General features: G+C 41.2%; 1 protein-coding gene across 2 annotated transcripts; it reads left to right on the top strand.

Moving 5' to 3' along the window:
* The first annotated feature begins 77,796 nt into the window (after positions 1-77,796).
* Positions 77,797-142,152, top strand: LOC126481069 (speckle-type POZ protein B-like). Of its 2 annotated transcripts, none has more exons than XM_050104553.1 (2): positions 77,797-78,030; positions 140,131-142,152. In XM_050104553.1, the coding sequence occupies exon 2, from the start codon at positions 140,156-140,158 to the stop codon at positions 141,212-141,214; it is 1,059 nt and encodes a 352-aa protein (XP_049960510.1). In that variant the 5' UTR covers positions 77,797-78,030; positions 140,131-140,155; the 3' UTR covers positions 141,215-142,152. The 2 variants fall into 2 exon arrangements, with proteins under 2 accessions (XP_049960510.1, XP_049960511.1); XM_050104554.1 differs by lacking the exon at positions 77,797-78,030 and adding an exon at positions 129,352-129,390.
* The last annotated feature ends 2,027 nt before the right edge of the window (positions 142,153-144,179 follow it).

The raw sequence follows: 144,179 nt of genomic DNA, 5'->3' as shown, positions 1-144,179 counted from the left end.
TGTCCCACCTTGTTTCTATAGCTATTGGATAGGAAGACCTATGTGGTTGGAATTGTAAGACCAAATGAGAACTCAGTGCTGAAGAAAGGCAAACTTATTTTTGCATCAGTGAATAAAGTTCTTGTTGTGAAATGGATTGACAAAAAACCAGTGCACATCCTGTCAATCATTCATAGTCAATCTGACTATGAAGAACAGCAAAAAATTGGAAGAAAGCTGAAACCTAATTGCAATAGTGATATAACAAAGGAATGGGTGGAATTGATGCACATGACCAATGCTTGGCAACATATCTTCTTATGAGGAGATACGTGAAAGGATACAAAAATATGTATTTTTATGTGTTAGGCATGGAAAATCTCAATGCAAGCATGGTACATTATGTAATGAAACCCAGTAAAAGAAGAATGGGGTTCTCAGATTTTCGTCTCTACCTGGCAGAACAAATTCTGAAAAACGATACACTATCTGATTATGGGATTAACAGACAAATCTATTAACCCGTAACTACTATGGATGTTGACAGGAACACAGATTTCCCCCCCCCCCCCTCCCCCCCCCCCCCCAATTGTGTCATTCATTACACTTCTTAGGAGTAGATTCTTTGGAAGTTTGGATATTTTTAAATAACACAGGGTTTAAAATATTTAGACAAATTAAACACAGCAAAATTTATGGTATATTTTTTAACTGTGTGTTATGAAAATAACAATAGATTGTTAGCTCTCTACACACTCATAGATTATCATCGGAGAGATAATATTACAGATTCACTACATAACTAGTTGGGAAAACACAATTCATGTGTGGGAAATTTTATGCAAAAGCATCTCTGAGTTTACTGCTCGAAATTTCATTGTAGAGCAATTATTGTGCTCTGTAATTCAGTAAAGAGAGAAACTTTGTCACAAATTTACTTCCAAAAGAACAAGTAAAGACTAGTCATGTAGTCTTATCAGGCCCTGAATTATATTTCAATCACTTTCAACCTACAAGCATTTCACACAGACCTTCCTAGAACACTCCAAACAAATTGGAACACCACATTGTTGACATGGAAATCTTGTTTTTCTCTTCAGATGAGGAAATCAAACGGCGCATGTTTTTCATTTTCTGAACTGTTCTCTCAGTGTCTGAGGCTCATCTTGTGTGTGAATTACTCTTCTGACAGTGTCACTCAACTCTCGTGGCAAGTGTCCCATAGAAAGTTTACACTTCATAAGGGGCTTAGCAAGATCTCTGCTAGAGTCTTCATGAAGATCAATCTCATCATTACTTCTGCCTTTTGATAAGCTTGGTGTACAACATAAGAATTCACATCACAATCAACACCCACTAATGTGAATAAATGGCCAAAGACCACCTTCTCATCTGGCGACTTGATGAATAAGCTGCACACCTCTGGGCAAGACAGACCATACCACCTTTCGTCATGTTATACAACAAAACAATCTCAGGTTTCCATGATTCAGGATCATTGTCTACTGCATGGTGCATAGAAGAGATCAATATTGTTGCTTTGGACTTGGGCACATAGGAAACCAGAGTCATGTCTTCTGTAAAACCATAAACAATTGCCTTCACACTTTGATATAAACTGCTGTGGTAACTCTTTTTTATTTATTTTAAGTGTACCAACATATGTGAGGCCTTTTTCAAAAGTTCACTGACTAGTTCTACTGATGAGTATCAGTGGTTACCTGTAATAATTCTCTGTGTGTTTTAAATAGGTTTCACTGATCAAAGAACATCCTGTGTGGGAATACTGTGACCTTCTTCACAGTTTGAAAGGGTGTGACTATCACTGGCTTTTCCAGAATAGATGCATACATTATACAAGTAATTTGTGTTAGCATCAGTCAAGCCCTGAATTTTCAAGCCGTATTTGGTGGTTTGTTTGGCATGTACATTCTAAACCCACACTTTCCATGGAAAGCTACAAGCATTTCATTGACACACACTGTTGCACCTACTGAGTAGCAAAGAAGACTGTTTTCAATGAGATGCAAAAATATTTGTAAAATTGCTGCTGATCTGTCCAATTTCTTTCTCTCCTCCCAATGATCTGGATTGTCAAATCATAAAGCAAATAATAAAATCAGAAATCTTTCTTTACTGACAATTCACCTGAAAACATCTCTGCCTGTTTCATTCATTGCAAACGAGATGTAATTCAATTCATTCCCCAATTTGAAAATGGATGAATACACTAACAGCTCAATTAATGTCCTCAGTTCAAAGACATAAACATCTTGTAAATAGGACAAGCGATCATTTGCATACTGTGCTCTAAGCTTAGATATTTTCAGATTTGTCCATAGAATGATTTTGTCTAGGATATCTTGGGTAAAGAACAGTTTCTATACCTCCAAAAAAGTTGGCTTTTTCCCGAGATTTTTTGCCATCTGTAGTAGTCCAGGGAGCTGGTAGCCAATGTTTTGTTGCCTTATTCTAACTTTAGTTGGAGGCCAGGATGCTGTTTTCTCAATAAAAACATCTGTTCTTACTGAAGAAGTAAGCTTCTCCATCGTCATCTGCTGTCACATCTTCATGAATTTGAGTTTAGTCAATTACTAAGTAGAAGAAAAACTAATAGGTTGGAATTTATGGATAAGCTTCAATACTTACACTCTTATCTCAGAACTGTGGACAATTACTGTCAGATAACACATAATCCACCTCCAAAATTTAACAATAGGTTTTAAGGTGATAGGTATGAGAAGACAGATGGTCCAAATAGGAAAAGTCAGAAAGGAGGTACACACGAGGGACACAGACATTCTTGGCAAAACCCAAGAGCATTGTGCTATTATAAAAATACAACAAATATGAAAGGACCAGTGAGTCAAGATTAAATTTTTGTTGCTAATCAAGCAAATTGTTTGAAACCCTATGAGAGGAAAGTATACCAATTGGCATTTATACACTATGTGATGAAAAGTATCCGGACATCCCCAAAAACAGACATTTTATCATATTAGGTGCACTGTGCTGCCACTTACTGCCAGGTACTCCATATCAGCGACCTCAGTAGTCATTAGACATCATGAGAGAGCAGAATGGGGCACTCCATGGAACTCTTGAACTTTGAACATGGTCAGGTGGCTGGGTGTCACTTGTGCCATACATTTGTACGAGAGATTTACACACTCCTAAACATCCCTAGATCCACTGTTTCCAATGTGATAGTGAAGTGGAAATGTGAAGGGACACATACAGCACAAAATCATACAGGTCGACCTTGTCTGTTGACTGACAGGGACCGCTGACAGTCGAAGAAGGTCATAATGTGTAATAGGCAGACATATATCCAGATCATCACACAGGGATTCCAAACTGCATGAAAATCTACTGCAAGTACTATGACAGTTACGCAGGAGGTGAGAAAACTTGGATTTCATGGTCAGGTGACTGCTCATAAGCCACACATCATGCCGGTAAATGCCAAACGACACCTCGCTTGGTGGAAGGAGCGTAAACATTGGACAATTGAACAGTGGAAAAACATTGTGTGGAGTGACGACTCACAGTACATGATGTGGCCATCCGATAGCAGAGTGTGGGTATGGCAAATGTCCAGTGAACATCATCTTCCAGCATGTGTAATGCCAGCAGAAAAATTTTGGAGGCGGTGGTGTTATGGTGTGGTTGTGTTTTTCATGGAGGGTGTAGTGGTTCCACCTGCTTTTATTTTCTTCATTTGTTGGTTGTTGTCCTCAGTGTCAATATACTGTGTTGCTACACTGGCTGAAAAGTGCAGTTTGTGGATTCTGCCACAGACTACTTTAAATGACGTAACCAACAGATGCACAGTTACATTTTACAGTACTTTAATTTCACTGTTCACAACTCCGTAATAATACACAGTTATATGGCCAGTGCACTATTGTTTAACTTTTGATAAGCCTCATTAATAGTTTGCAGGTGAACCATCCACATACTGCTACAGTAGTTTATGGCTGAACATCTACAAGCAGTAAAACCTAACCACAAAGTTCACAATCCTTGAAGAATAATCAGGTACGTATGGAGCAGACACTGTTATTGTTTTTACACACAGCCTAGTTGTTCAACACTTATTCCATAGTTAAGTTGAAACATTGTTTTTGTTCTAACCAGCACAGGTTACTTGTCTGAAACTCGACTGTGGACTGACTGTCTCATGACCGAAAATTGGGCCCTTATATAGCCTCACAACAATAGGTACTGAAACTAAACATTATTTGAAATTAAATTTGCAGAAATTACTATTAAAACTTATTTCATTAAATTAACTGAATACATCGAAAGATTTGTTCCTTTTAACAGTTTCTCCTGCTACAAGGGTTAAGCCGAACTATTTGTTTAAATCAAGAAATTAACAAATATTGTTATGCAAACAATACTTTTGACAAAACTGTTAATAACTTTGGCATTAATGACTGGCTGGTTCTGCTAACATGTTTTTGAATAGAGCCAAATAGATACTTTAACAGTACTAGCATTTCATCTTCCAAATTTTTACAATTTTTACAAAACTTATATTTGTTTATATGCCAACAATAGAATTTAAGTTAGGAGACAATTACTGATTTCACCCTATAATGAAAGATACTAACTAGAAATAGTTTAAATAAATTACAAAATCAATTACATACATAAAAAAATCACAAAATTAGATCTGGTTTTATATTTTTTAAAACTGAGGGCCAACCTTACTCTTTTATGAAAATACAGCTTATACTCATGTATGTTAATGTTACTTAATTCAAAATTGAAAAAATGAATTTTAAGGAGGCAGATGACAAAATAGAAGGGGAATCAAAATTATCCCAGCTTGCTTCATCACAAGAGGGCTTTTTGCATGGCACTATCACAGCACAGGCCTACATTTATGTTTTATGTACCTTATTGCTTCCCACTGTTGAAGGGCAATTTGGGAATGGCAATTGAATTTTTCAACATGATTGAGCACCTGTTCATAATTCATGGCCTGTAGCAGAGTGGTTACATGGCAATAACATCCCTGTAATGGACTGGCCTGCACAGAACCCTCACCTGAATTCTATAGAACACCTTTGGGATGTTTTGGAATGCTGACTTTGTGCCAGGCCTCACTGACCAACATCAATACCTCTCCTCAGTGCAGCACTCCGTGAAGAATGGTCTGCCATTCCCCAAGAAACCTTCCAGCACTTGATTGAACGTATGCCTGTGAGAGTGGAAGCTGTTATCAAGGCTAAGGGTGGGCCGCCACCACACAGAATTCCACCATTACTGATGGAGGGTGCCATGAACTTGTAAGTCATTTTCAGCCAGGTGTCTGGATACTTTTGATCACATAGTGTACATCAGGAGGAATAATTGTTGGAGGACACTTTGTTGGACGGAAAGGATAGACAACATGAAGTTCAGTCACAGCCTATTGTGTCTGCAGCTTGTGGTCTAGTGGCTAGCGTTGCTCCCTCTGGATCACAGGGTTCAATTCCTGGCCAGTTTGGGGATTTTCTCTGCCCAGGGACTGGGTGTTTGTGTTGTCCTCATCATTTTATCATCATCATCATTCGTGACAGTGACTAGATTGTACTGTGTAAAAACTGGACTGTGTCAAAATTGGGACTTTGTACGGGCAATGACCGTGCAGTTGAGTGCTCCACAAACTAAACATCATCATCATCATCACCATTACAGCCTATTGTTGAAGGTCACGTGAATGACGATACCGTATTTACTCGAATCTAAGCCGTACTCGAATCTAAGCCACACCTGAAAAATGAGACTCGAAATCAAGGAAAAAAAAAATTTCCCGAATCTAAGCCACACCTGAAATTTGAGACTTGAAATTCAAGGGGAGAGAAAAGTTTCAGGCTGCACCTCCAAATCAAAACAAAGTTGGTCCATTGTAATATGAGACACAATTTAGGTCGAATGAATGATGATACAGCTACAATAGTTTGGTTCGAGTCATAGGCTTAGCAGTTAAGCTTTACCAGGTAGCCATTGCTATGTGTCAGGTGCTCCATCCGTATTTATACAGGTACCCTTCCTTTTTCACGTGCTCTGTCTTGTTTGAATTGATCGCTTATTTTTCTTTGATCTGATAAGTGCCGTTCTCTTTGTTATAGGTGTTTACGTCACTCTAAGCTGAAAATGCATTATGTTTACGGCCTGTCACTGCTCGCGGCATGGCTTGTTTTTGCGCGCCCTACTGCCGCTTACAGTTTTTTAAAAAAAGAGAGGAATCATCTCATTAGCAAAACAATGGCAAGAGACTGCTATTTGTTGTTACTTACACTGCTGCTTTCTTTGATAATGATCAACAAGAACCAAATAATAGACTGCATATGATAGAAAATGTTCTGAACGAGAGTTTAGTGAAAATTTTTCTCTAATTGAAAATTTTTGCAGACGCCTCTTTAGTACACTACATTCTGCACAGAAATTAGAGTCCTCTTAGATTTAAAAATCTAATTAATTGCCGTGCTTCATTTCTGACTGTATCACTACTAGGCATAAGAATAATACAAATATAAACAAGACATGATATGTATATTCTACCGCGTTTGCTATTGTTTTACTCTAGTTTCATAGTTTATTAGGCAGACACGATTTAAATGAGATAGCAGCAAACACGAAAGAATACATGGCAAAATGTTCATATTCATATTATTCTTATGGTGACGAGAATACTGCATGTGATTCACAATTAATAAAAGTTCACATTAGCAACCATCTAGGAAAAAATTCAGAACGTAGAGTTGGCCATATTGACAAACATCCCAAGCAGTCTTGCCAGTCAGATTTTCGTAGTACATTGAAATGCTGCTACATTTGAAGATGAACAATACGGAATTTGTATTTACTTCATTGGATAGTGTGTGAAAATGCAGTGGTCGAAACTCAGGGCAGAGAAAAAAGCTCGTCTTCCACCTTTTTTTTTTTAAATTGATTTACTGACGTAGAGGTTTTGGCGCCAGTATTTACCCTTGTGCCTGTAAAGCATGCCTGTATAGCGCTACATATATTCAATGGCAGAAGTTAGTTGTGGCGGCACCTACCAACATTTTTCGGAACTTCCGCTTACGTTGCACTCGATTCTAAGCCACAGGGGATTTTTTGGATTACAAAAACTGGAAAAAAATGTGCGGCTTAGATTTGAGTAAATACGGTAGTTTTATTTCATTATTTATTGGATCCATAGACAAAATACATTGTATGGATCAGGTCAAATTGTATTACATACTCTGATAAGTATACATTGTTACTAAGCTTTTAGCAAATTATGATTTTCTTAAAAATAATATTCCAGGCCTGCTTCATGTTAAATTACAATTTTGTTTGCATCTTTTATCATCTATGTACTTGTAAATGTAAGATATATTTCTTTTTGATACAGTAATTGCATTGCAGTTTGTCTCAAGCTGTAGTGCACATAAAACCTTCATACTATAGTAACAGTTATCTATAAAAAAATGTTTAGTAATTTTTTGAAAATAATTTTCTTGTTTATCTCTCCAATGTTCAAAGGGAGTTACTCCAGGGCTTTTGGCCCTACATTTGTATTTCATGGCGTTATATGTGGGCACGTGGAACAGGTTCCGTTTCCTTGTGTAATGGCTGTGTTTTATATTGAGCACTGGGAGCATTTTTAATTTTATCCAACACAGGAGTTAACATAGGCATATGCCAGATAGTGTTAGTGTATTAAGAGCTATAAATGCTGGCCTACTTAAATTGATCCATGATATAATTTATTTGTAATTGATAACACTTGGTGGAATGCATAGAAGACAGCTAACCCATCAGCATAGACTTTTTTTTATTGACATTGTGACACAGCAGTATACATATTTTTCAGTAATTATCCCCATTTTTACAACAATATATTGTAAGCTATATTAGAGCAGTCTATTTATTGTATTTCTCTACTACACTGTGAACTTCATAGTTTTATGAGTGTGATAAAGCTTAGGCAAATCTTGCATTCTTCGCACTCAAAGCAGGATTCTCCAGAATGCCCTCTTTTGTAACGGATCTTACATCTTCTAGATGGTGCTGATTTTTTGTTAGTTGGGGATATTTTTATGGAAAAATGTCTCCAGTACCTTCCTTGTTGTCTTAACCCTTAACTACTATGGACTGTCTCTTTCAGAGCACTTCGATTTTTTGTCTCGTGATATTTCATACACCTCTGTGAAGCAAAATGGACTCTTCCTTCCTATTAGATGGCAAGCTACACATGCCAAAACTCTTGCATTGTTGCTGCTCTTCGTTTATTGTTTAGGGGTCTTGAGAGGTCTTAAAGACAGTATTTGCATGTCATTGTTCTGTTGATTGCTACCTTTTCTCCATGGTAGGGAAAGTTGGACCTTCTACGCATTGTCTTTTACATAAGGCAGATGTGGATGTTCAAGAACATCTCAGTGAATTCTTGGGTGAAGATTCTGATGAGAGTGGTACTGACCCTGATTTTGAGATATTTAGTTCAAAATGGCTCTGAGCACTACGGGACTTAACCAAGATATTTAGTGATCATGGCACTAATTCAGAGCAAGAAGCTGAAAGCCCAAGATGTGACAGCAGATTGCAATAGAGAAAGCTTACTCCTTCAGTAAGAACAGATGTTTTCATGGAGAAACCAGCAGCCCAGCCTCCAGCTAAAGTAAGAACAAGGCAACAAAATATTGTCTTGCAGCTTCATGGACTAAGGTAGATGGCAAAAAGTCTCAGAAACAACCCTACTATTTGGAAGTATGGAAACTGTTCTTTACCCAAGATATTCAAGACAAAGTCTTTCTATGGACAGACCTGAAAATGTCTAAGCTTAGAGCACATTAGACAAATGATCGCTTGTCCTATCTACAAGATGTTTATGTCTTTGAAATGAAGACATTAATTGATCTGTTAATGTATTCAGCCATTTTCAAATTGGCAAACAAACTGATTTGCATCTTGTTTGCAGCAAGTGGAACAGGCAGAGATGTTTTCATGTGAACTGTTAGTAAAGAAAGATTTCTACTTTTATTACCTGCTTTTTGATTTGACATTCCCATTTATCAGGAGGAGAGACAGAAAGTAGACAAGTCAGTAGCAATTTTACATATCTTCCTGCATCTCTCATTTTGCTATTCAGAAGGTGCAACAGTGTGTGTCAATGAAATGCTTGTAGCTCTCATTGGAAGATGTGGATCTATAACGTACAGGCCAAACAAACCACCAAAATACGGCTTGAAAATTCAATGCTTGACTGATGCTCACACAAATTACTTGTATAATGTGTACATTTATTCTGGGAAAGCCAGCAGTGTGCACACCCTTTCAAACTATGAGAAAGGTCACAGTATTCTCACAAATGGTGTTCTTCGATCAGTTAAACCTATTGAAAACACTCAGAGAAACACTACAGGTGACCACTGGTACTCATCAGTAGAACTAGTCAGTGAACTTTCAAAAAAGGCCTCACAATTCAATTACTGTGGTTCATCAGTTATTTCATTTGGATATTTGGCTCGATTCATGTTGTATTCTACAAAGTTCCTGTATCAGCCACATGATTCAGTGTAAACCCTAGGTACTAACAGCTGTGGTCTTAAATCTTTCTGTACCTCTGATTACCAAAATTTTGCTTTGAACTCCCTCTCAAATTGTTCACAAGAATGAAATCTCTCCACATTTAATACTGCCCATTACCATCCACTTCCTTCTAAATGGTTAATTACATATTTTATTTTTCTTATAGATGACCATGAAATATGCAAAGTACCTTCAAAAGTTCGCATAAATAAAACCAGAAGAGTTTTACCTTGAAGGTCAAAGGCAGGAAATTTTTGTGGGATACTTTGACCCGATTCAAAGTGAAACACCTCCCACCAATCACATTTCCCATCTGAATTCATACCTTCTCAATTAGGACTACCTACATACATCAACTGACTGACACTGATATTTGTTCCAGGCTCCTTAACTGTCACCTTCCAGACTGCTGTATGTTGGTGGAGTATCACTACTGTTAACATTCAACCTCCCTGTTTTTCTCACATCATAACAGAATTCACCACTTATGGTGCTGATGTTATCCACAGACAATAAACAGATTCTCATTTTCAAAATTCTCGTTTTCACTTCAGCAATATTTTTATTTATCTTTGCGTCTAAGGACAATAACCCCTTTTGAGACTTTTACTTTGTTACTTCTGTTTCCTTTTGGAAATTTCTAATCTGTTCCCAATCCTCTTCTTCCTTGACAAGCAAATCTGCTACTGAAGTATTCAATATTACCACTTTTTTGTCTATTGTTGTTAACTGCCAGTTCATACTTTTGTACTTTTGTTCATTTGCCCTCTAAATTCATCAATTGTTTAAAAATTATCTCCTCTTTTCCTGTCCCTCCTTCTCCCGTCTTTCCCTTTCACTTTCCTGGTTATGTTGTTCTGTCCACTTGGCCAAAAAGCTCTAAATCTCTTCTACATTACTCATTTTAGGGTATATTTCAGGGCACAAATCTTAAATGAATGCTGAATGCTTCACACGATAAAGTACAAAATGCAGCAAAGAGATACACTAATGAATACACTTCAGATTCACAGCCAAAACTTCTAAACTATTTTTACAGTCATTGCCCACTTGCTGGCATCACTTGGCCCTACTTTGCTTCTTCATGTGCACTACAACCACAAGAAATGTCAGTATTTGTTTATCTTTGTCCTTTTTCAATTTCAGATCCCTTCTAGTATTGTTCTATTTCAGTTACTTTTAATAACCAAAGGTCATTCCACTCTTATTGTTCATTGTGTCAACTCCAGAAAGAGTGTGGCTTGACTCATTGATTATTTAGCTGAGCTGAAAGTTGAACAACCTGGGTAGTACTACATCTAAATACTGAAACATTATCATAGTGCCATATCCGTTAGCAAACTGAACTCTATCTAGAAATGCGGTACCATACAACAAGGGTAGGCATTGGTTAACCATGAAGCAGGTTGGCTTGAATACGGGGGTCCTTGAGTTGTAACTCATTGAGCCTTTTATTAAATATTTATTTTGGCAAACATACAAGGTTACAATTTTGCTTACACTGGTATTACAATGACCATCCCACAAGATGTTCATATATTCAAAACAAACCTTGCAACAGGATAACAGGATTACCCTCAAGCAATTAATAAGAAATAGTTGCAAACGAGAAGGCACACTGGGCTTTGGCCCTTAATAGTTAAGAACTTAAACAGCTAGTAGGTATGAAATTACACAGCTTTTACTCACATAAAGTAAATGTCCAAGTATTTGAACTGTACCTCAAGAGATAAGCAGTTACTTATAGTAAAAACACAAATTTTAAATTACCAAGCTGGTCAGTAGATAAATTCGAGTAATAGGGCATGTCTGTGATTTACTTTCCACTATTTAACCAAGTTCTGCCAGTTAACAGACTGAATATTGATCAAAACTTCTAGTGATTAACAGCATTAATAAAAAAATACAATTAACACGATAATAACAATATTCATACATACAGTATTCTGGTGAACTGAAATCCACACTGTGTTTTATCCAGCTGTACCAATATTCATCCAGGAGCACATGTTTAGGAAAGTGCCATCTGTTCTGTCAAGTCTGGCCAAAGTAACAATTTCCAACAACCACTTTTGTTGTCTGCCAGTGTGTCAAAATAATTTAATGCTCACAAATGCTAGAGGGCTTCTACAACAGAGAGTGCACAATTAATTTACACATATAATTACACTGAAGATCCAACAAAACTGGTACACTTGCCAAATATAGTGTGGGGCCCCTATGAACAGGCAGAAGTGCTGCAAGATGATGTGACATGGACACAACTAATGTCTGAAGTAGTTACGGAGGGAACTGACACCATGAATCCTGCAAGTCTGTCCATAAATCCATTAGAGTACAAGGAGGTGGAGACCTCTTCTCAAAAGCATGTTGCAAGGCATCCCAAATATGCTCAATAATGTTCATGTTGCTGGCGATCGGAAGTGTTTAAATGCAAGAGTGTTCCTTTAGCCACTCTGTAGCAATTCTGGACATGTGGGGTGTCGCATTGTCCTACTGGAATTGCCCAAGTCTGTCAGAATGCACAGTGGACATCAGTAGATACTTACCCACATGTCTCCTGTCAGAGTCATATCTAGACATATCAGGGGTCCCATATCACTCGAACTGCATGTGCCCCACACCATTATAGAGCTTCCACCAACTTGTACAATCCCTTGCTGACATGCAGGGTCCATGGATTCACAAGGTTATCTCCATAGCTGTACACATGCAGCCGCTTGATACAATCTGACACAAGACTCGTCTGACCAGGCAACATACTTCCACTCATCAACAGTCCAGTGTCCATGTTGGCAGGCCCAGGTGAGGCATAACGCTTTGTGTCATGCAGTCATCAAGGGTACACAAGTGGGCCTTCTGCTCTGAAAGCCCATATCGATGGTGTTCATTGATGGTTTGCATGCTGACACTTGTTGATGGCCCAGCATTGAAATCTGCAGAAATTTGCAGAAGGGTTGCACTTCTGTCACATTGACTGATCCTCTGCAGTCATTGTTGGTCCCATTCTTGCAGGATCTTTTTCTGGCCATAGCAATGTCGGAGACTTGATGTTTTACCGGATTCCTCATATTCATGATACACTCATGAAATGGTCGCACAGGAAGATCTCCACTTCATCATTACCTCAAAGATGCGGTGCCTCATCGCTCATGTGCCAACTATAGGCCATGTTCAAACTCATTTAAATCATGATAACCTGCCATTGCAGCAGCAGTAACTGATGTAAAATTGCACCAGACACCACTTGTCTTATTTACACGTTTCCAACTGAAGTGCCATATTCTACCTGTTTACATATTTCTGTATCTGAATACGCATGCCTATACTAGTTGTTTTGGCACTTCAGTGTAAATTTTCCTTGAGACATTTGAGTCTCATCTTTATCTATGGTTAATTTACACATAATAAAGCAAGTTAATTACACAAGGATTAAAACTATTTCCTTGCTCAGGTGAACAAATGCCTACAACTGACAGTGAGTAGGATTTACAGTTAACCAAATCAACAGCAGATCAATAGAAGGAGTATTTACAGCTCACTAATGATAGAGCACACACTAGTACTAGACATTCAGATATTTGCTAACTGCAATGTGCAAAAATTGTGCTTTAATCAAAGGCTCAAAATAGTGGTCTGTCATTCATCACTAATACCTAACGCTCTAACACCAACTCAAGAGCTCAGTGAACTTGAAGAAACTTAACTTGACCATATTATGTGGTGCATTCCTTATGTTGAGCAGACAGTGAGGACGAAAGTGCAACTTCAGCTTTCAGTGCACCAGCTGCCTCCCATCCAGCATACGCTCTACTCACTACTCCCCAGGCAAGACCCAGTTTCACACTTGTGGGATGCTTACTACTCTGCCAAATTGCCACATGTGCCCTCTCACCACAAGGAGGACAAGCAACTCCTTGTGCCAGTGCAATTGACCTGTGGAGGAACTGATATAGACATATAATATATTTTGTATTGTTCAAGTACTGGCTCTAAAGGTGCAGGTTCTACAGACTGTTTATAGGGGAAAAAAACAGAAATGTCCCAGAATTGTCAATCACCAATTTTATCATTTTCCTTGCATGATAGGTTACTAAAACTAATTCATTCATTCATTAGAGGGCCTATTGCCATTGACTGCATTATCAGTGGTCAACAGCCTGGAGTTTCTGTTATGTAATATTGACAAAATAATGAAAGAAAGTGCCTATGAAAACTGAATATCACCCTAAATACTCATTCACTGGAAAACTAGTGAAAGAGGTGAATTTCAACTAGATTTGTCCCAACATTAACAATACTGAACAAATGTATGGCACAGGTGGAAGTTAATGCCAGTGTATGTTACTCATATAAGCCTGTGCCCTACAAAGACTTAAATTCACATGAGATTAAGGCTCCAGATGTCGTTGTTGTTACAAAACACCAGAAATCAGTAGATAATATTCATTATTTCAGATTAAAAGACTTTAACATAATGACATTCTACAGTAAAACATGTAATAAAGTGGTGGTGTTGCCATTTATTGAAGAAAATGTGTGTTTTTAATCTGCATAGAAAGAATGCTTTGGAGGAACAAGTTCTGTGTTGGCAAAGAGTTTGAAGTTGCAGTTCTCATATCCACATTTTGCACTGTCCCTTTCTTTGTCATGTGTATTTATAGATCCCTTTTTGGAATTTTGATGCTTTTCAGGAATCACTTGATGGCGTTTTGAGTAAATTAATGTCAGGTGGTAGAAATGTAAATCTCATCATACTTGGAGATCTGAACATCAACACTTCCAGGAAAGCAAACTTTTACAGATTGTACTTTATCTTAGGGACTAAAGATCTACTAGGACTAATACTTACTAAGAAAATGATAACACATATAACAGTTCAATAGATCATGTGATAACAAATTATCACCACATCATCTCAGAGGACATTGTAAAAGGTCACCTCCCACATCATTTAGGGCAGACACTTATTGCTAAAATCTGATACCAAATTCAAATCCAGAAAATGTATGAGGACAAGATAATACTATCCACAAACAACACTGCTAAGCTAAGACACAGTTTAAGTAGGGAACCTTGGGAATCAGTTATTACTACCACTGAGGTCAAAAATAAATAGAACATGTTCTTAGAACTTTTGACTGGATACATAAATTGTATCACCCTATTAAAAATAGCGAGAATTCAGACAAATCCACCTTTAAAATCAAAATCTATGCCATGAGATGTTGAAACAAAAGATCTGAAAGAAAAAATGGAAAACATGTATAGCTTGCACAGACTGACAAACTCCGAGTTACATAAAGCTCTGTACAACCAGTACAAAAAGCAGTACTGCAAAGAACTCAGGAGATTAAGAGCAGAAAGACTTAGCAAACAGATATGAAGCTCAGATAATGTTTCTAAGTTCTGCTGGTCAGTTGTAAATGAAATTGGAATCACAATAACAGAAACTAAAATTAATAATGTAGAATTAACTATGGATAATGATGTCATTTATGATCGCCTTCTAGTTAGTAATGTTTTTAATAATTACTTTCTTGGTACAGTACTGTAAAAATGATTTCTGCATGAAACTGGATACCCAGCATATATCTGAGTCCACTCACAAACAGAATTGCTGTAAGAATGGAAGATATACTGCAGCTTATTGACAGCCTTAGAAATAAATAATCCATGAGACTAAATGGAATTTATCCAATGAAGAAAAGCAAACATGAGTTAGTGAAACCACTTGTTCATCTACTAAACTGTATCCTCAAAGACTGTGTATTCCCTGACGAGTTAAAACTGGCTATAGTCAAACACACTAAATAGGGGAACAAAGCATGTTCAGAAGTATAGACCAACTGCATTAACCTTAAGATTTAGCAACCTGATTGAGAATTAAAAGGGTTCATGGACTACTGCAACAGTGCTGACATATTAGGTGACTTCCAGCATATCTTCAGAAGAGGAAGTCAGCAGCAGTAGAAGTCGTCCATTATGTACTTGAAAAAATTACTGAGAAGGCTCAATCAGCAGCAGGAATTCTAGGTACCTCAAAAGCTTTCAACAGAGTACATCATGGTGTGTCCTTATTAAGAACTGTGATGAGTGGTGTCACTCAAAAACTCATACAATTGCTGGAAACATATTTAAAAGCTAAAAAATGGTGTACAGAAATTATATATGATAATAGAGAAATACTGGAGATGAGACTGCCAATAATAATAAACATACATGTTGCTGTTCCTCAGGGTTACATTCTGTATGTCATGTAAATGACATATGTAATGTAAATTATTTCATAAATCCTCTAGATAATAAGTATTTGATCACTATGTATGTGCTGAAGACACATCTGGTGTCTGTTGTAAAAACACTGAGTGAAGCTTAATTCAAGGGATTCAGAACTTTATTGAAAAGGCTGGAGCTCAATTTAAAGATTAGATTAGATTAGATTAGTTTTTCGTTTCATATATCATAGATCCATGCTGACTAGATCCTCATGGATGTGGAACATGTAAATTTTTTTTTTTTTTTACGTCTGAAATAACAATACTAATAGTATGAATATATACAATACATCATTTGTTTCTATTAAAAAATTCGTCAATGGAGTAGAAGGAGTTGGCCACTAGTAAGTCTTTCAGGCTCCTTTTAAACTGATCTTTATTTGCAACTAAATTTTTTGTTTGCTGGCAAATGATTGAAGATGAGTGTTCCTGAGTAGTGGGCCCCTTTTTGAACTAAAGTAAGTGCTTTTAAGTCCTTTTGCAGATCATTTTTGTTCCTGGTATTGTAAGTATGAACTGAGCTGTTTGTTGGAAAAAGAGATATATTATTTAGGACAAATTTCATTAAGGAGTAAATATACTAAGAGGCAGTAGTTAGTATACCCAGTTCTTTCAAGAGGTTTCTACAGGACGTCTGTGAATTTACTCCACAAATAATATGTATTACACGCTTTTGGACTCTGAAAACTTTTGTTTGACTTGAAGAGTTACCCCAAAATATTATACCATATGACATTATGGAATGAAAGTAGGCAAAGTATGCAAGCTTTTACATTTTTATGTCGCCTATGTCTGCTAACACTCGAATTGCAAATGCAGATTTGTTAAGGCGTTTCTGCAGTTCTGTGGTGTGCTCCTCCCAACTGAATTTATTATCAAGTTGTAATCCCAGGAATTTGAGACTGTCAACCTCTTCTATCTGCTCTTCTTCATACTTTATGCATATGCTGGGTGGAAACCTCTTACAGGTTCTGAATTGCATATAGTGAGTCTTTTCGAAGTTTAATGTCAAAGAATTGGATTTAGACCATTTATTAATATTCATGAAAATATTATTAGCAGAACTACACTCGACATACTATTTATTGCAATACTTGTGGCATCTGCAAACAAAACGAACTCTGCTTCTATCAGTGTAACTGATGAGAGATCATTAATGTACACAAGAAAAAGCAGTGGTCCTAAGATGGATCCTTGTGGGACATCACATGTAATTTCTTCCCATTCTGATGATGACTGATGACATAATTCACTAGTCCCTTGCACTGACACCCTTTGTTTCTTGTTAGCAAGGTATGACTTGAACCATTTTGCAGCACTGACCGTGACACGATAGAATTCTAATTTATTTTAAAGGATGTTGTGGTTCACACAATCAAATGCCTTTGACAAATCTCAGAAAATACCTGCTGCTTGTAATTTGTTATTTAATGAATGAAGTACATTTTCACTTCTCAATATCAGAACCCTTCAGAAATCCAAACTGTGTTCTTGATAATATATTATTTGTGGTCAGATGGTTGTGAAGCTGCCTGTACATTACTTTTTCTAAAATATTTGAGAATGCTGGCAAAAGTGAAATCGGTCTGTATTTTGATGGTATCTCTTTATACCCTTTCTTGAATAGAGACTTAACATCTGCATATTTTAGCCAGTCAGGAAATGTCCCAGTTATAATTGACTGGTTACACAAGTAACTTAGAATTGTACTAAACTCACAAGAACATGCCTTAATTAACTGTGTTGATATTTCATCGTAACCACTAGAATGCTTTGATTTTAACGATTTTATTATGGAAGTTATTTCTTTTGGTGAAGTGAGTGACATATTCATGTACCTGAAGCTATCTGTAAAGGCTAGTTTCAGATATTCAAGGGCATTATTTACTGATCCTGACAATCCCATTCTATCAGTAATGGATATAAAGAACTTGTTAAATAGATTTGCCATGCTATGCCCATCAGCTACTAATGTGTCATCTACCCTTAGTGCTATTTGCGCCTGTTCCTTTCTGGTTCTACCAGTCTCCTCTTTCACTATATCCCATATTGATTTTATTTTGTTCCCTGACATTGCTATCTTCTTCTCGCAGTGCATATGTTTAGATGTCTCAATTACTTTTTTTAATATTTTACAGTATTCCTTGTATTTAGCTAAATCATCAGCATTGGAGCTGTTCTTGGTCGACAGATACATTTTCCTTTTTGTCCTACAGGAAATCTTTATTCCTTGTGTAATCCATGGTTTTATTATAGACTTCTGTTTAATTTGGGTAACTTTTAGAGGAAAACAGTTTTCAAACATGGTACTGACATTGTTCATGAATTTGTTATATTTTTCATTCATGTCATGAGCACTATAAACATCTTTCCAGTTCATATCTTTGAGTAGTTTTCTAAAACACTCAATTTTTGATTGATTGACTACTCTCCTGTACTCAGATTTAGCAGTCTTGATAATCTGCTTAGAATTTAGATCTAAAACAAGGAGCTGCATGTCATGATCTGATAGTCCATTTATTACAGGTTTTATGATATGATTTTGTTCCTTTGATATGTCTATAAAATTTTTATCAAAGGCTGTCCTTGAGGATTTAGTGATCCTAGTTGGAAAGTTTACAGTGTTGATTAGATGGAAAGACAACATTACTAACTGCAGTAAATGTTTACTGGAAGATTGCATTAGAAAATCTGTATTAAAGTCACCAGCAATTAAAATTTCTTTGTTTCTTCCTGTTAAATAACCCAAAAGAGCGTCTAGATGATTTATGAATAGATTATAATTTCCTAAGATTGAAAGAGAGAGCTTGAAAGTAAACATACAAAAAACAAATATCATTCACTTTACACTGAGGCAAAATATTGTGATTGACGAAATTCTGTCAAAAACCTGTTCAGAATGTAAATTTTTGTGTTTATACATAGATGACTGTCTTTTCATGAAAGCAGAAAGTTGACAATTTTTGGGAAAAAAATCTATGTATTACGGAGATTATTACAACACCAAAGCCTGAGGACTGTATATTTTAGATAAGTATACCCTTCTTGTCTTATGGAACAGTGCTGTGGGGTGAGACTTCCCACACTAACATTAAAATGGTTTTAATAATACAAAGGTGGCCTTGAGGGCCATATCAAAATTGAAACAAAGAATATCTTGCAGAAACCTATTCACTAAATTCAATATTCTCACAAGTTGTGCCATGTATGTGCTGGAAACCAAGTATGTTAGTTGTAATAAATCATGCCATGTCAGAATTTCTTGCTCCCAACTTAAATCTATGATACCACTTGGGTTTTGGCCATGTTTGAACTTCTTTTTATTTGTAAAGTATTTTGCTCAAAATTTTGGACATTTACAAACTTTTCTAGTACTCTGGGGAAATTTTGCTGCAAACATATTTTTCTGTTTGTACATCAGTAGTTACTTACACCATGATGTTATACCACGAAAATTAGTTTTTCAAAAATAATAGGGAAAGAATGTAAAATAAAATATTATCACTATTCTTATTTTACAAAGCTGTTTTGATACTGTTCAGGAAACATATTACTATCATAAATTTTTTCGATATAACAATCAATATTAGATCAAATTTATAACAAAACATGAAGTCAGTAACTTCAGAAATATTAACCTTTTTGATATCCCTGTCAGTGCTTGTCATTATCAAATTATCTAAAATAATTTTCGTTTGTGAATTATGGCCATTTACATGAAATTATGTTAGTAATAGAAAGCAGAAGTTATATAGATAGTAAGTTGATCTATAGAACTTCATGGAAGTTTCCAAGAGCAACTCACAATTCATAACACTATCTGTCTTGTGCCAAAGGCATCATACTCACTCTCACACTGAGTCATGTTCTACATCTGTGAGAGTGAACATGATGTGTAGGTCATTGATTTGTACTGTTAAGAAGACAATGGATCACTTCTTGTTTTTTATGTGTGTTCTGAGATTGTATTTTCCTTGTGATTCTGGACAGTGTTTGTGACGGTGGAATTAATATGTTAAATGGTAATAAAATATTAATTTCTGCAAAGATGTAATTATGCTTCAAGCTTGTCACTTATGAATCCCAAGACCTATACTATTCAACCATGAAGATAGTTGGACACAGAAGCTATTAGCAAGTTAGGTACATAATTAACAGCATGTGTAAAGAAAGCACTCTTGAACTTCGTTAACAAACATTGCCACCAAAATGATTGTCACTCATGTGCAAAGACTTCAGTTTTTAATAATTCCACAGTAAACAATAATGGAAGGTTTTTTACATAGTGACAGAAGATAATAAGGTCTCAAATAGGAACATGAAAATTCACAACCATGACATTATGCACAAAATAGACTTTCAAATGGTTAAGAAGTAGAAGAAATGGAACTGGATGTTTTAAGTATCAGCAAGCACTGGTTGGCTGAAGCAGAAGGTGACTATTGCAGGTCTATTTATTATTTAGATTTGGTAAATGCATGGTATCAAGCTACTGCAATTCATGGTTGTGTATCTGTGTTTGCAAACAAAAATCTTAGTCCATAGGAAATTAATTTAAAAAACTTTTGCATGGACTTGGACCTCGAACTGGCTTTACTAGTGCTAACTATATTGCTCTCATTGTTATCTGTGTTTATCAGTCTCTCTCTCTCTCTCTCTCTCTATTCGTTTAGTCTGTTCCGACTCTTCGTGACCCCATGAACCAAACCACACCACTTTTTCCTGTCTTACACTTTCTCCCGTAGACCTTCCAGGTTGGAACACATTGCTTCTGTGATGCCATCGATCCATCTCATCCTCTGACATCCTCTTCTTCTAGTTCCTTCAATCTTACCCAGCATTAATGTTTTTTCCAGTGAGGCATGCCTTCACATTGTGTGTCCAAAGTAGGTCAGCTTTTGTTTTAACATTAGACCTTCCAGGGAGAAATCTGGTTTTATTTGATCCAATATTGATCTGTTGGTTCTCTTTGCAGTCCATGGAACTCTAGGAAGTTTCCTCCAACAATACAATTCGAAAGAGTCAATTCTTCGCCGTTCAGCCTTTCTATTGGTCCAGGTCTCACACCCATACATCACAACTAGAAAGACCATAGCCCTCACAATACGGACCTTTGTTGCTAGTGTTATATCTCTGGACCTTATAACCTTGTCAAGGTTTGACATCACCTGTCTACCGAGCAACAGGCATCTCCAGATTTCATGGCTGCAGTCGCCATCAGCAGAGATCGGGGAACTGAGATAACTGAATGTGGTCACTACCTCCATGGTTTCTCCTGCTATATCCCACGAATTGGTTGGTGTAGCTGCCATAATTTTCGTTTTCTTCACATTCAGCATAAGACCGGCCTTTTCACATTCGTCTTTCACCTTCAGCAAGAGTGTTCTCAGTTCTTCTTCACTTTCTGCCAACAGGATCGTATCATCCGCATACCTGAGGTTGTTTACATTTATTCCAGCTATTTTAATTCCTGTTTCTCCTTCATCTAGCCTCGCATTCCTCATAACATGTTCTGCATACAGATTAAATAAGTACGGTGGCAGTATGCAGCCTTGTCGGACCCCTTTCTGAATCTTTATCCATTTCATTGTTGCATACATAGTTCTCACCATGGCTTCTTGGTCAAGGTATAGACTCCGTATCAGACGAATGAGGTGATCTGGTACACCCATGTTTTTCAGTACTTTCCATAATTTGTTGTGATCGATGCAGTCAAAGGCTTTGGCGTAGTCAATAAAGCAGAGGTACACATCTTTCTGGAATTCTCTCGCTTTTTCCGTAATCCACCAAATGTTAGCAATTTGATCTCTAGTTCCTCTTCCTTTCCTAAATCCAGCTTGTTCTTCTGGTAGCTCTCGATGTAGATATTGGCGAAGTCTATTTTGTAAGATTTTCAACATAAATTTGCTAACATGTGAAATAAGTGCAATTGTTCGGTAATCTGAGCATTCTTTAGAACTTCTCTTCTTTGGAATGGGGATGAATACTGATCTTTTCCAGTCTTCTGTTTACCAGTCACCATGTGATAATTTTTGAAACTTTACTGTATGGATGGAGAACTGTTTGTCTTATGTTACATGCCTTAAATTTAAAATTGCATTGTGTGGTGACTTCACCATTCATATAGGTGATGGAAGTAAAGAGAGAGTCTTCATGAACTTAATAAACAGCTATGAGCTGCTTGTGGTAAACAAATTCCCACTAAGGGATAATACCTATCTAGACATGATTATCACCAACCTAAACATTTTGGATTACAATATCAGTGTAGTTGAACCAATGATTGCAGATTACAGTGCATTACTGATGGAACTCAGCAAGAAGAGTAAGAGTAAATTACAACCAAGCTTATGGCACCCAAGCTACAAATTCAGTAGAAAGGTTATTAAAGAAGAGAGATAAAATGATTTTAAAGCAGCACTGTGTGGTGTGGATTGGCAGCAGAAAACTGCAGAAATGGGGGCCAGTGTCTCATTTGAATGTATGTTCCAAACCTTGAAAACAAATTTTTATGACATGTTCCCAATAATCCTCATTAAGTATCCTGCAGAGATATTACAAGGAAGGAAGAAACCTATTAAAGTGATGATGCGGTATACACTTGAGCTAGATAAATTAAAAAGCACTGTATTAATATTAAGGGAACACATGAATGCAGCATTAGATTTACCAACTAAATAACTGCTTCATTGTAACTACTTAAGAGCTAAGAGGGTTTACAGAAAGGGAGTGGGGGATGAAAAGAAGAAATACAATGAGAAGTACATTAAACAGGCTCATAATCCATGTAAAGCAGCTCAGAATCCAGTAAATGAATGCAGGAAGAAGCCTACCTCTGCCTTATATTCCTATAGCCCTGATGCTTTCAATCAGTACTTCATCAATATAGTAAAAAATATGAAAATGAAATTCTGGACTCAGGATTAGATCTGTTTGTCTAAAAAATGTAAGCTATTGCACTATTAAAAACTGAGAGTAAATGCAACCTAAGGACATTGTAAAAATAGTGAATACACATAAACATTCAGAGATTGCAGATATCTATGGCATGTTGTGTGCAATCCTGAATAAGATTACTCCAGCACTTTTTCAACCACTGGCCAGAGCAATCAACAAATATTTATCCTTTGGTGTCTTCCCATTAGGGGATGTGAAGTGTCCAGTGTCAGACTAACTTCCGTAATAGCCATCCTAGCTAAAGTTATGATTTCTGCAACGAAACACCAGCTACAAAATTACTTCAAAGACAATAAACCTTATCAGGACAAGCATCATGGTTTTCACAAGGGAAAGTCAATAGTTACAGCAGCAATGGACTTAATTAGGTAGATAAGGAAAGGATTTGAAGACATGGAAAATGTGGCATGGCACTCTGTGAACTAAGCAAGGCATTTGACTGCTTCTTGCACAAAATACTGCTTAGTAAATTAAAGAGTTATCATACTGGAGATGTTGTGCTGGCTACTCTTCAGTCCTATCTTGAAAACCAAAAGAAGGTAGTATGACTTCATGGTACAATCTTCCAAGAACAAACACTGGAGCATGGCACACCCAGGGACCCATCATAGAACCTCTCCTGTTCCTTTTTGTATGTCAACAACTTGGACTGTAAAAACCACATGTTACAGTTGTCTCATGACACTTTTTTTGCAAAAGGAAAAGCTGCTGCTCAAGTTCTGCAAGCAGTAAATGTGCTCTTTGAAAAGATCAACGAGATGTTCATCAACAATAAAAAAAAAAAGTCTGATATGCAGCCTTAGCAATGTTGGATACCACGTAATATGGAGGCTGTCAAACTGTTGGGGTTTATGACCGACAGCAAACTATCAATCAATGAGCATGAAGTGTATGTGTGCTCCAACCTCTCCCATGCAACATACCTTCTGAGGAGATTAAAAGGTGTACTAAATGACCCATACCGTATAACAGTGTATTACACACTGTTTCATAGCCTGTTGTTATGGGTACATGCTGCAGGTTGGAAGGAGTATTAGTGCTACAAAAGAAAGCAGTCAGAATCACTGCATCAAGCAAAAGACTAGAGCACTGGAAGCCTATATTCACACAGTTAGGAATAACGACGATCTTCAGCCAGTAGATGTTTTTATGCCTCATCAGTGTGAAACAAAGCCAAGGGGTTTTCAGCATGAGGCAAGACATACCTAATCATGCACCCACAACAACAAGAACATTGATATACCAAGCTGTCAACATTTTTGAATGCCAGATAGCTTTCCAGAGGTTGCTTCAAAAATGTTCAACTCATTGCCTTGAGAAGTACAATCCCTTTCACCAGGATCATTCAAAAGAAAATTGCACAGGACCTGAAATAGTACAAATTTTATTGTACTGAAGAATTCTTCAATAGTGACCACAGCAGGACAAAAAATACTGTTTCATCTGTTATATATATAATTTGTGAAAAACTGTAAATGACATTATGAAAAGGATAGATTGCTATTCAGTATACAGTGGATATATTGGGTCACAGGCAGGAACAACAAAAAGACTACTAGACATATAAGCTTTCAGCCAGAAGGCTTTTTTTCTGAAATAGGCAACACACACACACACACACACACACACACACATATGCAAATACATCTCACACAAACAGATCAGCCAGACACAGTGGTCATGTGTGTGTGTGTGTGTGTGTGTGTGTGTGTGTGTGTGTGTACATTGTCTGTCTCAAGAGAAGGCCTTCTGACCTAAAGCTTACATGTTTTGTAGTCTTTCTGTTGTATCTGTCTGTGACTCAACATCTCTGCTGCATGATGAGTAACAGTCTAATCCTTTTCATAATATTATCATTAATTCAACTTGGATTTTTGCTGTTTAAAAATTGTAACTAACTCATATGTATGTATGTAATCTTGGCACAGTACGTCCAGTCATGACTGGTAAGGAAAGCTGATCTAGCAATACTTTTAAAAAGTGATTCAAGCTGTGACTTATACAAAAATGTACATATAATTTGGATTTAACACAAATACATTTTTAATGATGCCATGCATGTAAAATTATATGTTATGAATAGATAAATAAATAAAATGCTATGTATGCTACAGACAGTCAACATGGCACCAGGTTGTCCAGGCATGGGAAAGGCCGCACTAATATTTACTCCCTTACATATCTTGTGTGGCTGCTGATACACTGGAGCACAAACTTATATTTCAATCTCCATACTAATATAATGACAATAATTACCAGGGTTTGAACAGTGATGCAAATCAAATGAAACATTTGTTGCACATTAAAATTGAATCTGGCATAAAATATTTTGGTAACAATGCAATTAAAATTACATTTTTCAGTCTGGGCAGTTCTGCTGATTAAATTCTTTTCTAGTGTATCTCTTACAGTAATAAAAACATTCATAAAAGACTCAAAAGACAGTTGCGTATCACACCACTGTCGTAATTTATATAAGACACAAAAATTTTTTCTCTCTGCATTTGTTTTCAAAGAGTCTATTGTTTATTGTGTAGCATAATTATTTTAAAGGTATCCGCATTAGACTGTCTCCAGCTACAGCAATGTCCTCTGTTGGTTAATACAGCAACTTTTCTCTACTCTGTTTGTTGTGGCATTCACAATTTTATCTCTGGATCTACCGGTCACCTACTTCATTATATTCCTAGTTGTCTTTATTGTTTTATCTAATGTGAATGTCTTTTTCTTTCAATGTGTGTGCTTTGATGACTGTATTATCATTTGCAGTATGCCTTGAACAAACTATGGTACGAACATCAGAGTTGTTTGTAAATGGCAAGCACATTTTGCTTTTTGTCCTATAACATACTTTTATTTGTTCAGATCACACAGTGGAAACTCCAGGTAGGAATATCAACAATGTAGGAAAAGATAGAGTGCTTTTTCTCAAAATAAATAAATAAATTAATTAATTAAAAAATTATGGGACTTAACTGCTAAGGTCATTAGTCCCTAAGCTTACACACTACTTAACCTAAATTATCCTAATGACAAAAACACACACCCATGCCCGAGGGAGGACTCGAACCTCCAACGGGACCAGCCGCACAGTCCATCAAGTTACAGACAGGCATGATTAAAGGACACTCGCATATAGCTTTCGGCCACAGCCTTCATCAGTAAAGAGAGACACAACACAAAGGATTCACACACACACACACACACACACACACACACACACACACACACACACACACACACACACAGCACACCTCAGTGCACCAGAGAGCTGACCAAGGTGACCTCTGTAAGTGAGCCTGTGAACATTAAGGATGTGTGATCTCTGAAATCATGGATGTCATGGGTGAAGGTACACCCCTGTTAGAGGGTGGGAAAACCATATTCGTACATGAAAACTCTAGACACAGAAAAAGACATGGCAGAGAAATAGTACATAGTATAGAAAAAAGGCACTGCTACTAAAAAAGCACTGGTACTGTGAAAAAAAGCAATGATCTCACAAGGAACTGAGATTATGAATCACAGAAAACACCAATTACCCGGACATTCATTTCATCTCCCAGTCCGCCCCAGTAGCTGAGTGGTCAGCGTGACGGATTGCCGTCCTCTGGGCCCGGGTTCGATTCCCGGCTGGGTCGGAGATTTTCTCCGCTCAGGGACTGGGTGTTGTGTTGTGTTCATCATCATTTCATCCCCATCCGGCGTGCAGGTCGCCCAATGTGGCGCCGAATGTAATAAGACCTGCGATTGGCGGCCGGACCTGCCCCGCGAGGGGCCTCCCGGCCAATGACGCCAAACGCTCATTTCCATTCCATTTCATCTCCCAAAAACAGCGGCTGCTGCAGCAAGTGGCAGGCAGTCACCAGCAAGTAGAGGCGGAAGTGATTGTGGGGGGTGGAGTGGGGGGGGGGGGGGGGGGGTTGGTACACCATCTCCCCTCTCCCCCTTTCGTGAGACTGTAGGGCAGGACTGGGGATAGCATCTCCATAGCAATGCCCTCATTTAGGTCAGTGGTTGGCACCAGAACTGTAAGCATGGGTGATGGAGATGATGGCTGCTAAGCACCCAGCAATGGAGGTGGTGGCAATGGTATCAGGTGCAGGTGGGTTGCACTGGTGATGGAAGGTGAGAAGTGGAGGCAGAAGCAGCAACCCCAGACAGTGATGTGCGAGGCAGCGACCCCCACTGCAGTGCAAACTGGACCATTTGTGACACAGGAACAGGCATCGGTGGGGGCAGGGGAGGCCATCAGCCCTCCAGAACAGACGCCACCATGTGTGGCCACAGCTGGTCAAAGTGATAGGATGTTCACCTGTCAGGAGTGAAGACAATGCTTAGGCACCAGGCCTGGTGATGCTTGATGATGCCAGGAATCCAGTTCAGCTGGTGGACAAAACCACGAGCCTAGACAGGTGCACATGGCCAGAACCGTCACAGAGCTGATGGTGCCAGCAGATGTGGCAGTGGGTGGAGTAAGTGAAGGAGGGTCTGAGGTTGGCATCCATGTAGTAGCTCCACTAGGCTCTTGTCCCCCTCCGGAGTGAAATGGTACGAACTCAAAAAATGGTCTGAAGCAGCTTCAAGGGACCTTCTGGACACAAACTTCTGCATCTGAGTTTTAAATGTCTGAACCATGCATTTGGCCTCACCATTAGGTTGAGAACGAAATAGGGGAGTTGTGAGTTGGCGAACAACACTAGCTTGACAAAAAGATACACATTCCAGAGAAACAAACTGGGGGCTGTAATTGTAACCATGGTATACAGAAGTCCCACAATTGTAAAAATCTTAGACAGGGCCAAAATAGCGGCCACCGTGGACATGGATGGACAACGTGCCATGAAGAGCAACTTGGAATAGGCATCAAACTACAATGAGTCAATAGAGACATAGGAAGGGCCCAGCAAAATTGACATGTAGGCCCTCTGACGAGCACTGTGGCATCAGCAGGGAGATAAAGATGCCTGCAGGCCGAATGTTGCTGAACGCAGTGAGTGCAAGTGGTAATAAGCCATGTAATGCCCCCATCTATGCCCAGCCAATACACATGCTCGTGGGCCAAGCTTTGGAGGAAGAGGTCCCCCAACAACTGACATGCAGAAGACACAGTACATTACGGAATGAGGAAGCAGGAATCACAACCCAGGATGCAGCATCCTCTGTATCTAACAAAAGAACCCTGTCAAACTCAGAAATGTGGTGCTGGAGGGAGAATCAATTACACAAGGGATCTGAGTTATGGCCCAGGAGTTTTCCCAGCCAATTGTACTGCTCAAAAGAGAGGACCCAACTAAGTACAGGATCTGTGGTGATGGCCAATGCTATCAGGGCACTAGTGATGGGAAAACCATTGACCATTTTCTGCTTCTCGGTATCTAAATAGAAACAAAGCAGCGTATCATGACTGAATGCCATGTCCTGCCCAATAAGAAGGTGAGGTGCAACGGCGTTGACTGCTTGTGTGTTGGCTGGTGATGGATCTGATAATGATAATGGGAGAGGAAGAGAGCCGACCACAGCAAACAATGTACTGCCTTGTCCAGCATGGAAGGCAAAAGGTTAAAAAGAGCAACCAACGGCTTGTGATCTGTGATTAAATAGAACAAGAAGACGTGAAATTTCTTGAGGGCGAACACAGTCACTGAAGCCTCCTTTTCAATCTGAGAATACCACTGCCGAATGGGAGTTGAAGTCTTAGGAGCACTAGCAATTGGTTGTTCAGACCCATTCACATATTTGTTTGCTGACACTGTGCCAAGAGCATGGTGAGAGGCATCTGTGGCCAATGCAAGATGCTGACCCATCTGAAGTGACCAGACACTTGGCAGATCAAAGCTAGATTTAAGTAAACACTTGGTCACAAGCTGGGGAACCAGAAAAAAGGCACATTTTTTATGCAAAAGCGTGTGCAAGAGTTGAGCAAAACAATGATCAGAGATTTTGAAGAACCCAAAACAACGATACGTTGAGGTAATTGATGCAGCTGGGCACAGAGGCTGTCATCTGTTCCAAAAAAAGGTTGAAAACTTGCAGATGCACTAGTGACACCAAAGGCAAGTGTTGATAAAGGTATAGGCCAAAAGGTGTATTGACAATGAGAAGGTGCCTAGTGGCCTCATCCAGGAGGAGCTGAAGATACATTTCCAACAAATGAATCTTGGAAAAGTAATGGCCACATGATAATTTTGCAAGCAACTCATCAGGATGGGGCAGAGGTATGTATGGACTGCGCATTAATCGGAACACTGAAGTCACCACAGATGCGTAGCTTATCCATCAACTTCTTAATGGAGGCCAGTGGTGTAGCCCATGCACTGGAAGAAATAGGCCGAATGACAATGAGTGATGTCAGATGGTCTACTTCGGCCTTGTAATGGGACTTCCTCCTCTAACATTACCTTTCCTCATAGAAATAGCTGATACCAGGAATAATTTTGAATCTTCTATAGGTTAAAATTATCTCAGATGTGTAACTAAAAGAATTTCATATAATTTTGTGTTTGATGCATTATATTTCAGGCTAAAATGTATAAAATCAAATTATGAAATATCTAGCAAACTTAAAATTCCCACTATTATTTATGCAATCTGATGCTAATTATTAAATTTATTTCTGGATTCATTTATGAAATAATGGTATAACTTAGTAAAGATTCTTCTTTTGTCAATGAAGTTTGTAAACTCTTGTTTTGTAAATTCTTTGGAATATTGTATCGCAGAATGAGTAGAGAGTAGTGGGCATGCCTCTGATGGAAACAGACATGTTTTTAATTTTGGGAGTGACAATGTAATTGTTGGTTTTATGGATGTGGAGGCTGTAAAGTTAGTGTGATATAGAAAAATGTGACATACAAAAATAAAAAAAAAACAGGTGTAATCAGAAATCATACAACAGGCATTCTTAATATGTATCTAGTCATCTGGAACCCCCATAACTGACGAATTTCAGCCTCAAGAATATGCCCCTAGATGTACTGCAGCCAACAATGAGATAAAGAAGACAAGTAAAAAAAAAAAGTATTTTGTACATCTTACACCTCTCGAAGCTTTTGAAATGAGTGAAGAGACTGAAAATTTACTGGTGATGTGTGGAAGGGTAAGATTATATGCTTGACAGAGTCGTGCAATGTGACAGGCACCTGCACCATCCAAAATATGAGGGCGGGCGAAGTTTTTCACGGTAATGTGAGCCGGGTACCTTTAACACAGCTGAGCCCAGGGGAAAACAGAGATGGAAACTGAGAAAGAGGAACACCAGTTGCTGATACAGAACTTGATCTGACACAAAATTTATCTCATATTTGCCATATTTCAAGAGAGTTACACAATGATGCACTGTGAACTGTTACAAACAACCCAATGCTTAACACACACAGCATGCTTGTGTTGGATGAAGCAGTACAAGCAAGAAGGAAGGGGGTATGTGGCCTCTGTTGTGACGCAGTCTATAGCTGCTGTGGCTGTGACCTTCGCTGCCCCATGCGATGCTGTGTTGAAGGTTGTGCTGCTGCAATGGCTTCCCTGAACACTTGCAGCACGCCAAACAGGGGTTGACTGAGCAACTTCAACACCTCCTCCCATGCAGCAATGTGATCAACTGTGGCCCATGACACTTCAGAGGACTGTGCTATATTGCGCTCATCTGTAAGTGTCGCATTCTCACACTGAAGTACATTTTCGTGGCCATCCATACCCAGGGCCAGGTAAATAATAACACCAGGCACCATGTGATTGTCAGAGGATTTGTGAAGGAGTACTAGTGACAAATTTACAACAACATCTCAACCCATGTAATTCTGCAGTCCGGGCTTTGTAAAATTGGTTTGAGTGTTTCTGACAATGGTAAAATTCTACACATCTTGCAATGATACACATTCTGCCACAGTAATAAGTTGAGAGAAGCTTGCACATTTCATCAAATGACAAGCTGGTCAGTTTTTGCGAAGAAACAAGTTGGCACAACAACTGATACATGCATGGTGAAAGCCAAGAAAGAAAGAAAGCCCTTCACATGTTTGCATTGCCCACACTAAAAGAACTGCAAATATTGCCTTAATAATGTCTCATAGAGTCTCAATTTTCAGCCAATTCATCACATGCCAGAAAGGGTGACAGTTACAATGACAGGAGAGCTACCTGCCTTGAACATGCAGGTGCCACTTGATCATGAGTGGTGGCAAGAGCCTGCTGTTTTTCCATGAAAGCTTGTTCTTGAGCAACGATACATTAGGCTATTTCTTCCATTGAGATATGTTGGGTAACTTAGCACTGACACTAACGCGTAGAAAAAACATAAACCTCACTAGTTGCCAATTCGCCATATCAAGAAAAAGCCTGGTTTATGGAACATAGTACTTTATACAGTAGCCATAAGATACAATGAAATAAAGGTTGTGCACAGCACCGAGCACATTGACTGGACAGCAGTAATACAGGCTATAGGAAAGGCAAGCAGTCATTTGTGATCACTTAAATAATATTGTTTCTTTGGTGGCTCACCAGAGCACACCAGGGGGCTGGCCCAGGTGGCCTTCATAAGTGGGCCTCTGAACTGAATAGACATACGATGGTTTATGGAACATAGTACTTTATACAGTAGCCATAAGATACAATGAAATAAAGGTTGTGCACAGCACCGAGCACATTGACTGGACAGCAGTAATACAGGCTATAGGAAAGGCAAGCAGTCATTTGTGATCACTTAAATAATATTGTTTCTTTGGTGGCTCACCAGAGCACACCAGGGGGCTGGCCCAGGTGGCCTTCATAAGTGGGCCTCTGAACTGAATAGACATACGATGGTTTATGGAACATAGTACTTTATACAGTAGCCATAAGATACAATGAAATAAAGGTTGTGCACAGCACCGAGCACATTGACTGGACAGCAGTAATACAGGCTATAGGAAAGGCAAGCAGTCATTTGTGATCACTTAAATAATATTGTTTCTTTGGTGGCTCACCAGAGCACACCAGGGGGCTGGCCCAGGTGGCCTTCATAAGTGGGCCTCTGAACTGAATAGACATACGATGGTTTATGGAACATAGTACTTTATACAGTAGCCATAAGATACAATGAAATAAAGGTTGTGCACAGCACCGAGCACATTGACTGGACAGCAGTAATACAGGCTATAGGAAAGGCAAGCAGTCATTTGTGATCACTTAAATAATATTGTTTCTTTGGTGGCTCACCAGAGCACACCAGGGGGCTGGCCCAGGTGGCCTTCATAAGTGGGCCTCTGAACTGAATAGACATACGATGGTTTATGGAACATAGTACTTTATACAGTAGCCATAAGATACAATGAAATAAAGGTTGTGCACAGCACCGAGCACATTGACTGGACAGCAGTAATACAGGCTATAGGAAAGGCAAGCAGTCATTTGTGATCACTTAAATAATATTGTTTCTTTGGTGGCTCACCAGAGCACACCAGGGGGCTGGCCCAGGTGGCTTTCATAAGTGGGCCTCTGAACTGAATAGACATATGATCTCTGAAATCGTGCACGTCATGAGTGAAAGTACATCACTATGTGCACCAGTTTTTGAAGGACTGTAGCGTAGATACAATAAATGATACCAGCTTTTGTGAGGATGTGTCTATGGTAAACATCACTGATTGATGTCTGGTGAAAGAGTTCAGAAACCCTCTGCACCTGGAGAATTAGTTTATGCAGATGTTTGCAGATCAATGGAAAAATATGCCTGCCCCCGCTAGCTGAGTGGTCAGTGTGACAGAATGTCAATCCTAAGGGCCCAGGTTCAATTCTTGGCTACATCAGAGATTTTCTCCACTCAGGGAATGGGTGTTGTGTTGTCCTAATCATCATCATTTCATCCCCATCGATGTGCTAGTCGCCGAAGTGGCGTCAAATCGAAAGACTTGCACCCGGTGAATGGTCTACCCGATGGGAGGCCCTAGTCACACTACATTTACACTTACAATGGAAAAATATGATTTATATGGTTTGCTATTCTTAAGGATAATTTTTCCAGTTTTGGGTATCAAACCTTTTGCAACACAAATATGAAATTAAAGGTAAGTTATTACTGTTTATTATAATGATAAAGATTCAAAGTGATGTTAATGTGAAATAATTAAGTAGAGTTCCATAATAAAGATGTACAGTAAGATGTAAGTTTTCTGACTCAATTGAATGAAACATTCAATTACTGCACCATATACTTCTCAGCAGAATGCAGTTACTAAGCAGGAGAATAGAATACTTTGTGAGATGGCAGATTCTTGGGTATGCTCTGCTGAATACCTGCCAAAAACACTGTGGTGTGACAGAATTCTGGCTGAAATATACCCTCTGAATCAGAAAGGTTCCCCAAAAATTATACGTAAAACTCCAGTTGAGATATTTTTGAAGAATGAAGGCCACTTTGATAATTTGGTGGTATTTGGAAAGGAATGCTATTCTTGGAGTCCCACACAAAAACAGAAGAAGTTTAGTGTTAAATCTTCAGTACAGTTGGTTATGGTGATTGCGGACATCATGTTTATTTTCCTGGAAAAAAAGAAAAGAAAAGAAAAATGTGTGTGTGTGTGTGTGTGTGTGTGTGTGTGTGTGTGTGTGTGTGTGTGTGTGTGGAGTGGAGTGGAGTGGAGGGGACGGGGGTGTCTGCAGAGATATAAAATTCCAGCAACCAAGAGTGATGCTTCCTTGTGATTACAAAGAGGCAGTACAACTAGAAAATTCTGAAGAATGGAAGAAAGCAATGGAGGAGGAAGATAGTTCTCTGAATAAAAATGGAACATGGAAACTAGTTTACTAAACTAAATCAAATAAGGCAATTGAAATTAATGGGTTTTTGCAACAAAATTAAATGAAAATTATGAAGGGATCTGATATAAGGCTTCACTGATAGCAAAATTAAATTTTTCGTTATAGATTATGTTGACAAATTTAACCACATGTAAGATCTGAAATGATGAGAGCTCTGTTGAGGATTGAAATTTAACATGATTAGTGTATAAGCCAATTTGATGTAAGGGCAACATTTATCAAATGTATTTTGGAGAAGGAAATTTACATGTATCAACAAGAAGGCTTTGATGATGGTACAGGAGGTGTATGTAAATTACTGAAGAGCCTGTATGGTTTAAATTAATCCTGAAAATGCTGCTGTCTGATTAAATTTCTTACTTAATATAATTTATCGGAGAAATATTCAGATCTACGTATGTCCTATGATTAAATCCTAGTACTTCTGTTTTACAGAGATGATGGATTGGCTATAGGCTCTACTGATGCAACAACTAAATTTAATTAACAGTTGGGTGAGTGTGTTCGCACAGCTGCAGAAAAGGTTGATTAGCAGAAAGGATACCAGATCGCATGAAGTTTGAGAAGGATGAAGCCTGTTAAATAGAAGCTTAGAGGAATGCTGATCATGATGGTGACAGAGGCACAAGACAATCATTAAGTGGCATTCTTGTCAAGTTCCATGGAGAACAAATTAAGTGCAAAAGTAAATTACAGCTCTTTCTTCAATGGAAGCAAAATATGTGGCTTCACGTATAGCTTTCAAATTCTTATGTGGTTATACTGACCACTGAAAAAAAATCACAGCTGTTGATAAGTTCTCAACTACTATTCTGAAAACTTACATATGTTGAAGGAACTTAATACTGCATCTGCTTCATTGTATACAGGTGAATCTCATTATACATGACAGTTACATCCACAAAATTGCCGCACATGGCAAAGTCATGTGAATTGAGAGTCATTTCATACATAAAACAGTGGATTAGGTACTTACTGACATATTAAGTTTAAAATAGCAGATTTTTTCTAAGCATTTTTACCAAAAAAATCTTTTATCATCTTTCCAAGATGCATCTGAATGTAAAATTATGCACTTTATAATTGAACACTGAAACACACAGTAATACACTAAAATTATTTTCATTAAGTCCGTCTACATTCTAAATAACCTCTGGTTCATCTACATTGAATGAATCCAGTGGTGCTCTAGTCAGTTTTGAAAGCCTTAGCTGTTTCCTTCACTGTCAGCTAAATAACATACTGAACTTCCTCAATTTCTATTCCTTCTTTATTATTGTCCTCAATGAAAACACAAATCTTCATTGCTCAGAACCTGGAACGAAAGTTGAAGTGGTCACACGTATTCTCTTAATTGACATCATTCAATCCCATCTAGCATCTCATATCCACACTTTCTCTTGTTGCAATGGTGATATAACTTATCACCAATTTTTCTAGCAGTGATATGGTATTGTTTTCACCACACACCATTCTTGCATTTTCAAGTGACATCAGTCCATGCATATCTAGTAACATCAATTGCCATCACAACATTAAACTGTCACTAGAAAATCTTGATGGTGAGTTCGTAATTCAAATTACATTCTTCTACTAGAAAAAACTATGGTGTTCATTGGTTGCAGAAATAGAACTTCAGTATTTTCACTATTTGGTTCAATAATGTATAGTGAGTGGCTGTGAACATTATCAAGGAGGAGAATATTTTTTTCTCACAGTAGGCCTTCAGTTCTCTATTCAATTCATTAAGAAAACAATCACTGAAAATCACACAAGCCATTCAACCTTTTTTATTCCATCTCCAATGAACACCCAGCCTGCTCTTGTCACTATCCTTTAATACCCTAGGATTTGAGAGTGCTAGATTTTAAAGAGTTTCGTTATTTAGTGATGAACATCTAGAATAGGTTTATGATCAGTGAAGTATTTGATACTGGTTCTGCATAGCAGTGAAGTGCAAACCTTGCAGAATTCACTCTGAAAAAAAGTGTGAAAAGGAAGATGCAAAAGCAAAATTACAAATATCTTCATCAGCACCAGAGAAAATGTGCCTGACGACACTTAGGAGAAACGCCTGATATATGTGCTAATAATCCTTGAATTTTATCACTTGTCATTATAGAAATGTCTTTGGCTACTCTGCAGTTGTGTTGTTGTCATGCTATGGTGGTTTTATGTGTTTTTCCAGTACAGTATTGTCATAATTTTGTGCCACTTTAATAACGGTTTTGTTACAAAACAGCATTTGGTGAGTGTTATGACTTGTGCTGTGCAACTGACAATTTTTTGTTTCTCTGATGAGTGCTGACTCATTTTGCATCACTAATCACTTTAACAGAAGTTGTCATACTTAATAAGCCCAGCATATGAGTGGGTTGGGGAAAACTTTATTAAGACAGGAAGAACTGCTCATTATGTGAGATAGATTAGACTGCTCCTTGTTGTTGTTGTTGTTGTGGTATCAGTCCTGAGACTGGTTTGATGCACCTCTCCATGCTACTCTATCCAGTGCAAGCTTCTTCATCTCCCAGTACTTACTGCAACCTACATCCTTCTGAATCTGCTTAATGTATTCATCTCTTGGTCTCTCTCTACGATTTTTACTATTCACGCTGCCCTCCAGTGCTAAATTTGTGATCCCCTGATGCCTCAGAACATGTGCTACCAACCGATCCCCTCTTCTTGTCAAGTTGTGGCACAAACTCATCTTCTCCCCAATTCTATTCAATACCTCCTCATTAGTTATGTGATCTACCCATCTAACCTTCAGCATTCTTCTGTAGTGCCACATTTCAAAACCTTCTATTCTCTTCTTGTCCAAACTATTTATCTTCCATGTTTCATACAAATACTTTCAGAAACAACTTCCTGACACTTAAATCTATACTCAATGTTAACAAATTTCTGCTGGTTGATGTGGCCGAGCGGTTCTAGGCGCTTCAGTCTGGAACCGTGCGACCGCTATGGTCGCAGGTTCGAATCCTGCCTCGGGCATGGATGTGTGTGATGTCCTTAGGTTAGCCAGGTTTAAGTAGTTCTACGTATAGGGGACTGATGACCTCAGATGTTAAGTCCCATAGTTCTCAGAGCCATTTGAACCATTTTGAACAAATTTCTCTTCTTCAGAAACGCTTTCCTTGCAATTGTCAGTCTACATTTTATATCCTCTCTATTTCAACCATTGTCAGTTATTTTGCTCCCCAAATAGCAAAACTCTTTTACTACTTTAAATGTCTCATTTCCTAATCTAATTCCCTCAGCATCACCCAATTTAATTCAACTACATTCCATTATCCTCGTTTTGCTTTTGTTGATGTTCATCTTAGATCCTTCTTTCAAGACACTGTCCATTCCATTCAGCGGCTCTTCCAAGTCCTTTGCTGTCTCTGACAGAATTACAATGTCATCGGCGAACCTCAAAGTTTTTATTTCTTCTCCATGGATTTTAATACCTACTCCAAATTTTTCTATTGTTTCCTTTACCGCTTGCTCAATATACAGATTGAATAACATTGGGGAGAGGCTACAACCCTGTCTCACTACCTTCGCAACCATTGCTTCCCTTTTGTGCCCCTCTACTCTTATAACTGCCATCTGGTTTCTGTACAAATTGTAAACAGCCTTTTGCTCCCTGTATTTTACCCCTGCCACCTTTAGAATTTGAAAGAGAGTATTCCAGTCAACATTGTCAAAAGCTTTCTCTAAGTCTGCAAATGCTAGAAACATAGGTTTGCCTTTTCTTAATCTTTCTTCTAAGATAAGTCGTAAGGTCAGTATTGCCTCACGCGTTCCAACATTTCTATGGAATCCAATCTGATCTTCCCTAAGGTCAGCTTCTACCAGTTTTTCCATTCGTCTGTAAAGAATTCGTGTTAGTATTTTGCAGCTGTGACTTATTAAACTGATAGTTCGGTAATTTTCACATCTGTCAACACCTGCTTTCTTTGGGATTGGAATTAATATATTCTTCTTGAAGTCTGAGGGTATTTCGCCTGTCTCATACATCTTGCTCACCAGATGCTAGAGTTTTATCAGGACTGGCTCTCCCAAGGTTCTAATGGAATGTTATCTACTCCCAGGGCCTTGTTTCGACTCAGGTCTTTCAATGCTCTGTCAAACTCTTCACGCAGCATCCTATCTCAAATTTCATCTTCATCTAGACCCTCTTCCATTTTCATAATATTGTTCCCAGGTACATCGCCCTTGTATAGACCCTCTATATACTCCTTCCACCTTTCTGCTTTCCCTTCTTTGCTTAGAACTGGGTTTAAATCTGAACTCTTGATATTCATACAAGTGGCTCTCTTTTCTCCAAAGGTCTCTTTAATTTTCCTGTAGGCAGTATCTATCTTGCCCCTAGTGAGATAAGCCTCTACATCCTTACATTTGTCCTCTATCCATCCCTGCTTATCCATTTTGCACTTCCTGTCGATCTCATTTTTGAGACGTTTGTATTCCTTTTTGCCTGCTTCATTTATTGCATTTTTATATTTTCTCCTTTCATCCATTAAATTCAATATTGCTTCTGTTACCCAGGGATTTCTACTAGCCCTCGTCTGTTTGCCTACTTGATCCTCTGCTGCCTTCATTACTTCATCCCTCAAAGCTACCCATTCATCTTCTACTGTATTTCTTTCCCCCATTCCTGTCAATTGTTCCCTTATACTCTCCCTGAAACTCTGTACAACCTCTGGTTTAGTCAGTTTATCCAGGTCCCATCTCCTTAAATTCCCACCTTTTTGCAGTTTCTTCAGTTTTACTCTGCAGTTCATAACCAATAGATTGTGGTCAGAGTCCACATCTGCCCCTGGAAACGTCTTACACTTTAAAACCTGGTTCCTAAATCTCTGTCTTACCATTATATAATATATCTGATACCTTCTGGTATCTCCAGGATTCTTACATGTATACAATCTTCTTTTATGATTCTTAAATCAAGTGTTAGCTACGATTAAGTTATGTTCTGTGCAAAATTCTACCAGACGGCTTCCTCTTTCATTTCTTACCCTCAATCCATATTCACCTACTATGTTTCCTCTTCTCCCTTTTCCTACTCTTGAATTCCAGTCACCCATGACTATTAAATTTTTGTATCCCTTCACTACCTGAATAATTTCTTTTATCTCATCATATGTTTCATCAATTTCTTCATCATCTGCAGAGCTAGTTGGCATATAAACTTGTACTACTGTAGTAGGCATGGGCTTTGTGTCTATCATGGCCACAATATTGCATTCACTATGCTGTTTGTAGTAGCTTACCCACACTCCTATTTTCCTATTCATTATTAAATTACTCCTATTTTATTTTGTATTTATAACCCTGTATTCACCTGACCAAAAGTCTTGTTCCTCCTGCCACCGAACTTCACTAATTCCCACTATATCTAACTTTAACCTATCCATTTTCCTTTTTAAATTTTGTAGCCTACCTGCCTGATTGAGGGATCTGACATTCCACGCTCCGATCCGTAGAACGTCAGTTTTCTTTTCCCTGATGACGACGTCCTCCTGAGTAGTCCCCACCTGGAGATCCGAATGGGGGACTATTTTACCTCTGGAATATTTTACCCAAGAGGACGCCATTCTCATTTAAACATACAGTAAAGCTGCATGCCCTCGGGAAAAACTACGGCTGTAGTTTTCCCTTGCTTTCTGCCGTTCACAGTACCAGCACAGCAAGGCCATTTTGGTTAGCGTTACAAGCCCAGATTAGTCAATCATCCAGACTGTTGCCCCTGCAACTACTGAAAAGGCTGCTGCCCCTCTTCAGGAACAACATGTTTGTCTGACCTCTCAACAGATACCCCTCCGTTGTGGTTGCACCTTCAGTACAGCTACCTGTATCGCTGAGGCATGCAAGCCTCCACACCAACGGCAAGGTCCATGGTTCATGGGGGGGGGAGACTGCTCCTACAGTACAGTATACTTAGTTCATTACCAACAGTAGGGGAATTATAGAGATTGAACAAGCCTACTCATGTTGGATTTGCCTGAAACAACCAGGAATATTATTTAGTGATGAACATCTAGAATAGGTTTATGAGCAGTGAATTATTTGATACTAGTTCTGCACAGCAGTAAAGTGCAACCACCAATCGAAGAAAAAAATAAACCGTGATTTATGATGACGCATATGCTTTAACTTAGAAATAAATTTCAGTTCTTACTGATAGTTTTAAATGAGCAGTTGTGACACATGTAATAGATGAGTCCTAAATATTATCAGTAAATTATCATAAACTGTATGACTACACAGCAGCAAACAGTTATAATATTGTAGAATGCAAAGTAAGGATGAAGGGAACAATTTACATAAACAAACGCATCCCATTTAAGGAAATTTCACTTCTTGATCACTGTAGCGAAAAGTGAGTGCTAGAAATGAATTACTGTATAGTAATTGTATAATTGTATTACAGAAAAATGAAAGGAACAGTATCTTGACTGAAGAGGAACTTTTAGTGACCCATTGGGCTTCTTAGGAACTATTTACTGGGACACAAAACCATTGTCCGTTTTGATCATAAGGACGCTATTAGAGAATGAACATGCCGTGAGTGGTTTCAACACTCCAAGAATGGCGATTTTAACATTGTAGACTGGCATAGTGGTGGAAGAGAGAATGTTTTCGAAGATGCAGAATTGGAGACTTTGCTGAGTGAAGACTCACGTCAGACTCAAGAAGAATTGGCACGATTAGTGGGAGTGACACAGCAAGCCATTTCAAAACACATGTAACAGATGAGTCCTAAATATTATCAGTGAATTATCATAGACTGTATGACTACACAGTAGCAAACAGTTATAATATTGTAGAATGCAAAGTAAGGATGAAGGGAACAATTTACATAAATTGGGGCATGATTCAGAAAGAAGGAACTTGTGTCCCGTGTGAGCTGAAACCAAGAGACGTTGAACGGCGTTTGTGTATTTTTCAACAGTTGCTTCAGAAGCAAAAACGGAAGGGATTTCTGCATTTCATCATGACCGGGGACAAAAAAGGGATCATTATGATAACCCTAAAAGCAAAAGATCATGGGAATATCCCAGCCATGCTTCCTCGTCGACAGCCAAACCGAATATTCACGGCTCCAAGATCATGCTCTGCATTTGGTGGGACCAGCTTGGCATCGTGTACTATGAAGTGTTAAAAGCAAGTGAAACAATCACAGGTACTCATTATTGAACACAATTAATGTGTCTGAGCAGAGCAATAAAAGACAAATGGCCAAAATCCAGTGAGAGGCACGATAAAGTGATTTTGCAGCATGACAACGCTCGACCCCACATTGCAAAAGAAGTCAAAACATACATGGAAACTTTAAAATGGGAAGTCCTACCCCACCCGCTGTATTCTCCAGACATTGCTCCCTCTGACTATCACCTGTTTAGATCAATGGCGCATGGCCTGGCTGACCAACACTTCTGATCTCGTGACGAAGTCACAAGTTGGATCGATTTGTGGATCACTTCAAAAGACGATCAATTTTTTCGACGCGGGATTCATACACTGCTTGAAAGATGGAAGAAAGTAGTGGTCAGCGATGGAAAATACTTTGAATGATACATGTGCAACCAGTTTGTTTCATTAAAGCCTCAAGTGTTGGGGGAAATATGGCAGAAGCAAAATTGTACACCTCGTACATAATTTTGAAATCAATAATAAATGAGAACTTTGTTGAGAATTGTTGAGGTACATCTGTATATGCTGTGATGAAGGAATATAGGGATTCTCCTCATGTTTGGTGAGATATTGATATAGCATAGCTTGAACTGGAGCTGATGATTATGATGTGGACACGTTATGTTTGGGAAATCTATACAATACTGTGGTGTCAGATGATCATTTGTATCACCTGACATGTGTTTGTAGATGGAAAAAGATGGAGGTTTGTAATGTATTTCCCGTGCATCTGACAGGAGTGGGAGGAGACATGCCACTTGTACCATCATACTGTACACACTGTTCAGTGAGTTAATGAAATGGTCATAACCAATCAACATGTATTTACATTCTTAAATAAAAGTCACAAAAGCAGTCCAGATGTTGTTCATACTTAGAGAGGAAGGTATTAACTGAAATAATAGATGATGTTGATTTTTATTACTAATACATTTAACAAAAAATTTATTTTGTAAATCTTGGCTCACATCTACCACATGCATCCCCACTGCTGAAATGAAGTGTGCTATAATTTAATCAATGTTTAGAGAAGGAAATTACTAAGAACTTGTATTTGTGAATGACTTTTCCTATTTGAAACATACACAATTTAGCTGCACACTTGTGCTTTTTGATGATGTTACTGCCTATGATAATTAATTTTTTATCATTTTCATAAAGTTGGATTCTTCTAATTATGTGATATTAAGAACTCTAAAGCCTAACCAAGCATGTAAATAACTTGATGTCGTTTATGTTTTTCTGTAATTATGCTCTGAGTGAACTCTTGGTAATGAAGACAATGTAGTACTTCAAGACTTTGGGAGTAACGCACATCTTGTAATGCTGTTACTAGTAACAATTAATATTCAAAGGTAACGGTCAGCAATGATATTATTATTTCCATAAAATGTCGTTACTGATAAAAGTAACTTGTTACTATGACTAAGTATCTTTAACTGTAACTCAGATACTTTTATCAGTAACAATTTAATGAAAATATCATTACTTCTTTGTTATACATAACATATTTTGTTGTGAGAATCTCAATGAAATACTTCACTGAGGCTACCATTGGCACATTTCCTTTCCAAGATCAGAAGACATTCTCTCTGGTTTTGATGGGCTAAGAGAAGTGGAAAAGGCTGCCAGCCTAGTGTGTGAGATGAAAGCATAGTCGACAGGACCGACTGTGGACCTCTAGTACAGAGCTGAGTAGAGGGTCTGCCACCGTGTAGGTTGCAGATTCCTCGACTTGCACCATAGGGTGGTTGGGTTTTGGGTCCCGCTGAATAGGTCAGGAGTCCACTACACACAGGAGGTAGTTACATGGGTAGCAGGGGCTGTGTGGCATGAACTGGGCAGTTTTTCAGGTTAGAGGGTCTCAGAAAAATACAAAGAGGGCTTCAGTCACAAAGGGTGCGAGCCAAACACAGGAAGAACATAGGTACAAGAACCATCAGTGTAACAGTGGTAAACTGTCATAGCTGTGTTGGGAAAGTACCAGAGCTCCAAGCACTAATAGAAAGAACTGATGGTCAAATAGTTATAGGCACTGAAAGCTGGCTAAAGGCAGAGATAAGTTCAGCCAAAATTTTGGCGAAGAACCTAACAGTGTTCCAAAAGAATAGGCTAAATGCAGTTGGCAGTGGCATGTTTGTTGCTGTTAGAAGTAGTTTATATTGTCTCAAAATTGAAGTAGATAGTTCCTGTGAGTTAGTATTGTCAGAGGTCATAAATAAATAATTGGATCCTTTTACCAACCTACCCATTCATATGACACATTTGCTGAAAAGTTAAAAGAAAACTTGAGTGTAATTTCAAACACGTACCGGGGTCACACAATTATAGTTGGTGGTGACTTTAATTTCCCCTAATTTATTGGCGAAAATACATGTTTAATTCTGGAGGTACACCTAAAACATCATCCAAAATTGAGCTAAACACGTTCTCAGAAAATTATTTCGTGCAGTCAGTTCATGAGCCCACCCGACAGTAAACGGTTGTGGAAACACTTAGTAACAAGTAACCCTGAGTTAATAACGAGCATCAAAATGGATACAGGGATTAGTGAACACATGGTTGTTGTTGCAAGACTGAATATTGTAACCCCCAAATCCTCCAAATATAAACGGAAAATATATCTATTCAGAAAATCATATAAATATTCACTTGACACCTTCCTGAGAGACAATCTCTACTCCTTCCAAATTAAAAATATAAGTGTGGACTAGATGTGGCTTGAATTCAAAGAAATCGTATTGGCAGCAGTTGAGAGACTTATACTAAATAAATTAACAAACCATGGAGCCGATCCTCCTTGGTACACAAAACGGGTCATAACACTGTTGCAGAAACAATGGAAAAAACATGCCAAATTTAAACAGATGCAAAATCTCCGAGGTTAGTGATCTTTTACAGAAGCTCGAAATTCAGCATGGAGTTCAATGTGAGATGCTTATAATAGTTTCCAAAACGAAACTTTGTCTCAAAACCTGGCAGAAAATCCAAAGAGATTCTGGTCATATGTGAAATATGCTGGTGGCAAGACATAATCAATGCCTTCTCTGCATGATAGCAATGGAGATACTATCAAAGACAGTGCTGCTAAAGCAGAGTTACTAAACACAGCCTTCCAAAATGCCTTCCAAAATCACAGCAGTTAATGTGGACAAAACACGCAAGTTCAGTTCAAATACCGGTGCATCTAACATGGTCAGTAGAAAAGGCATTGAATGTTATTACTGTCACAAAAGGGGACATTTTAAATCTGAGTGCAGAAAACTTTTAGCAAAACTTAATAAGAAAACTGATACGTCTGAGCACCAAGCTTTGAGTGCAGAACATGTGTATGTTTTTGCTCCAAGTTGTGAAAACATTTGGTTAGCTGACACTGCTGCATCAAAACATATGATGCCTACACAAGGAGTGGTTCAAAACATTTAAGCCAATTCAGTCGGATGACTCATTTGATCAAATTGGAGACAATTCAATCGTCAAAGAAGAAGGCATTGGATCAATTGAAGTATTACCATTAGTTGAGGGCAAATGGCAACCTCACACTTTGGAAAACACATTATATATTTCTAAGCTAAAGGAAAATTTATTTTCAGTGGGAGCAGTCACAAAAAGAGGAATGAAAGTTATTTTTGGTGACAAGAGAATGGAATTTCGCAGTTCAGGTCTAATTGCAGCAGGAATTAAAATGGACAATCAGTATTATCAAATGTTTAAATGTCCAAAGTACAGGCAAATGCTGTTTCCCTGAATTCCACCAAGATCTGGCATGAGAGACTTGGGCACATTAATTTCAGTGGTCTCAAGAATATGACTGATCTGAACTTAATACCTGGTTTCAATATGAAGATAGTTGAAAATCTTCATTGTGATCCATCTCAGTATAGCAAGATGAAAAGAAAAACTTTTAATTCAAATTTGGAATCAAGATCAAAAGTTCCTGCTGAATTTAGTCATGTTGATTTGAGTGGATGGATGAGAAAACTGTCTCTTGGAGGTGCACAAGTGTACAACATTTTCAAGGATGACTGCACTTCATACATGTTCATTATTTTCTTAAAAGTAAGCATGATACTTTCCCTGTGTTTTTGGAATTTCAGAGACTGATTGAAAGACAAACTGGAAACAAAATCAAAGTTCTGAGAAGTGACAGCCGGACTGAATTCATAAATAAATAATTTGAAGATTATTTCAAGCAAAATGGTATAATATATGAGAACACAAGTCCCTATATATCACAGCAGAATGGCCAAATTGAATGAGGAAACAGATCCGTTGCGGAGTGTGCATGCAATATGTTATTAAGTACATGCCTGACAAACTGTGAGCTGAGGCAGTAAACTATGCTGCCTATATCTTAAATCACTGACCATGTAAAGCAAACGACAATGTAACGCCATATGAAAAATGGTTTGGAGAACCTCCTTCTTTAGGACGCAAGAGGAAGTTTGCATCAGCAGCATACATACATGTTCCTGATAAATTTAGATCAAAATGGGATAGTAAATCAAAGAAACTGATCATGGTTGGCTATGGTGGATATAGTACCAATTATTGCCTCTACAATCCTGAGTTAAAGAAAATTACAATCTCCTGCAAAGTCTCTTTCAACGGAGAACAAACCCATAACTTAAACATAGAACAAAGATATACTGAATTTTACTTGGGAGACCATGCTGCAGAAGATGTTCAAGAGGAATCTGAAGAGGAGGATACTGGTGAACAAATGAAAGAAAATCGAAAAGATGTTTGAGAAGAATCTAAAGAGGATGATACTGGTGAACAAATGAAGGAAAGGATGAATCTCAGAGATCGGTCTAATCTGCGAGCATCTGCTCATTTTCAGTATCAAGGTATAGCTTGTTCTGCCATTACCTTTGAACCACTAACATTTGAAGAAGCAATGGCATCAAAAGAGTCATCAAAGGAGAAACAAGCAATGACATCTTTGAAGAAGAACAAAACTTGGGATCTAGTAACATTACCACACAACTGCAAGGCAGTTGGATGTAAGTGGGTCTATCATGTGAAGCAGAATTCTGATGGAATAATGGACCACTTTAAAGCTAGATTATGTGCAAAAGGTTATTCACAACACAAGGACATTGATTATGAAGAGACATTCTCTCCTGTGATCCGATATGATTCAATCAGAGTTTTATTAGCCATAGCAGTTTCACGAGATGTGGAAATTAGGCTGTTTGATATTAAGACTGCATTCCTGAATGGGGATTTGAAAGAAGAAGTTAACAGGGAGCAACCAAAAGGTTTTGTTGTAGAAGGCTCAAATAATGTTTGCAAGCTAAAGAAAAGTCTATATGGACTCAAACAATCACCTTATTGTTGGAATAAAAAATTTGTACAATTTCTGACAATGTTTGGCTTTGGGCAACTAAATGCAGACAAATGTGTATTCCATGCTTTAACAGATAACACTGATGTTTACCTGGCACTTTATGTGGATGAATGGCTTGCTTATTTGTAAGTCTCCAAAAATACTGGAAAATGTTTTGACAGCTCTGGGATCAATGTTTGAAATTACTGTGGGTGATGGAAAATACTTCTGTGGATTGGAAATTGAACACAGCCCTTCTACAAAAGAAATCTATATAGATCAGCAAAGATACAACAATTGTTTGCTTCAGAAGTTCAACATGGATGATTCAAAACCAAACTCCACTTCTTTTGATGTTGGAACGATGTTGCACAGTGGGCAGTCTCTTGCAAACCAACATGAGGTAAAGGAGATGGAAAGCAAACCTTATTGGCAGGCAGTTGGCAGCTTAATGTTTGCAGCAACTGTCTCACGGCCAGACAGCATGTTTGCTGTGGGCATGGCAAGCGATAATCCGGGTCTTGATCATTGGTGTGCTGTTAAAAGGATTATGAAGCATCTACAGGGGACCAGGGACCTGACCATAAGGAACAAAACTGACTCTACTGGACTGGTGGTCTACTCAGATGTCGACTTTGCTGGTGACTGTGACACTCGTCGGTCAACAACAGGCTATGTGAGTTTGTTAGCAGGTGTGCTTGTGACATGGTGTTCACGTTGGCAGAAAAGTGTAAGCAGATCAACAACAGAGGCCAAATACATAGCAGCTTCAGATGCTGCTACTGAAGTTGTTTGGTTGCATAGTTTTCTCAGTGAACTTGATTTTCAGTCAGATAAACCAACAACACTCCATGTTGACAATCAAAGTGCTATTTGCCTGATTAAAAACACAGAATATCACAAACACTCCAAACACATTGACATTAAATACCATTATATATGTGAACATGTTGAAAATAATGAGATTGAAGTCTATTATGTTTATTCCAATAAACAGTTGGCAGACTTATTCACAAAACCTTCAACTAGAAACAAATTCATATCAAACAGAAAAGTTCTGTCAATGATCTCAAAAAAAAAAAAAAAAAAACCTCAATAAAACAAGAATGGGAGTGTTGACAGCAGTGAGCTTGTTGTATTGAATTTTCTTTAGTGGCTTCATTTTCAGTTTTCGTGCTATGAGTGCACCCGATATTTATGTTCATTCTGTGTGCAGCCATGTTCTGTGACATTATAAAATTATATCTTTGTTCTTTATTGTTGTTGTTATGGTTGCAATGTAAATTTTATTGCAATAAAGAAAGGAGCAATAAGTTATTTTTACTCCAGTATACTGTATTTCGCTCTGTGATTTTTCTGCCAAACATAATTAAAGACATCAATATTCCAGAATTCGAATCAAGAACAGCTGCCAACATGAGTAACACAGAAGCAGATATCCTTGGAGTAGTGAAACAGCTTAAATAAATAAAAGCAGGTTATCTGGTCCAGACTGTATACCAATTAGGCTCCTTACAGAGTATGCTGATGCAATAGCTTCATACTTGACAATAATATACAACCATTTGCTTAAGAATTGTACCCAAAGACTGAAAGTTGCACAGGTCACACCAATATTCAAGAAAGGTAGTAGGAGCAATCCACTAAATTACAGGCCCATATCATTAACATCGATATGCTGTAGGATTTTGGAACATATATTGTGATCGAACATTTTGAATTACCTCAAAGAAAATGGTCTATTGACACACAGTCAACACAGATTTAGAAAACATCATTCTTGTGAAACACAACTAGCTCTTTACTCGCATGAAGTGTTGAGTGCTACTGATAAGGGACTTCTAATCGATTCTGTATTTCTGGATTTCTGAGAGGTCTTTGACGCTGTACCACACAAGCGGCATGTAGTGAAATTGCGTGCTTATGGAATATCATCTCAGTTGTTGCTGTTGTTGTTGTGGTCTTCAGTCCTGAGACTGGTTTGATGCAGCTCTCCATGCTCAATCATACAGTAAAGCTGCATGCCCTCGGGAAAAGTTACGGCTGTTGTTTCCCCTTGCTTTCAGCCATTTGCAGTACCAGCACAGAAAGGCCGTTTTGGTTATTGTTACAAGGCCAGATCAGTCAATCATCCAGACTGTTGCCCTTGCAACTACTGAAAAGGCTGCTGCCCCTCTTCAGGAACCACACGTTTGACTGGGCTCTCAACAGATACCCCTCCGTTGTGGTTGCACCTATGGTACGGCTATCTGTATCGCTGAGACACGCAAGCCTCCCCACCAATGGCAAGGTCCATGGTTCATGGGGGGTCATCTCAGTTATGTGACTGAATTCATGATTTCCTGTCAGAGAGGACACAGTTCATAGTAACTGATGGAAAGTCATCAAGCAGAACAGAGGTGATTTATGGCATTCCCCAAGGTAGTGTTATAGGCCCTTTACTGTTCCTTATCTATATAAATGATTTGGGAGACAACCTGAGCAGCCATCTTAAGTTGTTTGCAGATGACGCAGTCATTTATTGACTAGTAAAGTAATCAGAAGAATAAAACAAACTGCAAAATGATGTAGAAGAGATATCTCTATGGTGCAAAAATTGGCAATTGACCCTAAATAACGAAAAGTGTGAGGTCATCCAAAGGACTGCTAAAAGAAATCCATTAAACTTCAGTTACACGATAAATCAGTCCACATTAAAGACTGTAAATTCAACTAAATACCTAGGAATTACAATTATTAACAACTTACATTGGAAGGAACATATAGAAAATGTTGTGGGGAAGGCTAACCAAAGACTGCGTTTTATTGGTATGGCACTTAGAAAATGTAACAGACCTGCTAAGGAGACTGCCTACACTAAGCTTGTCTGTCCTCTTTTAGAATACTGCTGTGCAGTGTGGGATCCTTACCAGACAAGATTGATGGAGTACATCGAAAATGTTCAGAGAAGAGCAGCTTGTTTTGTATTACCATGAAACAGGGTGAGAGTATCACTGAAATGATACAGGATTTGGGATGGACATAATTACAATGAAGGTGTTTTTTGTTGCAGAGGAATCTTCTCATGAAATTCCAATCACCAACTTTCTCCTCTGAATGTGAAAATATTTTGTTGACACCAACATACATAAGGGAGAAACGTTCACCATGATAAAATAAGGGAAATAAGAGCTTGTACTGAAAGATATATGTTTTTGTTCTTTCCATGCACAATACAAGATTAGAATAAGAGAGAACTGTGAAGGTGCTTCAATGAACCCTCTTTCAGGCACTTAAATGTGGTTTGCTGAGTATTCATGTAAATGTAGATGTAGATGAAATCCCAGATAAATACCTTACCTTATCAGCATTTTGTTTCTGTGCCTGCTTCGCCAACTTTTACCTCCTGACATCACTTGCTCACCAATATGTCTTGCTATTTATTAAGTGTTGTCACATGTGCATAATATTATAAAATATACATAAAATGACTCATGTCTGAATTATAATTTTTAGTGCTGTTATTGTGTTTAATTCTTGTTCATTCACCCATCACATTTTTGTGAAGGAAGCAGAAACATGCTTGACCAGATTTGCTGAAGTGTTTCAGTTTTCGATGTCAGGTGGACAAAATGATTCCTTGCTTTGCAAGCTGTGCACTGATGAGAGAAGAATACAAAACAGTTGGAGCTCCACGGCAATCTTATAAAGAGACATACAGGTAAGTTTTTGCTTACTATTAGCATTATGTATTCAAATAAAAATGTGATTGATACCATTATTTTATTTAAATAGGAAATATTCTCAATATTTAAAACTATAAATCTGAAAAAGCTAACATATTTAATTCTCACTTTTGATTGGAACTAATACCCATATTCCATGAAACAAATTTAAGAAAATAAAGTGGATGACATGAGAATAATGTCCAGCAGTACCATAACAGTTTCAACTTCAAACAAACAACATTTAACTCTTGGGGCAACTCTTCAACTTCACAATACACAACCCAAAGTATGGTTGACAAAAGAGTAATGAACTCAACCTAGATGTCGTTCAGCCATGCCTCATAGCAGACAAGCCATCATTTCAAGATCAAGATTTGATACATCTGGTTTGATAAAGTCTTTGTCAGTTGTATCAAGAAAAACTGTCACTGAAAGGTTAAAAAAAATTGAGGAAATTAAAAATCAAATCCAAAGTGAACTTTTTTTTATTTTTTTTTTTACTCAGATACGTGGGTATTGTACAACACATTTTTGGAATATCACACACAAAATGAAGTGTATAGGACCACAACAGACAACAATGTCACAGACTTTTTAAAGGCTTTTATACTGTTAAAGAGACCAAATGTTACTGACGAATAAGAAGACAATAATTAAATTGATGACAGTTATGATGATTTAGAATTTATAAATGCCTTCAATATATTTGAATCAGTAAGTGAAACAAAGTTCTGAAGAAGAGATAGTATTGGATCCTCACCAATTCTGTGCAAGTTCTACATTAAATGTTATTTCTGTGGAAGATTATGAACACTGAAGATAAGAAATTAAAAAAAAAAAAATTCAAAGAACTCCATGACAAAATGCCCCAATCTTTGGAACAAACAGAATCAGCCAACACAAGTTGCAGGCCACATCAAAAACGGTTCTGGTGTCTGTTCATGGCCATAATTACGAAGTGGAACTCAGTGTATGAGGCTGTTCAACAGATCTAGAAATTGATGGATAGTGACCAAAAAAATTTTGACAGTGGTATGGATTTTTGTTCATTGCCAAGACTAGCACGTGGAGAAGTTATTTTCCTGAGAGAATACTGTGAAATAATGCATACACTGACACAGGATCTGAACTTGCTACAAGGTGAACACAACATGTTCATGGGTTTCCTTCTGCAATGTATATAAATAATGCTGTCAGTGGCATCGGCAATGGTGCTACAGGAAATTCATATTAGATATTGGGACATCTGACCATTCACCCCTTTTTATATTGTCCCCAACATACACAGTGAAATATGTCAGGAACTTTAGCCAGTAAGATGTGAACCAATTTGTCTCAAAACTAAATGAAACTCCCGGCTGTTCAGCAAGCAGTGTAACTATATTGCTTTTGTATCAGATTTCATGAGTATTTTCAATGAGTGTTTCCCCTTCGCAACAAATACAGTAAAACAAACTCATGAATACCTGATAATATCAGAAACTCTAGTATTAGAAAGAGGAAACTACACACGGAAGCTAAAAAAGATGGTGTGAAGTTTGTCATCTATGTAAATAAATACAAAAGAACATGTGACAAAGTAGTAACACAAAATTATAAACAGTAAATACATCTCAAATACCATAAATAAATCAAATGCTGTTCAGGCTGAAATAGGTGCTGAGAAAATGAATCATTTTAACCTTACATTAGAAATTAATGGGGAAACTGATATGAACTCCAGACAGATTTGTGAATAATGCAACAGGTAGTTCATGGCTTCAAACAAAATACACTCCTGGAAATTGAAATAAGAACACCGTGAATTCATTGTCCCAGGAAGGGGAAACTTTGGGTCAGATACATCACATGATCACACTGACAGAACCACAGGCACATAGACACAGGCAACAGAGCATGCACAATGTCGGCACTAGTACAGTGTATATCCACCTTTCGCAGCAATGCAGGCTGCTATTCTCCCATGGAGATGATCGTAGAGATGCTGGATGTAGTCCTGTGGAACGGCTTGCCATGCCATTTCCACCTGGCACCTCAGTTCGACCAGCGTTCGTGCTGGACGTGCAGACCGCGTGAGACGACGCTTCATCCAGTCCCAAACATGCTCAATGGGGGACAGATCCGGAGATCTTGCTGGCCAGGGTAGTTGACTTACACCTTCTAGAGCACGTTGGGTGGCACGGGATACATGCGGACGTGCATTGTCCTGTTGGAACAGCAAGTTCCCTTGCCGGTCTAGGAATGGTAGAACGATGGGTTCGATGACGGTTTGGATGTACCGTGCACTATTCAGTGTCCCCTCGACGATCACCAGTGGTGTACGGCCAGTGTAGGAGATCGCTCCCCACACCATGATGCTGGGTGTTGGCCCTGTGTGCCTCGGTCGTATGCAGTCCTGATTGTGGCGCTCACCTGCACGGTGCCAAACACGCATACGACCATCATTGGCACCAAGGCAGAAGCGACTCTCATCGCTGAAGACGACACGTGTCCATTCGTCCCTCCATTCACGCCTGTTGCGACACCACTGGAGGCGGGCTGCACGATGTTGGGGCGTGAGCGGAAGACGGCCTAACGGTGTGCGGGACCGTAGCCCAGCTTCATGGAGACGGTTGCGAATGGTCCTCGCTGATACCCCAGGAGCAACAGTGTCCCTAATTTGCTGGGAAGTGGCGGTGCAGTCCCCTACGGCACTGCGTAGGATCCTACGGTCTTGGCGTGCATCCGTGCGTCGCTGCGGTCCGGTCCCAGGTCGACGGGCACGTGCACCTTCCGCCGACCACTGGCGACAACATCGATGTACTGTGGAGACCTCACGCCCCACGTGTTGAGCAATTCGGCGGTACGTCCACCCGGCCTCCCGCATGCCCACTATACGCCCTCGCTCAAAGTCCGTCAACTGCACATACGGTTCACGTCCACGCTGTCGCGGCATGCTACAAGTGTTAAAGACTGCGATGGAGCTCCGTATGCCACGGCAAACTGGCTGACACTGACGGCGGCGGTGCACAAATGCTGCGCAGCTAGCGCCATTCGACGGCCAACACCGCGGTTCCTGGTGTGTCCCCTGTGCCGTGCGTGTGATCATTGCTTGTACAGCCCTCTCACAGTGTCCGGAGCAAGTATGGTGGGTCTGACACACCGGTATCAATGTGTTCTTTTTTCCATTTCCAGGAGTGTAGATGATTGCCTTCCTGCTCTCATAAATCCTACTGTAATGCAACACAGACTGAGAGAACTTAAATTTACTTCTGTATCTTGCCATGAAGTGGCTAGAATTATAAAATCTTTAGAAAATCTTAAATCTGTTGGTTGGATGAAATTCCCACAAAAATAATATAGGTGTGGTGTCACCGCCAGACACCACACTTGCTAGGTGGTAGCTTAAATCGGCCGCGGTCCATTTAGTACATGTCGGACCCGCGTGTCGCCACTGTGTGATCGCAGACCTAGCGCCACCACAAGGCAGGTCTCGAGATACGATAGAGCACTCGCCCCAGTTGTACGGACGACCTAGCTAGCGACTAGATGTACGAAGCCTTTCTCTCTCATTAGCCGAGAGACAGAATAGCCTTCAGCTAAGTTAATGGCTACGAACTAGCAAGGCGCCATTAGCCTTACAGTGATTGTAATTAAAGTCTCCTGTGTATAGTCAAGAGCGATGTACCACAATGATTGATTAAAGATAAGTATTAATCCAGCTACGTACTTTTCTTCATAGCATTAATTACGTAGCCTGTTCCAGTACTTCACACCCGTCTGCGTTAGTCTAGCGTGCATTTTCAGCCATCTCGACCTACAAGGTGTTGGCCCAGCTGCCGACACATCAATAGGCACATAATATAGGCACATAATATAGGCACATAATAACTCAATCATTTGATGGGGTCTGCTTTGCAGGGAGGCTGTTGACCTACCTACATAAAGGGCAGACTGCTAATATCAGTGCTATCAATTTTTGTAAAATATTTGAGTGAGCAGTGTGTAATCAATTAGGAAAGTGTAACAAAACTCATAACACTATTATTGGTAATCAATATGCATTTAGAAATGGGTGAAGCACTGTGCACATTGTTATTGAACTGATCACTGAAATAAGCCAATGCCTTGACAACAAGCAATGTGTATCTGATATCTTTTGTGAAACTGAACCTTACAAAAACACAAATTGCACATTTCAGGACCAAACATACTGCTGAACATATGTCACAGTTAAGTTATGAGGGCATAGAACTGTCTTGTACTGATCACATAGATTGCTTAGTGATGCTATTAAACAGTTGTAAGAAATGGTATAATTTTTTGGAGTATTGCAAAAGCAAACCTCATCAGCGTTCAAGCTACAGAAGGTTATCATCACAGCTAGGATGGGAACAAACAACAGGCAGTCATGCAAACCTCTATTCTTAAGCCTTGACTTAATAGCAGTTGCTTCTATCTTTGCAGATGAAATACTCCTCTTTGAGCTAAAACACCTGCATATTTTCAGAGAAGATACTGTACTTATAAACATGTTTATGAAACGACATGGATCAGATTACTTCTTACATTCTCACAGGCATAGCTTATTTGAAAGCACCCCATATTATGTGGCTTTGAAGGTTAGCACTAAAATAGGGTCCAAGTTCAAGAACTGAAAGGTAGAAACCATAGAGGCAAACATTGAAAAATCTATGAGAGGCACAAGGAGTGTGTGATGGATGTGAGTTCACACAGAGGAGCAGATGCAGACCCAGACCACTTCCTAGTCATAGACAAAATTATGGTTACAGCTGTGCTACAACATGAAAAAGAACAACATGGCCAAGAAAAAGTTTGATATTGAGAAGCTTAAGGATCCAGAGATATGCCAGCAGTATAACATTAAAGTGTGTAACAAGTTTGAAGTAGTGGCATCAGACGATGCTGATGAAATAAGTGTTAACAAGCAATGGGAAGAAATAAGGACCTCTGCCACTGAAGCAGCTGAAGAAATTCTAGGAGAGAAAAAGCTAACAACAAAGAAGAAATGGTTCATTGAGACATGTGAACAAGCTGTGAAGGCCAGGAAGAGAGCAAGGGTGGTGCATAGCTGGACAGACAAAGTGTGGTACAACAGGAGGCACTCAAGACCATAAGACGAGAAACAAATAAGATTCTGAGAACAGAAAAAAAGAAAGTTCATGAATAATATGTTTGATGAAGGGTGAAGGAGAAGCTGCAAACAATCAAGTGACTCAACAAGATGTAGAAAGAGCAATGAGGAAATTAAAGAATAATAAGGCACCAGGAGACGATAGGATAACAGCAGGGATGTTGAAGGCAGGAGGAGAAACATTTCAGGGAGAGCTATACAATCTCATAAAAGAAATATGGGAAAAAGAGGGAAATCATCTGCCATTATCCCACTGCATAAAAAGAACAGTAATAGGAATTGTAACAACTACAGAGGCATTTCTCTCCTAAGTGTACCTTACAAAGTTCTATCTTTAATAGTACTTGAAAAACTTAAGCCATTTGCAAAAGATATTGTAGGAGAGTACCAGGCAGGCTTCCAGGAAGGACGATCGACCATTGATCAAATTTTCACCATGAGGCAAATCTGGGAAAAGTGCTGGGAATTCAACCATCGATTTCTGGTGACATTCATGGACTTCTCAAAAGCTTATGACAGTATCCACAGATTAAGTATGTACAACATCCAGAGAGAGCTTGGTATACTAATAATGTTAATAAATATGGTCAAGGTGCACACAGCAGAGACAATAGCCAAAGTCAAATACCAAGGGGAGCTGTCCAAGGAATTCCACATCAGAACGGGTGTGAGACAAGGTGATGTTATTTCAAAACTGTTATTCAATCTGGTCCTAGAGAAAGCAATCCAAGAAATGAAAAGAGAAAACAAAGGGGTAACGCTAAATGGTAGGACAGATTTATTGGGTTATGCAGACAACATGGCAGTTCTAGCAAAATCAGAGGAAGAGATGGCAGAAAATGTAGAGGACATAGTGCAAAATGCGAGTAAGATCAGTTTACAGATTAATCAGAAAGACCGAGGTAATGGAGGTATCAAGAGAAGCCCCTAATGACATCTCATTACAGGTAGGGATAAGGAAAGTTGCTAAAGTGGAAAATTTTAAATAGTACATGGTTCAACAGGCAAAATAATTTAAAACAGGAAATAAACCAATGTATAGTGAATGGGTCTAAAACTTATTTCAGTCTAAAGCAGGTAATGTCATTCAAGAATCTGTCAATTAAGACCAAACTTAAAGCATACAATGCCATGATAGTGCCAGTATGTATGGGCAGAAAGACTAAGCCCAACAAAGAAGCATAAAGAAAACTTATTGGTCTTTGAAAGAAAAATTATGAGAAGGATCTTTGGACCTTTCCAGGAAGGGAGCTTGTGGATACAGAGAAAACACCAAGAACTGTATGATGTAATGAGGCTACCAAATATCGTTCAAAAACTGAAAGTGCGGAGAATAAGCTTGGCAGGTCACATTGCTAGGAGACCAGACACCTCTCAGGCAAAAGCCGTACTCATGGGAATACCTGGTACCTGTCCAATTGGAAGACCCAGGAAGCGATGGGAGGATGAGCTACAGAAAGACCTTTGCCAGTTAGGAGTCCGTGACAACTGGATCCAAAGTGCACAAGATCACCATCTATGGAGGAGCATTGTGAAGTCAGCACATGATCTACAGGGTCCTTGATCACAGATTTGATGATAATGATGATGATGATGATGATGAAATGATATTACAGCACAGAAGATTTTATGAATGAGGAAGACATGTAGCAGATAATAAATTTTTGATTTGTTCTTTGTTTTTCTAAGCTATAATCTCATTTTTTGTGTGTGTATGTGTATGTTTCTTTTAATGGAGCTATGTGTTTCTTTATATATACCCATATTTATATACTATAGAAACAAAAAATGAAAAATAGTTCGAAAAAACAGATTGGAAAAAATTAAGAAAGAGGAAGGAATGTAACAAGTATTAACAATTATTTAGCTTTTTATGTTGTAAAATGCTTGGGTACATGTGTACCACCTTCTTTTAATGTATGTTGTTTTTATATACACCTTTGTAGACGTACAGCTGTAATCATTGATATGTTGCCAATGTTTCAATCAAATGATTGTATATAACATGTCATGTGACAATATAGATTATATTCTATCTTATTCTCTATTATACTGCTTTTAAATGAAAGCTGAATAACTTATCCATAAACAGACACTGTGCAGACCTCTGCTTGATGTGGAGTTGCAGAACAGGTGCGAACATGCATTTGAAAATAAAGATTTAATCTGGTCTCTGTGTGCTTCCACCCAAAATTTAGAACTACTCGGATGGATAAACCACATACATGTGTAGCCAAGGGTTTTATGCTGGAAACTGTGCTGCTAACAAAGGCCATAAGAGACACTGCCAGGGAAGAAGCAGAAGTACTCGAGGAAGAGGCAGTGCATTTTTCTGCTTTGAGAGACAAAATACACTTACCCATCATGCGCAACAGGAACTTGAACAAGTTTTATTAAACTGTTCAACACATACGCAGCACAGGTCCTCAATGTGTTCCCCACAATCAAGGCCTCCTTCATTACATATAATACAGGTGCAGCAACTACTGCAGCTGTAGAGAGAGTTTTTAGTATAGAGGGTATTATTCTGAGGGCAATGGGTGGAGGGGCGGGGGGAGGGCTAGTAGAGGGGCGGGGGGGAGGGCTAATTGGGAGACAAAACATTTGAAAAACATCTTTTGTCGAAAATGGATTAGCAGTTCAACTGAGAGAGAAAGAGTTGTAGACAATGTATTTAATTATTGATTAACATTAATGGTTATTTCCTTTCTACATGAACAGGGCTCTTAATTATTTAAAGATGAGTTGCAATTACAATTTTTAAAAGTAACTGTAATGATAGCTGAAACCAATACTGCTAGTTTTGATGTGTAGTAACTATAAAAGTGACTAAGTTACTTTTCCAGGGAAGTAACTTTAACTACAACTTAGTAACTTTAAACAAATAACTTTCCTAGCTCTGGGTACTTCAGAGACTATCAGGTGAGTTGAGATGTAAAGTGCCTGAGCAAAATTAATGAGAAGTGGGACAATAGCTGGTGAATCTTCACACCCCTGAAGACCGGACATGTTTACGAGTTCTTTCAGTGAAAGGTGATCTGCTGTGAGACATTTATAAAAAATTAATACTTTCTGTATTTTAAACAAATTATCATATGTGGACTCTGAGAAATGAAAACTAGCAATAATATGATACAACATAACTGAAAGATATATACATAAAGTATTGTTCTTAGTACAGCTTTATGAATTATTTTTACTAATGGCAATTAATGCATTTGAGTAAACTGACTTGTAAGGAAAACATACTCTACTACTAAGTAACTTAAATTTTATACCAGTCTCTATGTAATAAGATTAATACATTAGTTTTTGTCCACCACTTTATCTCACAAACAGAAAAACACATTAGAATTACATTGAGTAAGAAATTTGCTACTCTGATGCAAGCATGTCTTGGTAGAATCTCACCCATATGTGTGATACTTTGATGGGAGGGTACATCATGTAGCAGAATGAGACAATACATTAAGAACAGATTGATATTACCTTTGCCACAAACTGCAGTACCTCTACATGGTGAATGTGAAATGAATGTATAAAACGAGAGGTTTGATAGAGTGGGTCAGAACACACACATTTCACATAGCAACCCGCATCTGCATCCCTTAGCATATGGAGGTAAGTGTCATTGAACAGTGTTGTGCACTGTCAGAGAGTAAGGACACAAGATTTCAATGTATTTGTGACATCAAGATAAAAGAAACATCCCGTTAAGTTGCAACACTGTAGTCAACATAGCTGTGGATATTCCAGGCAGGACAACGTTATGAGCTTTCTGCTTCATACTGGTACATGGATGCACTGCTGCTGGCTGGGCAAATGCATGTTTGGTATGTGTTGCATAGAGGGCAGCACATGTGCACACTGTGGAGTCTGTTTTGCCCTGGGTCAGTCTGTATTCAAACAGGGACACTCTCATGTCTGTTACTATGTGGAGCAGACAGGAAATGGAGTGTTATTCTTGCGAGGACATGGCAGATGTGCACTGTGCTTATGGGGCAGTGGATGGAAATGATCATTCTGCCCAACGTTTATATGGTCAGCTCTTTCCTAATCACTGAGTGCCAGACCCACACACCTTTACTGCCATCCACATTCCCCATGAGAAACAGGTTTCGGCCACTGTGGCCAAGCGGTTCTAGGCACTTCAGTCTGGAACTGCACTGCTGCTACAGTCGCAGGTTCGAATCCTGCCTCGGGCATGGATGTGTGTGATGTCTTTAGGTTAGTTAGGTTTAAGTAGTTCTAAGTCTAGGGGACTGGTGACCTTAGATGTTAACTACCATAGTGCTTAGAGCCATTTGAACCTTTTTTTTTTTTTTTTTTTTGAGAAACAGGTTCACTTGAGGTACATTTCCCAATGGCATGTTCTCTTAACTGCACATGTGAATTTAAGGCCTACTTTGAAACCAGGTGCATTCATTTTGTCTTACAAGTGCAGAGGCCTGATGGATGTGGTTGTCAATGCACAGTGCATACACCAGGGCTTGAAGAGGAGGTGTTAGCATTGCTGGTAAACACACCTTCAACAAGCTCACAGCATGTTACAAAACAACAAATGGATGTAAGCCATTACACAATTTGACGTGTGTGTCTGAGGATGATTTGCACCTCTACTGCTTGCTTAAGTTTCACGTCCTTAACCCAGATGATTTTATACGTCGGATTAAATTCTGTCATTGGTTTTTTTTCAAACGTGTGCCATTCAACCGGTCTTTCCAAACTGTGTACTTTTTACAGATGAGGCATCCTTTACATGGGAAGCTTTGTTCAAAAGCCAGCTTCAGCACATTTGGGCACGGGGAAAATCCACATGTCACACATGGTTGTGGTCACCAAGACTGCTACGCTGTCAACATTTGGACTGGCTTGGTAGGCGAAAATCTGGTCAGCACATTCACGTTCCCCTGACGACTGAACGCAAACAGATGCTTAATCTTTTCTTTGAGAAACTCTGCCAAATTTGGAACATTTTCCATTCAATGTGCGAGAACGAATGTGGTACCAACAGGATGGTTCCCCTGTGCACTTCACACATGCAGGGCAAATGCATTTGGATGAAACCTTTGGTGTGATCTGGCTAGGCGTGGTGGGATGCATGCACGGCATGCACGATCCCCCAGATTGACGGCCATTGAATTTTTATTCTGTAGCCACTTGAAATCTGTTGTCTATGGAACAACCCATTGAGACTAATGAAAAGCTCATAGCATGCATTACGGCAGCCTCCAATGCAATCTCCACTTTGCCAGGAATGTTTGAAAGAGCGCAACAGTCACTCCAGTCTCGTTGCACGGCGTGCATTCAAGCAGGCGGGCATAATATTGAGCAATTTTTTGTAACTGTTTTCAAATAAACGTTATAAAATTTCACCCTGACTTCTCACTTACCTTGATGCCACTAATCCATTGATAACATTGCCCTCCTCGGATGTCATGTTGTGTGCCTACCCTCCCGGCGGCGCTCAACGCTATTCAACGACGCCTAGCACCGAACGCTAAGGGATGCGGACATAGGTTGCTATGTGAAATATGCTTGATATGACCCACTCTACCAGCGCTCTCGATTTCTGCACTCATTTTAGACACACTCTACCTAACTTGCTGAACATGTAAAGTACATTCCATTTCTACGTTTTGTATCAACGTCACCGACATGAAGGACACCCTTTATGGTGTAATTCACCGCTTGGAACTTAATCTGATTGTGATTATGCAAATATAATATCATGAAGATATTTAGTAGTTTCATAACATAAAGAAACAGTGATTTTGTAATACATCTATTTCACAGGGGAGAAAGCAAAAACTGTATGTGAGATATGCAACAAAATAATGCTGAAAACTTGTTAACACTGCAAGTTACCTTGTAATTAGAATGCAGTTAACAAATAAACCAATGAAATTGCTTACAGAGAGCATTTCATTCCATTACGATGTGAAAACGTAATTATATGGAATTACTGACTATTTAAACTTATTACCACAGTTTGTCAATATAAATTTTGTAATCAGTGTCATGAAAACCTATAAATTTCAACTGTAAGTTTAATTATGGACAGTTCTAATAATACACAGAAAGATTTTGTAATTGTTTATATTATATAACCACCAGTGGTCGTAGCCTTTCTACGTCAGTCCTGGGTGGGCTTTTGTGATGATAAATCAGTGTAAGTCTTTATAAAATAAGTAGGTGGAAGTTACATCACAATGCATCGGCTATGTCATTTAATAATTAGTGTGCCACAAAAAATTTCATATTGCAGAATGTGAATGGTAGCCAAGTTTTAAAAAGGAAAAGATTTTTTTTTCCTTTTTAAAAAAAGCGTTACACCAACCGTTCGTCGAAAAGCAAATACGAAGGTTAAGTATTCACGAGTGTTCCCAGAAACATCGGATGATTTCTTGTAAAGGTTAATTACTGGTACAAAAGTAATTTATACGAACCTAATCTTGTTATGTACAGTACCTTACTAAATAAACCAACAATTTTACACAGTACTGCAATCACATAAAAATGATCATTACATACGAGGCATCTCCATCTCTGCCTCTGACAAAAATAACTGAGGAGCGCTGGAATAAAATCCAATAAATCCGGGAGTGAGACAGGGTTGTATCCTATCCCCGATGTTGTTCAATCTGTATGTTGAGCAAGCAGTGAAGGAAACAAAAGAAAAATTTGGAGTAGGTATTAAAATCCACGGAGAAGAAATAAAAACTTTGAGGTTCGCCGATGACATTGTAATTCTGTCAGAAACAGCAAAGGACTTGGAAGAGCAGTTGAACGGAATGGACAGTGTCTTGAAAGGAGGATATAAGCTGAACATCAACAAAAGCAAAACGAGGATAATGGAATGTAGTCGAATTAAGTCGGGTGATGCTGAGGGAATTAGATTAGGAAATGAGACACTTGAAGTAGTAAAGGAGTTTAGCTATTTGGGGAGCAAAATAACTGATGATGGTCGAAATAGAGAGGATATAAAATGCAGACTGGCAATGGCAAGGAAAGCATTTCTGAAGAAGAGAAATTTGTTAACATCGAGTACAGATTTAAGTGCCAGGAAGTCGGTTCTGAAAGTATTTGTATGGAGCGTAGCTGTGTATGGAAGTGAAACATGGACGATAACTAGTTTGGACAAGAAGAGAATAGAAGCTTTCGAAATGTGGTGCTACAGAAGAATGCTGAAGATTAGATGGGTAGATCACATAACTAATGAGGAGGTATTGAATAGGATTGGGGAGAAGAGAAGTTTGTGGCACAACTTGACTAGAAGAAGGGATCGGTTGGTAGGACATGTTCTGAGGCATCAAGGGATCACCAATTTAGTATTGGAGGGCAGCGTGGAGGGTAAAAATCGTAGAGGGAGACCAAGAGATGAATACACTAAACAGATTCGGAAGGATGTAGGTTGCAGTAGGTACTGGGAGATGAAGAAGCTTGCACAGGATAGAGTAGCATGGAGAGCAGCATCAAACCAGTCAACCAGTCTCAGGACTGGAGACCACAACAACAACAACAAATCCACTTTTGCTGTATTCGCGTGTTTGGGCTGCAGGGGGGAGATACGGGGGTAATACATGCTACCACAAAATAAATGTCGGCACAACGCGACATCAAGTGTTTATCTCAACTGAAAAACGAAACTGAATCAAAATCCGATAACTCCCGGGAAGCACTTATTTGACGCTCGGGAAACAACGCTTAACTCCGCGATTGCACAAGTGCTGAATGTGGTATAATACCAAAACGAAGGCGCAGAAAGTACGATGTAGAACATTATAGTCCCTTCAATAGATGTTTATGCAACACCCAGAGCATTCAGTGAAAACATAGGGAGAGGTCTGGTTTTGATCCAACCGCTTGGAATCATCGGACTTTGATCCGATTGCCCTAGAGTAGTCCAGCAAGGAATACACTAATGAGACCACAAGGCGGGTTTTATGGCCATATAGTTATTATATTATTAATGTCAGTTCTTCTTCCAAACAATCACACTGCTCATCTGCGGATACTGTTCCTTCAACTGTATCTTCTTCGTAGATTTCACTGTCATTAAGCAGGCTCTTGAACCATTGGAAACGAGCATGCATTACCCAGTCCCTCCCTAATTGCTTGACCAGCAAACCTCGCAAATCATGTTTCTTGGCCACTTTCAAACTATGCCGTACATGTACAGTCTCCAATGTCTGTGGACGGTTTCTGTGGCCCTTTAAAATACAGAACCTCTTCCTTTCCGCAACAGTTTCATACTTATAATTCCTGTAGCATTTTAACTGGAATAATGTTTTTGCCTGTCTTTTCTATCCTTTTCCCTGTATGGCGATGTATTTCTTGAAGTTACATCGTTTTATGTCTCTTAATCCAGGGACCTTTTTGTAGAATTTTCCAAGAGATTTAATAGTTTGTAAGACATAGCCCTGTCCTAAGGTTCGTACAGTACCATGCTCCTTGTATATTGTTTGATGTTCGTCAATCTGTGTAATAACCGGCGTTGTCTTAAGGTGCTTCTCAACTCGACCGAACACACGGTCTACCAGGAGAAAACTATGGCCTCTTACTGGAAATGTCAAATTTATTTCCTCTAATTGTGCAGGTGATTTGTTGACAAGCCAAAACATGATGTTGTGTATGATGTGCGAATTTTTGTTTTGACCCCCATACCCATCACAGAATAATCTCAACATTCTTGCCGGAACAATGACAACGAATCCAAGTAATGCAAGAGTGCTGAACGAACCTCCGTAGCCCCTCTGCCGCCCACGTCCTCGTACATACCGGTTCGGTTTGTTCGTTCCACTGCTGTTGTTATCCTTTCTCGTCTTCTGGGTCGCCGCACGCGTATGTTAATATCTTTGACTACGCGTCCTTCATCCATTTTACACCCCACAATACCACAACCTCAACGTGTTATGTGTAGGTATGACGGAGCCGTAATACTGTCTGGACGTTTGCCTCACTTGACTGGGAGCAAATGACTAGTGTCGAAACACTCCTTTAGTCGCAGTACTATAGTATCGAACTACGCTGCCTACACAAAACCCGATATATCCAATGCGATCGGAGCACGATACGATAATTCCAAGCGGTCGGATCACAACCAGATATCTCCCTTTTGTTGCGTTTAATATCTGGGTAATAGAAAGAGGAAAGGATCACAACTAGATATCTCTCTTTCGTTGCGTTTAATATCTGGGTAATAGAAACAGAAACCTGGTAATCGATTGGACACTCTGAATAGTGTTACCTGTTACTGCATCATGGTGTGTTTCTTCTTTTCATAGCTTGTGCAACCACTCAGAGATCACTATTTGTTACTTTCTATATTAACAGCAAATGTGTATTTACCGGTTTTTGTTCCGGCGGTCCTCAACTGGGCACTTCCCGACGCTGACTTCGTTTCCAATAAAACTATCTCAGTTATACAAGTTAACAAGTTCAACCACAGGACACATTGCTTTTTCTTGGCTACAACGTTGCCCACCAAAGCTTTTGACTGTTACCGGTACAATCTGGTGTACTCGTTGTCAAGGTTCACAATACAAAATTTAAAATAACAATTATTTTTGTTTTAATACTGTGGGGCGGGTCCTAAAACACTCCTATAACAGATCGATGTAATTATTTTGTATGGGCTTATTCCGCTTAAATTTTCAATGGACATCTGATAACGAACACAGCCGTACCGAGCTGGCTCTTGGCAGAACTGTCAAATCTGCGCTTTCCATCCCCTGTTTATGGCAGCTACAGTACACTGGTCTTAGTGTGATGCGCAGGCCTAATAAAGGTCTAATTTTATTTTTTCCTCATAAATTACTAAAACTTTCCAGGAATAGTGTTCTTCATTACAATTTTTCTTTGCATTTCCTCGCTTAGGATTGTTTCAGCGAAGTCTATAGCAAATGCGTCGTATGCAGTGGGTGAGACAAGTTGAACTGGACAGTGTGCTTTCACCGACAAGCTGTTTACCATCTTTAATGTGCTACACCACGTTCACAAGAGGTTGCATTCAATACGATTGTCATAAATATCCTCAAAGATATGTTCATTAGCTCTTTCACCTGGACGTTCAAAGCAACTATTTCGGCCCTAGCTCCACTTTATAGATAGTCCTGCTGTGTTTGGCATCAACTGTACATTTGTCAGGGTAAAACAAATAGTTCTCATTTAAGGCGTTTCCTAACGGTAAAATGTCAGATGAAATGATGTGGCAGCTGTCCTCCATTACGTTATTATTCTATGAAATACTTTGAACCGTTATAGCTCAAACACTCTCGCTTCAGTCCTCAATCAGCAGAAAATAGCAATAATATGAAGCCTTTGCCCAGACAGCATATTCGCTTCGACAACTTTTCGCAGACCCTGGAGATCCCACAGTACCGTAGCCAAGTGCCCGCCGGGTTGGCCGTGCGGTCTAACGCACGGTTTTCCGGGCGGGAAGGAGCGCCTGATCCCCGGCACGAATCCGCCCGGCGGATTTGTGTCGAGGTCCGGTGAACCGGCCAGTATGTGGATGGTTTTTAGGCGGTTTTCCATCTGCCTCGGCGAGTGCGGGCTGGTTCCCCTTATTCCGCCTCAGTTACACTATGTCGACGATTTCTGCGCAAACAAGTTCTCCACGTACGCGTACACCACCATTACTCTACCACGCTAACATGGGGGTTACACTCGTCTGGTGTGCGACGTTCCCGGGGGTGGGGGGGGGGGGTCTACCGGGGGCCGAAACGCACAATAACCCTGGGTTCGGTGTGGGGGAGCGGAGGGGTGAAGTGGACTGCGGTCGTCGTCGCGGGGTTGTGGACCACTGCGGCTGCGGCGGGGACGGAGCCTCTCCGTCGTTTCTAGGTCCCCGGTTAAAATACAAATACAATAGAATACCGTAGCCAAGTTCGATAGGAAAATTCCGTTGAACAGTAAGCGTTCTGTGCTGCTATTGGCTGCCGTAGTGACGTCACTAAGACGCAGCCGAGGCCCACGAGAAGGACAGGCCACGGCGCGTACGTCACGAAGGTAGACCTGAACTCGCTCGCTCGCTCAGCAGACGAAATGGGTTTCTAAACCTGTTAACTCCCAGTTGGGCGTGTACGTACTAACGAGAATTGCATCTTCTACTGTAATCTTTTATTATGAAGTCTTACTGATTAACAGTACTACAACAAAATTTAAGAATAATACTCGATATAAATGGTATATCAGCTGGTTTATAGCATTTAGTCTCTTCCGCTTAACAGTCCTATTTCATACAAGAGGTGGTGCCTCATGCGACTGACAATCATTTTGGCATTATTTTAATTTTATTGTACCCCAGAACAGTCTTAACAAATTATAAGTAGGCCTACAGACTTCCAATCACTGTAGAACTGATAACAGTAAGACTCCATAATAGCGGATTCCAATAGAAGATGCAATTCTCGTTTATACTTACACACCTAGTTACGAATTAACGGGTGTAGAAGGATAGCTGGACTGCCGAGCTGAGCGCGCGAGCTCAGCCTGGCTCAACCTACCTTCCTGACGCACGGGCCGCGGTTTGTTCTCGTGGGCCTCGGGTGCTGTCTCTACCACGTTAACAACGTTACAAAAGTCGGGCTGCTCGTTTACGCGGCGTCTTTGTGGTATGTTTTTAGTTTCTACTGAAATAATTAAATGTACGTACCGATTCTGCTACTGCTAGATAGTTACTGTTACATTCTGTAACTTGTCCAGCTTTTAAACAGACAGTGCTGACATAAAAAAATAACAACCTATTGAATCGAAACAAGGAATATATATAGGAGGCTTAGCTATAAAATAATGGGACTGGTGCTGCCATTTAGTAAATAAGCATGCGCCAAAGATGAGCCACCAATAGCTGTGAATGATGTTTGTGCACAAATTATTGTGGCAGTGGTCTTAGTTTGTGTAAGAGCTGTTATTTTGTTTTGCCAGAAAAAAAGAAAAGTGTAATAACAGAGCAATGAACTGTCATGAAGTTTCCGCTTAAACTTGGAAAAACTGGTACTGAAAACTATCTTTTACTCAAAGACGTGTATGGCGCAGACCGTTTATCACGTATGCGTGTTTCACAGTGCTCAGAGCCATTTGAGCCAAAAATTGCATTCAGCTGTATTAGTGAGACAGTTCAGCTTTTTATGTAAAATGTTGCATTAATACCACACACAAAATTTTAAAGTTATATTTTAAAGTTAATTTTTACAAAAAAAAGGACACATTTAAGCAGAAAACTGCACAAAATGAACGTAACATTACCTGTTAATGTTAAAGCTATTAAAACTCAAATACTCTGCACTCAGAATCTTACCTTTTGTTACACTGTTATTGTTGTAAATTGTCGTAGCTGTGTTGGGAAAGAACCAGAGCTCCAGCCCTTAATAGAAAGCACTGAAGCCCAAACAGTTATAGGTAAAGCTGGCTATAGCCGGAAATAAGTTCTGCCGAAATTTTTTCAAACGATCTGACAGAGTTCAGAAAGGATAGATTAAATACGGTTGTTGGTGGAGAATTTATTGCTGTCAGAAGTAGTTTGCCTTGTAGTAAAACTGAAGTAGATAATTTCTTCGAAACAGTATGGGTAGAGGTTATACTTGACAATCGGAGTAAACTATTAATTGGATCGTTTTACCGAGAGATATAGTTACTGAACAGTTCAAAGAAAACTTGAGTCTCATTTCAAAGAGGTACCCCACTCATACAATTATAGTCGGTGGTGACTTCAATCTACTCTCGGTGTGCTGGAAAAATTATACATTTAAAGCCGGCGGCAGGCATAAAACGTCATCCGAAATTGTACTGAATGCTTTCTCAGAAAATTATTTTGAACAATCATTTCATGAGCCCACTCGAAGCGTAAATGGTTGCGAAAGCATAGTTGACCACTTAGCAACAAATAATCCTGGACAAATAGTGAGTATCGTGACGAATGCAGGGTTTAGCGTCCACAAGGCATTTGCTGCTAGGCTGAATACCGTGACACCTACAACCATCGAAAAGAAACGTAAAGTATATCTATTTAAAAAAAATGATAAAAATGCTCTAACGCCTTTTTAAGAGAGGGTCTTCACTCCTTCCGATCTGATCATATAAGCGTAGAAAAGTTGTAGAATGATTTCAAAGAGATAGCATCGACAGCAGTTGGGAGATATATACCACATAAATTAATAAGTGATGGTACTGATCCCCCATGGTATACAAAGTGGGTCAGATCACTGTTGCAGAAGCAGCGAGAAAAGCATGCCAAATTTAAAAGAACGCAAAATCCCCAAGCCTGGCAAAATTTTGCAGAGGTTCAAAATATAGCGCATACTTCAATGAGAGATGCTTTAATCATTTCTACACCGAAGTCCTGTCCCGAAATCTGGCAGAAAACCCAAAGAGGCACCAAACTGCGTGCCTATGGAATATTGCCTCAGCTGTGCGACTGGATTCGTGATTTCCTGTCAGAAGGGTCACAGTTCGTAGTGTTATAGGCATTGTTCCTCATCTATATTGACGACACAGGAGACAATCTGAGCAGCCGCCTAGGTTTTTTGTAGATGATGCAGTCGTTTACCGTCTCGTAAAGTCATCAGATGACGAAAACGAATTGTAAATGAGATAGATAAGATATCTGTATGGTGCAAAAAGTGGCAGTTGACCCTGAATAAAGAAAAGTGTGAAGTTATTCATATGAGTACTAAAAGAAATCCGCTAAATTTCGATTACGTGATAAGTCACACAAATCTGAAGGCTGTAAATTCAACTAAATACTTAGGCATTACGGTTATAAATAACCTAAATTGGAACAGTCACATGGATAATGTTGTGGGTAGAGCAAACCAAATACTGCCATTCATTGGCAGAACACTTCGAAGATGCAACAGACTGCTTACACCATGCTTATCCGCCCTTTTCTGGAGTACTGCTGTGCTGTATGGGATCTGTATCAGGTGGGACTTACGGAAGACATCGAAAAACTTCAAAGAATGGCTGCTCGTTTTGTATTATCGCGAAATAGGGGAGATAGTGCCAAAGACGTGATACGTGAATTGGAGTGGCAATATTAAATAAAGCAAAGACGTTTTTCGTTTCGACGCGATCTTCTCATAAAATTTCAGTCACCAGTTTTCTCCTCCGATTGCGAAAACATTCTGTTGGCACCCACCTATATAGGGAGAAATGATCATCACGATAAAAGAAGAGAAATCAGGGCTCGCACAGAAAAATTTGAGTGCTCGTTTTGCCGGCCGGAGTGGCCATGCGGTTCTAGGCACTACAGTCTGGAGCCCAGAGACCGCTACGGTCGCAGGTTCGAATCCTGCCTCAGGCATGGATGTGTGTGATGTCCCTAGGTTAGTTAGGTTTAAGTAGTTCTAAGTTCTAGGGGACTGATCACCTCAGAAGTTGAGTCCCATAGTCCTCAGAGCCATTTGAAGCATTGCAAGTGCTCGTTTTTCCTGCGCTCCGTTCGAAAGTGGAACGGTAGATAGCATGAAGGTGGTTCATTGAGCCCTCTGCCAGGCACTTTATTGTGAAGAACAGAGTAATCACGTAGTTGTAGATGTAGAAGTTTATTATAATCTGATAATAAAAACATAAGAGACTCCCATACGAAATTTAAAAAATAAAAATTACACTTGTACTTTTTGTTTTTATTTTCCTACCGAGAAGTGCTTTTTGCACGCTCTGCAAATTTTTGTAAAGCAATTAAGAGAGGTTGGCTTCTTGCAGCAATGGAAAACGTAAGAAAGAATTCTTCCTCTTCTTTTTTGGGTCGCAGGGGGAGCATGTTTTGCATGTTTCCAGTCGTTCTGCGGCGACTTACGCTCTTGTTTCTGCTACATCCAAAACGAATCGAATGGCTGCACGCAGTTCACGAGATATGTGGGAGTTGTTGACTCGCTTTTCCATTTGTAATCTCACGAACATGTATGCAAGGTTCTTCAAGAAATGAAAGCGGCTGATTTGAATAGTGTATTTCCCGAAGTTGTGAAGGACAAAGACATTATCCCCACTTATGTCCAACACGCAGAAAAACAATGATTTTGGCCATCGTTTGGTACGTTGTGCAGTTTAATACTTGGTACTCTTCTCATCTAAGGGATCAATACTATCCTTAGTGTGATTATAGTGTAAATTATTTCTGGTTTACCTGTATCATTATCTTTACAGGCATCATGATGCATGGACAAAATTAGAATTACTAACATACTCTTTTTCGGCACAAATAAAACTAGAGTTAGATCACGCACGAATGCGTACATTGGAGAACCGAATGGTTCAAATGGCTCTGAGCACTATGGGACTTAACTTCTAAGGTCATCAGTCCCCTAGAACTTAGAACTACTTAAACCTAATTAACCTAAGGACATCACACACATCCATTCCCGAGGCAGGATTCGAACCTGTGACCGTAGCGGTCGCGCGGTTCCAGATTGTAGCGCCTAGAACCGCTCGACCACTCCGGCCGGCCAGGTGGATTAGTGTCGAGGTCCTGGTTTTCCATCTGCCTCGGCGAATGCGGGCTGGTTCCCCTTATTCCGCCTCAGTTACACTATGTCGTCTGGTATGAGACGTTTCCAAGGGGGGGGGGGGGTCGACTGGGGACCGACCCGCACAATGATCATGGGTTCGGGGGGGGGGGGGGCGGCGGTGGGGTGAGTGGACTGCTGTAGCCTGTTGTGGAGTTGTGAACCAATGAGGGCTACAGTTGGGACGAGGCCTCTCCGTCGTTTCTAGGTCCCCAGTTCAATACATACATACTTGTTAGATGTACACTAAACTGGTTTTTGGACATAACGTATCTGAAAGTACACTGAAGAGCCAAAGAAACTGGTGCACCTGCCTAATATTGTGTGGGGCCCATGCGAGCGCGCAGAAGTGCCGCAACACAACGTGGCATGGACTCGACTACTGTCTGAAGTAGTTCTGGAGGGAACTGACACCATGAATCCTGCAAGGCTGTCCTTAAATCCGTAAGAGTACGAGGGGGTGACTCTCTTCTGAACAGCACGTTGCAAGGCATCCCAGATATGGCCAATAATGTTCATCCCTGGGGAGTCGGGTGGCCAGCGGAAGTGTTTAAACTCAGAGGAGTGTTTCTGGAGCCACTCTGAAGCAAGTATGGATGTCTGGGGTGTCGCATTATCCTGCTTAAACTGTCCAAGTCCTCCAGAATGCACAATGGACATGAATGGATGTAGGTAATCAGGCAGGATGCTCACGTACGTGTCAACTGTCAGAGTAGTATCTAGACGTATCAGGGTTTCCATATCACTTAACTGCACACTCCCCACATCATTACAGAACCTCCACCGGCTTGAGCAATTCCCTGATGACATGCACGACACTTGGATTCATGAGGTTGTCTCCATACCCGTAGACGCCCATTCGCTCGATACAATTTGAAACGAGATTCGTCCGACCAAGCAACATGTTTCCAGTCATCAACAGTCCAATGTTGGTGTTGACGGGCCAAGGAGAGGCGTAAAGCTTTGTGTCATGCAGTCATCAAGAGTGTACGAGTGGGCCTTCGGCTCCGTTGAATGGTTCGCACGCTGACACTTGTTGATGGCGCAGCACTGAATTTTGCAGCAAATTGCGGTAAGGTTGCACTTCTGTCATGTTGAACGAATCTGTTCAGTCGTCGTTGGTCCCATTCTTGCAGCGATGTCAGAGTTTTGATATTTTATCGGATTCCTGATATTCACGGTAAGCTTGTGAAATGGTCGTACGGGAAAATCCCCACTTCATCGCTATCCCGGAGATGCTGCGTCCCATCGATCGTGCGCCGACTATAACACCACGTTCAAACTAAGTTAAATCATGATAACCTGCCATTGCAGCAGCAGTAACCGTCCTAACAACTGCGCCAGACACTTGTTGTCTTATATAGGCGTTGCCGACCTCAGCGCCGTATTCTTTCTGTTTATATATCCCTGCATTTGAATACGCCTGCCTATACCAGTTTCTTTGGCGCTTCATTGTGTATCACGTTCAGTGCCATTTGTGGCATGAAATGATTTGTAATATTCTCTGCTGGATTTGAAAATAGCTAAACTAGTAACCCGAAGAATGTTTTTAGTTCACATAAATCAGCTTCATACGAAACATTTGGATCATTTTCAGGCTTTTATTTTTTTATTTTTACATTACTCCATTTCAGTATGATACTCAGAATACCGTCAGTCATAAGCAAATTCCAGATGGCAAGAGTACCTGGATTATTACCCAATTAAGCAGGTGCTCGCAATGCCGGCAAACGAATGATCTGCTGCCGAACACGAGATCGCTTGAGAAGACGCTTTGACTACAAAATACATTTCTAGCAGAATGTTTAGCTGTAATTTAATCTCAACGTTTTTGTCCTCTTCACTCTGATCACGTGTGTCATTCAGGGAATTTACAGGTGGCAAACCAAATTCGTCTTCGCTTTCACATTGTTTCGGTTCTGAGTTGTAATCACTTTCAATTTCGTTGTCACTGTCTGATCCAACATCACTTCCTGAACTGTCCTCAGACCATTTTAAAACAGTATCCTCGAAGTCAGGGTCTGCAACACAAACAGTAGACAAAAAGTAGAGCTACTGAATCCATAACGCCGAAGTCGCAGGTGCGATCTCAGAGACCGCTAGCAGGAAGGAAGCAGTAAGAGTATCGATTCACGTCACGTTAAGTGGCCACTGACAAAGGAAACTATGACAGCTTCGGAAAGAACAAGTAGACAACGCTGTAATCAGCTACCCCACCTCTATCCATTAGCAACAGTGTAACAATAAATGCCAACGGTCTGTGAGACGCACCTGGGACGTTAAGGGTTAATAGACTAGGTCCTCATTCCAACAGCTCCTTTCAGTTTCACAACACAGACTGACAATGTTGAAATTTTGTTGCTTTCATTCAGCGTGCAAAATAAATTCACAGAGACTAACAAGGGGAGGCCGCCAATTGTGAAATTCAGATTTGATTCATACTGCGCATAATAAAAGCTCATGGCCAGAAGTGTAATGTGGCAAAGCACCAAGATGCACTTCTCAGCCGTTGTCGAGAAAATCGACAGTTAAAAGAAACCATTGCGGTGAAATACTCTCTACGATTAATAGTTTTCTACGGCGTCGTGGCGCAGCGTTAAGCGCTCGGGTTCGTAATCCGAAGGTCGCCGGATTGAATCTCGCACCATGCATTTTTTTATTATTAGGTTTTTGTAACTCAAATATATATATATATATATATATATATATATATATATATATATATATATATAAGTAAACTATTAATGGATTGCTTATGCATGTTGGTGAAGGCGGATCGCTCTCCAATTGTACCGCCTCCATTTTTCCGTTTTTTTAATAGGGTGTACCAAAGCTCTCCCGTCCGCACTGATTTTCGACGATGTTATAAGTTGCGCTAGGGACTGCATCTACCTTCTTTCGAAATTAGCAGGCAACTACGCTGTTATGCGGCGGCTCGTTTCGGCCCATTCAACATCTGTCCTTCAAGTGTAACGAGCGAGTAACGGAATTTATATTTCATACCTGCCACAGCGAATTTGTGTTCGTGGGGTCTCTATTCTAATTCGAACGTTTGACTTACGCTATACGTATTCGTTTCGGAATATCGTTTTACGTCTTCCGTTAACTATACGTGGTTAACATTATGAAGACAATTAATAACGTTTGTGAAATATAACTTTGTTTGCCGGAAAGATAATGATGTTCGAAGTCGCCAGTTTTTCCACGACAAACGACTTTCAACAACTTATCATGTGCATAATTGTTGCAACTGATTGCCGGGAAATATATATATATATATATATATATATATATATATATGTGTGTGTGTGTGTGTGTGTGTGTGTGTGTGTGTGTGTGTGTACATATATACACATTTGAATTACAAAAAACAAATACTAAAAAAAAAAGTTGCATGGTACGAGATTCGATCCGGCGACCTTCGGATTACAAACCCGAACGCTTACCGCTGTGCCACGACGCTGTAAAAAACTATTAATCGTAGAGAGTATTTCAGCGCAACGGTTTCTTTTAACTGTCGATTTTCTCGACAACGGCTGAGAAGTGCATCTTGGTGCTTTGCCACATTACACCTCTGGCCATGAGCTTTTATTATGCGCAGTATGAATCGAATCTGAATTTCACAATTGGCGGCCTCCTCTTGTAAGATCCACGCCTATGTCCACCATTAATATGACCATTATTATGTTGATATTTGCTTTAACTTCTGATTGCTTTATTTCTTGACTGTTACATTACATTGTCCCAGTTCTTAATTATACTTCAGTCCGTTCCCTGTTTTTACTTGAAAGCCGCTTGCCCGGTGTCGGCGGGTAAATACGATATTACAGTGCCTGTGTTATACCGAATTACTATGCAAAGTTCCTGAACAGGTACTGCGGCGACTACAGCCGTTATGAAGTACATTAAGTGTATTCGCAACTGCGAAAATGGACAACCATCAGCTGTAGAATGGAATTATGACATGGACAACCATCAGCTGTAGAATGGAATTATGACAGTATAAAGCGTGCCGCACGCGGACTCGAACCCGAATTTCCCATTTATTGCGAGAGGTCCCTTTATCATTAGGCGATTCGAGCACAAGTCACGGTCACACCCAAACTTCCATATGTAGTCAGCCATGTGTATACAACCTGTAGTCGTACATCCATTATGTATACTCCCGTACAAGCTGGAAATTTTACTTGAATGTCTCTTGTCCAGTGTCGGCGCGTAATACGACACTGTCGCGCCTCTGTTACATCGAATTACGATGCAAAGATCCTTTGCACGCGCATTGTAATTCGGAATAACGCAGACAGTACAATATCGTTTTTGTCTTCTCTTGATAGCGGTGGAATACAGCGGACGCAAATATAATATATATAATATATATAATATAATATATAATAATATATAATTAATATATAATATAATAATATATAATATATAATAATATATAATTTAAATAATAAATAATATAATATAATATATAATATATATATAATATACGAGGAAAATTGGCGAGGTACAAAACGTTGGTGTGAACCGCATTCTTTTGTTAAAATACCTACTCCTTTTACATTTATGTTCAAGAAGCAAAGAGACAATTGGGAAAAAAGCAGCCACAAGACTTCTTCCGTCAGTCTCAGTAACAGCATAGTCAAGTAAGAAGCAATATAAGAATAAGCAAGACGTGATTTACATCTTTACAGAACGAAACGCCTTTATTGGCAGAAGAACCGCTCGCTCACACAAAGATCCGTACCTAAAGATCGGAAAATTGCTCAAGTTACACCAATACCCAAAAAGGCAAATAGGAGTAATCCGCTGAATTACAGGCCCACGTCACTAACGTCGATTTGCAGTAGCGTTTTGGAACATATACTGTATTCGAACATTATGAAGTACTTCAAAGAAAACGATTTACTGACACATAGTCAGCATGGATTCAGAAAATATCGCTCTTGCGGAACACAACTACCTCTTTATACTTATGAAGTAATTAATGAGTGCTATCGACAGGGGATGTCAAATTGACTCCATATTTTTAGTTTTTCAGAAGGCCTTCGACATCGTTCCTCACAGATAGTCTTCTAACCAAACTGCGTGCCTATGGAATATCGTCTCAGTTGTGCTACTGGATTCGTTATTTCTTGTCAGAAAGGTCACACAGTTCGTAGTAATAGACGGAAAGTCATCGAGTAAAACTGAAGTAATATCCGGCGTTCCCCAAGGAAGTGTTATAGGCCCTCTATTATTCCTGATCTATATTAACGACATAGGAGACAATCTGAGCAGCTGTCTTTGCAGATGATGCTGTCATTTACCGTCTCTTAAAGTTATCAGATGACGAAAACGACATGTAAATGATTTAGATAAGATATATGTATGGTGCAAAAAGTGGCAATTGACCCTGAATAAAGAAAAATGTGAACTTATTCATATGAGTACTAAAAGAAATCCGCTAAATTTCGATTACGCGATAAGTCATACAAATCTGAAGGGTGTAAATTCAAATAAATACTTAGGCATTACAGTTATAAATAACCTAAATTGGAACAGTCACATGGATAATGTTGTGGGTAGAGCAAACCAAATACTGCCATTCATTGGCAGAACACTTCGAAGATGCAACAGACTGCTTACACCATGCTTATCCGCCCTTTTCTGGAGTATTGCTGTGCGGTGTGGGATCCGTATCAGGTGGGACTTGCGGAAGACATTGAAAAAGCTCAAAGGAGGGCGGCTCGTTTTGTATTATCGCGAAATAGGGGAGATAGTGCCACAGGCATGATAGGTGAGTTGGAGTGGCAATCATGAAAACAAAGGCGTTTTTAGTTGCGATTGGATCTTCTAATGAGATTTCAATCACTAGTTTTCTCCTCCGATTGCGAAAACATTCCGTTGGCACCCACCTACATAGGGAGAAATGATCATCACGATAAAAGAAGAGAAATCAGGGCTCGCACAGAAAAATTTAAGTGCTCGTTTTTCCCGCGCACCGTTCGAGAGTGGAACGGTACAGAGACAGCTTGAAGGAGGTTCATTGAACCCTATGCCAGGTACTTAACTGTGAATAGCAGAGTAATCACGTAGATGTAAATGTAGATTCCTGCCGTTTAACTGCTGTTGTTTAATGATGTGGTTATTTTCTCAACGAAACTTTACTGCACTAGGGACGTGAGAGGAGTAAAGTAGAATGTTGTTATCTAACACACTCTTGGTCCTATATTTCAGAGAGGCAAAGACCTGTCATTTTTTACATATAAATAACTGCTGAATTGTACAAGAGAAATAGGAGTGGTTTTTGCCAAAGTACGTAGCAGCTTGGTGTAACGTCATAAGAAAGGTCTTGTTTACAATAATGTTCTGTTACCTTAATATTTGATCGCCTGTTACTATCAGTGTTAGCCATTTGTAACTTAGGTGAAAAGATATCTATAGATAAATTACAAAAGTGATGATTTTTTTCTTATTTCTCCACAACTAAGCTTATCGTTATCTCGGTGTATTCCTATTTTTCTATTTAACGCCATCATCTTGAATTGAAAAGTATTTCAGTATTTCCAGGTACGGAATTTCAGTTTCTGTTGCGAGTTATTGTTTGTTCGAAATATTGCGGTTTGCGTGAAGTAACGCCAAGTCTGGTTTTCCGAAGTTCTATTGGACTGAACTTACGCGTAACATGACGTCATACGGCTACTTGCGTTTTCTGCGACATTGGATCGTCAAGCTGGTCATTGTAATTTATTATGCATTTCGGGGAATCTGGTTGTCAGTCTTTGCTATTTCCGAATATTTTACTTGTACCTTTTTTCTGAAATATCTGGTATAAATTTGGTGTTTTCTGTTGAGTTGATTACTCAGAGTTGTATCGCATTCCTCTCGAAGCAACGCTCAAAGAGATTTTATCGTGGTACCACTTCGCAATGGGACTTGATTTTGGCGCATTACTACAGTTATAAAGAGGAAGAAACTGTTTGTATTTCTGTCCCCTGTTTTCGCCTATGAAAACAAATAACTGTTACTTCACAGTACAGAAAATATCATACATTGATTAAAATGAAATGGAGTAACTAGCTGTTCTTGGGTAAGTTGCATACGACTTGCCCACCGTACGCTAACGCACCATCTCTCTGAATAACAGCCAACGCAAGGATGATGATTATTATTATTAGTGTTTTAGGGCGCACAACAGCGAGGTTATCAGCGCCCGGCCAACGCAAGGAGCCAACGGTTATAGAATGCAGTCTCATCTTCTGCTTCGGACGCATCCCCACCACAGTTCCCCGTTCCCCCTACACAGGCAGGAGACCTGCGCATGCGCAGAATGGTTCAATATCCGGTACGCAGCTCGTTGACTGTACGGATGTTGGATGTGGCAGTCATTGCTCGTGTTACGGACAGATTTGTGATAATACAGTGTGTGAAAAGTGAAGTGACGTTCTTAGTAAATCGTCTACGAATCGTGTACACATCGCCGTCAGCAACCTAGTTATTAACACGGAGCTAGCTGTCTGTACATAATAGGCATCCGGTGGGTGACAGACACAGGGGGAGCCTAGAGCGCTCCCTTTATACGGCTTCAAAGGTAAATAAATGCATGAAATTCCTCTGTGATATTTCCTAATTTCTTTGCAAAGATTTATAGTCTGAGTGATATTAAGCTTTTACACGACCTATCGGTATTTGGTAATAACCAAAGTATTTAGCGCAGCAAAGCACTTTGTTTTTCAAACTAAGTTTGGACGCTGCTCCAACAATGCACTGGGATATTCCGTGTACCATTTAGTGTTAACTGAGATGCGACAAGACGTCATACAGGAAGCATGCGACCATATTGTATAACTGAAACATCACTACACAAATGCTGAATAGGTCAGTTCGTGAAACGCCATCAGCTGGCGAACTATGCGTTTTGGGATAACTCATCATCCGATACATCGAACAGTACAGATGAACTGAAGTAAAATGTCACCTACATATATACATAGATAACACAGTCGACCTCTGACAGTTTTGTAGGTAACTTGTAACTTCATTCCATTGGTATAACTTATACCTGATGATTGGTTATCTCGAAACGCGTAATATTAATGTCATTCATTCACCAGCGTCTCACATTTTACTAAGTGAGCTATTCAGCATTTGTGCAGTGATGTTCCAATTACTGTTAACGAAATCATTCTTTTTACTAGGGCCAATAGGCAATAGTTTAAAGTGATTTCAAGCATATTCATTTGAACTGAGATTTAACAATAGTTCGCAGTTTTATCATAAGCTAAATATTCTTTACGATTTTTGACATCGTCTGGTGTTGCAACCCTCAGGACCCCCTCCCCATATAGAAACTCCACATTAAATATGCTTTAGTAAACTGTGCCATGGATTTACACATTCGTCTAAGAATCTGCAAAGTGAGGCGAACATTCCTACGACTCCTCCATAGCCTCCTCGCAGAACAGATCTGTGCCTGTTGATCCCCGCACGCCTCCGAGGTGTCAGTCTTCTCCTTTATGAAACGACAATGAGAAATCTGACAATCCGCATGTACCATCAGTAAACATGACAATACAGCTTCGTCTCCGATTGCCATTTCGTCGGACACGAAAATCATCAAATTTCTAAGCATACTCGTGAGGCCTGGTTTGTTACATTCACAGTTACAGGCATAGCTTCAACGAGTCGCATGAGTGGCAGCCTATTGCCTGCACCTAGTCCATTCAAATTCTTCAAATAAAATAAACTCATCAACTTCAGAATTATAGCCCCCAAACCCAAAGTCAGAACAATACGTCTCGAAGATTCCTTGCCATTTAGTAACAGCTGTTGCAATAAGAGATAGTTTGCCTATATTTGTATCCCTAATCAGATATAATTGTTGTATTCTACCTTCGAGGAACGAAACCGCTCCACAACTTTCTTAGGCTACCCACAGCAAATCACACATCGTTAAATCAAAGTAATTCTCCATGAACCTTACACGTTCCAGTCGGCAACAAGGAACGGATCTGTATAATCAAATACCTTCATGTTTGTTTTTTTCTCTGTTGTATTGTTTTTGTTTGATCTGAAATGAATAAATTAACGCAGAATTCTTCTGAGAATTATCAACAAAACAGAAATGTTTCCGTGTGTATAAAAAGAAATCATAAATTGAAACAATTGAGGAGCGAGCAACAGACGGTACTGAAACTGTGCCTAAGGACTTGTTATTCGCCAATAACTACATTTTTAGTGTATGCAGTATTTATATTATCCTACACTTAAATACAACAGTCTAAGACTTCTTCTTCATTCCAAAAGCTCGACCGAAAAAATTACCGGTACTCGAGTTATGACTTGCCGAGTACACTGTATAGTGAAAAAAAAAAACAAGATCCGTGCGAATATAGGACTGATTATTTTCTGCAAAATGTACGAAGCAAGTCACTTGTCATAAAAATGAATAAGTAACAGTCTGCTTCATTGCTGTTCTTATGCTTACTCATATGAAAATTACCTTCGCGTTGTCTAAGATTTGCGGTAACATTGAGGACTAGGATAGGCAAAACGTAGCACATTATCCGCGATGGAGCATCATGCACTATGTGCACTATGTAGAGGCAATTTCAGACTGGCCCAAGGGAGTGATATGTGCGTGGGCGCCCGCAGAAATTTATGCACTAGGGGCCACGATTCAAAAATGTCACTTTTTGTATCAGAAAATTGAGAAATTTCTGTTGATTATTAACAAATAGCCTCTGATTAGTAGTCTTCAAAGTGAAAAACAGGAAATAAACTTTAAAAATACTTATTCGACTTTTGTTTGCTTACAAAACTTAACGTCTTATCATGTTAATGAGTTTATTGTATTATTTTTCCCTACTTTTTTAAAAAAAATTGACTGGCTTAATTGAAGATTAATAAATTATATTTCGAAAGCTGCATTCCTCCCCCTCCCCCCCCCCCCCTTCCCGCATCCCTAAGTTTGACACATTATTTCGCATCCATACCAACTGCACAGGTGAATTCATAATTCTGTCTTTGCATCTTACGTTTTGTGGCACCCCGTTGAGTTGAAAAGGATTCACTTCTTGAAATGGAGGTCTTTTCGACCATTATTTTTCACATTTTTTTCTCCTCTCTTCCAGCGCAAAAAATGTTATTTTTTAAATTTTTGATTGATGCATTCTGGTCTTAACAGTACAGAAAAACGCACCTACAGTATAGCAAGACCGTGATCTTCAGAGTCGTCTACAGTCACTCTGCGATTGAAAAACGAAATATGGTATCAGGAAAAGGATAGCCTGCTATTCCCCGTAAAGCTGCCCCGTTGAGTTGCACAATGAAAATGCTGGTACACATTATAGCTTCTGGAAAAAGCCTTCTTCAGCAAAGGAAACACACACACATTCGCACAAGCAAGGCCACGCTTCATGCACATATGTCTGCTATCACCGGCAGCTCTGAACGGAATCAGCAACAAGCGTTTCCTAAAGTACACCATATACCCGTCCATGACATTCAGGGCAGGTCAGAGAACATTTTTTCACAAAACTACTTTTCATTTCGAGCCCTCTTCCCTCGTACACTTTCACCCGTTTCAGTTTTCGTCCCAGTTCCGGTCAGAAGCTGCCTGTGGTAGCAGTACTGTGTGTATGAGGTGTGCTTGCTTGTGTGAATTTGTGTGTGTTTTCCGTGCTGAAGAAGGCTCTAGCCGAAAGCTATGATGTGTAACAGTCTTTTCGTTGTGCCTGTCTGCAACTAACGGGTCATCTTTATGGCGAGTAGTGGTCTATCCTTTTACTAATATTGTTGATATTCCAGTCTGGAGCTTCTATTGTTAGAAAATGTGGTATCAGCAAGACGTGGCAGGTCTTTTTTGGCCACAAGCAAATGGTAAACTACGGGTGCGATTAAGTTGTGTTGTAGGAAGAGGGAGTGACGTTGTGGGAAGGGTATTGGGTAGCTATATTGCAGTCATGTTCAGTTTATGATGAGAATATGAACCGGAATACGCGCGTAGTACTATTGGAGTACTCCCTTTCTGGAGCTCGATAAGGAGTGTGCGAGGAAGGTACAGTTTTTTGGGACTGTATTTTGGCAGTGTTCTGTAGGTCGACGCATCCGCCTTGAATGCGAGACAATGCGACGAGCACACAACCCCCCCCCCCCCCCCCAATAAAAGGCATAATTTCCCGCGAACAGTCTGTGTTAAAATTCTGTACCCCGAATTCCAGGAGGGGGCAGGTGCTCTCTCTTGCACAAACTTATTGATGCGCATGATTTCATGACTCCTATTGCTTGTAATGGGTATTTCAATGATTATTATCAGCAACAGTCACAGTTTCCATGAATTGCGGATTATTTATGAGAAAAATACTCCAATAATAGTTGTTGCAGTCCTCAGATTTGGTAATAGCCTGGAGCAGTAATAGGCATCTTGCTCTGCATGTTTAGAAATGTCAGGTTATCACTGTGAACTTCATAAAGACATAAGAAAATAGTAGTTTGCGTTGGTTTCACTGTTAAACACGCGAGGAGACATTGTGAAACAATCCCATAGCTCCAAATGTAGGTAAAGTTTTGATTCGTTAACAGAATACTGGGAAAGTGAGATCTGTGTTCAGATTAAACTTTTTACGCACATGTTGTATATCGTATGTCAAAAAACTGCTACAGCTTTGTGGTATTCATGTAGGGGTTGACCCACATGAGACACTGAACGTCTACAGAGGACTTGCTAGAATGTTGCAGCTCGCGCATAGATACTTTCAAAATACGGAGATACTGTTTTAGAGTGGAAGCCAAGAAAATTCTTCATTGCTTTCATGTCGCTCATTCAATGAACATGACGCTAAAATGAGACAAAACATCAACTCGCACAAAGTTAAGCAAACGGTCATTCTTTGCATGCTCCAGCGATGAACGCAAAAGAAGAAACCTTGAGAATTAATTTCAGAATGAAGCCAGTTGATCTAAAACAACAGGAGGGGTGGAAAAGAGACGTAAAGGAGGACTGGTCTTTTGTAAAGACCAATGTAAAGACCGATCGAAAAGCAATGACGAATTTTATTATAGTTCTCCCTTCTGTGTCGATGGATATAATACTTGTTACGACTTTGTTGGGGAATATTTGTCGCGTGCCACTCTTTTTTCAGAATTTTGCAACAAAACGAAGACTTCTGTTCTTCAAAGAGTACATACGCATTTGCGCGTCTGTTGTATAGTCTACGCTCTCTCTAAATTTCCACTATCGTATCATAGAATGTTTGCTACTAATTAGAGAACACGTCCTCGAATAACTGATTTTTATGTTGCTGAATTAACAGTGATTTATGAATTTATAAAATATATTTGCCTCTTGCCGCTTTAACCCTTGGATGGTCTCTTTCGTTAGCATCAAGCGTCTCCTAAAAGTACACCATATGCCCGGCACTGCCATCCAGGGCCGGTTCGATGACATTTCTTCTCGCAAACTGCTTTTCATTTGGTGCCCTCTTCCATCGTACATTTTCACCCATTTAAGTTGTCACTACTATTTGCGATACACGCTGTAGACAAATCTTGCGCACTCGTGTCCCTGGCGCCCCTCTCAGCTTAGCGCCCAAAGCGACAAGTTAAGTGACCAAACGCGTCAGAGATGCAGACTGCGAGTAATCAAATCGACCTCGACTGTGAAGGTGAATGTTCGTGACCCGAAAACCAACAGCATCTTTGTCTGGTTGTCGCGTGAAGTGCTTCTCAGCGTTGCCTATCCTACAGCGCTTACACATTTTGATTACTTAAGAATAAATGAATGCTGAAGATAAGGTGGGTAGATCACGTAACTAATGAGGAGGTATTGAATAGGATTGGGGAGAAGAGAAATTTGTGGCACAACTTGACTAGAAGAAAGGATCGGTTGGTAGGACATGTTTTGAGGCATCAAGGGATCACAAATTTAGCATTGGAGGGCAGCGTGGAGGGTAAAAATCGTAGGGGGAGACCAAGAGATCAATACACTAAGCAGATTCAGAAGGATGTAGGTTGCAGTAGGTACTGGGAGATGAAGAAGCTTGCACAGGATAGAGTAGCATGGAGAGCTGCATCAAACCAGTCTCAGGACTGAAGACCACAACAACAACAACAACAACAAGAATAAATTAATTCGCGATTGACAAAGAATCGTGAATCATATTCTTTTCTTCATATGCCATCGTGTGGTGTATAGAACACCGAAATGATTGTGGAATTAAAGTAGGATGGCCCTGACTACAAACATACGTAAGGCGAAAAATATGACACAATGACATACATCTTTTATCCTGAAATGCTGGTAAAATATTCAACTTTTGACTTACATAAACACAACAAATTTCGATGTGTGCTGCATTCGTTGCCCGAATGATATCCAGGCGATGTTCCAATTCTACACATATGTTGATCGACAACTCGTGAGGAATGGATGTTATGACGTCAGCAATTCGATGCCGTAATGCTGCAGTGTCGTTCACTGGTGCTTGTTGCTACGTACTGTTTGCAACCGGATGTCGAATTCCGCTTTTGTTACGTAACTGGGCCCTGTAACAAAGTAACGGTAAATATGTATGTAGACATGCAGTTCAAGGTAAAAAGTATTTGTCTATGTGTCATATTTTATACCTTGTGAATGTTAGTAATCTGCGACAACCGGTATTTTATTGCTACCAACGATCTTTATGTTGGTTTCTTATATAAACTGATAATCTCAATTGTTCCTTGGGCTCTGTACCAGTCGTCCGCTATATGCGCTGTTATCTATGATAGGATTTGTCTCTCTAAAAGTGCAGCGGAAAGGTCTAACCCTTTCAGAAACGTCATTGCCAGAGACAAGACAAAGAGAAATTACTCCTCCATAAACTTCGTTTAGATAGAGGCCACAATGCTACACGTCCATACGCCAAAGTCCTGCATTACACAACAATTAAACAACCGACCATCACTTTTATTTGACAATACACGTGTCATCGCCGTCCATATTTCGTCTAAACAAACAAGTGGGCGTTTAAACTCTTATGTCTCAATTTTGCGTGAAAATCGAGTATAGTTCGCTTTTTTGAATGTTATCTCGTTCGTATGTGATAAGTAGTTTATTCTCGCAATTAAATAAAACAAATTTAATTGACAGAAATGAAAGGAATGAATTATTGTACTTACTATACGTTAAAATGGGGCCAAATTACGTAGCGGTGAGATAGCCGAGCGTATGTAATGTTACACTGGTGCGCCTGAATCTGATAATATATCAGATACGGTTAAGTTGGTTGATGATTTTAGTTTTGTTAGCGTCTAAGTGCGTTGGTATATTCGATCGAAACTAATAGAGAATACCACCGAATTTAAGTTAAACGCTGGTTTATGGCAGCAAAATTAACACGTCGTTGTCTTCAATCCTAAGATTGATTTGATGCAGCTCTCCATCCTAGTTTTTCTTGTACGAGAGTCTTCCTCTTTGCGCAACTGCTGCAAACCGCACAGTTTTTATCTTCCGCAAACTCTGTTACCAAACCGACGATTCCTTGATCTCTCGGAATGTGTCCTATCAATCGATCTCCGCTATTAGTAAAGTTGTGGCATAAACATCTTTTTTCCTCAAATTGCTTCAGCACCTTCTCATAAATTATTCTATTTATCCATCTAAGCACACACCCTCAGTCTGAACTGTTCATCGTCGACGTTTCACTTGTTTACAAGACTACATTCCAGAAAAATACCTTCAGAAAAGCTTTCATAACACTTGGATTTATATTCATTGTTAATAATTTCTTTTTCCCAGGTATGATTTCTCTCCCTATTGCCAGACTGCATTTTATCTCCTCAATACTTCGGCCATCATCAATTACTTTGTAGCCCAAATAGCAAAAATCATCTTTTATTTTTACTGTCGCATTTCCTCGACCAGATCCCTCAGCATTATCGAATTTAATTCGCCTGCTTTACGTTACCCTGGCTGGATTTGTATTGGTGTTCATCACATTACATCTTTTCCAGGCACTATTCACCCATTTTTACCCTAGACGTGCCGGCAAAACACTTTCCCTGCCAAAGCGAGTATTAAACGTGTGCAGATGGTGAACGTGATATGTCGTTGCACACAGTTTTCTCGGGTTTCTAACCGCATCAGTTAGTAAGGTCCACTGACGTTTGTGATATCGTGTTTGTTTTGTTGGAAAACTGCAGATATAGCTATGTATAAGTTTATGATAAATATATTGCACAAAGGACCACTATTACTTTAGATGGTTGTGTGCGTTAAGAGTGTCAACATCAGTGGTTGTTCAATGTTTGTGAAACCGTTACCCATGGGTGTAATCAGAAGTTAGCTACTGTACGTCCCCTTTCCACCCCCCCCCCCCCCCACCACCCACTATCGTCAACATAAGTGCCAGACTATGCTTTAGAACGAAAAAGAATTCACTTTGAACACTTGTATTTTTAAAATTAAGAATAAAATATACAGGGTGCGTCAAAAAAAGTATACACACTTTGAAGCGTCATAGAAAATTTATTTCTCGTTCTGCAATGTTAAATTTCTGGAAATGGAAAGCTTAAAGTCCAATTTCAAAAATAAATGTACTTTGCAAATGTGATTAATGTTCAAACTGGTGGCCTTCAGCTTCAATACATTTCTGAGTACAAGTCACCACTGATTCCGTACATCGTACCAAAGTGTCCAATGAGATATCTGCACACACCGCCTGAATCTCATTCCAAAGTGTGTCCAGGTTACGTGGTTTACGTTTGTACACCTCATCTTTTACCGTGCCCCATACGAAGAAATCCAGTGGCATGAGGTCTGGGAGAGCGTGCAGGATACTCGATTGGTCCCCTGCGTCCTATCCACTGGCCTGGCACATTGTGATCCAGGTATGCTAGTACGTCCCTATGACAGTGCGGCGGGGCGCCATCTTGTTGGAAATAAAACTCATCATTACCTCATAATGCACGAATGGCAGGGAATATGGAGTCAGCAAACATTGTTAGGTACGTTTTCTGAGGCGAACGCTGAAACAGTTCCAAGATCACTTGTACGAGGTCACCCTGATCGACCTTTATGCACATCACACACTGTTCCATGAATATCGAATTTGTCTCGTAGACGTATAATTGTTAACCTTGAAGGTGGTTCCTGAGTCGAAACAAGGCCCCTGGAGTAGACAACATTCCATTGGAACTACTGGCGGCCTTGGGAGAGCCAGTCCTGACAAAACTCCACCATCTGGTGTGCAAGATGTATGAAACAGGCGAAATACCCTCAGACTTCAAGAAGAATATAATAATTCTAATCCCAAAGAAAGCAGGTGTTGACAGATGTGAAAATTACCGAACAATCAGTTTAATAAGCCATAGCTGCAAAATACTAACACAAATTCTTTACAGACGAATGGAAAAACTAGTAGAAGCCGACCTCGGGGAAGATCAGTTTGGATTCCGTAGAAATACTGGAACGCGTGAGGCAATACTGACCTTACGACTTATCTTAAAGAAAGAATAAGGAAAGGCAAACCTACGTTTATAGCATTTGTAGACTTAGAGAAAGCTTTTGACAATGTTGACTGGTATACTCTCTTTCAAATTCTAAAAGTGGCAGGGAGCGAAAGGCTATTTACAATTTGTACAGAAACCAGATGGCAGTTATAAGAGTCGAGGGACATGAAAGGGAAGCAGTGGTTGGGAAGGAAGTAAGACAGGGTTGTAGCCTCTCCCCGATGTTATTCAATCTGTATATTGAGCAAGCAGTAAAGGAAACAAAAGAAAAGTTCGGAGTAGGTATTAAAATCAATGGAGAAGAAAGAAAAACTTTGAGGTTCGCCGATGACATTGTAATTCTGTCAGAGACAGCAAAGGACTTGGAAGACCAGTTGAACGGAATGGACAGTGTCTTGAAAGGAGGATATAAGATGAACATCAACAAAAGCAAAACGAGGATAATGAAATGTAGTCGGATTAAGTCGGGTGATGCTGAGGGAATTAGATTAGGAAATGAGACACTTAAAGTAGTAAAGGAGTTTTGCTATTTGGGGAGCAAAATAACTGATGATGGTCGAAGTAGAGAGGATATAAAATGTAGACTGGCAATGGCAAGGAAAGCGTTTCTGAAGAAGAGAAATTTGTTAACATCGAGTATAGATTTAAGTGTCAGGAAGTCATTTCTGAAAGTATTTGTATGGAGTGTAGCCATGTATGGAAGTGAAACATGGACGATAAATAGTTTGGACAAGAAGAGAGTAGAAGCTTTCGAAATGTGATGCTACAGAAGAATGCTGAAGATTAGATGGGTAGATCACGTAACTAATGAGGAAGCATTGAATAGGATTGGGGAGAAGAGAAGTTTGTGGCACAACTTGACCAGAAGAAGGGAACGGTTGGTAGGACATGTTCTGAGGCATCAAGGGATCACCAATTTAGTATTGGAGGGCAGCGTGGAGAGATGAATACACTAAGCAGATTCAGAAGGATGTAGGTTGCAGTAGGTACTGGGAGATGAAGAAGCTTGCACAGGATAGAGTACATGGAGAGCTGCATCAAACCAGTCTCAGGACTGAAGGCTACAACAACCACAACAACAACAACAACAATATGAAATGCATTCGTAGTTGCGAATACGACAACCATCAGCTGCATAATGGAATGACGACAATGAAAATTTGTGCCGGATTGAGACACAAACCCGGATTTCCCGCCTTAGTATTACGCGATCCGAGTACGCCCCACGGCGAGACGCAGACTTTCAGTATGTCGTCAACCATGTGTGTACAACTTGCACTCGCTCATCCATTAAGTACATTCCCGTACAGTGGAGACGTTTTAACGGAAAGTCGCATGCCCATTGTCGGTGGATAAAGTCAGTGTTGCCGTGTCCGTGTTCAGAAGTGCGTAGCAATGTTCTTTCTGCCATGCATACATGCGTGCATTATATTTATATTTGTAGGTGTTTTATTAAACAGCCATCTAATCAGTCAATGAGACAGTCGGTACTGCTTATTTATAACAGCCTTGTCCTTCCGACAAACTTTCCTTTTTCGATTTCTTCTCATTTTCATACACCCATTGCGTCTTAGCTTCCCTGCACTTCCTATTTATTTCATTCCTCAGCGGCTTGTGTTTTCTGTGTTCCTGAATTTGCCCTCAACATTTCTATACTTTCTTCTTTCATCGGTCATCTGAAGTATTCCTTCTGTTACCCATGGTTTCTTCGCAGTTACCCTCTTTGTACCTGCGTTTTCCTTTCCAACGTCTGTGATTGCCCCTTTTAGAGATGTCCATTCCTCTTCAACTGTACTGCCTACTGAGCTCGTCTTTATTGCTGTGTCTGTAGCCTTAGAGAACTTCAAGTGTATCTCGTCATTTCTTAGTTCTTCCGCATCCCAATTCTTTGCGTATTGATTTTTCCATATAATCTCTCAAAATTCAGCCTACTCTTCATCAAAACAATGGTTCAACTGGCTCTGAGCACTATGGGACTTAACATCTGTGGTCATCAGTCCCCTAGAACTTAGAACTACTTAAACCTAACTAACCTAAGGACATCACACACATCCATGCTCGAGGCAGGATTCGAACCTGCGACTATAGCGGTCACGCAGTTCGAGACTGAAGCGCCTAGAACCGCACGGCCACACCGGCCGGCTACTCTTTATCACTACTACATTGTGATCTGAGTCTGTATCTGCTCCTGGGTACACCTTACAATCCAATATCTAGCTGTAGAATTTCTGTCTGACCATGATGTAATCGAACTGAAATCATGCCGTATACCCGGCCTTTTCCAAGTATACCTGTTCCTCTTGTGATTCTTGAACAGAGTATTCGCTATTACTAGATTGTAATTTATTACAGAACTCAATTAGTCGTTCTCCTCTCTCATTTCTTGTGACAAGTCATTATTCTCCTGCAACTTTTCCTTCTAGCCCTTCCCCTACAACTGCGTTCCAGTCCCCATTACTGTAAGATTTTCATATCCCTTTACGTACTGTATTACCCTTTCTATGTCCTCATATACTTTCTCTATCTCTTCATCTTCAGCTTTCGACGTCAGCATGTGTGCCAGAACTGTGGCTCATTGACACGGCGTATTGTCATCCATAAAAAAATGGCTCTGGGCACTATGGGACTTAACTTCTGAGGACATCAGTCCCCTAGAACTTAGAACTACTTAAACCTAACTAACCCGAGGACATCACACACATCCATGCCCGAGGCAGGATTCGAACCTGCGACCGTAGCTGTCGCAGGCTGTAGCGCCTAGAACCTCTCGGCCACTCCGGCCAGCCATCCATAAAAATTCCGTAGTTGTTTGGCAACATGGAGTCCATAAATGGCTGCAAATGGTCTCCAAGTAGCGATTTCCACTCAATAACCGGTACAGTTGGACCAGAGGACTCAGTCCATTCCACGTAAACACAGCACATACCATAATGGGCCACCACCAGTTTGCACACTGACTTGTTGACAACCTGAGTCCATGACTTCGTGGGGTCTGCGCCACACTCGAACCCTACCATCGGCTCTTACCAGCCGAAATCGGGACTCATCTGACAAGGCCGCGGTTTTCCAGTTGTTTGGGGTCCAACCGATATGGTCACGAGCCCAGGAGCGCCGCTGCAGGCGATGTCGTGCTGTTAGCAAAGGCACTCACGTCGGTCGTCTGCTGCCGTACTCCATTAACACCAGATTTTGCCGCACTGTCCGAGAGGATACGTTCGTCACACGTCCCACACTGGTTTCTGCGGTTATTTCTCGCACTGCTGCTTGTCTGTTAGCACTAACCACTTCACGCAAATGCCGATGGTCTCGGTAGTTAAATGGAGGCCGTCGGCCACTATGTTGTACGTGGTGAGAGGTAATGCCTGATATCTCATATTCTCGACACGTTCTTGACACTGTGGATCTCGGAATATTGAATTCCCGAACGATTTCCGAAATGGAATGTCCCATGTGTCTAGCTCCAAGTACCTCTGTCAGTGGACTGCGCTTTTATACCTTGTGTACGCGATACTGCCGCCACCTCTATATGTACTTATCGTTATCCCATCACTTTTGTCACCTCAGTGTGCTTTTAACTGCGCTTCATGATTCCTATTCAGTGTTCGCACAGGTCTTAATTTCCACACCGTGGTTTATGAGTCAATGATTGGAACCCATTCTGTCTAGACCAGTGGATCCCAATCTGAGGGTAATTACCCCCTGACGGATAAAATGAAATTTTCTGAGAGCTAAACTCGAAAGCGTTCCATTGTGTTTCGGATACGAAATTAAATTATTTTTAAATGATCATTACAGGGTGATTCTTATTAATGTTTAAAAACCCGCGAAGCGGCGATGATGACGCTAAGACAAGTAATTTAAGACACAAGGGACCGCAAATGTCTGGAAGTACCTCAAAAGTGGATGGCAAATGTTGAACATCTGACGCCACCAAATGACACGCAGCAACACGAGCAGCGGTTGAGACTACTGGTATGATGCACATGATCTTCCCAACCCAAGTCTTCCCTTTGGTGTTCCTCCGGCCCTATGTGCTAGACTTCAGCCTGTGGGGTTCAGGGTTCGAGTCTTGCATCTGACAGGCAGTGTATTTTTTCATTGCATTACACAGTAAAGTGTTTACATGGAGTAAGATTTGTTATTGTGTTTACCGGTCTCGCGGTCACCGCTAGTTATTTGCAAAGTACAGTACAACAAAAATCTACCGTACTGTGTCACAAATATATGACTAACAGCTTCCTAATTGCGTCGTTACCAGTGTGAATGTTTCTCTTTCTCTAACTCTTTATCTTCAGCTTTCGACGTCAGCATGTGTGCCAATGTTTTCTTTGCCGTATAATGTCTGTAATCAAAAACAAAAGGGAGAAAAAGAAAAACACACAAAATAAGAACAGCTCTTCCTTGGGTACAGCGAGGACAATAATTTTGTAACTTCTATGTTTACAACAGATCACAATTACAAAAGGTGTTCGAAATTTGCACTATTTGGTTGAATGGAAGTATTGTATCACTCAAACAACCCTTCACGTAGTTACTCGAAAACACCCTCCATATTTTGGATTTCTGCAGTGACAATGGCTTATGGGCTATGTGGTCCATTTTCTCTTCATTGGGGTGCTGTAAACTAACTCCTTCATACGACACCTAGCGGGGCGACGTGTAGCACTACCCCCAACGGGCGGCGTAGGATCGACATTCCCAACCATTGCACGTGCGGCGGGGTACGTCATCTGGTGGCGCACATGTTCAGCATTTGTCATACACTTTTAGGGTATTTACCAAATTTGCTGCCTCACGTGTCTTTCGCTAAATTACTTGTCTCAGCGTCACCTACGTCCCTCCGAGGATGTTTGAACGTTAATAAAAATCACCCTGTGTAACTATTACGTAAGACTTTAATAATGATTACATAAGTTAACAATAATTACATTTTTCCCAAATTCTAGCATTAATGTGTGACACAACTCGCTGGAGATTACAGCTTGCGTAACGAATGTATGAGCAACATCTCCTTCACATAATCCACCAATTACACACAACTTTGTACCACAGATCTCTGACAGTAAAATTGCGGCATATACGTCACGAGTGCTTGAATGTCCCACGAAGCCGGCCGCGGTGGCCGTGCGGTTCTAGGCGCTCCAGTCCGGAGCCGCGCTGTTGCTACGGTCGCAGGTTCGAATCCTGCCTCGGGCATGGGTGTATGTGATGTCCTTAGGTTAGTTAGGTTTAAGTAGTTCTAAGTTCTAGGGGACTGATGACCACAGCAGTTGAGTCCCATAGTGCTCAGAGCCATTTGAACCATTTTGTCCCACGAAAATGCATTCTCCGAGTTGTAGGCAGTTCCCGCAGCTGACCATATATTGTTTCATTATTCACTTCGCAAGCGAACTAATCGACAGTACAAAACAACAGTATGTATGTAGTGGCTTCTAATGCCACAAAAAACTGTGCGGCCCCTCCCGCCGGAGGTTCGAGTCCTTCCTCGGGCATGGGTGTGTGTGTCGTTCTTAGTATAAGTTAGTTGAAGTAGCGTGTAAGTTTAGGGACCGATGACCACAGCAGTTTGGTCCCTTGGGAATTCACACACATTTGAACATTTTTGAGTGGCTTCTACACTTCTGTAGGGCCTACACAGATATTACTGTTATTAGGTGCAGCGGTCAGACACAAAGCATTGGCTACCTGAAGTCTTCCAACTTCTGTCAGTTCAGAAGTAAGGAGTCCAGGAACCAAATGATTTACTAACAATAAGTAAAGTGCACATATTTTAACTTGTTTGATTTTAGAAGGCGGTGCAGGGTACGGGTGAAACAAAGAGTCTTTATTCAAAGATGCGCTACAGAGGAAGCATATTTTGTAACATGCGTCTACCTGAATGTGGATAGTCAGCTTTCTTTTCTGAGTTCTCAGGAATTGTATTTAGCACTCACGACGCAACAAAAGCTGCTTAAGCATTCTACGAGGTGTGTTTTTTAAGTAAGGTCCGTTTGAACATAAGTACACAACGAAATGTTATTTCAAAAAGGTAAATTTATTTTCAGAAAGTACATACTTCACCCTATTTTTCGACATAGCTGCCAAGTTTGTCCAAACACGTATCATACCTCTCAACCAATTTTAGAATACACTCTTCATAAAAACTTGCCGCCTGCTCCGATAACTAAGAGTTCACTGCCGTTTTCACATCGTCGTCATCATTGTAACGATGGCCACTGAGGTGGTGTTTGAGGTGGAGGGACAGATGGTAATCGCTCGGCGCAAGACCAGGTCTGAGGGGTGGGTAGTCTAAAACTTCCCAGCCAAAACTGTCCAATAAATCGCGGGTCTGACCTGCAGTGTGAGGTCTTGCATTGTCATGTAGAAGGACAATTCCCTTTGTCAGCACGCCGCATCTTTTGTTTTGAATCACTCTGCGTAGCTTTCTCAGGGTTTGGCAGTATGCTTCTGCATCGATAGTGAGTCCTCGTTGCATGAAGTCGACCAACAAAATACCATGCCTATCCAAAAACACCGACGCCATGATTTTGCGCTGGGACAGAGTCTATTTGGCCTTAACCTTTACAGATGAGTGTGTGTGTCTCCATTCCATGCTCCGTTGCTTCGATTCGGGCGTGATATGCGAAACCAATGTTTCGTCTCCAGTTACGATCTGACTGAAAAATCCGTCACCTTCTTCGTGATAACGAGTCAAGAACTTCATCGCACACTCAAATCTTTGGTTTATCTGGTTCTCTGTTAGGAGTTTTGGGACCCAACGGGAGCACAGTTTCCTAAACTTTAGATAGTGAGAAACAATGTTGTAAAGCACTGATCTCGACACGCCAGGAAATTCGTCTGGGAGACCTGTTACTGTGAAGCGACTGTTCTCACGAATCATCGCTTCAACTGAAGCCACCAAATCGTCTGTAATCAAAGAAGGGCGACCGGAGCGGTCCTCATCATGGACGTTGTCACGGCCATCTTCCAATTCTCGTACCCACTTACGCACTTTGCTTTCAATCAAGACAGTATCACCTTACACTTCGCAAATCTGTCGATAAATTTCTGCAGCAGATAGGTCCTTGCTGACAAAAACCATACTACTGAGCGAACCTCCCACTCGGCGGGCGAGTTGATAGTATTAAACATTTTGAAAGCACAGAACAGAATCGTATAGGTTAGCTACATAGCAGAAACTGAGCACAGTTTTTCCCGAGGGAAGCGGGTACACGACGCACGCGCTCGTTGCGGTATGTGCGCGAACTACTAGTGTCTACAAGGAAACGGACCTTACTTAAAAACACGCCTCGTATACAGCGTGAGTCGCGGAAGACGTAACACCCCCATTATTCCGTTGGCGATTGCACGTATTGACAAGCGGTGTTCGGCGAATCATAGCCGACTATGGGGCACATACTTTGGTACATGCACAATAATCACAACGTTTATATTGACGACATAATGAGGCAAGTACATGTTTTTTAAATGGGACGCTGTACTTTTTTTACCATCATTCGAACGCTCTGGAAAAGACGCGTATAGTGATGCAACAAATGTTGCTATTGTGATTCAAACTTCGCTTAAAAGACGCTGGGAAATATTGTACGATTGAAGGTCGACGCGTTCGGAAGCGGCTGAAGACTGTAAACACGCCTCGCGCGACCCGCAGGCCGAGTTGCCGTGCCCTATGCAGCATGCACGGTCTACGCTACGAAGGTAAATCCTCATCCGCCCTCTTTTAAGCAAAGTTTGAATCACAATAGCAACATGCGTTACATCACTATACGCGTCTTTTCCAGAGCGTTCGAATGATGGTAAAAAAAAACTATAGCGTCCCATTTAAAAAAACAACATGTACTTGCCTCATTATCACGGTCAATATAAACGTTGTGATTATTGTGCATGTACCAACGTATGTGCCCCATTCACCGAAAACGCAATGCTCAACATTTGCCATTCACTTCTGAGGTACTTCCAGACATTTGCGGTCCCTTGTGTCTTAAATTACTTGTCTTAGCGTCATCATCGCCGCTTCGCGGGTTTTTAAACATTAATAAGAATCACCCTGTAATGATCATTTAAAAATAATTTAATTTCGTAACCGAAACACAAGAATAATGACTTGTCACAAGAAATGAGAGAGGAGAACGACTAATTGAGTTCTGTAACAAATTACAATCTAGTAATGGCGAATACTCTGTTCAAGAATCACAAGAGGAAGAGGTATACTTGGAAAAGGCCGGGTATACGGCATGATTTCAGTTCGATTACATCGTGGTCAGACAGAAATTCCGCAGCTAGATATTGGATTGTAAGGTGTACCCAGGAGCAGATACAGACTCAGATCACAATGTAGTAGTGATAAAGAGTAGCCGGCCGGTGTGGCCGTGCGGTTCTAGGCGCTTCAGTCTCGAACTGCGTGACCGCTATGGTCGCAGGTTCGAATCCTGCCTCGAGCATAGATGTGTGTAATGTCCTTAGGTTAGTTAGGTTTAAGTAGTTCTAAGTTCTAGGGGACTGATGACCACAGATGTTAAGTCCCATAGTGCTTAGAGCCATTTGAACCTTTTTTTTTTTTTTGATGAAGGGTAGGCTGAAGTTTGAGAGATTATAAGGAAAAATCAATACGCAAAGAATTGGGATGCGGAAGAACTAAGAAATGACGAGATACACTTGAAGTTCTCTAAGACACAGCAATAAAGACGAGCTCAGTAGGCAGTACAGTTGAAGAGGAATGGACATCTCTAAAAGGGGCAATCACAGACGTTGGAAAGGGAAACGCAGGTAGAAAGAGGGTAACTGCGAAGAAACCATGGGTAACAGAAGGAATACTTCAGATGATCGATGAAAGAAGAAAGTATAGAAATGTTGAGGCAAATTCAGGAACACAGAAACACAAGCCGCTGAGGAAGTGCAGGGAAGCTAAGACGCAATGGCTGCATGAAAATGTGAAGAAATCGAAAAAGAAAAGTTTGTCGGAAGGATTGACTCAGCGTACACGAAAGACAAAAGAACTTCGGTGATATTAAAAGCAAGGGTGTTAACATTAAGAATACAACGGCAATTCCACTGTTAAATGCATAGGAGAGAGCAGATAGAAGGAAAAAGTATACTGAAGTCCTCTACAAGGGAGAAGATTTGTCTGATGTAGAAGAAGAAACAGGAGTCTGTTTAGAAGAGCGGGGATCCAGTATTAGAATCAGAATTTAAAAGAGCTTTGGCGGACTTAAAAGATCAAATAAGGCAGCAGGGATCAATAACATTCCATCAGAAATTCTTAAATAGTTGGGGGAAGTGGCAACAAACCGACTATTCAAGTTGGTGTGTAGAATGTATGACTCTAACTTTCGGAAAAATTTATTCCACACAATTCCGAACACTGTAGGAGCTGACAAATGCGAGAATTATCGCATAATCAGATTAACAGCTCATGCTTCAAAGTTAAGTGCAAGAATAAAATACAGAAGAATGAAAAAGAAAATTGATGATGTGTTAGACGACGACCAGTTTGGCTTTAGAAAAGGTGAAGGCACGAGAGAGGCAGTTCTGACGTTGTTGTTAATAATGGAAGCAAGACTAAAGAAGAATTAAGACACGTTCATTGGACATGTCGACCTGGAGAAAGCGTTCGACAGTGACAGATGGTGCAAGATGTTCGAAATTATGAGAAAAATAGGACTAAGCTACAGGGAGAGACGAGTAATATACAGTATGTACGAGATTCAATCTGTACATCGAAGAAGAAATGATGAAAATAAAGGGAAGGTTCAGGAGTGGGATTAAAATTCAAAGTGAAAGGATATCAATGATACGATTCACTGATGGCGTTGCTATCCTGTGTGAAAGTGAAGGAGAATTACAAGTTCTGCTGAATGGAATACAACTGTCTAATGAGTACAGAATGTGTATTGAGAGTAAATCGAAGGAAGACGAAAGTAATGAGAAGTTGCAGGAATGAGAACATCGAAAAACTTAACATCAGGACTGATGGTCACGAAGTAGATGAAGTTAAGATATTCTTCCAACAAGGCAGCAAAATAACTAATGACGGACGGAGCAAGGAGGACATCAAAAGCAAACTAGCAGTGGCAAAATGGGCATTCCTGGCCAAGGGAATTCTACTAGTATCAAACATAGGCCATAATTTGAGGAAGAAATATCTGAGAATGTACGTTTGGAGCACAGCGTTGTATGGTAGTGAAACATGGACTGTGGGAAAACCGGAACAGAAGAGAACCGAAGCGTCTGAGGTGTGGTGTTGCGTTGAAAATTAGGTGGACTGATAAGGTAAAAAATAAGGATGTTTTGCGCAGAATCGGAGAAGAAAGAAATACGTGGTAAACACTGAGAAGGAGAGGGGACAAAATAATAGGACATCCATTAAGACATCAGGGAATGACTGCCGTGGTTCTAGAGGGAGCTGTAGAGGCAAAAACTGTAGAGGAAGACGGGGACTGGAATAAAATGGTTCAAATAGCTCTGAGCACTATGGGACTTAACTTCTGAGGTCATCAGTCCCCTAGAACTTAGAACTACTTAAACCTGACTAACCTAAGGACATCACATACATCCATACCCGAGGCAGGATTCGAACCTGCGACCGTAGCGGTCGCGCGGCTCCAGACTGTAGCGCCTAGAACCGAGTGGCCACCCCGGTCGGCGGGGACGGGAATACATCCAGGAAATAATTGAGGTCATAAGTTGCAAGTGCTATGGCACAGGAGAGGAATTCGTGGCGGGCCGCATCAAACCAGACAGAAGACAGACTCAGAAATGAAAAAGAAAACGAAAAGAAAAGAAAATGTAGAGGCAGCATGACTCAATATCTGCAGGGAGCTTCCAATGAGCTGTTGAGTTCATGCCACATTGGGCTGCTGCACTAAGCGAATCAAAAGGAGGTCCGACTCGATATTAGGAGGAACCGCTTACTGTAGTCACCTCACTGTGTATTTGGGAGAGATGGACAGCGGCTGAGTTAGTTACTGTATCATTTCGACGAATATAGTGCAGATGGAGTGTGCCAGCTAATTGACGTTTTTCCGTAGTATTTTTGGAACAGTTGGGAAAAAAACGGAAAAGAAGTACTACTCCGCAACGGTAGTATTGGACTTAGTCTCGTATGGCCGTTGTCGGAAACGCGTATTGGCCGATGTCGGAAACACGTGATGACGCTACAGTAAACGAATGCAGCGGAGACTAACGAAACCACACCGCACTGTGAAGGATTTCAAGACAGCTGTGCGTATATCATTAAGTGTTTCAGCGTGTCATCGTGAGATATCACGATTGAAACTCAACGATGAGCCGACCGAAGCACCTTCACTCCCCGGTGCAATAATCTTGTGGCCGACTAATTCACTGTTATTTTTCTGAAATTGTCGGGGAGGGGCAGGGAGATGTATCGGAAAAGAGTTTCTTCCACTTCTATTTTCTTGTTTTTGTTGGTTTATATTTTTTGTTTGTTTTGTATTTTGTGTAATTATTTTTGAATTTTTCATATTCAGGATTGAGATTTTCTGTCTTTTCTTGCCGAAGTCCTAAATGCTTCGTGATGAGCAAAATTTACGGTCCGGCATTGTGTGCTGGTACAGTATTCGCTTCAAAAGAAGGCGTGTTTAAATAGTTCCTTCGAATACGTGGGAATTTCCTTCATGGATGTTGGGTATGGATCTTTTAGCATTGCATGGATTTGTAATTAGTATGATGAATGCCGTGTCCTTTTGTGGTTCCTTTAGAAAGGTCGCTTATTCTGAGGTTGTGTTTAGGTTGGGACCTGATAGCATATCTCGAATTATTCTCCAAGAATATTATTCTCTTTTGTAGTATCAACCTGCGCATCTTATCCTGAACTTTAGATCTGCTGCTCAAGTTCAGATTACTGTATACTGTACAGTATTGGTGAACAAAATTTACTGGTTGAGGTAAGGGTGTATTGCAGTCCTGCACACGTCACACGCAGAGGATGAAGATATAGTGAAAGCATATGAGGATAATTAACGTATAATGCAGTACTTAAGAGGAGATGAAAATATAATAATCATGGCCGATTGGAACACTGGAGCAGAGGAAGGAATAGAAGACAGAGTTACGGGACTATTTGGGCTAGGGAGTACGAATGAGAGAGAAGAAAGACTAATTGAGCTCTGCATTAAATTATGGCTAGTAACATCGGATACTGTTCAAAAATCACAAGAGGAGAAGGTATGTTTGGAAAAACCTGGGTACACAGGAACATTTCAGATGAATTACATCATAGTCGAAAACAGATTTAGAAACTGGATTGTAACGCTCTCCAGGAGCAGATATGGACTCAGATCACAATTTAGTAACGATGGACAGTAGACAAAAGCTTAAGAAAATCGTCCGGAAGAATCAGTGTGGAAAGAAGTGGGGTACTGCAATACTGAGGAATCAAGCGGTGCGTTTGAAATTCTCCAGTGATGTAGATACTGCGGTAATAAATACCGCAACAGACAAACAATTCAGCTAAAGAAAAATGAATTTCGCGATAAACGCCTGTCACAGAATTTGGACTGACAAATGTTATTACAAGAAAGATAACTGCGAATAGATCTGGGAAAAGTTAGATCATTTAGGAATGAAATAAATAATAAGTACAAGGAACTCAAGGCTAAATGCTTCAGGAAAAATCCAAAGAAATTAGAAAATAAATGGCCGGCGGAAGGAGTGATTCAGTATACAGGAAAGTCGAAACAGCTCTATATGAAATTTAAAGCAAAGGCGTCAACATTATGAGCACAAGAGGAATACAGCTGTTAAACGCAGGGGAGAGAGCAGATATGTCGAAAGAGTACACAGAAGGTCTCTGCGAGAGAGAGGAATTGTCTGTTGTGAGTGCGACAACCATCACACAGTCAGCTTAACATCTCTCGCATACAAGTTGCTGACTGGAATAATATACTGAAGAATGGAAAAGAAACTTGAGTATCTGTTAGATGACAGTTTGGTTTTAGAAAAGGTAGAAAACACTTGATAAGGGAACGCTTGATAAGGGAAGCAGGAATCAAGAAGAACGAAAGCAGGTTAACAAGATCTGTCGATGTAGAAAAAACATTCAATTTTGTAAGATGGTGCAGATGTTCAAAATTTTCAGGAAAATAGGTGAAGCTATAGGGAAAAAAGGGGTACTGTACAATATGTATAAAACAGTTAGGGAAAAATGAGAACGGAAGACCAAGAATGAAATGCTCGATTAGGAAGCATAGAAGACAGGGATGTACTCTGTCGGGTCAACTTAAATGAGGATACCAAAGAACCGCTGAAGCACCTGCATGAATCTTTATTTTTATTGCAGACATAGAAGACTTTTTTAACAAAAATAAAGGCTTGCATATTTCGCTACTTTTCACACTACAGTGACATACGGGATCATTTTTGAGTAATGCATCAATCCAAAGTAAAGTTTGCCGGCTCCAGGAGCATGTAACACGAATTATTTGTGGTGAACACTTAAGATCGTCCTGCAGCGGCCTGTTCAAGGAAGTGAGAGTTCTGACTACTATTCCTCGATACATTTTTTCCTCTGTGATATTTGTCATATGATATTTACGACAAAGTCGAGCTGACAGTTCAGTTCATGGAATCAACACCAGAAGAAAGAATAATCTTCATAAAGACTGAAAGTCACTTGTTTCGGCCCATAGAGATGTTCGTTATTCAGGAACACAAATTTTCAGTTAACTTGCGAAAAGGCATCAAAATTTCAACTATTAATAAAGTACAACGTAAAATGAGCCTAAAAGGATTTATTGGCAGTCAGCACCTTTCTACTGTTGTTGTGATCTTCAGTCCAGAGACTGGTTTGGTGCAGCTCTCCATGCTACTCTATACTGTACAAGCTTCTTCATCTCCGAGTAACTACTGCAACCTACATCCTTCTGAATTTGCTTAGTATATTCATTTCTTGGCCTCCCTCTACGACTTTTACCGTCCAAACTTCCCTCCAATACTAAATTTGTGACCTCTTGATGCCTCAGAACGTGTCCTACCAATCGACCTCTTCTTTTAGTCAGGTTACGCCACAAATTCTTCTTCTCCCCAATCCTGTTCAGTAACTCCTCATTAGTTAGGTGACCTACCCATCTAATCTTCAGCATTCTTCTGTAGCACCACATTTCGAAAGATTCTATTCTCTTCTTGTCGAAACCATTTATTGTCCATGTTTTGCTTCCATACATCGCCACACTCCATAGAAATACTTTGAGAAAAGACTTTCTGACACTTAAATCTGTGCTTGATGTTAACAAATTTCTCTTCTTCTGAAACGCTTTCCTTGCCATCGCCAGTCGACATTTTATATCCTCTTAACTTCGACCATCATCAGTTATTTTGCTCCCCAAATTGCAAAAAACATCTACTACCTTAAGTGTCCCATTTCCTATTCTAATACCCTCAGCATCACCTCATTTTATTCGACTACATTCCATTACCCTCGTTTTGCTTTTCTTGATGCTCATCTTATATCCTTCTTTCAAGACACTGTCCATTCCGTTCAACTGCTCTTCCATGTCCTTTGATGTCTCCGACAGAATTACAACGTCGCCGGCAAACCTCAAAGCTTTTATTTCTTCTCCATGGATTTTAATGCCTATTAAAAAATTTTCTTTTGTTTCCTTCGCTGCATGCTCAATATATAAATTGAATAACATCAGGGATAGGCTGCAACCCTGCCTTACTCCCTTTTCACTCACTGCTTCTCTTTCGTCCCCCCGACTCTTATAACTGCCATTTGGTTTCTGTACAGATTGTAAGTAGACTTTCGCTCCCTGTATTTTACCCCTGTCACCTTCAGAATTTGAAAGAGAGTATTCCAGTCAACACTGTCAACAGTTTTCTCTGCGTCTACAGGTGCTATAAACGTAGATTTGCCTTTCCTCAATCTAAATAAGTTTTAGGGTCGGTATTGCCTCGCGTGTTCCAAAATTTCTACGTAATCCAAACTGATCTTCCCCGAGGTCAGCTTCTACCAGATTATCCATTCGTCTGTAAAGAATTCGTGGTAATTTTCACACCTGTCGACACCTCCTTTCTTTTGGATTGGAATTATTATATTCTTCTTGAAATCTGAGAGTTTTTCACCTGTCTTTTACATTTTCCTCACTAGATGGTAGCACTTTGTCAGGGCTGGCTCTCCCAAGTCTATCACTAGTTCTAATGGAACGTTGTCTACTCCCGGGGCCCATGTTGACTTACATCTTCCAGTGCTCTGGCAAATTTTTCACGCAGTATCATATCTTCCATTTCATCTTCATCTACGTCCTTTCCATTTCCATAATTTTGTCCTCAAGTACCTCTCCTTTGTGTAGACCCTATATAATCCCCATCCACCTTTCCGCTTTCCCTTCTTTGCTTAGTACTGGGTTTCCGTCTGCGCTCTTGATATTCACGCAGGTGGTTCTCTTTTCTCCAAAGGTATCTTTAATTTTCCTATAGGCAGTATCTATCTTAGCCCTAGTGATATATGGCTCTACATGCTTACATTTGTCCTCTAGCCATCCTTGTTTAGCCATTTTGCACTTCCTGTCGATCTCATTTTTGAGACTTTTGTATTCCTTTTCGCCTGCTTCATTTACTGCATTTTTATATTTTCTCGTTTCATCAGTTCAATATCTCTTCTGTTACCCAAGGATTTCTACGAACCCTCGTGTTTTACCTACTTGACCGTCTGCTGTCTTCACTATTTCATCTTTCAAAGCTACCCGTTCTCCTTCTGCTGTATTTCTTTCCCCTGTATTTGTGAATCGTTCCCTGGTGCTCTCTCTCAAACTCTCTACAGCCTCTGATTCTTTCAGTTTATCCAGGTCCCATCTCCTTAAGTTCCTACCTTTTCACAGTTTCTTCAGTTTTAATCTACAGCTGATAACCAATAGATTGTGGCCAGAGTCCACATATGCCCCTGGAAATGTCTTACAATTTAAAACCTGGTTCCTGAATCTCTGTCTTACCATTATATAATCTATCTGAGACCATCCAGTATCTCCAGGCTTCTTCCATGTATACAACCTTCTTTTATGATTCTTGAACAAGTGTTAGCTGTGATTAAGTTATTCTCTGTGCAAAATTCTACCAGGCGGCTTACTCTTTCATTCTGTACCCCCAGCCCATATTCACCTACTATTTTTCCTTGTCTTCGTTTTCCTACTATTGATTTCCAGTCCCCCATGGCTATTAAAATTTCGTCTCTCTTAACTATCTGAATAATTTCTTTTATCGCATCATACATTTCTTCAATCTTTTCATCATCTGCGGAGCTAGTTGGCATATAAATTTATACTACTGTGGTAGGCGTGGCCGTCGTGTCTATCGTGGCAACAGTAATGCGTTCTCTATGCTGTTTGTAGTAGCTTACCTGCGCTCCTATTTGTTTTATTCATTATAAACCTACTCCTGCCTTACCCCTAGTTGATTTTGGATTTTTAACCCGATATTCACCTGAGCAGAAGTCTTGTTCCTCCTGCCACCGAACTTCACTAATTCCCACTATATCTAACTTTAACGTATCCATTTCCCTTTTTAAATTATCTAACTTACCTGCCAGATTAAGCAATCTGACATTCCACGCTCTGACCTGTAGAACGCCAGTTTTCTTTCACCGTCGGCCGCTGTGGCCGAGCGATTCTAGGCGCTTCAGTCCGGAACCGCGCTGCTGCTACGGTCGCAGGTTCGAATCCTGCCTCAGGTATGGATGTGTGTGATGTCCTTAGGTTAGTTAGGTTTAAGTAGTTCTAAGTCTAGGAGACTGATGACCTCAGATGTTAAGTCCCATAGTGCTTAGAACCATTTGCACCATTTTTTTCGTTCACCTGATAACGATGTCCTCCTGGTTAGCCCCGCCCAAAGATAGGAATGGGAGACTATTTTACCTGCGGAATATTTTACTCAAGAGGACACCATCATGGTTTTACCATACAGGAGAGGTGCATGCCCACGGGAAAAATGACGGCTGTAGTTTCCCCTTGCTTTCAGCCGTTCGCAGTAACCCCACAGCAAGGTCGTTTTGGTTAATGTAACAAGGCCAGATCAATCAGTCATCCGGACTTTTGCCCCTGCAACTACTGAAAAGGCTGCTGCACCTCTTCAGGAACAACACGTTTGTCTGATGGCTCAAATGGCTCTGAGCACTATGGGACTTAACATCTGTGGTCATCAGTCCCCTAGAACTTAGAACTACTTAAACCTAACTAACCTAAGGACATCACGCACATGCATGCCTGAGGCAGGATTCCAAACTGCGACCGTAGCGGTCACGCGGTTCCAGACTGAAGCGCCTAGAACCGCACGGCCGCATCGGCCGGCACGTTTGTCTAACCGCTCAACAAATACTCCTCCGTTGTGGTTGCACTTTCAGTACAGCTATCTGTATCGCTGAGGCATGCAAGCCTCCCCACCAACGGCAAGGTTCATGGTTCACGGGGGGGGGGGGGGGGGGGGGGGAGGGGGGGGACCCTTGTACTATGTATCCACAACAATCGGTCATTCCTAGAAATTGGTTAATACGCTTCTACTATATTATCCAGTGTCTTGGAATGACCGATTGTTGTGGATATGTTACTGATAATATCAAATAATGTGATTGTTACGTAAAATCAAATTTCCGTGTGTCTTCAGCAGAGTAATATGATCATTGTAAATAAGTGTCGTAGACTGATTTCCTCTTCGATAATACGTGGCTTTCGTAGCCCAAAAGTTATCACACACCATATTTTTTGTTGTTGTAAATATGTATTATGTATTCTTACTTAATGACATGTTCTACATTCTTGAGAATCTCCTAGCGATGGATCCGTGGAACAAGAAGTACGAGGGTCATTCCAAAAGAAATGCACACTATTTTTGTAAAAATACATTTTTCATTCTGCATGTGTGAAAGTTTTACAGTGTGTAGATACATCCTTCCCGCTTGTTTTCAAACTTAGTTCAACCTGTTCCCGGGACTGGCGCCGTCGCAGCATGTCTTCAAGGTGGCTGCTACACTTGACGTTCGTCAGAAGCAATATGCTGTCATAGAATTCCTGTGCTGTGAAAACGAGACAGTGGGAAACGCTCTTCCACCTCCACAAGAGGTTGAAAAATGTGTATGGAGATGCTGCTGTCGACCGTAGTACAGTTAGTCGGTGGGCAAGCAGGTTACGTGATGAAAGCGGGCACGGCAATATTGAGGATTGTCCTCGCAGCGGCAGGCCTCGTACTGCACACACTCCAGACAATGTGCAGAGAGTTAACGAATTGGTGACTGCTCGCAGACGAATCACAGTGAACGAATTGTCGCGCTACGTTGGGATAGGGGAAGGAAGAGTTTGCAGAACACTGAAAGTGTTGGCGTTAAAAAAGGTTTGTGCCAGGTGGGTTCCCAGGATGTTGACAGCGGCTCACAAAGAAACAAGAAAAACGTTATGCAGAGAACTTTTGGAACAGTACGAGAATGGTGGAGATGAATTTCTTGGAAGAATTGTGACAGGTGATGAAACATGGCTCCATCATTTTTCACCAGAGACGAAGAGGCAATCAGTGGAGTGGCATCATGCAAATTCACCCAAGAAGAAAAAATTCAAAACCACACCTTCTGCTGGAAAAGTTATGGCTACTGTGTTTTTATTCCGAAGGACTCTTGCTTGTGGACATCATGCCAAGTGGAACCACCATAAATTCTGATGCATATGTGACGATACTGAAGAAACTTCAAGCTCGATTGAGTCGTGTTCGACCACATCGTCAAAAGCAGGGTGTTTTGCTGTTGCACGACAATGCACGGCCACATGTCAGTCAAAAATCCATGGAATCGATCACAAAACTCGGATGGACAACACTGAAACACCTGGCTTACAGTCCTGACCTGGCTTCATGTGACTATCATCTCTTTGGGAAAGGCCGTGTGGTTCTAGGTGCTAGTCTGGAACCGAGCGACCGCTACGGTCGCAGGTTCGAATCCAGCCTCGGGCATGGATGTGTGTGATGTCCTTAGGTTAGTTAGGTTTAATTAGTTCTGAGTTCTAGGCGACTGATGACCTCAGAAGTTAAGTCGCCTAGTGCTCAGAGCCATTTGAACCATTTTGAATCTTTGGGAAACTGAAAGACTCTCTTCGTGGAACAAGGTTTGAAGATGATGACTCCCTTGTGCACGCTGCCAAACAGTGGCTCCCAACAGGTTGGTCCAGAATTTTACCGCGCGGGTATGCAGGCGCTGGTTCCAAGATGGCGTAAGGCATTTGAGAGGGATGGGAATTATGTGGAGAAATGAAAATATTGTTCCTAAAGGATGTATCTACACACTGTAAAACTTTCAAACATGTAGAATAAAAGATGGATTTAAAAAAATAGTGTGCATTTGTTTTGGAGTGACCTTCGTACATCTAATCTAACCTGATTTTTCAGTAAGTTGACATGTATCACATTATGCATTTGAGCTATAGAGGGTATCCCAGAAATGGTGCGACAAACTTCTTCGAGGCGTTGTAGTGAGTGCCTTGAGGAACAAATCGAGGATAGGAACCCGTGTCCGGAAACATCATCCCACGACGCTACACAGCGTCGACGTTATAGCAGCCGGCGCTTGCCACTAGGTACCCCTAGGTGGCAAACGTGACTTTGTACGGTAATGGACCGTAGACGGAACGCCTCGCAATGTTTTGTGTTATTTAGTGATCGCGACTGATTGCCAGGATCGCCAGTGCTAACTACTGTGTAGACAGATCTCGCCATCTATAAATGCGATACTCTGTTACATTGGCTTCCATCTGCTGTTTATTTTTCTTCTTTACACCGAATAGCATTGGAGTAGGTTTACAGGGGAAAATTAACAGCAAATGGAAACATGTGTCTGAAACAGGCATCCACCGAGGCAACAGGACTTCTCAATGACAGCAGACTAGGCCTGTCTACGTAGAAGCTAGCTATCACTAAATAACAAACAACACTGCGAGACGTTTCGCCCACGGTCCGTCAGCGTACAAAGTCACATTTTCTGCGATGGGGTGGTCTAGTGGCAGTCGCCAGAGCTTGTAACTTCGACCGTCTGTAGCGTCGTTGGATGACGTTTCCACACACAGGTTCCTATCCTCAACTTGTACCTCAAGACACCCTCTAAAACCCTTCGAAGTCTACCACATTTCTGGGACACAACTTCAGTTTCTCAGTCGAAATTATTTGTTTTGTTTGTATTTCATTTTCTTTTTATTTGCAAGTAACAATAATCTCTCCACCGCGAACCCATATTTCCCCGCGAGAATTACGGTAATTAAAGAGTTATACTGTGTAGTATACTGTATATATGATGGTTCACATTCGGAAGGACGACTGTTCAAATCCGCTTCCGGCCATCCTGATTTAGGTTTTCCATGATTTTGCTAAATCGCTTCAGACAAATGCCAGGGTGGTTCCTTTGAAAAGACACGGTCAACTTCCTTCCCAATCCTTCCCTAACCCAATGGGACTGACGACCTAGCTGTTTGGTCCCCTCCCTCAAATCAACCACCATCATGATTCACAGCATTTTATGTTTAACGAGAACAACCTAAGCATAAAAAATTCTCTTATTTTGCACGCCTCCTCGGTATTTTGCAGGTTTTTAACATTCATTACAATATGGCATTATCATCGTATCAGTTATATACATATTGCAGATAGTCACCATGTCGATGCATCAGTGTTCAAAGACGACGGATTTGATGGTAAACTGGAATTTAAATTTATCCATGTTATGTGGATGTTGTTTGAGGTCTGTGACTGTATTATTAAGTTATGTGGAATAATTTATACTGCTACAGTCACTTTTTACTGATATTTTATTAGCACAATACATTTCGGCAGCATTCTGACATCATCGGGTGCGTTATACAATTACTTATACATCAGCTGATAGGTTATGTACATTAGCTGTGTGTGCCAGTGGTGTTACGAATCGAAAAATAAACCTGTGTGGAAGGATAAATCTGTTACAGTGTGTACATTATGTGATTAGGTAATACATTAATACGTTTACGTACATTTCTGTTGGCAGTTTCATTTTCTGGCACACAGAGCACAGCAACAGGTAAATCGCAACTTAGCATTTTCACAAACATCTGTTTACATTTGATTAACTTCTCACGGTTGGGATTCACAGTCATATAATATTTATTAAAAGACATCATAGTCGCCGTTGACAGTATAAAATATTTATTGTTACTATTTATTGTTACTGTTCTGCAAAGTTACTTCTGTCAGAATATAAAACTAACTGACACGAGTATATGTCGTCTGCAAAATGCAGCCTTTTGACTGTGAGAGTCCCACAAGATCCGATAAGTACGACACTTCTTACATCGTAATATGTTGTTAAATATATACTGAACTGTCGATGTTACCATCGTTCTAATAATCTATCACACATACAAGTTCAGGTAGCTTTCTGTTTATATCTCTGAGTATTTTTCTGTCCTCTTGGTGAGCTTTACAACTTGTTTATTGTTGGTTTAATTCATTGTTTATGGCTTTAATAGCCTTCTGACTATAACTGTCTTTTTGTTATTGTTTAATTTTGCCATATCTGTGGCATTTTTTGTTGCAACAATAATAAATCTAGGATAAACTACTTACAATTTCAAAGACTGTTAACATCTTGTAAGTTGTTTACCGTAGATTTTAAAACCATTTGGAAAGATGTATACATGTCTGTGAAAATGCTAAGTTGTGATTTACCTGTTGCTGTGCTCTGTGTGCCAGAAAATGAGATCGCCAATGGAAATGTAAGTAAACGTATTAATATATTACGTAATCATGCTATTCACATAATGTACACACTGTAACAGATTTATCCTTCGACACAGGTTTATTTTTCGATTCCTAACCCCATTGGCACACACAGGTAATGTTCATAACCTATCAGCCGAAGTAACTGTATTATGCACCTGATAATGGCAGCATGCTGCCGAGATGCATTGTGCTAATAAAATATTATTAAAAAGTTACTGCAGCAGTATAAATTATTCCACATAAACTGGAGTTTATACTAAACAGTAACACGAGAAGATTTTATAGCAAGTTATCAGACTTTTAAGAAGTGTCTGGACGCTGGCCTCAAGTCATCTCGGGGTAAGGCCGCCAACGCATACCATGAAAGATCGCTGATTCGAGTCCTGTCTCAGGCAGGCGTATGGGCTTAAACTGAGAGATTACTTTGATTTCCTGTTTGTGATCTTTAGCAGTACAGTCTTCACGTTCAGAGAACGTAGCACTGTCGACGTTCTCTGGGTGAACCTCGAGTGAGATTCGTCCCTAGCCGATGGTGCGTTAAACTACACTCCTTTCTTCCTTTATTACGCAAGGGCATGCGATTTGACTAATAGCCGGGTGTTTATTCCAGTGTTCTTAATAGACAGGCTCTCGTCGAGACTCATAAGCAAGAATAATTAAATGCAGTGCATGAATGTCATGTACATTAGCGCAAAAACTAATCTGCGTCCGTAACAATTATCAATTCTAGCTTTTCCAGTGAAGCAGTTATTTTGGAGGCACCGAGTACAGTATTAAAACTGTCGCTAGATGAACTAATAAGTATTACTCTAAATATGTCGCTGCTGTTGTAGTTTTGGTTCTCTGCAAAACTACCGCAGCTTACATCAGTTCAAAACTGCTTTCTGTACTAACCACACACTTCTACTTGGCCCCTGTACGGAGGCTCAAGTTGATGAAGAGTCGCTAGGAGGACCAAGTATCGTTAAAGCCTTTCCATTCATTTTTGTAAATAATGGTGACAAACACTAGGCACAACACCGCGCTCGATACAACACTATTCATACAATGGCTCCTTATTGTTGCCATACGGCGCACAATATTGTTACGTAGCTTACATTTGCAGTGACTACAAATATTCCGGAGCGGTCGGAAGCTATCCAACTTTTACCGATCGGAAAGGGCCATGTAAAAGGGTGCAAGTAGTAATGAAGCCTTGGTCTTTCTCAATAATTCACCCTTCCCCCCCCCCCCCCCACCCAAAGTCCCACCGTTACCAAATTAACGGTCTCTTGACATCTCAGCGCGTGTGCTATGAGTCAGTGCCAACTTTTAGGCAAACTGTGTCATATATTTCTTTTCTTCCCGCTTTGATTCAGTACCGCTTCATTACTTGCCTGATCTAGTCACGCAATTTCCAACAGTTCTCTGTATCAGCAGATTTAGAAATTTATACTCTTCTTAGTCCACTGTTCATGTTTCGCTTCACTGCAAGACTACACTCAAGACAAATACCTTCAGATCAGTTTGGATTCCGTAGAAATGTTGGAACACGTGAGGCAATACTGACCCTACGACTTATCTTAGAAGAAAGATTAAGGAAAGGCAAACCTACGTTTATAGCATTTGTAGACTTAGAGAAAGCTTTTGACAATGTTGATTGGAATACTCTCTTTCAAATTCTGAAGGTGGCAGGGGTAAAATACAGAGAGCGAAAGTCTATTTACAATTTGTACAGAAACCAGATGGCAGTTATAAGAGTCGATGGGTATGAAAGGGAAGCAGTGGTTGGGAACGGAGTGAGACAGGGTTGTAGCCTATCCCAGATGCTATTCAATCTGTATATTGAGCAAGCAATAAAGGAAACAAAAGAAAAGTTCGGAGTAGGTATTAAAATCCATGGAGAAGAAATAAAAACTTTGAGGTTCGCCGATGACATTGTAATTCTGTCAGAGACAGCAAAGGACTTGGAAGAGCAGTTGAATGGAATGGATAGTGTCTTGAAAGGAGGATATAAGATGAACATCAACAAAAGCAAAACGAGGATAATGGAATGTAGTCGAATTAAGTCGGGTAATGCTGCGGGAATTAGTTTAGGAAATGACACACTTAAAGTAGTAAAGGGGTTTTGCTATTTGGGGAGCAAAATAACTGATGATGGTCGAAGTAGAGAGGATATAAAATGTAGACTGGCAATGGCAAGGAAAGCGTTTCTGAAAAAGAGAAATTTGTTAACATGGAGTATTGATTTAAGTGTCAGGAAGTCGTTTCTCAAAGTATTTGTATGGAGTGTAGCCATGTATGGAAGTGAAACGTGGACGATAAATAGCTTAGACAAGAAGAGAATAAAAGCTTTCGAAATGTGGTGCTACAGAATAATGCTGAAGATTAGATGGGTTGATCACATAACTAATGAGGAGGTATTGAATAGAATTGGGGAGAAGAGGAGCTTGTGGCACAACTTGACTAGAAGAAGGGATCGGTTGGTAGGACATGTTCTGAGACATCGAGGGATCACCAATTTAGTATTGGAGGGCAGCGTGGAGGGTAAAAATCGTAGAGGGAGACCAAGAGATGAATACACTAAGCAGATTCAGAAGGATGTAGGTTGCAGTAGGTACTGGGAGATGAAGAAGCTTGCACAGGATAGAGTAGCATGGAGAGCTGCATCAAACCAGTCTCAGGACTGAAGACCACAACAACAACAACAACAACAAGACTTCCCTGTCAGTTAAGTTTATGTTCGATATTTAAAAAATCCTCATTTTCAGAAACGCTTTTTTGTTATTACCAGCCGTCGTTTTATTTTCTCATTACTTTCATCATCTTCAGTTATTTTTCTATCTGATTAGCAAAGCCCGTCTACTACTTTCAGTGTATCATTTTCTGATCTATTTCTCTCAGCGTCGCCTGATTTGACTACAATCAATTACCGTTGGTTTACTGTTGTTGTGGACGCACGGGGTTTGCAAAGATGTCGTCCACGCGAAAAAACCAAGAATAACCACTCTTTGCAAATCGGACCGCAGCGGGACGTGCAGGAAGAGGTTGTGGAATGTACCGACAGGGATGTGTAGCCATGGCGATCTCACTGCCGTGGCCAGCTGAGCTAGGTTTCTCGGTCAAGGATCCATGACGCAAACAGCCCGATCGAGGTAATCCCACACATTCTCGACAGGGATTAAATTAGGGGTGTCTGATGGCCAGTGCAATACGGTAATCTTGGGGCTCAAGTACACTGTGAGCTGCGTGCCAAGGAAAACAGACTACATGCAGGAGTGGACATTGTCCCCAAAGATATATGCATACTTGTATTGATCCATTGTACCTTCCAGAATGATGAGATCACCCAGGGAATGCCACGAAAACATTCTCCAGGCCATAAACCACGCGGGGTGTCTGCTTTTAGACGTTTCACGCCGTACACGCCAACGGCCATCTGTCAGATGAAGTATAAAACGTGACTGCGAAAAGGCCACTTCTCTCCACTGGTTGACGTCCAGTTGCAGTGTTGGCGTGTAAATTCCAGCCTTCGTCGCCGATAAACAGCGGTCAGCATGGGTGCATGAACCAGACGTCTGCTGCAGAAGCCCATACGCAGCAACGTTTTTGGTTCATCTGGGCAATAACTGCTTAACAGTTACACCCCTATTCGCCCGCACACATCTCTGCAGCCGTCTTTCTTCCCCTTCATCTACGGCCCATGGTGTACCACAGTTACCGAGCGAGGTGGCACAGTGGTTAGCACACTGTATTCGCATTTTGGAGGACGGCGGTTCAATCCCGCATCCGGCCATCGTGATTTGGGTTTTCCGTCATTTCCCTAAATCGCTCCAGGCAAATGTCGTGATGGTTCCTTTGAAAGGGCACGGCCAATTTCCTTCCCCGACCTTCCCCAATCCGATGAGACCGATGACCTCGCTGTTAGGTCTCTTCCCCCAAACAATCCAATCCAATCCAATGTACCACAGTTACCTCAGCGTCGGCTTTGGATAGCGCCATGTTGCCATCCACGATAAAGTTGAACCACAGCGGCACGCGAAAGGTTTGCAAACTTAGACGTTACGGAAATGCTTCCATCCTCCGCCCGAAAACCAATAACCATGCCTTTTTGGACATCAGGTAAATCGCTCCGTTTCGGTACATTTGCACTATTTTCCGCGTACTCCAGACACGCTTTACATACCCTCCACTGCCAATACTACCACCCGCCGCCTGTGAGTGGTTATTGCACGTTGACTTCGCACACAGGCTATGGCCACACTAACGTGACTGGACCGTGTAGCATAGCGTCTTCTATCACTGCGCCATCTCGCTCGGTGTAGCCTAGTTAAATGAAGCATATTAGCCGGCCGGAGTGGCCGTGCGGTTCTAGGCGTTACAGTCTGGAACCGGGCGACCGCTAGGGTCGCAGATTCGAATCCTGCTTCGGGCATGGATGTGTGTGGTGTCCTTAGGTTAGTTAGGTTTAATTAGTTATAAGTTCCAGGTGACTGATGACCTCATAAGTCGCATAGTGCTCAGAGCCATTTGAACCATTTGAGGCACATTAATACAAGGGCGCTTCGCTCGGAGGTAACAGGCTCGAATCTTAGTGATTATACCATTCCCAAAATGAGAGACAATAATTATTGCTCAAGTAAATACACTATCCCGAAAAAGATACTTGAATATATAACCGTTACATTCACTATCAGCTTTTTCTTAAAAAAAAAACCAAATTAAAACAGCTGCACATTGAATCAAATGTGAACTGAAGAATGGGATACAACACGTCGTCTTTGACCAATGATGTCATAGATATTAACGCCTTTATTTTCGAGCCGTAGATAATAAAGGTGTTATCCTCTTTGACGTAGTGTGATTATTGTAAACTGAAATAAATGAAAATGTTTTATTAAAAAGACAGGGCTAGACATTGTGCACGATTTTTCTCGCTTGTATTAAATCATTTGTTCGTTCCAATTCATTCGGTACTTATTTTAATTCATAGTGAGTTTAAGGTATTTTGAAAGAATTGTTGTCCGCAGCTCGTGGTCGTGCGGTAGCGTTCTCGCTTCCCACGCCTGGGTTCGATTTCCGGCGGGGTCAGGGATTTTCTCTGCCTCGTGATGACTGGGTGTTGTGTGCTGTCCTTAGGTTAGTTAGGTTTAAGTAGTTCTAAGTTCTAGGGGACTGATGACCATAGATGTTAAGTCCCATAGTGCTCAGAGCCATTTGAACCATTTGAAAGAATTGTTTTTCATTCTGGTCGGTCTTTACTTTTCGATTTTATTTATTTATTTATTTATTTATTTATTTATTTTTTTTTTGTGGTTATGGATGTATCCGTAGACCGTGTATAACATAGATCGTGCATGCCCCTATCTCTGGCATGTTAAGGCTTGAAATCAACATCTAAGTCACGTGACTCGGGGCAGAAAGCAGACTTCCTGTCTTTAGCCGTGTGGGAAGTGGAGCTGACAGTTACAGTTTTTTCCATTTATAGCTGAAATCAAGTACTGATTTTGACAATTCAACTAAACGTAGTTTCTCCGAAATTCCTGGTAATAAAGCAATGACTATCGTTTTTACATGTGGTCAGGTTGAAACGTATTGACAGTTCTTTTTAACAAGCGACAGGCTAATTATTGTTTAGTGAATACTCTTTTTTTGGCACTGTTAATTCTTGTAGTTCAACACTTCCACAGGAGTAGAAGAGAACGTAATAATTCCGCACGCTGCATTAGTTTTGTAGCTATTCCACAAGAATGCGTGTGAAATGTTATATGCTTTTGTAAGAAAGGAAATTTGTTTATGTGAATAATTTTAGGTATTTAGGCACATAGATCTTCTGACTCTTTCTCAATCCAGTACAGATACCGAAACGATATCAAGATAGAAAGCGTAATATATTACAAAACGTTGATTATACTTGTGTAGTGAGCTACATATTAACAATATGTCGTCTTTAAATCTTAGTCATTCATCAAGTTTTGCGTCCAAGGACCTGCAGCTATCCTAACTTTCAACTCAAGGAAATTCCTCTGCAAGTATTTTGAAATAGTTCCCTTTCACAAATGAGATTTCCATCTGTTTGTGAAGTGTGTAGGGTCAAAACAAGATTTCTCTGGACATATATTCATTGAAGGACTAATATTTTCAATACAATTTTTCTGGGTTTGTAACCGCATTGTCAATATATATAAACTACCAACGTTTCGGCCCCTGTTGCAAGGTGCATTCTTCAGGGTACCTTGTAACAGGGACCGAAACGTCGGTAGTTTTATATATATTGACAATGCCGTCACAAACCCAGAAAATTTTTATTGAATGTGAAAATATCCGCGGAAGCCTACGTTTGTAACTGTTATTTTGTTGCTTGTAAACAGAACTGCCAGTACGTTTCAACTAGCCACACGTAAAAAGGGTAACCATCGCATTAATGTTAGGAATTTCGGAGGAACCGGATTAACTGCACTTTACATGTGTAATAGCAATATGGCAGATTATTTTCTTGTTAAAATCAGTGCTTCATTTCAGTTATAAATGAGAAAAACTGTGTCAACCCCACCCCACACAGTGCGTAATAACAGAAACTCGGCATCCTACCTCGAGTCACGTGACTTAGATGTTGGTTTCAGTGTAATGACGTCAGGCGCAGTCTATGTTATCTGTCTTCTATGGATTCATCTATTCGTATGAATGTGGAAGACCTGAAGCAGGGTTTTTATAGGATACAAATTTTACAGTTCTCGCGTTTTTCGTCATTCCTAGCAATACTGTTACTACGATATGTTTAAGTCGATACTAGTACTATCGAAGGCGAAAAGATCGACTAACGAAATGTTTGTACCCCTTACTTAAGTCGACCTATATAGATCAACTGAAAATAGGACACTAGTGCTAGCAAAGACGAAAAAAGCAACATATGTAACATTGGAATCCTGTAGCCCAGTTAAACTAAAAGGGTTTATTCAATCGCCCTACACAGGGTGTTACAAAAAGGTACGGCCAAACTTTCAGGAAACATTCCTTACACACAAAGAAAGAAAATATGTTATGTCGACATGTGTCCGGAAACGCTTACTTTCCATGTTAGAGCTCATTCTATTACTTCTCTTCAAATCACATTAATCGTGGAGTGGAAACACACAGCAACAGAACGTACCAGCGTGACTTCAAACACTTTGTTACAGGAAATGTTCAAAATGTCCTCCGTTAGCGAGGATACATGCATCCACCCTCCGTCGCATGGAATCCCTGATGCGCTGATGCAGCCCTGAAGAATGGCGTATTGTATCACAGCCATCCACAATACGAACACGAAGAGTCTCTACATTTGGTACCGGAGTTGCGTAGACAAGAGCTTTCAAATGCCCCCATAAATGAAAGTCAAGAGGGTTGAGGTCAGGAGAGCGTGGAGGCCATGGAATTGGTCCGCCCCTACCAATCCATCGATCACCGAATCTGTTGTTGAGAAGCGTACGAACACTTCGACTGAAATGTGCAGGAGCTCCATCCCGCATGAACCACATGTTGTGTCGTAGTTGTAAAGGCACATGTTCTAGAAGCACAGGTAGAGTATCCCTATGAAATCATGATAACGTGCTCCATTGAGCGTAGGTGGACGAAACTAAACTGAGCTCTAACATGGAAATTAAGCGTTTCCGGGCCCATGTCAACATAACATCTTTTCTTTATTTGTGTGTGAGGAATGTTTCCTGAAAGTTTGGCCGTACCTTTTTGTAACACCCTGTACAGGCCAGACGAAGTATGGGACACATATGTCGCTATTTTTCGCCTTCGCTAGCACTAGTATCCCTTTCTTCAGTGTACCTACATAGGTCAACTGAAGAACGGGTTACAAATTTTACCTATGCCGAGTTTTTCGACTTCGCTAGCACTAGTATCAAGGTGCGGGATACAAATGTTACTGTTGTAGGTTTTTTCGCCGTCGCTAATACTACTACGATAATTTTCAGTCGATACTTTTAGTATCGAAGGCGAAAAACAATGTGTATCCCATACTTCAGTTGACCTGTTACAAATTTTATGTATGTCGCTTTTTTTTCGCCTTCGTGCAGTTCACCTGAGGTACAATATGCGTCGATTTTTTCGTCTTCGTTACCATAAGTATTATATTCTTCAGTTGATCCATATCCTTGGAGTCACTATTTATTTATGCTCTTTACTCAAGTATATAACATCTTTGTGATATTGGTGTCTATCTGGAGCAAAAACTTCTAAAAGGATGTGTTCAGAAAGCGGGAGGGGTTTCTACGAGCCAGGATATATTGCACACATGTAAGTAACCCTAACTGTGATATAATTACAGCTTTAGCTTCAAATCATTAAAATTTCCCTGCCATTTCGTTTCTGAGCACTAATGAATGACGACAGCACCTTCCATGTAATCGTGGTATTCATACGAATGTGATTATCATAGCAGTCGAAAATGGCAAGACGCTCTTGTGTATGTATGTGGATACATCTGAATCGCACAAAAATTTAAATAGCGTGGTAACTTTTTAGTCTGTATATGCATATATGTTTCAAAGTTTAATTATGGATTAAAATGTGCTACGTAACTACAGTACTGAAATATAAGTACATCGTCTCCGGGGAGAGTAGCTCTAAAATAGACTTACCAAAATTTATTTTTCGTAAAAAGAATCAGGAACGGAACACAGACGTTAGTAAATTATTTTCTTATAGAATGGGTGCAGAGCTTCTACAAATTTGTTAAAGGAATTCATCTTGCTTTCAGCTGATAGAACTTTATTTTGCGGTTACAGTTTCGGCCTTAAAAAGCCATTTTCAAGCATCTACAAAACATAATAGTTTTACATTAACAGCACGTACAATCAATTTTATAGTTTTTTGACATGCATATACCGCATTTGCAAGATTTTTGGCATGTAAGCATAGGTAACAATGTAATACACACAGCTGTACACTAAAGAACAACTAGTAGGCGATATTATTCGGTATTCCATTTTATGTGCTGCGGTTATGAGTGTATTGTATACATCACACATTTATAAGTGTGCACTTAGCAATACATTGGGGTAAATGCCTAAACCAGTCGATAAAATTTTTATTTCTGAGGGCTGTTTCTCCATTGAGTATCTATTGATGTTCTTCTTTGAAGACGCTATAAATTTCAATTTCTTGTGGAGCGTCCGTTAATCTGCGTTTCTCTGTGTAGTACATCTATAGATTCCTCGCTGCTGTTGGTGCTATGATTGTAGTTTCACAGATGCGCACTAAATGGGGATTTACAGTTTTCGATGGTGTTTGTGTGCTCTCTGAATCTGGTGGAGAAACGTATATTTGTTTGCCCCACATAGAAATTTTCGCATTCATTAAATTTAATTTTATAATTCCCTGATTGTGTAAATGGTTTTGTTTTGTGGGTTGTGTGTTTGATTATTGACCCTATTTTGTCGTTCGTGCGGAACCCGATTCGTACATTAGTTTTACAACAATTGTCAGCTGTTCTGTTTGCTATGGCACTATAATAAGGTAGAGTAATGTATTTCGTTTCTTCTAGTTCTTCTTTTCTTGTTGATTTCTTTGTCTATTTTGTTGCTTTTATTATTTAATTTGGTAGTATACATTTTGTTTACTTTATCACTTTTGTTTATAACCATTTACTGGTTATGAACTGTAGATTGAAACTGAAGAAATTGCAAAAGGTAGGAATTTAAGGAGATGGGATCTGGATAAACTGAAAGAACCAGATGTTTAAGAGAGTTTCAGAGGTAGCACTAGGGAACGACTGACAATACCAGGGGAAAAGAATATAGTAGGAGGAGAATGGGTAGCTTTGAGAGATGAAATAATGAAAGCATCAGAGGATCAAGTAGGTAAAAAGACGAGGGCAAAATGGCCAAGCGGGCATGGCTACAGATTAAATGTAAGGATATACACACATCAAAAAAGTTTTGCATCGCCCCGGTTTTCAGAACTCCTGAAGGTTGACTGTAGGTATTGTATCACAGACACGGTCCATTTGACTGTTTAGAGATGTCACTAAAACCGCCCAAAGATGTAAAGAACCATGCATGAACAGCGCCCATTAGACGTAGAGGGCCCGACAGCCCATCAGTTCCAGTCATTCCACCAGGAGGTACACGGCTCGTGTTTGTAGTTCAACCATGCCTAGACGGTCAATGCCGCGGTTCGACCGCGTCCGCATTGCTACTTCGTGCCAGGAAGGGCTCTCAACAAGGGAAGTGCCCAGGCGTCTCGGAGTGAACAAAAGCGATGTTGTTCGGACAAATGGTTCAAATGGCTCTGAGCACTATGGGACTTAAATTCTGAACTTAGAACTACTTAAACCTAACTAACCTAAGAACATCACACACATCCATGCCCGAGGCAGGATTCAAACCTGCGACCGTAGCGGTCGCGCGGTTCCAGACTGTAGCGCCTAGAACCGCTCGGCCACACCGGCCGGCGCTTTTACATATGTTGTTGTTATGGTCTTCAGTCGGAAGACTGGCTGATGCAGCTCTCCATGCTACTCTATCTTGTGCGATCCTCTTCATACCCGAATAACTGCTGTAGCCTACATCTTCCTGAATCTGCTTACTGTATTCATCTCTTGGTTCCCCTCTACGATTTTTACCACCCGCACTTCCCTGCAATGCTAAATCGGTCATCTCTTGATGTCTCAGAATGTGTCCTATCTACTGATCACTTCTTTTGGTCAAGTTTTGCCACAAATTCCTTGTATCCCCAATTCTATTCAGTAGTTACGTGATCGACCCACCTAATCTTCAGCATTCTTCTGTATCACCACATTTCGTAAGCTTCTATCCTTTTTTTATCTAATCTGTTTGTTGTCCATGTTTCACTTCCATACTACACTCCAGACAAATACCTTCAGAAAAGATTTCCTAACACTTAAATCTATATTCGATGTTAACAAATTTCTCTTCATCAGCAACGATTTTCTTGCCATTGCCAGTCTTCATTTTATATCCCCTCTACCTCGGCCATCATACAAGTAGCAAAACTCATCTACTACTTAAAGTGTCTCGTTTGCTAATCTGATTCCCGTAGCGTCATTTGATTTAATTCGGTTACATTACATTATCCGTCTTTTGCTTTTGTTGATGTTCATCGTGTATCCTTCCTTCAGGACACTATCCATTCCGTTCAACTGCTCATCCAAGTCCGTTGCTGTATCTGACAGAATTACAATGTCACCGGTAAATGTTAAATTTTTTATTTCTTCTCCCTGAATTTAATTCCTACTCCCAATTTTTCTTTGGTTTCCTTTAATGTTTGTTCAGTTACATATTGAATAACATCGGAGATAGGCTACAACCCAGTCTCACTCTCTTCTCAACCTCTGCTTCCCTTCTTTCATGCCCCTTGATTCTTATAACTGCCGTCTGGTTTCTGTAAAAGCTGTGTATAGCCTTTCGCTTTCTGTATTTTACCCTTGCTACCTTCAGAATTTCAAACAGAGTATTCCAGTCAATATTACCAAAAGCTTTCTTTAAGTGTACAAATGCGAAAAATGTAGGTTTGCCTTTCTTAATCTATCTTCTAAGGTGAGAAGTAGGGTCAGTATTGCCTCAAGTGTTCCTACATTTCCCCGGAATCCAAACTGATCTTCCCCGACGTCTGCTTCTAACAGTTTTTCCATTCTTCTATAAAAAAATTCGTGTTAATATTTTGCAACCATGACTTAATAAACTGACTGTTCGGTAATTTTTACACCTATCAGAAACCGCTTTCTTTGGAATTGGAATTACTACATTCTTCTTGAAATCTGAGGGTATTTCACCTGTCTCATACATCTTGCATACAATATGGAAGAGTTTTGTCATGGCTGGCTCTCCCAAGGCTATCAGTAGTTCTGACGAAATATCGTCTACTCCCGGGGCCTTGTTTCGATTTATATCTTTCAGAGCATTGTCAAACTGTTCTCGCAGTATCAAATCTCCCATATCATCTTCATCTACCATTTTCCTTTCTATAATACTGCTTTCAAATTTATCTCTCTTGTACAGACGCTCTACACACTTTTCAGCTTTTCCTTCTCTGCTTAGGATTGGTTTTCCATCTGAGGTGATGATATTCATACAACTTCTTTTCTCAAAAGGCCTCTTTAGTTTCCTGTAGGCTGTATCTATCTTTCCCGTAGTGAAATATGCTTCTAAATCCTTATGTTTGTCCTTTAACCATTCCTGTTTAGCAATTTTGCACTTTCTGTTAACCTCATTTTTTAATCGTTTGTATTCTCTTTCACTGCTTCATTTACTCCATTTTTAAATTTTTCCTTTCATCAGTTAAATTCATTATCTCATTATTTCATCATCAGCTGTCTTCATTATTTTATTTCTTAAAGCTATCCATCCGTATTCTACTGTATTCTTTCACCCTATACTAGTCAACCGTTGCATAATGCTCCCTGTGAAGTTCTCAACAACCTCTGGTTCTTTCAACTTATCCAGGTCCCATCTCCTTAATTTCCGATCTTTTCCCAATTCCTTCAGTTGTAATCTACAGTTCATAACCGATAAATTGTGGTCACAGTCACATCTGCCCCTGGAAATGTCTTTAAATCTCGTTCCGAAATCTGTACCTTACCACAATATACACTCCTGGAAACGGAAAAAAGAACACATTGACACCGGTGTGTCAGACCCACCATACTTGCTCCGGACACTGCGAGAGGGCTGTTCAAGCAATGATCACACGCACGGCACAGCGGACACACCAGGAACCGCGGTGTTGGCCGTCGAATGGCGCTAGCTGCGCAGCATTTGTGCACCGCCGCCGTCAGTGTCAGCCAGTTTGCCGTGGCATACGGAGCTCCATCGCAGTCTTTAACACTGGTAGCATGCCGCGACAGCGTGGACGTGAACCGTATGTGCAGTTGACGGACTTTGAGCGAGGGCGTATAGTGGGCATGCGGGAGGCCGGGTGGACGTACCGCCGAATTGCTCAACACGTGGGGGGTGAGGTCTCCACAGTACTAGAGATGGGCAAAACTGTTCTTTTCAGAGATCGGATCAGAACTGTTCACTCCCTGAATAGAATTAGCTCTTTTTCATGACTCACCACTCATTTACAATAGAAAATAAATGGAAGGCACATTGCCCTTTAAACTTGGTTTATTCCAGTACTATACCTGTATTTTGATCTTATTTGATCCTATTTTGAAGTAACACAGATAATGAGTAAGAATTTTGTATTGTTTATTGAAATTTCCACGATATGACAAAGTTTTTGATTATTGATTTATTTTGCACTATCGTGGTTTTTTGGGTGATCGGAAAATGTTGTAACTTGAGATTTACATTAACAATATATTTGGCTACAATGTATTAAAATTTCATTAACCTCATACAAATACATCGCAAGCCATATATTTTTAAAGTGAACGTTTCCTTCCGAAGACGCCTAAAATCGCAAAATCCGTACCAGAATAAGAAAAAAACTATAAATTTGACTGTAGAACGAAAGTGCTGCATATAGCCTTACGCAGAATAAAACAAGGAAAATATTGGTGTATCACATTTTGCGATACGTTTATCGGTTCGCTCGTAATTAAAGCGTAAATTCGAGTGTCCATAATAAAAATCCTATAGTAAGAGGAGTCGTCAGGAACATAATCTAATCAGTTAAACAAATAAAAATAAAATAAAAACAAATGATGTATACATAACATAATAATGTAATATACGTAGCGGTATTACTACGAAGAACAATATACAGTAGAGACGAACTCCGATGCAGAGCCGCTGAGTCGAGCAGGTCGAGCCGCGAGCTGTATTACTGCGTGAGCCGAGACCGCAGAGACCAGAGTGACACCTGAGTTGCTTTGCTCAACGCTCTGGCTAGAGTCGAGACGGTGGGGTGAGCGTCGAGCGGGCGAGTTCCGAGGGTGGGGGGAGCGGTGAACTCACCCGCTCCGAGACAAATCGTCCGTTCTCTTGCGAGCAGGTTGTTGCAAGTAGTTCCTATGTTATCCGCTAGGTGGCTCTCTGTCCTGTTGCTCGCATCAACTGCCCAGAGGGCAGGACGTGCGTCTGAAACAATCGCCGACAGAGTGCGATGCGAAGTCAAGCTGCGCCAGACACTGCGCGCGGCAGACGACGCACAGAGACGGCACGGCATATGTGAAACACAAAATCCAATGGGGCACTGCACAATGCAGGCAGCCAAGGTAGAAGCAGGGCAGAGGCCGGCGCTGGCTGTTGTGTGGCGTGCACTGTGCTGTGACCAGCAGAGGCACCGCTGATATGCTCTCTCTCTCTCTCTCTCTCTCTCTCTCTCTCTCTCTCTCTCTCTGCCGTGGGAAACGTTTGGAGCTACCGTTCTTTTTTTCTGAATCACTGATTGTTCACTCCTTTGAAAGATTCAACTCTATGAATTAGTTCAAGAGTGCATCCCCCATCTCTACACAGTACATCGATGTTGTCGCCAGTGGTCGGCGGAAGGTGCACGTGCCCGTCGACCTGGGACCGGACCGCAGCGACGCACGGATGCACGCCAAGACCGTAGGATCCTACGCAGTGCCGTAGGGGACCGCACCGCCACTTCCCAGCAAATTAGGGACACTGTTGCTCCCGGGGTATCGGCGAGGACCATTCGCAACCGTCTCCATGAAGCTGGGCTACGGTCCCGCACACCGTTAGGCCGTCTTCCGCTCACGCCCCAATATCGTGCAGCCCGCCTCCAGTGGTGTCGCGACAGGCGTGAATGGAGGGACGAATGGAGACGTGTCGTCTTCAGCGATGAGAGTCGCTTCTGCCTTGGTGCCAATGATGGTCGTATGCGTGTTTGGCGCCGTGCAGGTGAGCGCCACAATCAGGACTGCATACGACCGAGGCACACAGGGCCAACACCCGGCATCATGGTGTGGGGAGCGATCTCCTACACTGGCCGTACACCACTGGTGATCGTTGAGGGGACACTGAATAGTGCACGGTACATCCAAACCGTCATCGAACCCATCGTTCTACCATTCCTAGACCGGCAAGGGAACTTGCTGTTCCAACAGGACAATGCACGTCCGCATGTATCCCGTGCCACCCAACGCGCTCTAGAAGGTGTAAGTCAACTACCCTGGCCAGCAAGATCTCCGGATCTGTCCCCCATTGAGCATGTTTGGGACTGGATGAAGCGTCGTCTCACGCGGTCTGCACGTCCAGCACGAACGCTGGTCCAACTGAGGCGCCAGGTGGAAATGGCATGGCAAGCCGTTCCACAGGACTACATCCAGCATCTCTACGATCGTCTCCATGGGAGAATAGCAGCCTGCATTGCTGCGAAAGGTGGATATACACTGTACTAGTGCCGACATTGTGCATGCTCTGTTGCCTGTGTCTATGTGCCTGTGGTTCTGTCAGTGTGATCATGTGATGTATCTGACCCCAGGAATGTGTCAATAAAGTTTCCCCTTCCTGGGACAATGAATTCACGGTGTTCTTATTTCAATTTCCAGGAGTGTAATCAATCTGAAACCTCCTTAGTGTTTCCAGGTCTCCACGTATATAACCTTCTTTCTTGATTCTTAAACCAGGTGTTAGCTATGATTAAATTATGCTCTGTGCAAAATCCTACCTGGCGGCTTCCTCTTTCATTTCTTTCCCCCAGTCCATATTCACCTACTATTTTTCCTTCTCTTCCTTTCCCTACTGTCCAATTCCAGTCACCCATCACGTTTAAATTTTCGTCTCCTTTAACTACCTGAATAATTTATTATATCGCATCATACATTTCTTGCATCTCATCATCTGCGGAGCTAGTTGGCATGTAAACTTTTACTACTACGGTACACGTGGGCCTCGTGTATCTTGTCTACGATAATGCGTTGACTATGCTGTTTGTAGGAGTTTACCTGCATTCCTATTTTCTTATTCATTATTAAACCTACTCCTATTTTACCCCTGCCTGATTTAGTATTGATAAGCCTGTATTCCCTGACCAGAAGCCCTGTTCGCCTGCCACCGAATTTCATTCATTCATTTCATTACCATGTCCGGTCAGCACTTCCAAAAAATAGCAGCTGCGATAGCTTTGTCATTTCCTTCGTAAACATCTTGTATTGTGCGCGGGTTGTCCAGGAGGGGGCATACCATAGGTGGCTGGGATCTTCTTCAGCCCTGCAGTCACAAGAAGTGTCTGCATTCGCTGGAAGGATTCCCCATTTCTTCAGGCTGGTCTTGCATAGGGTGACGCCCACTCTTAGGCGTTTGATGGAGCTCCATACAGGGTACTGTAGGTTTGCGCCAGGAACTAGTTCTTCTCTTGGTGATATGTCTACGGGCAGTGAGCTCTTCCATGTTGCAGGACAAATTGCCTCTGGTGCTTCCTCCAGTGGCGCAGTCCTAGCATGGAAACTCTTGCAGGATTTAAGGCGGGATCTTGCTGCCTGATGACCATACAGAGGATGTCTAAGGTCATTCTCCTGCTTTGTTCTGTCATTGTCAGCAGCAGTGGCCCTCCGGATATTGGGTGGGGCTGTTCCAACAATCGGATACAATTTCTTCGCTGGTGTTGGCTTCAAGCATCCTGAGATGATCCTTGGTGTATCGTGACCGCAATATCGACTTGCTTAGCGTGAGTTGAAGCGTTCCACACAGGAGAACCGTACTCAGCGGCTGATACACAAAACACAAGTGCAAGCTTCTTAAGTATCCCACTGCGAGCAATAATTTTCTGTTTCACGTTTAGACATTGCTGCCTGTACGTTAGTGCCCTGTCCAGTGTGACACCTAGGTAGGCTGGTGTTGGGCATTGTTTCAATTGCTCTCCTCGGCATGTGATGTCGAGCTTTTGCTGCGCTTCCCTGTTTCGTAAGTGGAAGGCGCTCACGTGAGTTTTACTGGGATGGGGCTTCAGGTGGTTGGCATCATAGTACTTGGAGAGTTCATCCATTGCTAGAGACAGATTTCCCTCTATTTCTTTAAAGGTTGGCCTCTGAACTGTTACTGCTGTGTCATCGGCATAGATGAAGAGCCTAGTAATAGCTGGTATTGGCTGATCATTTGTTTAGATATTGTACAGTGCCTTGGGGGAGACTGTTCTTCTGCGTTCGCCATCTACTTCTCTTATCCTGTAACGAAACTTGGAATCTTCTGTTCTGAAGGAAGGTGCTAATAAGGGATGTTAGTTGGTAGTCCTTAGCAAGGTCATACACTTTCTTTAACAGTTTCCTATGATTCACAGTGTCGTATGCAGCTGTTAGAGCAACAAAAGCGACTCCAGTAATCTCACCACGCTCAAAACCGTCCTCAATGTGCTGGGTTAGATTCAAGATCTGACTACAGCATGATTTTCCAGCACAAAAGCCTCCTTGTTGTGGGATATTCTTCACTTATAGGGTGGCACTGATTCGGTTAAGTACCAGCCGTTCTAATATCCTGAAGGTGTGGCATAAAAGCTGGCCGGGGTGGCCGAGCGGTTCTAGGCGCTTCAGTCTGGAACCGCGCGACCGCTACGGTCGCAGGTTCGAATCCTGCCTCGGGCATGGATGTGTGTGATGTCCTTAGGTTAGTTAGGTTTAAGTAGTCCTAAGTTCTAGGAGCCTGATGACTCCAGATGTTAAGTCCCATAGTGCTCAGAGCCATTTGAACTTTTTTTTTTTTTGTGGCATAAAAGGGAGATTGGTCGAAAATTGTTTGGATCGTTTGGTTCCTTTCCAGGTTTAAGTATTGAAATGACTCGAGATTTCCGCCACATTTTGGGGATGTGTAGTTTGGCGACACGTGTTCATTAGGCTTAGTAGCCACTCCATCGTTTTACAGCCGAAGTTCTTTATCTGTTCAACTGTCATCGACACCTGCAGCCTTATCCATCTTCAAACTGGAGATGGCAGCTTCGAGTTCTGCCATGGAGAAGGGATCCCTAAGAAAATAATGCTCTGTTTCTGGGTCGCCCTGAAGAGCTTTTTTGGGCGTCCTTCCTTTTATTTTGCTGCTCTGCAGGAGCTGGGTTGCCACTTTATCAGGTGTCACACTCGCAAAGTTGTCTTGTCATTTTCCAAGGTCGCGGCTCAGGTTTGTAAGCAGTTTCCAGGCTTGTCTACTATTCAGCTTCATGTCGAGGTTCTCTACCAGGTACTCCACTTGGCCTTGCGAGTTGCTGAAATGGCTTTCAGCAATATCTCACCAGCTTGACTCGTTTCTTCTGCGAATGGATCCTCTTCATAGAGAGTTTGATATCTTTATAAGAAGAGTTTTCGTCACTGGACATGCCTGGAACATACTGAGTTCTGCATCCTCTCGGAACAGTTTTCCTCGAAGCTTGTTGGACACGTTTGTTGAAGGTTTCGTACATTTCAGGTTGCGGTGAAATGTTCATCACTTTTGAGTCAAGCTCTTCGCTGAACTTCTGTCAGACAGCCTTCTTGAAGTTAAATCTCCTTTTGAATGATACCTCTTCAGTCGCTACTACAGGATTCATCGCATATGACAGGTCTGTATTTGTACGGGGGATGGGCTCTCCTACAGTCTTCATACATTGTACAGCTACCTTTGAAGAAACAAAGATGTTGTCTGGGTTGTGCCCTCTTTTCCACCTACCACTGTTAAAAGAAGGTGGGAGCTTCGGATACGGATCATATGTAGGTCATTAGCCTCATTCCACGTTTCTTAACTCGTTCCGTTTGTGTCGGTATCTGGGTATCCCCATGATGTGCTTCTGCGATTGTAATCACCTATGACAAAGTTCACGTCCACATCGTTGAAGTTGGCTGGTGTTTTAATGCTGAAATTGGCATCGGGTGGTTTGTCGACCTACATTATACAGAAGAATATGATATTCACGTTAGGTCTGGCAAAGATGGCTCTGCCGTATTTGTCGTGAGGCCTTTCCAGTGTTAATTCCATACCAGCAATTCTTGGACGCTTTTTAGTACTTCCCCGTGTGTTTCCTGGATTAACGGAATGTCACATGTATATTTTTGACATAAATTTGCTACTAAAACTTCTTTCTCTCGGGAAAATCCGTTGATGTTTATGGAAATAAGAACAAACGGTCTTGAGAAAGGCCGGGCGGAATGCAGTCCGTTTGAATGGAGACCGATTGTGAAAGGATCTGCCGTCAGCGCACTTCTTAGCGTCTTGTGACTTTGTCCGAGATACACTCGATTGCTACTCATTTCTTGCTCTTTTATTGCAATCTTCGTGGAGGTACCTGTCACGCACCCCACCGAATTTCATTAATTCCCACTATATCTAACTTAAATCTATCAATTTCCGTTTTTAAATTTTCTAACCTACCTGCCCGATTAAGGGATGTAACATTACAAACTCCGATCCGTAGAATGCCAGTTTTGTTTCTACTGATTACGACATCCTTCTGAGCAGTCCCCGCACGTATGGTCCCGGCAGAGGTTCGAGTCCTCCCTCGGGCATGGGTGTGTGTGTTCGTCGTTAGGATAATGTAGGTTATGTAGTGTGTAAGCTTAGGGACTGATGACCGTAGCAGTTAAGTCCCACGAGATTTCACACACATTTGAACATTTTTTCCCCGCGCGGAGATACGAATGGGGAACTATTTTACCTCCGGAATATTTTACCCAAGAGGACAGCATCATCATTTAACCATACAGTAGAGCTGCGTGTCCTCGGGAAAAATTACAACTTTAGTTACCCCTTGCTGTCAGCCGTTCGCGGAACCAGCACAGCAAGGCCATTTTGGATGATGTTACAAGGCCAGTAAGTCAATCACCCAGACTGTTTCCCCTGCAATTAGTGAGAAGCTGCTGCCCATCTTCAGGAACCACACGTTTGTTTGGCCTCTCAAATGATACCCCCTCCGTAGTAATTGTACCTACGGTACGGCTATCACTATCGCTGAGGCACGCAAGCCACCCCACAGACGGCAAGATCCGTGGTTCATGAGGGCGCGTTTACATGTATGCCTGTTTTACATATACTCCGGTGTATATAGACATAAAAATTCTGTGAAGAACAGTTTCATAAACAAATTCAAATGTAAAGAAGTAAATTATATTTTTAAAACTCTTTCACCTTGCGAGAAACATTTTTTTCTGTGACATCTTGACCAAAAAACGTAACAAGTTCACTTAATGTAAGAGATAGGATCTTTTCATGACACTTATTGTGGAGTTTATACAAGTGTGCACTGTGGCTTATTAATGATACGGCATACACCTTACATATAACACTGGAGAAGGGGACCCAAAAAGCATCATTCCTATTAGGCCGTGGAAGGAATTGTGATTCAGCAGGAGGCATGTAGTCAATCTCAACATTTTTAAATTCATTTAATAATTGGGAAATGTGTCCTATGTGCCAGTTTCGTCGTATTTGAAAGCCACATACTGCCCACTTGCAGCTGTCCCGATAAAGCATATTAACGAGCGGCCGTAGCAATAGTAGTCCCATTTGCATCTGCTGAAAGTCTCTTCATTAGAAGGGTGTATAGCAGTGACTAGAAATACATTGTGCAATCGTGTCTGATCACCAGCGAAGAAACAAAGAACATATTAACGCCCTGTATTTTGTATAAAACGCTTTCAGACGAACTAAAATAGGTCTTTTTTGTATGAGATTCTTCTTGTTATCTACCATGACGTAAACATAATCTTTCCTTCCTACGCAAAGTTTTAAAAATTGTCATTTCTGTACTACGTCTTGTTTCACATTTCCAGGTTAATTTGTTCTGAAGTCTCATGCGTTCTGGAGAAGCAGCTGCACCGCTGCGGTCTTTAACTTTTCTTTCTACACATACCACATGCCTTGTGACTCCAAAAGTAGCGGCTACTTTGGTAATGTTCCACGAAGTTTATAAAAGTGTTTAAACTCATATCATAGCTGAACTTCTACATTTATGAATGAAGAATCCCATTACATATATGTTTTACACTGTTCACATGGACTCCCCACAAGATACAGGTCGTTCGTATGTTTTTTTGTTGTCCGCAGCTCGTGGTCGTGCGGTACCGTTCTCACTTACCGCGCCCGGGTTCCCGGGTTGGTGTGGCGGGGAGTAGGGGGGGGGGGGGAGGGGGTTAATGGTCGGGGCTTGTGCAAATGTCGCTAACGTTTCCTCACAATACACTGATCAGCCAGAATATTATGACCACCGACCTACTATCGTTATAAACCGATCCAGGCGATAGTAGCGTTACCTGGCAGCAAATGACTGCTAGTCAGACACACACGCGCGCTGCATGTACTAACAGTGATCGTGCTGTCCGTCTGTCCGTGTGAAGAATGGGTAAGGCGCGCGACATATCTTAGTTTGACTGAAGGCAGATTGAGGTGGCACGGAGGCTCGGCCGGCCAAAGTGGCCGTGCGGTTAAAGGCGCTGCAGTCTGGAACCGCAAGACCGCTACGTCGCAGGTTCGAATCCTGCCTCGGGCATGGATGTTTGTGATGTCCTTAGGTTAGTTAGGTTTAACTAGTTCTAAGTTCTAGGGGACTAATGACCTCAGCAGTTGAGTCCCATAGTGCTCAGAGCCATTTGAACCATTTGAACGGAGGCTCGGCACGAGCATTTCCGAAATGGCCAACTCGTCGGGTGTTCGAGGAGAAACCACGTCCAGACGTCGTGGGGTGGGGTGGCCATCCCACATTACAAATGCCAGACGTCGTAGGCTGGGCAGGCTGGTAAAACAGGACAGGGGGGCGATCTGTGGCGGAACTAACATCAGACTTTAATGCTGGGCAGACTACACGCGTGTCTGAACACACGGTGCACCGAACACTCCTAACGATGGGCCTCCGCAGCCGATGACCCATGCATGTGCCGGTGTTAACACCACTACATCGGCAGCTGCGACTGAAACGGGCACTTGACCATCGGCAGTGAACATTGGCGCAGTGGCAGAACGTTGCATTGTCTGGTGAATCCCGATATCTCATTCATCATGCCGATGGGAGGGCACGAATCCTTCATCTTCCAGGGGAATCTTCTTGACTCCTGTATTGCAGGACATAATCTGGTGGCAGCTCCATTATCGTCTGGGGAACATTCACGTGGGTATTCATGTTTCCAGTGGAGCTCATGCAAGGCAGCGTGACGGCTAAGGAGTATCGCACACTGGTTGCAGAACACGTACATCCCTTCATGATGATCACGATTCCCGAAGCCAGTGGCATTTTTGATCAAGATAATGCGCCATGTCCCAAGGTCAGGTGCGTGATGGAGTGGTTCGAGGAACACAGTGGGGAGTTCCAATTGATATGCTGCCCCCCCCCCCCCCAACTCGCCCGATCTCAACCTTATCGAATAGTCTGGGATGTGATTGAACATGGCGTCAGAGTTCATCGCCCCCCATCCCCGGAATTTGCGGGAGTTGGTGACTTGTGCGTGAGATGTGTCAACCCCCTTCAGCTACCTACCATGGCCCCACTGCTTCCATGCCACGACTCGTCGCCACTATCATACGTGCCAAAGGTGGACATACTGGCTATTAGGTATGTGGTCATAACGTTGTGGCTATACAGTGTATAATCGTACAGATGAAACTAAGTTCGGCGCTCTCTTGGGCGGCTGCGTTTCCTCAGATGATAACAAAAAAGGTTCTGATTTCATGTCTCTTCGACAGCGGAGACAAGATGGGGTACTAGCTAAGATGAACAAAGGTAGATCAAGAAGACATAAGTACCATTATTGACAGACAGCGTTCACATGAAATGATTGCAGGGCACCACGGAGAGCCTAAATCCACTCCCATGCTTTACACTACTGCATCGTTTCGCTCGGTGAAAAGATTACTGTTGTGTCAAATGTTTGGCAATAATCTCTTTTGGATATCGTAGCTCTTCTTATTTTCTGTGCTTGCTAAGAAAAGCAGGAAAGGAATTTCATCTCGTGGAAGATAGCGTTTTGTAGCTCTGCTGTTACCCAAATATGTTTCAGCACTTTATATGCAATCTTCAGTGAGATTTAATTTTTTGTTTTCTTTCTGAAAAATTGTTGTTGTACTGTATGTTAACCAGGGACGTAGAAACGACGGAGAGGCTCCGTCTCCGCCGCAGCCGCAGTGGTCCACTTGACCCCTCCGCCGCCCCGCACCGAACCCAGGGTTATTGTGCGGTTCGGCTCCCGGTGGAGCCCCCAGGGAACGTCTTTCACCACACGAGTGTAGCCCCTATGTTTGCGTGGTAGAGTAATGGTGGTGTACACGTACGTGGAGAACTTGTTTGTGCAGCAATCGCCGACATAGTTTAACTGAGGCAGAATAAGGGGAACCAGCCCGCATTCGCCGAGGCAGATGGAAAACCGCCTAAAAACCATCCACAGACTGGCCAGTTCACCGGACCTCTACACAAATCCGCCGGGCAGATTGGTGGCGGGGACCAGGCGCTCCTTCCCGCCCGGAAAGCCGTGCGTTAGACCGCACAAAATTGTTGTTACATGTCAGCCTCTTGTGTAGTTGCACAACTTTTTGACTCAAAAGTATTTACATTTTCAAAGGGAGCGACTATGAGGTGTCAAATACGTTACACTAGTTTACATTCGGTAAACAGTAAGGCATATGTCACCGAGTTGAGACATTGTAAGTTGTCCACTTGCGCTATGCTTAAAGATTTCGGTCTAGGATTCTAAATTTGGAGTCAACACAGATATGTAGGGTGTATCAAAATTCCTATTACAGGTTTCTAGGCGTTGCAGAGGGAGCGAGATGAATTTTCATAAGGAACCCATGTCCGGAAATGTACCGTTTCAATATAAAATAAGTTTGAAGACCAGATTCAGATCACTTTCAAATCTTCCACATCCCGGAACGCACACAAGCTGAGAAGAGGACGCCGTCGTAGTACGCTCCTGTTGTATTTATGACACTGTGTAACTCTTATGTCCGACTACGCCAGTGACAGCAAGAAACTGGTACGTTCGAAACTAGAAGAGTTTGCTTTGGTGCTCCACGGACGCGCTGCCCTCTCGACTTCGAAGCTGACGTCCGTCATCACGTGGAAGAGACACATTGCCCATGCGATATTGCGGTGTCGCGAGGGCCTGACTAATGCTTGTACTTACGTATGTAGAGCGCACCAGTGCGTACGCCATCTCGTCTGGTGTTCTGAATACTCACGATTTCCTGTTTGCAGTAGGGATCGGACGCGCTACTCTGTTCCGGTGTGCCGTGCTAATTGTTCTTCCTCAGCTGGCAGTTATGTGTGGAGGCTGTTCTCCAACTAACTTCACCAAATCAACAAATACTAGGACTTCAGTGTAACTGATGTATTCTTCACCAACAGTTCACATTAACATATTGCAGAATACCAGATTAATACAACAGCTGCCACAGCAGACAATGTGACAGATCGTCACCCAAGGTCCAGATCAACACCATTTGATATCTCTGCACAGAGAAGAAGCCGGTCGCGCATTGTCGTCCGCAGTGCTATTCCGTGAGCCGAGCTCGTCTCTGCCGCGGCACCAGCACGGAGTAATCGGCCACACAGCACAGCAGGTGGCAATGTTTGGAGACCCGTACCAATACAGCATGGCATCCATGGATTATTCCGTCTCTGCACAGCATTTCCCGCATTTGCCACACTGTGGGCTGGCCGATCTTTTTGCGAAACGTACACTTTAAGAATACTTCCGACATATTTCGTCGGCTAAGTTAAACACTGACTGTGACATGGTATTTCCTACAAAATAGCCTGTGACACTACAGTGTGTAGCTACAGCCCACAAGTCAAAACTCACTGATTCGCTGTGTGTTTACTGTGAAGCTGGGGATTTGAAAGTGATCCGATTCTCCGTCTGATTTGACATCCAAACGGTACATTTCGGGGCATGGGATTCGTATCGAAACTTCGTCTAACCCTTCTACAGCGCCTAGATACCTGTAATAGGAATTTACGAGGGCAGTTCAATAAGTAATGCAACACATTTTTTTTCTGAAACGGGGGTTGTTTTATTCAGCATTGAAATACACCAGGTTATTCCCCAATCTTTTAGCTACACAACACTATTTTTCAACGTAATCTCCATTCAATGCTACGGCCTTACGCCACCTTGAAATGAGGGCCTGTTTGCCTGCACTGTTCCATTCCACTGGTCGATGTCGGAGCCAACGTCGTACTGCATCAATAACTTCTTCATCATCCGCGTAGTGCCTCCCACGGATTGCGTCCTTCATTGGGCCAAACACATGGAAATCCGACGGTGCGAGATCGGGGCTGTAGGGTGCATGAGGAAGAACAGTCCACTGAAGTTTTGTGAGCTCCTCTCGGGTGCGAAGACTTGTGTGAGGTCTTGCGTTGTCATGAAGAAGGAGAAGTTCGTTCAGATTTTTGAGCCTACGAACACGCTGAAGTCGTTTCTTCAATTTCTGAAGAGTAGCACAACACACTTCAGAGTTGATCGTTTGACCATGGGGAAGGACATCGAACAGAATAACCCTTTCAGAGTCCCAGAAGACTGTAACCATAACTTTACCGGCTGAGGGTATGGCTTTAAACTTTTTCTTGGTAGGGGAGTGGGTGTGGCGCCACTCCATTGATTGCCGTTTTGTTTCAGGTTCGAAGTGATGAACCCATGTTTCATCACCTGTAACAATCTTTGACAAGAAATTGTCTCCCTCAGCCACATGACGAGCAAACGATTCCGCACAGATGGTTCTCCTTTGCTCTTTATGGTGTTCGGTTAGACAACGAGGGACCCAGCGGGAACAAACCTTTGAATATCCCAACTGGTGAACAATTGTGACAGCACTACCAACAGAGATGTCAAGTTGAGCACTGAGTTGTTTGATGGTGATCCGTGGATCATCTCGAACGAGTGTGTTCGCACGCTCCGCCATTGCAGGAGTCACAGCTGTGCACGGCCGGCCCGCACGCGGGAGATCAGACAGTCTTGCTTGACCTTGCGGCGATGATGACACACGCTTTTCCCAACGACTCACCGTGCTTTTGTCCACTGCCATATCACCGTAGACATTCTGCAAGCGCCTATGAATATCTGAGATGCCCTGGTTTTCCGCCAAATGAAACTCGATCACTGCCCGTTGTTTGCAACGCACATCCGTAGAATCACCCTGTCTCTTTGTTCATTACCTGACATGACGCTATTACTTGTGTATGCTGGTAGTTCTATTGTTTACCATACATTTCTACAGCTTGACATCTGCAAACACCGAAACGTTTTCTATTTTTCTGTCTTTCGTTCGTTTCATACTGAGAATCGCTATAAAGGGTGTCACTCATAAGTGTCGTCAGGCGATGCCCCTCTATTGTTTCGGCAGATATTTGAAATTTTGTTCCTGCAACGTGTATCTGTAGTCAGCGCAAACAAATGCTGCTCATCACGCCTTTCATCTGACTCTCACCATCGAGGGAAACCATCGGTTTGTTTCTCGTTACACGCAAAATGATTTTGAAATAAGAATCTTACGTGTCCACTCGACAGTGCGCTCCCAGATTAGTCCAGAGAGCTATTCGGTTTACCGATATAGGTTAACGGGAGGAGTAATATCCGAGGAATAAGGAGTACTCTAGCAGCGACAACACCGCCCTGGCCTGTGCTTACTGCTACCAACATACAGAAGCGCGCTGCTCAGACGCTGCTGGAATATTGCTTATCCTTCGTGTTCTACTGCTCTTCTTAACAGATCTCGATCAAATGAATAGCGCTCCAGACTAATCTGGGAGCGCTCTATAGAATACTCATGTAAAATTCCGTTTTAAAAGTAATATTGTTTGCAACGGGAAACAAACCCACGCTTTCCGTCGACGCTAGCTGTCCCATGAAAGACGTTGCGAACAGGATTCGTTTGGGGTGACACCAGCTACATGTTGCATAAGTTAAGTTGCAAATATCTGCCGAAACACCAAAGGAAATACGCCAGTCGCCGCCTGGAAGTTCAGTCGTACTCATATGCACTGATCAGCCAGAACATTATGACCATCGACCTGGTATCGATATAGACCCGTCCAGGCGATAGCAGCGTCACCTGGCGAGGAATGACTGTTAGCCAGACACACGCACGGTGCATGTAGTGTCAGTGAGCGTACAATGGGGAAAGCGTGTGGTCTGTCGTGGGGTTGGGCGAGCATCACTCATTACAGATGTCGGATGTCGCAGGCTAGGCAGAACGGTAATACAGGATAGGCGGCGAACTGTGGCGGAACTAACATCAGACTTTAATACTGGTGGTTGGTTGGTTTGTTTGGGGAAGGAGACCAGACAGCGTGGTCTTCAGTCTCATCGGATTAGGGAATGATTGGGAAGGAAGTCGGCCGTGCCCTTTCAGAGGAACCATCTCGGCATTTGCCTGGAGTGATTTAGGGAAATCACGGAAAACCTAAATCAGGATGGCCGGACGCGGGATTGAGCCGTCGTCCTCCCGAAAGCGAGTCCAGTGTCTAACCACTGCGCCACCCCGCTCGGTGAGACTTTAATACTGGGTACAGCACAAGTAGTGTGTGTGTGTGTGTGTGTGTGTGTGTGTGTGTGTGTGTGTGTGTGTGTGTGTGTGTGTGTGTGCACATTGCGCCGAACTCTCCTAACGATGGGCGTCCGCAGCCGACGACCCATGCATGTGCCAATGGTAACACCACGATATCGGCAACTGCGACCGAAATGGACACATGACCATCGGCACAGGACATTGGTGCAGTGGCAGAATGTTATAGGGTCTGATGAGTTCCGATATCTTCTTCATTAAGCCTACGGGGGGCGCGAATTCGCTCCTTGGCATCTGTACTGTAGGACAGAGACAAGCTGGCGGCGCTCCATTATGTTCTGGGAAACATTCGCGTCAGCATCTGTGGATCCAGTGGAGCTCGTCCAAGGCTCTATGACGGCCAAGGAGTATCGTACACTTGTTGCACACCACGTACACCCTTTCATGAAGATTATGCTTCCCGACGGCAGTGGTATTTTTCGATAAGATAATGCGCCATCATAAGGCCAAGAGTGTGATTAAGTGGTTTGACGAACACAGCGACGAGCTTGAGTTGATGTGCTGGCCTCCCAACTCGCCAGATCTGAACCCAATCGAACACATCTAGGATGTGATTGAACGTGGCGGCAACTTCATCTCCCCCCCCCCCCCTCCCCGGAATTTATAGGAATTAGAAAACTTCTGTGTGCAGATATAGTGCCAACAACCTCCAGCGACCTGCTGAGACCTCATTACTTCCATGTCACGACTCATCGCCGCTGTTCAAATGGTTCAAATGGCTCTGAGCACTATGGGACTTAACATCTATGGTCATCAGTTCCCTAGAACTTAGAACTACTTAAACCTAACTAACCTAAGGACATCACACAACACCCAGCCATCACGAGGCAGAGAAAATCCCTGACCCCGCCGGGAATCGAACCCGGGAACCCGGGCGTGGGAAGCGAGAACGCTACCGCACGACCTCGCCGCTGTTATCCGTGCCAAATGTGGACGTACCGGCTGTTAGGTTGGTGGTCAAATGTACTGGCTGATGATTGTAATATTCCAATGTGTCCCAGATAAAAACAATTCATACAGCAGTAGGCGCTAATCGGGATTCCCACCCAGGAAGCCGCTGCAGAAAACGTGGCCAGTAGTCAGATCACTACCACGGGATACTTCCCGTCTTCCCTTCAGCTAACCACAGCAGGCGGTAGACAGGTAGTCCAGGCTTTTCTTGTTCATGACCTCGTGGCAGACCGCCGTCCCCCCCCCCCCCCCCTTTCACAGTCACTCCGCACTCCTCAAACCAACCGCTTAGTGCTTCCGCACCACACCGGGCCGAAGACCCTCATGACAATCAAAGTGGCAGTAAATATTATAAAAGAGATTGAAGTAGAGGGTAACTGACCGGAGCATTTCGCAAGACATGTTGAATAATTCTGTTTTTGTCTCCGACCAGGATAACAATATAATAAAAGCTTTGGAAAGTCGCGGACGGATTCCTTGCGCTTCTCATTGTATTAATATAGCGCTTAGTCACATTTTCCATGAAGATAGCTTCTTGTTAAATGACGCCCCGAATATCGCAGAAACAATAACTACAGCAAAATGCGCTGTGCAGTACATGAAGAAAAATGGCTTCTGCTCGTGTTTGAATTCAACTTTGGTCCACGAGAGGACTGACGGAACGGAATTCCAATTACAGACAGCAGCGATCTGACAATGAACTTCCAGGAAGAATTGTGGATTTCTTTAAACCATTTAAGTGGCTACAGCTGATTAATAGGCGAAAAAGAATCTACAATCTAGTTAGTTTTTTTGGCTTTAACAAGCGTCAGCAAATCTGCAGTGTCAATAGAAATGATTGTGTAGCGAGTTAAATTACTAAAGGTAAAAATACGGTATCATTCTGATGTGAAGAAAAGATACCGTAATAGAAGTGTAGTATTAAATAAGTATTGTTCAACAAGAGGTGCAAAGGATTAAAGATAGACATCTGACTTACTTTTCTATGTAACAGAGATGTAATTACTTCCAAATAAAATTCCTGCGTTCCTTCAGCCGTCTTCCCGCGATCTCAGTAAGCTTGGCATAAACGAAAATCGGAGAATATGAAAATCGGAGAATTCTTAGCTGTGTGCTACAATTGTGTACAAAGTATGAACGTACAACATGCAATAATTAATGTAATAGTTTTCGCACAGTTACTGCATGTTTTCGAGGTAAGCCTTCATGATTTCCAGGTCAGTTCTGTATGACTTCTCTCCCTCTCTCGCTCCTTTGCTCGTTAACTTAGAACCTTCAAGCGCAGATGACACCACATAGAGAGATTGTTTCAAGGATTGGAAGAATAACAAATTCTCCGCAGCACATGCTTCCCGGAGATGATTACCGTATCTTGAAGTGGTGGTGGACACATGTGAAGGATGTGCCAGGTCTGGCTGCAACTGCAAAAAGAATTTTATGCATCTGAACAACAGGCGCACCCAGTGAACGATGCTTTAGTAAAAGTGGCATGTTCTTAACAAATCGCCGTAACCAATAAACCTCAATGCGCGCCAGCGAACTACTGCTGAACAACATTAACTTTCTTCTCTTACAAACAAGTGTTGTCTTTATAACGAAGTCATTTCCCAGATTTCAGTGTTAGTGTTTATTTAATATATAAGTAATTTTATATTAATGACAAACAAAATAAACCGTATGTTTGTAAACGAGTCCTATATTTTTTTGTGTTTGTACTTAAATGTCGAAGTGTTCATGGAAACGTTATATTTGTGTCAAAAAAAGAGAGATTCAGGAAAAGTAGTAAAGAAAAAGAGGGGGAGAAGGAAGGGAGGGTGAGAGAGTCGTTCGACGTGCAGTACGGGCTGGCGAGGGAAAGATAAAATATTAATGATTAATGGAAACTACCGCAGCTGTACTATTGCATTTTTATTGTGTCAAGATAGTTTTAGTTCTTATGAACATCATCAGGATGCCTGCGAGTTGTTTATGCGATGACATTGGCACAACTCGTAGGCAGCCTGTGATGCTCTAAAGAACGAAACCGGTCGTGACACAATAAAGCGTCAATCAGAATTGGTGCCCAGTGTGACCACGGCGAAGACCGCTCACACTCGGTTATTCGCATATTCGTAGTCCCGATAGCAGACATGGAGGTAGTATGGGACCGAGCAGTCATATGGGATCGGCCAATGGCAGCTCTGTCTACCGCTTCAGCAGACGAATCCTAACCGCTCAAACGTGGAAGGTTGCAACACTAGTGTCTAGTCTTACCCGGTTGCCCTAACGCCACTGCCCGACGGCTAGCACGTTCGCATAATATTCAATAAGTTTGAACGTCGAAAGCCCTTGAGACGCATATCGCACTACAGCGGCATCAGTTACATCTCAGTATGTACTACAACCGCGTGAAAGATGAATAAAACTGGTGACTCGTTGGGTGCATTCTTCTCTTGCTAATATGTATACGTTTGATGTAGCCCGTCACGAAATGTCCTCTGCGACAACCTCTTCATCTGCTCCCAATGTCCTCAGTGTTGTAAGATGTATTCCAGTCTCTGCCTTCCTCTAAAGCTTTTATCCCGGGATTATTGCACGTCCTGTCACTTCTTTTAGTCAATGTTTTACGTATGTTCGTATTTTAGACGATTCTTCGGAGAACCTCTGCATCCTTGTCTTATCAGCCCACCTTATTATAAACGTTCTTCTATAACAGCACATCTCAGACACTTCGATCCTCTTCTTTTCCGCTTTCCCCACAGTCCAGGATCACTTCAAAACAATGCTCTGCTCCAAACATATATTCTCAGAGATTTCTTCCTCAAATTATCGTCCGTGTTTGATAGTAGTAGACTTCTTTGGTCAGAAATGCTCTCTTTGTATGTGCTAGCCTGCTGTTTATGTCCACTTTGCTTCGTCTGCAAAGTGTTATTTGACCTCCAAGCTAGCAGGATTACTTTTCTTCGTCTACTTCTTGACCTCCGATTTGTTTGTTAAGTTTATTACCAATTTCATTTCTGCAGATCCTCATTACACATCCCATTCGTAATGCTTGTTTATACGGCAGACAGTCTAAGTTACGGCTATAGCCGTACCTATACTAACTAATTATGAACAACATTATACATGTCCTTTTATTCTGTTTTCAGGCTGAGTCGATTCGAAGAAAGGGAGATGAGTACGGACTTGTCTCCTTTGTCTGCCGACAACATCCCGCCGTCTCCGACGCTGGCCGCAGGCGAGGACACAGTCTGCGACTTGGGCAGCGTGAGGTTCGGAACCGACAAAGTCGTCTGCAGCTGGACCATCTTGGACTACAACAATTGGCCTCAAGGGGTGGACGAAGTGAAGTCACCCAAGTTCTGGCACTGCAGTTCCAGCGAGTGGTGTATGGTGCTGTCGAAAGAGAGAGGCGCCTGGTATCTCTGCTTCCAGCTGCTGTCTTCTCAGAAAGACGCTACCGTGCGAGCGAGGCTAAAAGCGTCGCTAGTTTCGAGCAGGGGTAAAAAGTACGAGGTTTACCCGTCGGAATTCGTCTGTCTCGATGCCCCGAAGAAGACGGTGTGGAGGTGCGTGAGTGGTTGCTTCGAAGCGGAGAACGGCTTCAATAACGTGCTGAAGTTCCTGGGAGAGGTGAGCACGCCGTGCGTGATAACAGAGCCGTACCGCAGCGTTGCCCTGCAGAGGCCTCGGCGCAGCGTCACAGACGACCTGGCAGCGCTGCTGGAGTCGGGCCAGCTGTCTGACGTGAAGCTGTGGGCGGGTGACACCGAGTTCGAAGCGCACAGGGCCGTGCTGTGCGCGCGCAGCCCCGTCTTCTCCGCCATGCTGCGGCATGACACCCAGGAGGCCCGCACGGGCAGCGTCCACGTCAAGGATGTCGAGGCGGACGTCCTGAGCGAGGTCCTGCGGTTCATCTACACCGACAGCACCCCTCTCCTGGAGAAGATGGCTGACAGGCTGCTGGTGGCGGCTGATAAATACGATTTGCCCCAACTGAAGGAACTCTGCGAGGTGGAGCTGGCCAAGAACCTCACCGTGGACAACGCTGCCGCTACCGCTGTCATCGCCTTGAGCCACTCTTGCGACGTCCTCAAGAGGTCGGTCATCAGCTTCGTGAAGCGCCATCTCGTACCCATCATGGGCAGCGAAGGCTGGGCGACAGCTGTTAGCAATCACGCCGAAATCGTCGTCGAGATGAGCCGTTTGGTAGCAGAAGAGCCTGTTGGTTAATGGCAGTTACAGTTCAATTCGCCATTACAGATCACTCTATTTCCTGAAAATCGCGCTGTTGATCCTTGAGTCGTCTCCAGCGTGCAACGTCTTGCCTCTAAACAGTGTTGTTAGCTCATTTAACCATAGATCTAAATTTGATCCCAACTAACAGGAAGCTACATATGCATGTACGCAAGTATCACATTGTCATTGAAGTCATCTAACTATAGTATATGCTCTGTGCTCTTTTTTGTTACTGATAGCTGCAAAAAGCAGACATTTCAAGGAGGCTTTTGAGTAGCCGCCTGCAGGTAAGCGCTAGGTACAACAAAACATCTAACGTTGTGGAATTTAAAACAAAAGAACATGGTCCTTGTAAGACATCTATAATATTGTACCCATAAAAACTACTTATTTTTAAGTAGCACATTGTCTAATCACAACTGTAAACTGTGCGTGAGATTACCGATAAGCTCGAGCATTGTGTAGTTGAGAAAGAAGTTTCGATTACAGTTCTCCTGAAATAAACATGCAGTTTTGTAGTGAGGGTTTTGCATCGTAACTGAGTCAAGCAGTTCCTGGCGAGCTTAGTTAGATAGTTAAATACGACAGATTAACGAGTTCGTTGCCACCGTCTGGGTAAACATTAATACTGCACCCTACCTCCTCTCCCACAGATTTGGAGCGGCTTCAGTTTGTTTATTGTCCCTTTAAGCTTCAGGGGCGGCACTTTGGAAGCGAGTTCTCGGCGAGAATCTTTTTTTTGCCATTTTTATAGAGCAAAGATTTTTCCAGTTATATTGTAATCTGCTTATTTTTACTTTTTACTTTATTCATCAGCCAATAGATTCCCAAAACACTAGTAGCTCTTGTATATTTCGTTTCTACTAACAACAAAGTGAATTTTCCTTTGTTTACATGGCTCTTAAAAGTAGTCTGATGTACACTCAGTTCATCTTTATGCTAATGTGGCATTGCTGGTTTAACGCCAAGTTGAAAGAAATATAAGCACTTGTGGTCTGACTAAATTTCAGACCAGCCACATAGAATTTGGCCTTATAAGTAGTTTACTCCTTGTGCTTTTCACTATGCGCCTGTGGGTCAGCGCTAGGTGCGACAGAATCACTCCACGCTGTAGGATTTAAACAAAATGGTCCTCGCAAGACGTATCTAATATTATACGTGACCAAATGCAGATTCTAGCCTGCAAATTTTGGCGAAACAACCTTCGCACACAGTCACTAACGTATGAAATTGGAATATGTAACGAACAATGGAAAATCCTGGATGGAATGTAACAATTGTTGAATATATAACAAAATTCATTATGAATTGATTCTTTGAGTTATTAGTGAAAACATTACTCACCTTCAGAGAAGTACACTTCAAAGCGTCGTCTCTGAATGTCCTCCCAAAAACACTAGCAGTTCCTGTATAGTTTGTTTCTATCGACAACAGCGCTACTTTCCTTTATTTACACAGTGTTGTAGGCAACCCAGTCTCAAGTAACACTTCGTGTTGCAACAGTAGACCGATGTTACTCTGGGGTTGGTTGCCAGTAAGAGGAAAGAAGGCGTTTTCTTCTTTCCAGTAAGTGCCAGCTGGATAATTTCTACAAGATCCCTTATTAATTTATACTCCCATTGTTTTGCATTCTTTTGAAGTTGCCACTTAACGTCTATTTGCATGCAGAGATACGTCATCTCTAGCATACAGGATTCCCCATTTTCATTGACCTTGAAATCAGACATTTAGATTCGCAGTTATAATCAAATATTTTAATTAAGTAGTTGGTTACATAGATTATTACATAACCAGTGTTAATGATGGTTGGTTGAGGGCTGAATTACTTCAAGAACTACAGCCACTAGCCTCTTATTTATATTTAGTTTTATTCAAAGATAGGTTTCAGACTTTTAGCCATCTTTAAGTTGCGTAATACATTTAGATCTTCACCAGCCACATGCCGAATGCTGCGTTGTGTCATTGCATCAGTGGAGCCACTTCTTACACAACAAAAGAAAATGCATCTGGCACCAAATTTTTATATCGTGTCTGATTTGTTTCCTGCGAGCGGATCAGGAAGAGGGAGCTAGACACTAACCTGGCAGAGGTGGAGTGGGCTCGTCCAACTTGTAGTTCTAGAGCAGAATCTGTAAAGCTGGAATAACTTCAAACTAGGGAACTCAGTGTGATTGTAAATAAGCTTCTAACAAAGAAGAGAGAGAGAGTTGGAGTAAACATTACTCAAGCTTATGAGGCACTGACATCCTAACTAAACTGTGGGAGGTGTTAGTAACGTGTAACTACCACTCTGTGCAACCAAGTGCCAGGAGAATCTAAGTCCCGCCCCCCTGAGGCAGAGTAGCGCAGTGATGACGTCGGAGGCTGAATACTATCGCAATCCCTGACATGCTGTTAAGCTGCTGTTTATATGTCTCCTGTGACGTTGCTATAATGCTTGGGAAAACTACCATCGCTCTGGCTGTCTTCCGATCCTCAGATCTGTCACGTAGCTGCTCTGAGTGGAGATTTCCTATTATCACGCGCTGCACCGCGCTGACTCCTTCCATTGTGTGCTAACTTTGTGTAGAGGCTTTCCATCTGTTGAAACACATTAATCCGTATAACAGTGGCTCCTACTGCTGTATTACAGGACCGTAACGTCACAAACAGCTTAACGTACGCCTATTCGTAAATTATCTCGACGTCACATCCTTCTGAATATGCTTACTGTATTAATCACTTGGTCTCCTTGTACAATTTTTACCCCTCACACTTCCTTCCGATACTAAATTGGTGATCACTTGATGTCTCAAAATGTGTCCTATCGACCAATCCCTTCTTCTGGAGCCCGCATCTCGTGGTCGTGCGGTAGCGTTCTCGCTTCCCACGCCCGGGTTCCCGGGTTCGATTCCCGGCGGGGTCAGGGATTTTCTCTGCCTCGTGATGGCTGGGTGTTGTGTGCTGTCCTTAGGTTAGT

The sequence above is a fragment of the Schistocerca serialis genome, chromosome 5 (genome assembly GCF_023864345.2).
Source record: "Schistocerca serialis cubense isolate TAMUIC-IGC-003099 chromosome 5, iqSchSeri2.2, whole genome shotgun sequence".
Classification (NCBI taxonomy): Eukaryota; Metazoa; Arthropoda; class Insecta; order Orthoptera; family Acrididae; genus Schistocerca; species Schistocerca serialis.
The sequence above is the reverse complement of the archived record's forward strand: the minus strand, read 5'-3'. Positions and strand labels throughout refer to the sequence as shown.

Bases quoted from the DNA above. Each gene is read 5' to 3' on its own strand.
- LOC126481069 (XM_050104553.1), top strand. From the start codon at position 140,156: ATGAGTACGGACTTGTCTCCTTTGTCTGCCGACAACATCCCGCCGTCT.